This window comes from Salmo trutta, chromosome 5, assembly GCF_901001165.1.
Source record: "Salmo trutta chromosome 5, fSalTru1.1, whole genome shotgun sequence".
In the NCBI taxonomy this organism is placed as follows: domain Eukaryota; kingdom Metazoa; phylum Chordata; class Actinopteri; order Salmoniformes; family Salmonidae; genus Salmo; species Salmo trutta.
The window spans coordinates 46,077,087-46,221,265 of NC_042961.1; the positions used below are offsets into that span (position 1 = coordinate 46,077,087).

A 144,179-nucleotide genomic window follows, 5' to 3' on the forward strand; every position below is an offset into this window, starting at 1 on the left:
CATTTAACACCATAGTACCCACCAAACTCGTCATTAAGCTCGAGACCCTGGGTCTCAACTCCGCCCTGTGCAACTGGGTCCTGGACTTCCTGACGGGCCGCCCCCAGGTGGTGAGGGTAGGAAACAACATCTCCACCCCGCTGATCCTCAACACTGGGGCCCCACAAGGGTGTGTTCTCAGCCCTCTCCTGTACTCCCTGTTCACCCATGACTGCGTGACCATGCACGCCTCCAACTCAATCATCAAGTTTGCAGACGACACTACAGTGGTAGGCTTGATTACCAACAACGACGAGACGGCCTACAGGGAGGAGGGGAGGGCCCTCGGAGTGTGGTGTCAGGAAAATAACCTAACACTCAATGTCAACAAAACAAAGATGATCGTGGACTTCAGGAAACAGCAGAGGGAGCACCCCCCTATCCACATCGACGGGACAGTAGTGGAGAAGGTGGAAAGTTTTAAGTTCCTCGGCGTACACATCACGGACAAACTGAAATGGTCCACTCACACAGACAGCGTGGTGAAGAAGGCGCAACAGCGGCTCTTGAACCTCAGGAGGCTGAAAAAATTTGGCTTGTCACCAAAAACACTCACAAACTTTTACAGATGCACAATCGAGAGCATCCTGTCTGGCTGTACCACTGCCTGGCACGGCAACTGCTCCGACCCACAACCGTAAGGCTCTCCAGAGGGTAGTGAGGTCTGCACAACGCATCACCGGGGGCAAACTACCTGCCCTCCAGGACACCTACACCACCCAATGTCACAGGAAGGCCAAAAAGATCATCAAGGACAACAACCACCCGAGCCACTGCCTGTTCACCCCGCTATCATCCAGAAGGTGAGGTCAGTACAGGTGCATCAAAGCTGGGACCGAGAGACTGAAAAACAGCTTCAATCTCAAGGCCATCAGACTGTTAAACGGCCATCACTAACATTGAGTGGCTGCTGCCAACATACTGACTCAATCTCTAGCCACTTTAATAATAAAACATTGGATGTAATAAATGTATCACTAGTCACTTTAAACTATGCCACTTTATATAATGTTTACATACCCTACATTACTCATCTCATATGTATATACTGTACTCTATACCATCTACTGCATCTTGCCTATGCCGTTCGGCCATCGCTCATCCATATATATTTATATGTACATATTCTTATTCATTCCTTTACACTTGTGTGTATAAGGTAGTTGTTGTGAAATTGTTAGATTACTTGTTAGATATTACTGCACGGTCGGAACTAGAAGCACAAGCATTTCGCTACACTCGCATTAACGTCTGCTAACCATGTGTGTGTGACAAATAAAATTTGATTTGATTTATCCTAACCCTTATCCTAATCCTAGCCCTAACCTTAACCCTTACCCTAACTCTTATTTTAAACCTAACCGTAACCTTAGCAAGCAATTGCTTATCAACAGATAGTTTGGGATGAAGTTCACACTTTATTTCAATAGTCCATCTGTAGATGCTCGACAGATGGTCATACTATCAACAATGTCTCATGAACCAGTGTCATTACTAACAACGAGCGCACTTGTTAATCGTATTACCTGTTTGTGTTGTGTTAAAAGGTTTATTGTTTTTACCCAATAAGCACCTGCATAGGCCTGTGCATGTTTCCCATTTTCAAATACACCCACTTTGATGTGTAATATATATGTTGTACACATGGCATGTTTGAAGATTATTTTATAGTTAGAAACCCAGATTGAAATACTATTCATGTTGAAGACAGAGATTTCATGCAAACATTGGTCCTGTTGCAACATAATGCTTTGTCAACACCTTAATGAAACACTAACCATCTCAAACAGAACCTGCCCAGACAACACACACACACACACACACACACACACACACACACACACACACACACACACACACCCCTTAGCATTGTATTATATAACAAAAAATATATTAGTACACATGGGAGGACTTGAGAGGGCTTTGTCTTTCTAAACACATTTCCTCCAACCTGCTATGTTTAGTAAACATAGGTTAGGGGACAAGGCCACTCAATGATGTTGTGGTTGATTTGGTTACCTCCCATCTCTATTTAACAGGCAAGAGACATAAAACTAGCTGAGCTGAAAGGGGGAACCTGGGATTCAAACAAGCTTATCAAATGATAAGTACATTTTTCAAGAATCAATGGCTATTCTGTATATAAAAGTCCCAAAATGAATGTACCAATCCTAGATCACCCCTTTAAACCATATCCCAAGGAGGAATAAGCTTTTGTAAAATCATAAATCATAGCCTTTAATGTCCTTGTCAAGTATGGCTTTCACAAATTTGTTTGTTTATTATGATGCCTCACTGAGCCTGAAACATATTATATCATCTATGGTGTTAGAATCTAAATTAGGACACAAAGAAAGTGCATTTTACTCCTCTTCTTTCTTCGCTCTGTCTGGGTCGAAATGTGACACCGGAGTGGGAAAATGAGGACATGAACCCATAAAGAACTGTTTTGCAGGTGTACTGTCATGTAATGTTATTTAGCCAGTGTAATGGGGCTCAGTGTACTGCTAAGGATTTTGTACTGAAGAAGTTGTTAGAAACCGCCAACTTGTTTACCAATGACAGTCAACGTAAGCAACAGAAATGATAAGTACTCAGAAATCCTCATTGTCTGACTTTATTAGTCATTGAATACATTCATTAAACAATGTTGATACCGACCTTGTCAAAAGCTTATCAAAGCATGGTGTAATAGGTATGTATGTCATCCAAAATGACTAGGTTCGTGCATCATATGTCAACAGTCGTCACCTGAACTGTACACAGTAAGTCCTTTGTGTTGAGTGAGCAAGACATTTTAGGTTAACTTCAACTGCCTTCAACAATACGAAGGATTGTGCAAGCGCGTGCCTCCACTAATCTCTGAGACAGTACTTCATTAAGAGCACTGAGTAATAAACACACAGGCAATATACAGGCACAGCGTAGGAAGGACAAACGATTGCTTCACCAGACAGGATGGTTGTTCAATGAACAAGAACTGGGACCTTTTCAGCTTCCAGGAATCGTGTACAGATCCTTGCGACATGGGGCAGGGCATTATCATGCTGAAACATGAGGTGATGGCAGTGGATGAATACCACGACAGTGGGCCTTATTATTGTATCTCCGTGCATTCAAATTGCCATCGATAAAATGCAGTTGTGTTCGTTGTCTGTAGCTTATGCCTGCCCATGCCATAACCCCACCGCAACCATGTTCAAAAGGTTGACATCAGCAAACCACTCTACCATCCGACGTCATACATGTGACATAAATACTCCTCAATTTCATCATCTGTCCGGGTAGTTGGTCTCAGATGAAGGCGAAGAAGCCAGATGTGGAGGTCCTGGGCTGGCTTGGTTACATTTGGTCTGCTGTTCTGAGGCCGATTGGATGTAGTGCCAAATTCTCTAAAATGACAGAGACAGCTTATAGTAAAGAAGGGAACATTAAATTATCTGGCAGCAACACTGGTGGACATTCCTGCAGTCAGCATGCCAATTGCACGCTCCCTCAAAACTAGAGACATCTGTGACAAAACTGCACATTTTAGAGTGGCCTTTTATTGTCCCCAGCACAAGGTGCACCTGTGTAATGGTCATAATGTTTAATCAGGTTCTTGATATGCCACACTTGTCAGGTGGATGGATTATCTTGGCAAATGAGCAATGCTCACTAACAGGAATATAAACAAATTTGTGCATAACCTTTTAGAGAAATAATCAAATCAAAATCAAATCAAATTTATTCATAAAGCCCTTTTTACATCAGCCGATGTAACAAAGTGCTATACAGAAACCAGCCTAAAACCCCAAACAGCAAGCTATGCAGATGTAAAAAACTCCCTAGAAAGGCTGGAACCTAGGAAGAAACCTAGAGAGGAACCAGGCTCTGAGGGGTGGCCAGTCCTCTTCTGGCTGTTCCGGGTGGAGATTATAACAGTATATGGCCAAGATGTTCAAATGTTCATAGATGACCAGCAGGGTCAAATAATAATAATCATAGTGGTTGTAGAGGGTGCAACAGGTCAGCACCTCAGGAGTAAATGTCAGTTGGCTTTTCATAGCCAATCATTCAGAGTTAGAGACAGCAGGTCCGGTAGAGAGAGTCGAAAAACACCAGGTCCGGGACAAGGTAGTACGTCCGGTGAACAGGTCAGGGTTCCATAGCAGCAGGCAGAACAGTTGAAACTGGAGCAGCAGCACGACCAGGTGGACTGGGGACAGCAAGGAGTCATCAGGCCAGGTAGTCCTGAGGCATGATCCTAGGGCTCAGGTCATCCGAGAGAAGAGAGAAAGAGAGACAGAGACAGAGAGAGAGAGAGAGTTAGAGGGAGAATACTTAAATTCACACAGGATACTGGATAAGACAGGAGAAATACTCCAGATATAACAGACTGACCCTAGCCCCCCGACACATAAACTACTGCAGCATAAATACTGGAGGCTGAGACAGGAGGGGTCGGGAGACACTGTGGCCTCGTCCGACAAAACCCCCGGACAGGGCCAACCAGGGAGGATATAACCCCACCCACTTTGCCAAAGCACATCCCCCACACCACTAGAGGGATATCTTCAAACCACAAACTTACTACCCAGAGACAAGGCTGAGTATAGCCCACGAAGATCTCCGACACGGCATGAACCCAAGGGGGCGCCAACCCAGACAGGAAGATCACGTCAGTGACTCAACCCACTCAAGTGACACACCCCTCCTAGGGATGGCATGGAAGAGCACCAGTAAGCCAGTGACTCAGCCCCCATAATAGGGTTAGAGACAGAGAATCCCAGTGGAGAGAGGGGAAACCGGCCAGGCAGAGACAGCAAGGGTGGTTCGTCGCTCCAGTGCCTTTCCGTTCACCTTCACATCCCTGGGCCAGACTACACTCAATCATAGGACCTACTGAAGAGATGAGTCTTCAATAAAGACTTAAAGGTCGAGACCGAAACTGCGTCTCTCACATGGATAGGCAGACCATTCCATAAAAATGGATCTCTATAGGAGAAAGCCCTGACTCCAGCTGTTTGCTTAAAATGTATAGGGACAATAAGGAGGCCTACGTCTTGTGACCATAGCGTATGTGTAGGTATGTACGGCAGGACCAAATCGGAAAGATAGGTAGGAGCAAGCCCATGTAATGCTTTGTAGGTTAGCAGTAAAACCTTGACATCAGCCCTTGCCTTAACAGGAAGCCAGTGAAGAGAGGCTAGCACTGGAGTAATATGATCAAATTTGTTGGTTCTAGTCAAGATTCTAGCAGCTGTGTTTAGCACTAACTGAAGTTTATTTAGTGCTTTATCCGGGTAGCCAGAAAGTAGAGCATTGCAGTAGTCTAACCTAGAAGTGACAAAAGCATAGATACATTTTTCTGCATCGTTTTTGGACAGAAAGGTTCAGATTTTTGCAATGTTACGTAGATGGAAAAAAGCTGTCCTTGAAACAGTCTTGATATCTTCATCAAAAGAGAGATCAGGGTCCAGAGTAACGCCGAGGTCCTTCACAGTTTTATTTGAGACGACTGTACAACCATCAAGACTAATTGTCAGATCCAACAGAAGATCTCTTTGTTTCTTGGGAGCTAGAACTAGTATCTCTGTTTTGTCCGAGTTTAAAAGTAACACATGTGCCACCATCCACTTCCTTATGTCTGAAACACAAGCCTCCAGGAAGGGCAATTTTGGGGCCTCACCATGTTTCATTGAAATGCTGTGTATTGTCCGCATAGCAGTGAAAGTTAACATTATGTTTCCGAATTAAATCACCAAGAGGTAAAATATATAGTGAAAACAATATTGGTCCTAAAACGGAACCTTGAGGAACACCAAAATTTACAGGAGGACAAACCATCCACAGAGACAAACTGATATCTTTCCGACAGAAAATATCTAAACCAGGCCAGAACTTGTCTGTGTAGACCAATTTGTGTTTCCAATCTCTCCAAAAGAATGTGGTGATCGATGGTATCAAAAGCAGTACTAAGGTCCTGGAGCATGAGGACAGATGCAGAGCCTTGGTCTGACGCTATTAAAAGGTAATTTACCACCTTCACGAGTGCAGTCTCAGTGCTATGATGGGGTCTAAAACCAGACTGAAGCATTTCATATACATTGTTTGTCTTCAGGAAGTCAGTGAGTTGCTGGGCAACAGCTTTTTCAAAACATTTTGAGAGGAATGGGAGATTCAATATAGGCCGATAGTTTATGTTTTCTGGGTCAAGGTTTGGCTTTTTCAAGAGAGGCTTTATTATTGCCACTTTAGTGAGTTTGGTACACATTCGGTGGATAGGGAGCCGTTTATATGTTCAAAACAGGAGGGCCAAGCACAGGAAGCAGCTCTTTCAGTAGTTTAGTTGGAATAGGGTCAAGTATGCAGCTTGAAGCTTAGAGGCCATGACTATTTTCATCAATGTGTCAAGAGATATAGTGTTAAAAACTTGAATATCTCCCTTGATACTAGGTCCTGGCAGTGTTGTGCAGACTCAGGACAATTGAGCTTGGAGAAATACGCAGATTTAAAGAGTCCGTAATTAGCTTTCTAATGATCATGATCTTTTCCTCAAAGAAGTTCATGAATTTATCACTGCTGAAGTGAAAGCCATCCTCTCTTGGGGAATGCTGCTTTTTAGTTAACTTTCCGACACTATCAAAATACATTTTGGATTGTTCGTATTCTCCTCAATAAAGTTGGAAAAATAGGATGATCGAGCAGCAGTGAAGGCTCTTCTATACTGCACGGTAGTGTCTTTACAAGTTAGTCGGAAAACGTTCAGTTTGGTGTAGCACTATTTCCAGTTTTCTGGAAGCTTGCTTCAGGGCTCTGGTATTTTCTGTATACCAGAGAGCTAGTTTCTTATGACAAATCTTTTTTTTAGGGGTGCGACTGCATCTAGGGTATTACACATGGTTAAATTTAGTTCCTCAGTTAGGTGGTTAACCGATTTTTGTACTCTTACATCCTTGGGTAGGTGGAAGGAGTCTGGAAGTGCATCTAGGAATCTTTGGGTTGTCCCGAGAATTTATAGCACGGCTTTTGATGGTCCTTGGTTGGGGTCTGAGCAGATTATTTGTTGCGATTGCAAACGTAATAAAATGGTGGTCTGATAGTCCAAGATTATGAGGAAAAACATTAAGATCCACAACATTTATTCCACGGGACAAAGCTAGGTCCAGAGTATGACTGTGGCAGTGAGTAGGTCCGGAGACATGTTGAACAAAACCCACTGAGTCGATGATGGCTCCGAAAGCCTTTTGGAGTGGGTCTGTGGACTTTTCCATGTGAATATTAAACTCACCAAAAATGTGAATATTATCTGCCATGACTACAAGGTCCGATAGGAATTCAGGGAACTCAGCGAGGAATGCTGTATACGGCCCAGGAGGCCTGTAAACAGTAGCTATAAAAAGTGATTGAGCAGGCTTCATAGATTTCATGACTAGAAGCTCAAAACACAAAAACACTTTTTGTGTATATGGAACATTTCCGGAATCGTTTATTTCAGCTCATGAAACATGAGACCAAAACTTTACATGTTGCATTTTTATATTTTTTCTGTATATGTTCGTTAGTTTGTCTGTGCATATATTAGAATGAACTATGGCTCAGTACGCGATGACCTTTGACCCTTTGAAAGTGTCAACCCAGGAAGGTGTAACCCGATCGACCGGTCGGTAGACTGTCTCCCTCGGTGTAGCCTACATAATAAGGCCTTTTATGTAATGTAGAAGTCAGATCCATGCACAAGATAGAAACCGCTTCCTTGTGCATGAGTGCGCCCATCGTTTTATCTTTTCACACCATGTTTAGGCATTTGTTCAATCATCCATTTCCCTGTGTGCAACATGTATCAGTGTTCTGAGTGGCATTTTTTTTTATATGTTACGACATTTTTTAGATCAAGCAGACATGAAAATGTGCCTTGTATCAGAGTAGTGACTAGCAGTAATATAGAAGCTACACTAGGTGAAAAGCAGGGTTTAAAAATAGAACCAGAACATCATTTAATGCTAAGCAGCACCAGCCTCTCGTGGAGCCAGCACACTTACGCCCAGGTTTCAATGAAATTAGTGTCTCACGCTTTTTGTCTATTGTAGCAGGCCAGTAGCACTTTACTTGAAGCAGGTATACACAAGGAACCAGCGTGTGTTGCAGTATAATTCCTAACAACCTTCAAGTATAGTGTTTCCAGAATACCATTATGACGACAACATTTTAAAGTGAGGAAATGCCTACACTAAGGGAAACGGTAGAGAAACTATTTGTTATGGAGCTAAAGTTAATTGCCCTCTTGATTCATTGTCTGTACTGGCTTTTTCAACAACTAAATACCATCAATTAAAAACTTTGGCTGCTTGTCAGCATAGACTGTGCTGATCCACTGTCTACCCCATCCACTTATTGGTTAACCAGACCAAATGTTATGCTGTTTTATATTTCTGAATGATACATTTTGCACTCAAACAGGACAAAACAAACATCAATCTTGCTATGTTTGTTGACATGCTGACTGCACACTACTGATCTTGATTTAATGTAGTCTTTCCAAAGATTGAATTTAGCCAATAACATCTATAAGGATAGTTATTCATAAGACTAAACACAGTGTGTGAAAACAGATTTGAAAACTGAACAGTATGTCTTTGCAGTCATATATATATATATATATGACGACGTGGATGTCATAGGTCAATACTTGCTACACGAATGACTACTGTGTCATGACAAAAATATTCTATCATTATGTTAATGCTCCTGACAACCTTATATGAAGGCACCCTTTAGCTACAGGATTCCCATTAAATTATTGAATTCCATAACCAAACTGCTGTAACAATGGAAAGAATAGTTCTTTGTTCTCTATCCATTCCACCATCCCACTGCATGCCCTCGGTATTCCAGCTATGCAAGGAAATCCTCATTAAGTGGCAATAAACTGAAATGTCATGAGAAGGGGTGATGTAGCGTGAGATACCCTACCTTGGCATGTTAGTTGAGTCATCATGAACCACTTGTTGGCTGTGGCTGCTGGTTTCTGTTTGCTTAACCCTCTCAATGGCCAACGCATAGTCCCACCACAACATGATACTGTAGTAGGTGTTTGAACAACTGGCAAAATCCTGGCTTCACAACCAAAGACTAAAGCTCAGGGGTGGAAGCATTAGTCAGGGGTTGACGATTCTCTGTTGGGGAATATGTGGAAGTGACTATTGTTGTCAATACACATCTTATTTATAGTTTTGACCCTATCGTTCCCTTCTAACTTCATTCCAAATTCAAACTTTGTCTGACTTTTCTGGATCATAAGTGGTCTCATGTCGAGTTAAGTCTAGCTTAATTTTCACATTGTCTAATCCTTTCTATTCAATTCTTGGTGACACTGGATCTACACAAAAGATAGCAGAGGGCTTGTACTCCTCTCAAGATTTGAGGTCTGAAAACGCCTGACAGAACTAACTAATGAAATCTGACCTTGCTCAGCTAAGCGTGACCTGGTCGCCCGCATCTGATCTCACTTCTCAGGAACTAGCCCAGACAAGCCGATCCTCTCGTCAGCCAGCTCATGTTTCTTGAGTCTGGAGCGGTTAGGTAACTAACCCACAACCCCACAGGCAATTAAAACAGCAGGTGCTTGGGATAGCTCAGCTGTCTATAGCATGTGTCGGGTTCTTGAGTTGTGGCACTGGGCTAACAGCTGTAGGCTACAATACTAGCGAGCGATACAGTGAGGAAAGGTCCTAATCATGCTGCAAATTCACACATTTACACTATTGTCGCTTTGACAACTATTGTAAAGCCAATGTGATTTATTGCACGTTTGTGTGGTGGTAAAGGCGATTGTTGAGGCCTTCAAATGCTCCTCGGAATCTCGTATTTCCCAGTTGTGAAGACTTGAATATGACATGATTCCGTTCAAGTGGTTTTGAAGTCAGAACAATTCTTCAAATCAATGACATTCGCTAAATAGATGAGCTATATTAAAGTTAGCTAGTCTGCTAATGTTGACAATTGGTCAAACTAGCTACATACTATATATCCACAAGGTTAAAGTTTGACATGGTCAAAAATAGCATAACCTGGCAGGCATTCTGGGGGTCCTCCCTCAGAACTTTTGAATTCTAACAATCTAATATGACCTGTTTGGATCCATTTTTGGGTCAGTTATTATAAATAAGAATATAATAAGTTTCTAAACACTTCTACATGCATGTGGATGCTACCATGATTATGGATTGTGAATAATGATGAGTGAAAAAGTTAGACGCACACATATACCCCCCCCCCAACAAAAAAAAAACACTAGCCTCTCCTGTTATTGTAATGGTGCAATGTTAGCATGTCTTGGGGGTATGATATTTGTCCATCTAACTTTCTCACTCATCATTATTCACGATTCATTCAGGATTATCTGTAAGTGTTTAGAAACATATTCTATTCTTATTTACAATAAAAGTGATTCCAAAATGAAACAATACATTATTTACCATACATTTTTATTGGGCAAAATAATCTGAAACACAACCAAAACAGACAGCAAATGCATCCAAAAAATGTGTTGAGTCACAAGCTTGATGTAGTCATTGCGTGCTATGAATGTGGGACCAAATACTTAACTTTATACTACTTTAATACACATACAAGTGAATTTGTCTCAATACTTTTGCTCCCCTAAAATGGGGGGGACTATGTACAAAAAGTGCTCTAAAATTCTAAACCGTTCACCCAATATGGATGAAAATACCCTCAAATTAAAGCTGACTGTCTGCACTTTAACTTCATAGTCATTGTTTGATTTCAAATCCAAACTTTGAGTATAGGGCCAAAAGAAGAAAAAAATGCTTCACTGACCGAATAATTAAAGAGGACACTGTAATTCCTATCATAGGCCGGATAGTAATGTAGAGATATTTTTAGTTGCACACAATATAGCTGGATCGCCCCGTCCTGCCCCTAAGGGTCTACCGCCCTGCAGCGCCCCGACCCAACACACCTCACTCATCTTTAGGATCTTACTGAAACATTCATTATTGGTTTCAGGTGTGTTAGGCCATGGCCAGAGTGACAACCAACAGTACAGCAGACTCACAGGGCCAGGACTAAGCAGCCCAGCAGCTAGAGATTGCCTAAATAGGTATATCCCCTGATGTGGGCATGTTTTCAATACAGACTGCTTATGTCGTACAGCATTCCATATAAGGCACCCAGACCTTATGAAAGTTGCACAGTATACCTTTAATCTTGTAATAAATACAATTTTGTGATACATAACTTGACATTTCTCACATCCATTTTGATGTGGGATGATAACCAACCTTCCAATTAATGGCAATGGATTTCTTTGCCTCTATAAATGCTAGGTTACAGTTTCTTCTGATACGTCTCCAGTATCAACATTTCCAAGCAAACAAAAACAGGGAAAAGGGAGAATCTGTAGACATGCTGAGATAAAATAACATACTCTTTGCCAGAATTCAGCCAGCCTTTACAAGAGCATAACAAATGAAAATATGTCCCCTTTTGTGTTTTACACCTCCAGCAGAGGAATTACATTTCTGAGTGCATGATATTCAGTTTCACTGGCATATAGTACATTCTATGGATGGTCTTAAACTGCAGTAGTTTATGTCTGAGATGATATGAACATGACTGGGCATTCAAACATATCTGTATCCATACATCATCATCAATAGCTTCTTTCAGGTCTTCCTCACATTTTTGTTTTACATGTTTTGTGTCATCAGGAAAAACCTCTATCAACCGCTGATACAGTTTGGAAATCAACTTCAGAGGTTTGTCAGACTGCCTTAATAAAGTACAGTAGTTTCAATCTTTGAAGCTTCTGGCTTGTCCAGTGTTTTTTGCACAGAAATAATAAAGTGTTGCATCTGCAAAAGTTCACCTTAGCGCCGTCACAGACTGGTCTTCCCTGGTTGCCTGACCCTGCTGAGATGCCTGTTACCATCTGATCCTGCTCAGATGAGGCATGACAAAGAATTACATTGGTGTACATTTAAACATTCAATTATCCAAGAATAGAATCAATGGTTCAATAATTGAAATTTCCATTGTTCCCAGATCCCAGACTGTATCCTAGCAATCAACTCAAGATGGAACTTTGTATCCATTCACTGGTTGTTATAATATACTGCAACATTCACCAGAGCTCCATAGACTGGTCTTCCCTGGCTGTCTGACCCCGCTGGGACACTGGTCACAATCTGATCCTGCGAACACATGATGAGCATAGTGTTGTGTACTGACTGTGCACCATGACAGTGAAGCCTGTAGAGCTGTTTAGACCTTGTCAGTGTGAAATGTAGGGAATTCGCTAGTGAAACTGAAAGCTCAATAACTTTATATTGCTATACTGACTCTAATAAAAACCTCACATTGGGCTGTCAAAAAACATCAGAATATCGGTCTAGTGTGATTGAGGCAAAACTAATAGCTAATGGTCACTAATGTTAGCCAACTTTTGGCTAGATCTAATGGTACACCAACTGGTGAAAACGAGTTGCTTTTACAACTTACACGGTCTGTGCAGGTGTACGCGTGGTCCTAAGTCCAGCCAGCTCATTACACCAAACAGCCAACCTGACCGCTCTGAGGCGTCTGCATGGTCCAAAAGCACACAGATGCCTCTTTTTGTATCACAGTGCAATTATGAAACTGGGGCGGACAAAAATGCAATTTCAGAACATGGAGGGGAGTCACATCCCTCCCGTCCCCAGTGAAAAATGCTGCCCTGGGTTTCACCCTTTCAACCGGTCTGCTTGACTTCCCATGGTAATTGAACACTTCTGTTTTTTTCTTTAAACTACTGTAGCTTAAGAAAAGGATTTCATGTGTAGGAGGACTTCACACAGACCACGTGCTATACTGTGAAACAGCTGTCTGTATGGACATCCTACAGTAAATCTAAACAAACAGAGACCCTTTCTCTACTCTCACTCTGACAAAGCTCCATAGAACAACCTGGGTTTGTTCATTTGGGCACTCATCCTAAAATCTTTACATTTTGCAACAGAAAAGGAACATTTGTTTCACATTGGAAAGGTCTAGGCAGTCAATTTTCTTCCATTTGGTGCCTAACGAACATGACTAAGGATGAAGTAACTGTATTATGTATGACATTACTATCCTTTAGATATCTAAGAAAGTATCAGATTTGATATACTATACATTTTCTGCTTAGATGTGTGGGTTTGGAGCCATTCCCTTTAATCTTACAGTAGGTATAGCCTCTAGGTAATAATATATCAGCTGCATAAGCCACAGTCGCACCTCACATCCTCGTGAATCCTGTATCCACATGATATATATTAGTCAGATGTGCAGGTCTTGTGTGACGCCGTAAGCCTCCAATAATAACCATTGCTTGGTGGATATTGTCAATAGAATTGCCATCAACTGTTACAAAACCAGTTAGAGTCCATAGGCTTTTCATTACTGTGTCTATGACATTACTCAAATAAAACCAATCAATAACTGGGGCTTGAAGGTAACCTTTATTAATTCAGCCTCTGAACAACTCAATACTGTGCTGGATGTACTTAACTAAGTACACATGTATTGTAATATAGGATCTTAATTTGATCACCCTGTTGTTGGAGAACTTTCCTGCAATGCAGGACATTTTAAATGTGTAGTGTATTTGAGGTTTAAAAAGGCTTCTGAAAGTTTGTAATTTCCACTTGGAAACCCCGACAAAAATGTCCATTAATTATAATCCACATAATAATTCACATTTCCTGTTGCTGCAGGATTATTTTCTCTGGCTCAAATTAAGACCCTACATCTGTAGGAGTGTGACTGACGCTATGTTAAAAAAGGGATCCATTGTTGTGTAACTAGAACATGGGGTATCTAGCTAATGGTTTGAAATGAATTAGGGAGCTCAAACTAAATACACAATAACACACTTGATTCGGCTAATTGTTGTCCATATTGAAAACTGTCAACGGTTGATTATGTGAAACAGCTGTGCTAGTGCTAGGTTTGAGCAAAAGGCTGCAGTAACTCTCCAGGTTGGAGACAGCTGAGATGGACCATATAAACTGGTTTCCTTCACCTACTATCATATTATGATAAAGTGACCAATAAATGACAAAAAAAAAAAAAAGGTAATACTTGAACGGTAAAATACTGTGAAACAATACTTCACATCTGCATTAGCAGAAGTACATTACGTCTCATACACACCCTCTCCTTTCCCTGAGTGTGTGACCACGTCCACACACTTAGATACTTTGTCTGTAGAACTTCTGACCAAGAAACCAAAGCTTTAAGATCATTTCACTTCTGAAAAGGTGGTTTGCGTCACAAACAAAACGTTATTCAAATGTTATTCAGTCTAGAGTCTAGACTTAAATACGACAGTGACTTCACTATAGAAGAGGATGGACAGCAGTTTACAGTAGCATAAGCTTTAAATAATGGTCTTATTCTACCAATATTTTTCACATATTGTTTAAAAGGGCTCTTAACCCTAAATATCATAATAACACAGTCCATGTCTGAGCATAGAAAACTAGAGTATAAAAGATCTGAGCCACATTGTCCAGTGAATATTTCAGTCTACCTGCAGTAGCTTTTTGTAAATACAAATAATATGGATCACAGTGTTTCTCAATACAAGATCAAAACAAGCTTACATGCTGACCACACTGCTCACGTCGCGTGTGTGAGCGTTGCAAAATAAATGTACACATACCTGTTATTCAATCAATGCACCCACCCTGCTTGCGCGCAACAGCTAGCGTCTGCGTAGCCAGGCGCTAAAATAGAAGTTGGTTCTATTTGTCAAGCTCAATGTGCTACAAGTCCTGCCTCTTTATCCTCATTGGCGTTTAGGAGCATATACCCACGTGGGTGATTGAAAGATAAACTGACGTCCACACTCCAGTCGGTTGTAGTAATGCACCGTAAAGTTGGTTGCCAACCGCCATATAAAGTCCATAGAAGAAAAAGAAGCCTGAAGAAAGGAGGAGAGATGACGAGAAACTAATTTGGTTTACCGTTTTATCTGTCGGAGTAGAGGACCTTGTGCACTTCAGGTAAAATAACAACCCGATGTTTATATCCCGGGACAAATTAACTAGCAACAGCAAGCTAGCTAGCTAAATTGCCATAAATGTTTAATGCTTTTCGACCTGTCCACAAATTAATATAATTGGTTCAGAGTTTGTTTTGATATTTTAACATGTGTGTCCTGATCGCTTCTGGTGTGGGTGAACAAAATCAACGTGCTCGCAACGGCGCACACGCGCATCCGGTTTGGTCAGCATGTTAGAGTTTAGGAATGGGTGTGTTCACATTTCAATACATGTACAGTATATTAGGATGTGTGTCTACACCAAGGTATGAGTCTTTGTCTATGCATGTAGGGTGAGGTGTGTGTGTGTCTAGGAGAGCACAGTGAGGGCAATTGTACCCTTGGTCCTCTTCAGGATGCCCACGGCCTCCTCGTGGGTGACCCCCTCCAGACTCTGTCCGTTAACAGCCATAATCTGATCCCCCCGCTTCAGACGCCCGTCCTCTGACGCTGCCCCCTGGAGAACAGACACGCCAGGTTACCACACAGGTTACCACACAGGTTACCACACAGGTTACCACAATTACAACTGTCGTAAATGTACATTCAAAAGGAATAGATTGAATCGATTTAACATATTAATACTGACTTGCTCTATTAAACATCATTCAGTGAAAAAAAGGAGATTTCCCCTAACCTTTCCAAACACGGTTTTCACATAAATGGGCAGGTCTCCATGTGGGCTTCCAAAGCCACCAACAATGCTGAAGCCCAGGCCATCTGGGCCCCTGGCCAGGGTAATGGTCTTATATTGAGGAGGTCTGTAGGACGGAGAGAAATGTTTCTCAGGCCCTGTACGGGTTTGACATAAACAACAGGTGTGTGTGTGTGTGTGTGTGTGTGTGTGTGTGTGTGTGTGTGAGCGCGTACATACCCCAGGTCGTCGTGGAAGATGCTAGTAGGAGTAAGGCTGGAGACTGAGAGTCCGGCAGCAGTTTGCTCCTGAGACGGGCCGGTCACTGTGGTATCACCCCCTGCTACCACCTGTTGGGTTTTGTTGTTGCAAAACAAATGATACATGAAAAGGTCATTTAGTTTAGTTTGTTCAGTTCAGTTCATTTTCGAGCACTGCAATAAAGAACAATTTCATCAGCAAGCACATAAAACAAAACAGGGCTTTATACTGTACACGCACAAGCTACCAATAATGCATAATATATCAATTAAGGTTAGCTCAATCTCCACAGTACGCACCCTTGGATTCAAGACTATACTCATCTTTTAGCAACAATGCATATACAACGTATATATGAAAACCTCTACTTCATCAGTATACCTGTATTCACACAATATGTGATGTACTGTAAATGCATTACTGCTAAAATACTAGTATAACCTTACTGTAGTTGGGAGAATGACGTTGATTCACTTTCACTGACCTGCAGCTCGATGGTGCCGGTGGCATTCTTCAGCAGGGTGACGGCCTGGCTGTGGCTCATACCCTCAGTAGCGGTCCCACAGATACTGACGATCATGTCACCGATCTGGAGGGGTCACAGAGAGGTCACAAGGTTAGAGGTTACAGCATGTGTTAACCCCTTGGTCACAATGTTTGTAATACCGGTACATTTGGGTTAGAGACAGCAACTAACACTAAATCAATCCCTTAATCGTTCCCTAACCGCATACTTCCTAGGCCCTTGTAGGCATATTCTAACAAAGATGTATTTAAGGCATTGTATTGTAAACTAACAAAGACGTATTTAAGGCATTGTATTGTAAACTAACAAATATGTATTTAAGGCATTGTATTGTAAACTAACAAATATGTATTTAAGGCATTGTATTGTAAACTAACAAATATGTATTTAAGGCATTGTATTGTAAACTAACAAAGACGTATTTAAGGCATTGTACAGTAAAGTAACAAATATGTATTTAAGGCATTGTATTGTAAACTAACAAAGACGTATTTAAGGCATTGTACTGTAAACTAACAAATATGTATTTAAGGCATTGTATTGTAAACTAACAAATATGTATTTAAGGCATTGTATTGTAAACTAACAAATATGTATTTAAGGCATTGTATTGTAAACTAACAAAGACGTATTTAAGGCATTGTACAGTAAAGTAACAAATATGTATTTAAGGCATTGTATTGTAAACTAACAAAGACGTATTTAAGGCATTGTATTGTAAACTAACAAATATGTATTTAAGGCATTGTACTGTAAACTAACAAAGACGTATTTAAGGCATTGTACTGTAAACTAACAAATATGTATTTAAGGCATTGTCTTTTATGCCACTAGCTATTATTATTACTACTATGTGTTTTACTTTTCTATTATTTCTCTATGTTCTTTCTCTCTGCATTGTTGGGAAGGGCCCTTGAGTAAGCATTTCACTGTTAGTCCACACCTAAAATGTGATTTGAAGGGGTTAGCGGAAGGAAGATAGTGGCTTGTGCTGAATATTGATCATGCATTACCGCTCATCAGCTGGCCTTCAGCCATTACCGCTCATCAGCTGGCCTTCAGCCATTACCGCTCATCAGCTGGCCTTCAGCCATTACCGCTCATCAGCTGGCCTTCAGCCATTACCGCTCATCAGCTGGCCTTCAGCCATTACCGCTCATCAGCTGGCCTTCAGCCATTACCGCTCATCAGCTGGCCTTCAGCCATTACCGCTCATCAGCTGGCCTTCAGCCATTACCGCTCATCAGCTGGCCTTCAGCCATTACCGCTCATCAGCTGGCCTTCAGCCAGGAATCATAAAGCAATATATTACAATAATACTGACTTAGTAATGATAAAATAAGAAAACTACTGATAAAGTTAATGTAGGCTATATCTAATGCAAGCAAACCATATCCAGTATTTCTAAACCACTGCTTTGTGTTTCGCCTGTTTTAGTTCACCCATTTCTTCTTGTTCTTTTGAAGGGATACCAACATAGATAATCTATTCAAGACATCCACACAGTCCCTCTATTCTGTTACATTTTATGGGCTCAGTGCAGTATAACTAGATTTATGGTCTCCTATGGCTTACTGCGCTACTATTGTCTGCTGCCAGTCTGTCTGTGGGGGCTACAATGGTCAGTTTGTCTGTCCTTCTGCAGGAGGCCATAGGTCATCGCTTTCAGCTGTAAAGGCCCTCGACACTAATAGAACCAACCTACGTGATGACTTGAGACTGACTACAGGCAGTATTTAGACTTGAGATGAAATTTTTAAGCAAAGATTGACCAGAGTTACGTGCACAAATCTGAATAGCCCACTGTCCAAAATGAACCAGCCACAAATAAAGGAGGAATACACTTACTGTAAGTGTAAATATTCTAAAGTTGACTTAAACCTGACGTTTGTGCTCGCATTTGGTGAATTTGTATGAACTTTCATCGATACGTTAAAACTCCTTGCTGTTTAATTATTTGTAGCTCAAAACGAATCTCTTTCTCTCGTTTGGGTGAACATTTAGTGAATAGATTCCATGTGATTAGCGGAGTCTGACTTTCCTTGAGGGTCCTTGAAGTCAACAAACATCGCCCACATAACCCATATTCTCTTGATCAGGTCCCTACAGCTGCTGCTGTATCAACCCACCATGAGTTTGTGTGTCTGGGCAGCGAGACCGGTAGGGTTCATCATGGCGATGAAGATAGGCACATCGCCCAGGGGACTGCCCACTCCACCCGCAATACTGATGCCCAATGAATCAGTGACACCCTATGAGGAAAGACAACCAATTACAAAAGTACTTCAAAATCACTATAATCACTAACCAGTAAGTTACCTCACAAAGACAAATAAAATACATATTTAAATAGTGTAAAGTAGTTGGAGCCATGGGGGGGGATTCTAAGCTGACATGTGGAATTATTATAAGATGGTCATACTATGGGTAATTTAGCTATTTGATTTGGAATTTTGGGACCCCTTTAGGTATCAAAACAATAGAAAAAGTTACTTGATAAAATATTTAATTTGGCCTTTACTACTATAGCCCTGAGAAACACACTGAATAAAACATTCAGAAATGCCCAAAAAAAGAGTCCAAAAATAAATCATAACAAACAAAGTTTTGAAGTGTTTGTCCTATACCTATGAGATATAAGAAAGCTTAGGAAATATTTGTGGTTTTTTACACATTATTTAAACCTTTTTTGGGTAGGCACAAAACTACCTTCAAACTGTACTTTCATTCATTTCTGTAAACCGGTGCTGGTTACTGTCAGACGAGTCCACTGACACTTGTGGCGGTCATAGTGCAAAATGGAGACCACCTGTTCTGAGTCTCCCCTTTCCATAGTGGTCATAATTGTTTCTAGGTCAAACCGTTCGGACGCTACAGACGTTTTCGTGAGAAGACCAATTTTCGGGATGTCTCAATGTCTGACAAACAGCGCTCTAGCTCTGCAGATACGGAAGTGCGGCATTGGCGGATGGAGACGCATCCAATGTAAAAACAGATTCCTCTAGCTTAAACTGACAGATTTTGATGGGGATTTTTTTATTATGTGATTTAGATTGACACAATCGGCATGTTGCAGCAATCTTAATACAAGGACAAGCTAAAAACAGATTTGTTTATCGATATAATTATAAATATTATAAAAGAAAGCTGACCTTTGTGAATTCAACACTTCTGATCTCCTCTTGGTCCAGTGCTTTGTAAAAGAGTAAACAACAAGAGAAAACAAAAGTAAACAGCCAAAATGAATCAACACAAATGAGACCACGACATGACGGCTAGCTTTAGTTTTCCATACAGCTAGATGTTTATCAACTAAAAAGGTCTTAGACTCCTGACTTGTATGTTGTACGCTGTCACAGTCCATCTGGAGGCTACCAGAGGAGGCTGAAAGCGAGTGAGGGGTCACCTTGCAGCTGCCCGTTTCGCTCATCTACCCAAACACAAGGAAAGAGAAACGTGAATTGAATGACAAATTGCTTTCCTTTATCTGAACTCTATTTTGGGACTAAGGACTACCAATAGGATATAGAGGAAGGAAGAGAACTAGGGAGTATTCAGTGAGCTGAAATCTATTCAGATAGAACTGTAATGAATAGAGCTTACAGGGTGTCCCTATTCTACATGGGTCCTATCTGTTAGATGCATTTCTATCTGAACATTCTGTAACATTGCTCTCCTGAACAGGCCCCAGGATATAATTAAGGTTCAGAAAACGAAATGGCAGCTTACCTGACTGCTCTGTGAAAACCTTCTCTCAGAGTGGAAGGGTCCGGCTTTAAATCTGCCCACCTCCATCACTATGGGTCCCACACCACACTGCAAACACAAACATGTAAACATACAAACACATAAATAGGTTTTCAACTAAACAAACCATCCAAAGAAGAGATGCTAGTGATGTATTTCACACCAACCGGTCGGTAAAGAGCCAATACAACACTCATTATACATTTCCTTTTTAAATACATAAATTATCGATCCACATCAACAATTTTAATTTGAGACAACAAAAACCCAGCCTAGTCCCAAATCTGTTACTGCTGTATAGCCAAAGCCTGTGGTCATATATCAAGACGGCACCAACAGATCTGGGACCAGGCTTTATTTGACCCAGCTTCCTATGGTTCCGTCATAGGTTCACCTTCAGCAGTGCAGCCACTGACTCCTGGGTGGCGTTTCTGACATCCTCCTTGTTGACGGAGAGGATCTGGTCTCCCTGCATCAGCCTCCCGTCAATCTCCACCACGCCCCCTTTCACTATGTCCGACACAAACACCCCTGTGTCGTTCCTGTTGGGGATAGAAACAACATACGAGTTAACCAGGGTTTATGTTGCGTTAGTGTGAGTGCTTGGTCTCTGCGCATGTGTCTGTCATTTGCGTGTGAGCATTTTGCAGTTAGAATTTGATAGCAAATCAAATGATGTATTTTAAGTGTAGCTTTTTTTGTGTTGTTCTAAAATGTTGTATTTAACTAATAGGCTCTCTCTAAGGACAATAAGGTATCTATCAATCTATCTAACAATCTATTAGGTAAGAAAGCTAATCAAATGCCCGCCTCCTGCTGTGGTTCAGGATCTATAGATGTCTTAAGGAAAAGCAGGTTCCAAAGCAGGTAGGATGACCGAAATCCAGGGTATATCTACCTTGGTGTATGTGGGACTTATCTATACATCTATCTACTAGGGCAAGGGCTGGGTATCTTTGGGATTTTTTTTCTTTTCCGATACCGGTTCCCGTTCAGACTCTTCAATTCGGTACCGGTTCTAGAAGGTTTCCTTTTTCGTTTCCTATGTTGAATGAAGAACACATTTACATCTTTAAATTCCTAATCTTCCTCATTATATTCTCTTCATTTTCTTACTAGAACAAGTGTATATTAAAACAAGTGTTGGCTCCCCCCCTGTCACCATTGATTTAACTCGTTTCTTAGCAAGTATAGCAACTAGTCAATGCAATGGCCAATGTTAATCACTGAGATGGGAAAGGTCAAACATCTTGACCCCCAATGCTAAATAACCTGTGGCCTGCACACACACCACACAATCCCCGTCATCGCTGCAGGCCTGACTCCTCAGATGTCTAATTGGCTCAGGCAAACAGGAGATGCATGTTACACACACACACACACACACACACGCACTGGTGGTTGCCTGAGGTTTCTCTGCTGGGGCCATTCCTGTGCTGTCTGTCTCCAGTGAGTTAGGGCTAGAGGTCACACATCTCTGACACCATGTGTTGAGAGACCCTCAAGGCGTGTGTTGTTATCTACTGGGATAACACACTGAGGATGGCTCAGCATGACCTTATATGAGTCTGAATGAGTCAACACATTATTTAAACTATGTCCAATAATCTAATTGTGGTCTAAATTAAAAAAAAAACAAGATAAGTTGATTACTTGAATCAAGTGTATTAGTGCTGGGCTGGAACAAAAATGTCCCCCCCCCGTGAATGGGACTAAGAACCATTGCTCTAGAGGCGCTAGTAGGGTCTTAGTTCATCTCTGATGGGTTGCTGCTCCCCCTATGGACATCCCCTCTGGGACATCCTCACCCCGCATGGACATTTACCCTGCTCCCACCCCCAATGGAATTTATCATTGTTACAGTTGTAAATATGTATATATTAACATCATTTTTTTTTATTGTTTCATTCACTTCTCTTTTTGACCTGCGCTGTTGGAGCGCCAAGCTTAAGAATGTCACTGTACCCTGCAATTACATCTGCGACCCTGTGCATGTGACAAATAAACTCATCTAATCATCCTAGCGAAAGAAAGCTTCTCTCCAACATCTTTACACTGTGTAGATTTTATGACATCCCTGTTTATGGTGTACATTTGAGGACATACAAATGTACGTTGTACATTTTAGGACATCCCCGTTCACGATGTATATTTTAAGCCACCCCTTAAATGTTGTCAGTCAAACGTCCCTATAAGACTTATAGGTTCGAGTACCTCCTCCCCACAATGCTGAGGCCCAGGCCCTGGCCGGGCTTCTTGTTCAGCTCCACGGTAAAGGCATCCCAGAGGTCCTCCTCCTTGTACTGGGCCTCATCCCTGAACACGCTCAGACGCACCCGCTGAGGGGTCTGCCGTAGCACGTTGATAGCTTCGTCGTGAGTGGCCACGCGCAGGTCAATGCCATTCACCTACGGAGATGGGGAGGGAGGGAGATTAGTGGGGGAGAGAGAGATGAGAGGAAGGGATAGTGAGAGAGAGCAAGAGAGTGCGAGAGAAACAAACAGATTTGTCAATATAAAATGTGGCAGCAAGGGTACAATGGATAGCATGTTATATTGTTCCTATGTATAGAAACACTGTAGGCCAGAACACACTGACAAACATGAATATTGGTGAAGAACGTGAATAATGTAACATACACAGTCAACAGCTAGCATACATGTCTGAGGGTGGGCCTATACTTTAGTATAATTATACTTATATTTTGAAAATCTTTTCTGGTAATAACACCACAATGTACTTAGTTTAGAGCTGAGAACGGCAACCTATTTTAAAGTGATGCTAGAGGTTTTGTACAATTTCAGCCAGTAGTGTTGAAAGTAGCACACACGAGCCAAAACGGGTCCCCGAAAATTGTGCACAACATCATCCATTCGTATTATATGTTACGTCCTGCAAATGATTATTTTTTTTAAATCCTGCAATTCGTATGATATGTTACGAATTCCTATGTGAACAATATGTTCAGAATTTGTAAGTGCTTAAGATCCCGTTCAACCTCTTTAAGGGTCCATATCAAGGGGATATAGCCCATTAGCGCTAGCATAGCCATGTATGGCTTTTCTCACAGCAAACTGAAATGGGTCGCTAATGACGTTGGTTCTGCTTGAGCCACAGAATGGGTGGCCACTCTCTCACCCTCCCCCTGACCCTATCATGAGCAGTATGAATACTACTGCTTAGCTGGGGCAATTAAGTCATAAGAGTATGTGTATATGTGTTGGTGTGTGCGTGCGTGCATGTATTGAAAGGGGGTTAAGTGAGGTACTTCCAGCCCCATTGACTGAGTTGCCATGACAAACAGCCTCAGTCCCACCCCTAGTCTATAACAAAGCAAAGGGCAAAAGGGTGGCTGTCAGAGAGTTAAGCTGACTATTAAGATGTCATTCTATATATGACGTCATCTATACATATAATGACCATATATACCATTCATTGTCTATGTTTCTATAATTTTAGATGTAACATATGATTCAAGTGCAATTAAAAGTGCATAGAATTCAGATTCTATGAACCAAATCCTATCTTAAGAGGCACTTAGTGATATGAATGCAGTGTTATACTAGAGTGTGAAATATGTGCCTATATGATCTAGGATCAGTTTAGCCTTTTATATCATGAGGAATATGATTACAGGGATAGGAAAGAGGGTGGAACTGATCCTAAATTATGAATATAGGCCCTGTTACATTCCATTACCTCCAGGATCTGGTCCCCAGCCCAAAGTCTCCCATCCTTGGAGGCAGCTCCCTCCTCATAGACCTCGTGAATGATGATGGTCCCCTAGAGAAAGAGAAGAGAAAGAAGTGTGAGAAAGGGGGGAAAACAACTGATGAAATACTAGAGGTGTGTGGCACGGTAGGAGGGAACAGGGAAAAGAGAGAAGGAAAAATAGAAGACGGAGGGAGGAACCAAGGTGAAACAGAGAAATTGTCATTTTATTCTCTTCATTTCTCTATTTGACTATGTGAAGGAGTTCAGGAATACATGAGAGATTAGAGACAGAGTGGAACAGGTTGACACTAGCTAGAGTCTGTGTGTGTAGGTGTCTAGGGGGGGGGGGGGCTCATTCTCAGGTCAAGGGTCACATTCCAGGATATTGTCTCCTGTGGTTGAGGACTGACTGAGCATATGGGGGGAGAGGAGGAGCGGGGTGTGTGCGTGTGTGACAGACTGCATTATTTCCTATATTCCTTTGCCATTCCACTGCCTCCACAGCTATTTCAGACCTGGGATAATACTACCAGCTCTAAAAGCACACAGAACCAAAGACTTCTAAGTGGGTGGCATATCTTTTAAGTTTGTATCATTGTGTAAGTAGTAGTAGGAATTGGTCTTCTCATAATGTTAGTGGTTGAACTTTTACTTGTTTCTTATGTATTGTTATAAAATATAGAATTGGACAAAAACCCAGTGTAAATTCTGATTTAAAGCTGCAGATAAATCTATGGAAAACTATGTAAAACTAACCCAGATTCTTTGTCAGTATCTGTCAGTTCGGAATCTGTTAATTGGGATCCGACAACCGTTCTGTCATAGATTATTCAAAAATACAAGTTTTGTTATTATTCTACAATACAAGGGGACACTTCAAAAACCCACAGTCATCACAGAGCCACCCCCGGCATCACAGAGCCACCCCCGGCATCACAGAGCCACCCCCGGCATCACAGAGCCACCCCCGACACTCTGACCTACCAATAGAGTGTCACAGCCCCCCACGATGCTGAGGCCCAGGCCCGTGTGGCCTTTGGAGATGTCTATGGTGGTCTCACAGCCGGGGATGATGGGACAGGTCACAGGGTCAGAGGAGGCCAGAGTGCCAGGGGTGGACGAGCGACTTGAGCCTGATGAGAGAGTGGGAAATTGAGATGAAAGTATTGAAGAAATGTTTTCATTCTAGCCTGGTCCCAGATCTTTTTGCTTTTAGCCAATTCCTCAGATTATTATTGGCATGCTATTCAACATAAGGCAATGACAAAAAATATTCAGAGGAGTTGGCTAAAGCACCAGGCTAAAATCAGACTAGAATATATTCAGTCACTGTAAAACTAGAGGCTATATTAATACTATATTTGGATACTGTATCTGTTTCATTCTACATTGTGTAAATCTGCAGAAACTTATTGACTAACAATCACAGACATGATTGGTTTGCCAAGTGATTGGTATTGATGTTTGGGGCACTTGCCCTATAAGCATATCACTCTGCTCTACCTAACTGAGTGAATCATACTTGGTTCAGATTTTGAGTTATAACTAGCACCAATATCTAAGTTATGTAAAAAAAAATCTTCAGCTAAGTTGTTTACGTTCAATAAACCCAAATGCTAATGATGTACGGCATGTCCTCCTGTCAACACATGACAAGCTGTTTACTCACTCCTGATTGGCTCTGACTCAGGCTGGCCCAGGTTAGCCATGTAGATGCTAGGGATGATGGTGGCCTGATCAGTGTAGTAGGGAGGGAGGGGCAATGACTCATTCGTGCAGATTGTCAACTTCACTGAGCCTTTGGCGTTCCCCAGTAGAGAGTGGACCTGAAACGTAGGGAAGAAAATACACAATTGCATAGTCCCCAACAGATGGTCTATCAGAGATGGGCAGTACTTCTGTTACATGTATTTGAAATATGTATTTGAATTATTCCTGAATATTTTGTAATTTGAATTACACTGGGCTGAATATACTCCAATGCATTTTGTATTTTCAAAACACAAAATACCTTTCTATACCATTTTTTTTAAATAGCGGTTTACAGTTTGCAGTTACCCTTTAACCCTGCATTGGTATCAGAAGTCTGATCGCACTATGGTGTGATAAAAGAGTCTGCGAAATGAAGTAAACATTAATATATATGTAAACAATTGCAAAGCATGCTGAGTATTATTCTAATGAGCTCAGCCACAAAACAATACCCAGTGTGCTTTGCAGCTAATTTTGGCATGTTCATTTTCACATATACATTTAGGTCATTTAGCACACACAGAATGACTTGCTTAACTAAGTTAGTTAAACACAACATACAGTGCCTTGCGAAAGTATTCGGCCCCCTTGAACTTTGACCTTTTGCCACATTTCAGGCTTCAAACATAAAGATATAAAACTGTATTTTTTTGTGAAGAATCAACAACAAGTGGGACACAATCATGAAGTGGAACAAAATTTATTGGATATTTCAAACTTTTTTAACAAATAAAAAACTGAAAAATTGGGCGTGCAAAATTATTCAGCCCCCTTAAGTTAATACTTTGTAGTGCCACCTTTTGCTGCGATTACAGCTGTAAGTCGCTTGGGGTATGTCTCTATCAGTTTTGCACATCGAGAGACTGACATTTTTGCCCATTCCTCCTTGCAAAACAGCTCGAGCTCAGTGAGGTTGGATGGAGAGCGTTTGTGAACAGCAGTTTTCAGTTCTTTCCACAGATTCTCGATTGGATTCAGGTCTGGACTTTGACTTGGCCATTCTAACACCTGGATATGTTTATTTGTGAACCATTCCATTGTAGATTTTGCTTTATGTTTTGGATCATTGTCTTGTTGGAAGACAAATCTCCGTCCCAGTCTCAGGTCTTTTGCAGACTCCATCAGGTTTTCTTCCAGAATGGTCCTGTATTTGGCTCCATCCATCTTCCCATCAATTTTAACCATCTTCCCTGCCCCTGCTGAAGAAAAGCAGGCCCAAACCATGATGCTGCCACCGCCATGTTTGACAGTGGGGATGGTGTGTTCAGGGTGATGAGCTGTGTTGCTTTTACGCCAAACATAACGTTTTGCATTGTTGCCAAAAAGTTCGATTTTGGTTTCATCTGACCAGACCACCTTCTTCCACATGTTTGGTGTGTCTCCCAGGTGGCTAGTGGCAAACTTTAAACGACACTTTTTATGGATATCTTTAAGAAATGGCTTTCTTCTTGCCACTCTTCCATAAAGGCCAGATTTGTGCAGTATACGACTGATTGTTGTCCTATGGACAGAGTCTCCCAACTCAGCTGTAGATCTCTGCAGTTCATCCAGAGTGATCATGGGCCTCTTGGCTGCATCTCTGATCAGTCTTCTCCTTGTATGAGCTGAAAGTTTAGAGGGACGGCCGGGTCTTCGTAGATTTGCAGTGGTCTGATACTCCTTCCATTTCAATATTATCGCTTGCACAGTGCTCTTGGGATGTTTAAAGCTTGGGAAATCTTTTTGTATCCAAATCCGGCTTTAAACTTCTCCACAACAGTATCTCGGACCTGCCTGGTGTGTTCCTTGTTCTTCATGATGCTCTCTGCGCTTTAAACGGACCTCTGAGACTATCACAGAGCAGGTGCATTTATACGGAGACTTGATTACACACAGGTGGATTCTATTTATCATCATTAGTCATTTAGGTCAACATTGGATCATTCAAAGATCCTCACTGAACTTCTGGAGAGAGTTTGCTGCACTGAAAGTAAAGGAGCTGAATAATTTTGCACGGCCAATTTTTCAGTTTTTTATTTGTTAAAAAAGTTTGAAATATCCAATACATTTCGTTCCACTTCATAATTGTTTCCCACTTGTTGTTGATTCTTCACAAAAAATTACAGTTTTATATCTTTATGTTTGAAGCCTGAAATGTGGCAAAAGGTCGAAAAGTTCAAGGGGGCCGAATACTTTCGCAAGGCACTGTATCACAGTCAGAGCAAGTAACACGTTTTTGTAACGGTTACTGAGAATGTTGTTGCTGTTCGGGCCAGCTGCAAATGTATTATTGTATTTTAATACAAGTTTATTTTGATATATTGATCTTTATGGTATTTTGCATATGTATTCAGTATATTTTGCCCATCCCTGTGGTCTATAAATGTTAAACTATGTAAAATGCATGTATATGTAACAATAAAAATTTGAAAATAAAGTAATAAAATAAACACTCAACAAACTAATCAAATTACTATCCATTAACCCTGGCCGTAGGGTGTGTCTAAAATGGCTGCAGAGGCAGATCTTACCCTCTCCACAGTGTAGCCCACCACTGGTTCATCCTCCACAGCCAGGAGTTTATCTCCAGATTTGATGCTGCCGTCCTGCATAGAGTAATACAGGACTGGTGTTAGAGAAAGTTTTTAATCTTAAAATATATCCATCCAATTAGCATAACATGTAGGATGTCCAATATTATTTTCTGTCCAGCATTGTTCTTTAAAACGGCTCCTGGACAGCTACAGGGTGTGCATGCTTTTGTTCCAACCCAGCACTTTATTGATTGAACTAATCAAGGTCCTCTTAGTTTTATCAGGTGTGTTAGCGCTAGGCTGGAACAAAAGTCTGCTGACCTTGTGGGTCCCCAGGACCAGGATTGAAGAACAGTGCTACAGAGGACACCTGTTTGAATCAGGAGAGTAAGACAGAGTGACATACCTTTCCTGCTGGTCCTTTTTCAGTTATACTCTGAATCACCACCCCGTTCTTGGGGTCTTCCTCACCGAAAGTGATGCCGAATCCACCCTCCTCCTTGAGTTCAAAAGAGATAATGTACTTGAATTTTCTTCAATACCTCCCTGTCAACCATAATTATAGACACAGTGAATCGTGCACAATGACACATTAAACATGAACAAAGCGAGCCATTGATAACCAGAAACGTCACAATGCAAGAACGATTTGTTTTGTAAATTGTGAGGCAGTTTGGAACATTATGGTTCTAAAGTCAGCAAAAAAAGAAACGTCCCTTTTTCAGGACCCTCTCTTTCAAAGATAATTCATAAAAATCCAAATATCTTCACAGATCTTCATTGTAAAGGGTTTAAACACTGTTTTCCATGCTTCTTCAATGAACCATAAACAATTCATGAACATGCACCTGTGGAACGGTCGTTAAGACACTAACAGCTTAAAGACGGTAGGCAATTAAAGTCACTCTTTAGTGTCCTAGTTATGAAAACCTAGGACACTAAAGAGGCCTTTCTACTGACTCTGAAAAACACCAAATGAAAGATGCCCAGGGTCCCTGCTCATCTGCGTGAACGTGCCTTAGGCATACTGCAAGGAGGCATGACTGCAGATGTGGCCAGGGAAATAAATTGCAATGTCCGTACTGTGAGAAGCCTAAGACAGCACAACAGGGAGACAGGATGGACAGCTGATCGTCCTCACAGTGACAGACCACGTGTATCAACACCTGCACAGGATCGGTACATACGAACATCACACCTGCGGGACAGGTACAGGATGGCAACAACAACTGCCCGAGTTACACCAGGAACGCACAATCCCTCCATCAGTGCTCAGACTGTCCGCAATAGGCTGAGAGAGGCTGGACTGAGGGCTTGTAGGCCTGTTGTAAGGCAGGTCCTCACCAGACATCACCGGCAACAATGTTGCCTATGGGCACAAACCCACCGTCGCTGGACCAGACAGGACTGGCAAAAAGTGCTCTTCACTGACGACTCACGGTTTTGTCTCACCAGGGGTGATGGTCGGATTTGCGTTTATCGTCGAAGGAATGAGCGTTACACCGAGGTCTGTACTCTGGAGCGGGATCGATTTGGAGGTGGAGGGTCCGTCATGGTTTGGGGCGGTGTGTCACAGCATCATCAGCACTTTTGCCAGTCCTGTCTGCGTTCCTGGTGTAACTCGGACAGTTGTTGTTGCCATCCTGTACCTGTCCCGCAGGTGTGATGTTCGGATGTACCGATCCTGTGCAGATGTTGTTTTTCAGAGTCAGTAGAAAGGCCTCTTTAGTGTCCTAAGCTTTCATAACTGTAACCTTAATTGCCTACCGTCTGTAAGCTGTTAGCGTCTTAACGACCGTTTCCCAGGTGCATGTTCATTCATTCTTTATGGTTCATTGAACAAGCATGGGAAACAGTGTTTAAACCCTTTACAATGATCTGTGAAAATATTAACATTTTTACGAATTATCTTTGAAAGAGAGGGTCCTGAAAAAGGTACGTTTCTTTTTTTGCTGAGTTCACACACACACACACACACACACACACACACACACACACACACACACACACACACACACACACACACACACACACACACACACACACACACACACACACACACACACAATATACTAGATATACTTAAAATGACTAAAACCAAATCGAAATTGTGTAGAGATGATAATGGACCTACATTCATACAGTTTCTTGACTGTGTCCAGCTTGCTAATAATCACTTAAATTAAAGCTAGACAGTCAGGGAGCATCAAAAAAAAAAGATTGCTAGGGGACTATCTTCAGGCTAATTTTGACAGCAAGGAAATAATCAATTTTCATTACGTCCCGCTGGACCTCATTGAAGACCGAATGCGGCCCCCGGGGCAATATAGAAACAGGGTGGTACTATCTGAACTTGGCCAATAAGATACACTCATTTTAGTTTTCCATTGCAAAACGGTTTGCTAGGGTGTGCCCTAATGAACACGACCCAGTTCTACTCAGCATCTTGAAACGGCATGATCTGTTGTTCCTGGGGACTGAGAGGATGTAACAGAAAAGTATGTGTCTGGTATGTGCCCATACCAGATGTTGACTTCATACCGTGATCCTCTAATAGACTATTATATAATAAACCATGTGGACAGACAACTAGGCTGAGACTCCCATCCAGGTGTTTGGCTTGTCAGAAGACCCATTAAACTAGAATAGGTTCACATCCTCTTTAGCCTCTCTGTCCATCCTGCTCTCTCTCAGTCCCTAGGGTAGATTACTGTCCTCCCTCTCTCATTTTCTTCCCTCCCTCTTGTAGCAGCCTAGTCAATTAGAATAGAGAATAGTCTCCTTTTTTCCCTATTTCCCTCCCTCTCCCCATGAAGCGGTCTGAGCCTATGTTAACTAATAGCAGAGCAGCATGGGAGAGTCTCAAGGTAACTCACCTTCGGTAGAATGACGTGCCGCACATACTTGAACATGTCGACATCGATCGCCGAGGGTGCAATGGAAGTACATGTTTCTAGCTGTGAGAAAATGATTAATAAGAGATTGAAAGAGTAGAACATAGAGCCTTTTCAGTCATTGAGCTGCTTCATACCCCTAAGGCCTTTTTCAATCAGAGAACCAAGCTACCGAGACAGGATTACAGGGAGACAGTGTGTGAATATGTGTCTGTGTTCCTGTGTGAGAAGGGAAATATCATGTGTGTGTGCATGTGGCATGTTTACCTCTGTCTGGGGCTCCAGGGTGTCTCCATGTTCCCTCACTGGTCCTACAGCCATCTGGTTCAGAGCATCTGTGTTCCTGTCCACCAGTCATAACTCAAGAGTAAATCACTAGTCACTGCTTCAGGACACATCTTTCTGTCTGTCTGAGAGCCATAGCTCATGAGTTGGTCGCAAATGGAACCCTATTCCCTACGCAGTGCACTACTTTGGTCAGAAATAGTGAACAATGTAGGGAATAGGGTGCCATTTGGGATGTATCCCGAGTCTGTGAACCACACAGTCTAATTGAGGCTGTCAGTTGAGTTAAGTAGTGTGTGTTCCTGCCTGCCTTATTTTGGTCAGATTTCTTTTGGCCTGTCATAAGTAGCTGGGCCGTTGGTTTTCCATGATCATGTGACCTTACCAGGAATAACGCAGGATACAATGGAAGGAGACATCTTGGAGTATGTGTTGCCTGTCTGCACTGATATCAGTTTAGATCAGTCTTTTGTAACACCACAGCTCCCTCTACTGGGCTTTGTATGGTGATGTTATTAGGCTTAAACTAGTCCTCTAATACTGAAGGGGCTCAGCTACAGAATCTGTATTTTTTTTTTTGTCATTGCAAAGAATTGGGATGAGTGATTATATTGTTTTATGCAAGGCAGAAACGAGTTGAACTTGGTGGTTCAGTTGAAAATATACTTGGTGGGGGATGGGAATAAAGACGGGTGATATATTTCCTTGGTTCTTCAAGTACACTACCTGATGAAAATGATCTTGATCTTCGACGGAGCGCTTTTGATGATGGAGGAGGCATTCTGGTGACTCCTCCCATACAAAATCTGCCCGTTGATCTGATAGGGTGCAGAAATTAACAATATGGAATTTGTTACTACTGTCTAACATACCGCATTATTCAATTCAGCAACTGGCATTTGTTTCGCTTCCTTCCTGCAAACCTTAGATAATATTGTGGAGATTGGATATGAAATCAGAGAGGAAAACCTAATCGAGACATAATGTGATTTAGTACATAATACCCAGTAGGCACCAACTCCTGGTTAAAAACCACCTATCTATAGCGTCGGTGACCACTAAGTTACTAATCCAAGTTCCTTACCTCCAACAGTTCATCCCCAACCACAATGCGACCATCTTTGCTGGCGGCGCCACAGGGGTCGATCCCGACCACAAACACGCTCAGGCGAGAGCGGTCGCGGTTGCCAGCCAGACTAAGGCCCAGGCCGGTCTTCCCCTTCTCCAGCTCAATCATGTGCAGCAGCCCCGGAAGGCTGCCGTAGCGCTGAATGATGCTCTCTGTAGAGAACAGTGGCTAGATTGAAAGGAGTCGAACCACTGAAACATCATACTGATGAATGTCAAATGATTGACTATATAACTGAATAGCTTCCTATGTAGTGTATGGCATAGATTTGAGCTGGATAGCTTTTCTTGACTTGCTATACTCATACAACCAAGCCATGAATGGAAATGAAACAACAGAAATCATAGTCAGTGGTTCTAAACTAAAGGATCACATCAAAATGCAAAGTCATACTCAACACATCTCACAATAGAGTCAAATATGTCATCGTTTCAACTTACAAAGAGACTGCCAAACCTAGGTTTGTATTGATCATGACAGAGAGACAGGCCTCTCTCTCTATCTCTGTGGAATGGCTTGTATTCAGAGGAGACCATGTTGTTCTGGGCTGTGTGCCACAGACTGTACTGTACCATCACTCCTGTACTAATCTCCCTGACTCACCTCATCAATCTGATCCCCACAGGGCACACACACACACCAGGGGCCCAGCAGGGACTATACTGTCCATAATCAGAAGAGCCTGAGGCCCCATCCAGAAACCACCCCTTGCCCTATCCCCTAGACACTGCATTTTGAATAATTGGATAGGTATACTATGATTGTGCTAGCCAAGTTCACTTGCCTTGGGAGCCTAGCAGCAAAACTTAGTGCTTGAAGTAGACTGAAATAGGTGCCTGTACCTATTTTGGGTGTTCCAGCCCAATTCATGCACTGGCAAGACAGATCAGGTCATGTTCAAAATGCAATGTGGAGGCCCTCTAGTGGCCACTAGGTGGTAGCACATGGGAGTAGGCAAGCTAAGAGGGAGCTGGCTGAATCCATGGAAACAAACCCTAGTGCCTACCCACTAGGCAGTGGTACTTCATGTTAATCTGAAAGGATTTGATAGGTTTAAACAATATGGTAGTAGCTGCACATTGCTCATGATGAATTTGTAAGACGTTCACCTATCATATATACTGCTCAAAAAATAAAGGGAACACTTAAACAACACATCCTAGATCTGAATGAAAGAAATAATCTTAAATACTTTTTTCTTTACATAGTTGAATGTGCTCACAACAAAATTACACAAAAACAATCAATGGAAATCCAATTTATCAACCCATGGAGGTCTGAATTTGGAGTCACACTCAAAATTAAAGTGGAAAACCACACTACAGCCTGATCCAACTTTGATGTAATGTCCTTAAAACAAGTCAAAATGAGGCTCAGTAGTGTGTGTGGCCTCCACGTGCCTGTATGACCTCCCTACAACGCCTGGGCATGCTCCTGATGAGGTGGCGGATGGTCTCCTGAGGGATCTCCTCCCAGACCTGGACTAAAGCATCCGCCAACTCCTGGACAGTCTGTGGTGCAACGTGGCGTTGATGGATGGAGCGAGACATGATGTCCCAGATGTGCTCAATTGGATTCAGGTCTGGGGAACGGGCGGGCCAGTCCATAGCATCAATGCCTTCCTCTTGCAGGAACTGCTGACACACTCCAGCCACATGAGGTCTAGCATTGTCTTGCATTAGGAGGAACCCAGGGTCAACCGCACCAGCATATGGTCTCACAAGGGGTCTGAGGATCTCATCTCGGTACCTAATGGCAGTCAGGCTACCTCTGGCGAGCACATGGAGGGCTGTGCGGCCCCCCAAAGAAATGCCACCCCACACCATGACTGACCCACCGCCAAACCGGTCATGCTGGAGGATGTTGCAGGCAGCAGAACGTTCTCCACGGCGTCTCCAGACTCTGTCACATCTGTCACATGTGCTCAGTGTGAACCTGCTTCATCTGTGAAGAGCACAGGGCGCCAGCGGCGAATTTGCCAATCTTGGTGTTCTCTGGCAAATGCCAAACGTCCTGCACGGTGTTGGGCTATAAGCACAACCCCCACCTGTGGACGTCGGGCCCTCATACCACCCTCATAGAGTCTGTTTCTGACCGTTTGAGCAGACACATGCACATTTGTGGCCTGCTGGAGGTCAATTTGCAGGGCTCTGGCAGTGCTCCTCCTGCTCCTCCTTGCACAAAGGCGGAGGTAGCGGTCCTGCTGCTGGGTTGTTACCCTCCTACGGCCTCCTCCACGTCTCCTGATGTACTGGCCTGTCTCCTGGTAGCGCCTCCATGCTCTGGACACTACGCTGACAGACACAGCAAACCTTCTTGCCACAGCTCGCATTGATGTGCCATCCTGGATGAGCTGCACTACCTGAGCCACTTGTGTGGGTTGTAGACTCCGTCTCATGCTACCACTAGAGTGAACGCACCGCCAGCATTCAAAAGTGACCAAAACATCAGCCAGGAAGCATAAGAACTGAGAAGTGGTCTGTGGTCACCACCTGCCGAACCACTCCTTTATTGGGGGTGTCTTGCTAATTGCCTATAATTTCCACCTGTTGTCTATTCCATTTGCACAACAGCATGTGAAATTTATTGTCAATCAGTGTTGCTTCCTAAGTGGACAGTTTGATTTCACAGAAGTGTGATTGACTTGGAGTTACATTGTGTTGTTTAAGTGTTCCCTATATTTTTTTGAGCAGTGTATATTCAGTTATATTCAAGTGCCTAGGGAGTAGGGGCTAGGAGTTGTTTCTGCACTGGCTCCATCCATGGTCTTGTTCATTGTATAATGATCCACAATAACAATATGAGAACCCAGATAACATAATTAGTTAGCCAACTTCGATCCAATGAGTGACCTTTCATGAAGAAGGAGGAAGTTGCCCTTATTGGTCGGTTAGGATTAAGGGGAGGGTAACTGTCCCTAGATCTGTTCATAGAGTCAAACTCACTCCAGCTGTAGCCAAACTCATCCTCGTCTTCCGCCTGGGCCTGTCTGTCGGGAATCTCTGTCAGGGTATCGGTGTCTGTCTCCCCGACGTGGGGAACCACGGGAAGGGAGAGGTGAGGAGTGATGGACGATGTCTTTCCCGCTTCCCTCTTTAGTGGCTGCCACATCACAGAAGTATCAGTACAATAGATTTGCAGTGTGGCAAAAAGGCAGATAATCATTTTGTTTCAGCGTAGCAGGTTTAGCTGACTACAACCTAAAGCCGTACTGTTGAGTCGGCAAAGTACGTTTTAGTCACTCATCTGCAGGTGGACATTTTCAAAATGGCGCCACCCTACTTTTTAGACATGTATTTTTAGTTTATATCACTAAACTGTTATTTGACTAAACTGCTGTAAGCAAAGCATTCCATTGATTCAAGTCAGCAGTAGTGTATTTTTAGATTAATATTCAAGACTGAGTTTAATAACAAAATGTTCCTTACTGATAGAATTCAATTCAACGATTGTCCATTTGATAACACATTCAAATGGACACTTACCTTATGAAACAAGTGCAACACAATCCAAGACAAAACTTGAATTATTTTGATCAATTTAGGCAAATTAAAATGCATTTTGATTCAGAATCAAAACATTGCATATTTTTGCATGAGATTAAAATGGGCAAGTTTCAATTTCGATATTTCAATGTTCTATTTGTAACCAACAAAACACAAAAAAAGAAAAAGATACTCAGATAGGTTTAGTGGAAATGTGTTAGGACATCATGTATGCACGTAAGGCCTGTCCAATATATGAGTCTCCACATATATTCCATAACACAACCATACGAGCATACACGGAAATAGAAGGGGAAAAGCACGACAACACAAAGACCCACAAACCTTAAACGGAGTAGGAGTGAAAGGGTTAGTTGGGGAGATGCGTAGGAATAGTCTACTGTGACTCTCAACCTCCTACAGAGAACAGAGAAGAGTCAGAGACTTTCAATGAGACAGACAACAAAGGACTAGGACATTGTGAAACTAAGGGCAGAAACTTCACTCCACCGCTATGATGGAGAGTGTGAGTGAAGTGCTAGGTCTACTAAAAATCTTAATTTGATAAACTAAATAAGATTTATCCCAGGTGTCTCAAACTCGATTCCTGAAGGGTCATGTGTATTCAGTCACACATTTGCTGGTCATGATGAGACATGAACTTGACAGGTGAATAGTATAATGTACATGGATGTAAATCATTTTGGCATGAAAAAGGTGTACACAAAGCCCTGCGGAAATTTAGGTTGAGACTTCTACGACAATACAACATCAAGTTACAGGCGTTGTCCCCTACGGTTACAAAACCAGGGCCCAAACACTTTCCTTTGGTTTCAGTACAGTGGAACCAATGGAATAGTCCCCAAAGTGCAAACGCTGTGCTAAATCCAGTGCAGCTCAAGTATTTGACATAGGTCTAAAGGTTGCATAGAGACACTGACCTTGTCACTATTGCGCCGTGCCATGGCCGCCGCTCTCTCCTCGTTGGTGTCCGTGGTTGAGGACTGTCGTGCACAAGAGGGACAGAAACATGAAAAATACACCGCTAGGCATTGCCATCAAATGTCATAATCAGCAACGGCTGAATTTACAACGGTGAGGCATCACACTCTATTTAATTGGTGAGGCTTGCATGGGACAAGTAAAAGCATCCAAATATATTAATAAAACGTTTGTTTGAACGTAACAGAAAAAATTGCCTGAGCGAAACTTCAAATGTTATTGTTTTTCTTCACGGGTTGTGGTTGGATTGGCTTGGCTACAACAGATTATGGATTGCCCTTGGTCAATGTGGGTACTGTATACACACTGGGAAAACTCCAATGATGATGTGTTCAGTGAGGTAGGCAGCCCGTTATCAATATTCCACCCAGGCCTGACCACCTCTCACCCAGGAGCTGATTTAATATATTTTGCCTGCCAACTAGAAACCACCACAGCAACATGCAGTGAACCTTGTGGTTTGGGGTACGTGACATACGAGCTATTGTGCTATTTTAGTTTTTCCTGTTCCTTTACTCTTCCTCAGTTCACAAAACGTTATGAGCCGGTATACCAGGCAGACACAATCTATTCCTGGACTCAAATGCACGTTCAATGGAGATTCTCCACTGAGCATGCTTTTGAGTTCATTAGTAGAATTAATCTGGGTCTGGGAAACTGGGCCAAAGAGAAAATATTCTATACAAAGAGTATATTATACACTGTAGGATTGAACCCACCACAAAAAAGCAAACATTGAGCAGCAAAAGAAAGCAGTCTACATGAAGGAAGATTGGACACTGGGTCGCAGGCACACGCGCACACACACACACACACACACACACACACACACACACACACACACACACACACACACACACACACACACACACACACACACACACACACACACACAGTCTAACCTGAAGCGGAGAGGCAGGAGATAATAAGCTGGCAGAGGTTTGATTAGTGGGTCGTGGGTTGGATCCGGGGTGGGTGTTTAGCCGCAGAAGAAAGGGTAGGGGCGCCTTCTAAAAGCAACACAGGGGATCGACAGCAAGTCAAGGATACAGAAGTGGAAGGAAATGAAATGTGGCGGCAGAGCCCTGACAAAAATGTTATCAGGTGTCCGGGAAAGAAGGGAATAGACAAGAAAATGTTCAAAAGGAAAAACTCCTCTGGAGTCAAATTATTCCAAAATGAGTGACTGGTAATGATGTCCTCAAGAAAATCTAATTGGAGCTCTTTCTTAGAACCAAACAATAAATGTTTTAGAGAATCCTCAACGCTGCTTTTGGATTATTCACCAGTGACACAGAAGAGTAGAAGACCTTCAAGGGGAACTGCTAAGAAGCATCATTACAATCTGTAGGTAGGTCCCAGTGGCACCATTTAAAAGAGCAAGAGCAATACATACCTGCCCGTAGCAGTTAACCTTTGTAGGATATAACGTTTGATCTCTTTTTTCCCTCTGGATGCACTCAGATTGCAATTTTTATTTGGGTCTCTTTTTGCACGTTTCTGTTGCATGCACATACAGTAGCCTATCAGAGAGTCTGAAAACTTCTGGATAGAGAGATAAAGCAACAGACTCTACTGATGTGCATAGAGAGAGATAGAGAGAGGAAGAAAGCAATACAAATAAACAGAGAGAGCGAGACAAAGCAAGAGACTACCTGGCACATGTGATAAGGCAAGCATTTTAAAGCGGTGCTGTATTTCTCTATGACTGGTGACGAAGCAGGGCTACAGTGGGACTCGGGCTGAGAAAGAGGTGCATGCTGGACTGGTTAGTTGAAGGTTACGGAAAATGTCTGGAAAGCTTCAACCATGCATGAAAATGAATGATTGTAAGTCGGACACCAAGATATGTTGGCTATTGCAAAGCTGGTAGCAATTTCAGTAGGATATTAGTTCCTCATGCTTTTGGAGCCTAATGGCGCTTTCAAACCCATGAAGAGGCAGAAAAAATACAGTCAGTCAAATGTTTTGAAGTTTCCGTTGAACTTTTAGTGAAATGAATCCTGACAAGGAGTCTATCAACGAATTCAATAATGAGTTATAGATAGCTACTGTAGTCTTTGTTGGATACAGGATGGTTAAGTAGCTTTTTGAAGTTAATTTTGTGTTAAATGGGATAATTAATGGTTTGAGATTAGGAAATAAAGTATTGTTGTTGAAAGACATTAGCCACTTAGCTAGCGTGCCAACACAGGTTGCTGGCGTGCCAACACAGGTTGCTGGCGTGCCAACACAGGGCGCTGGCGTGCCAACACAGGGCGCTGGCGTGCCAACACAGGGCGCTGGCGTGCCAACACAGGGCGCTGGCGTGCCAACACAGGGCGCTGGCGTGCCAACACAGGGCGCTGGCGTGCCAACACAGGGCGCTGGCGTGCCAACACAGGGCGCTAGCGTGCCAACACAGGGCGCTAGCGTGCCAACACAGGGAGCTAGAAGGCTCACCCTGGGCCTGTGGACAATACTCTGGACGAGGAACACTACAGGATTTCCTGCCCTGCGGATGGCCTCCACAGCCTGCTCGTGACTGGCATCTCTCAGGTCCACGCCATCCACCTGATACATTCCAAAGAAACAAACAAGTAATTAATAGGTTTTTAATGTGCAATAACTATTTAGCCATGTCAAAGCAAATACATTCTACTGTGAAATACAATTTTTTTAAAAACATTTTTACGGCCAGATGTGATACAGCCTGGATTTGAACCAGGGACTGTAGTGATGCCTAATGCACTGAGATGCAGTGCCTTTGACTGCTGCGCCACTCGGGAGCCCTAATATTGATGGGTGTACCTCAACAACCCTGTCTCCAGTCTTCAGGGTTCCGTTGCGGGCGGCGGGGCTGTCCTCCAGGATGTGTTTGATGAAGATGCCCCGCATCACCTCGCCGTTGCTGAGGCGACTGCCCATTCCTCTGCCCCCCACGATGCTGATGCCAAGGGACTTGCCAGCTTCTTTTTTGAGCTCCACCCTGAGAGAGACGACATGCATTATAAAATATATTTTAAAAAAGGGGGTTCTTTATTGTACCACTTCTTGGCCAACTCCTGTTCTGGGGTTCTAATTTAATTTATTTGCACACAATGTAAAAATAAGATGTGACATTGAAGGAAGGAAATGGCTTGTGTAAGAACCTATTGAATACAAATTCAGGAGAGAGCAACGTTACAGAAGGTTCAACAATTTAGATTGTAAATGATTATCTGTTGCATAAAATAAATGGGGCATTGTGTTGTGTCGGTAAATTAGGTAGATCTGATACGATTCTCTGTCTTTTAGATTAGGGAACTGTGTCAGGTGGCTCCATTTCTATTTGTGACATTCTAAACGTTGCAGCCCATTGAATTAGCCTCAGCTACTAATAATCCTGGAGGGCCACAGTGTTTGCTGATTTCCTCTTGATTGTCATTGATTGGACGGAGAGTGTCACACACTTGCGTTCCCTCGCCTAAATCAGTCACTGATTAGAATCAGCACAGTGCAGAGCACCTCTCGAGGACAGGAGGTAAGGATACCGGTTTTGAACAATATTACTACCACAAAGCAGAACACAGACAGTGGGTAGTATGTGTGCAGTTCCAAAGTGGTATAACTAATGCCATGAACCTTGGCTTGACGTCCAAATCAGTGCTTATTGCTTATTTACCCAATCAGATTTTTTCCCCCTTAACATTAGAGTTGGAAAGAGGGTATGTCCCCTATCTTTGCCATGATAAATGCTTAAAATGAGCTCTTAGGAAGTCCCATCCAGTTGACTACTTTAAAACAGTGAAAGCCTTCAATGGCGCTGCCCATGCTAAAACAGGCTTTGTGGAAAGGTCACCCTCTATCCACCTCTATGTTCTGGACCAAGCCAAAGTCAAACGTCCTACTCACTTCCTGGGCTGGTTCCAGTTACTGAAGGTGGCACTCTGTAGCTCACTCTCCTCTCCCTCTCCATCCTCCCGCTCTGGGAGTTCTGGGATTTCTCTTCTGCAAAGAGACAAACAGAAAACAGACGCCTTTGTAAACCATAGCCTGTCTGATAGTAATCGACTTGTTTTAGTACTGTCTGGAGTACAACAAAATAATATTGCGAAAGTTAGTCAATGCTTGAAATCAAAAGCATATGAGTTTAGTGAGGGCATCGTCATGAAAATACCTTTCTATAATGTATTACTTCTATGAATTTGGATAAAGTTTGAGCTTACTTTGGGGCCTGAGGAACATCAGAGAAGATGTCATCTTTAGGCTGCTCCAGGCTGGCCTTGTACTCCTCCAGATACTCCACAGGAACATAGGTGATGCTGATAACACACACACACACACACACACACACACACACACACACACACACACACACACACACACACACACACACACACACACACACACACACACACGCGCGCACACACGCGCACACACACACACCAATGAGTCTCAGCACACTCCTGATAACAACCTGACCAAGATTTGTCATCATCACTGCAAATACCCCCAAATATATAACCTATCCATAAACATATGACACGAGAGTTCAAACTTGTGTGCAAGCATGTCAATATTCATCATTAGGAATGACATGAACATTTAACAAAGCATTAGTGTGGAAGTGCCTGCATTCATATGCCACCTGGTATGACAGAAAGGGCACTTTTACAAAAGGACTTTTATTTATTCATAGACGTCTAATCTACATTCAGGAGCGCACCTGTTTTTCTCCCCGTCCAAATTAACTGTGCGGCACAAGATTGCAGGAGGGGAAGGAATGAACTCTAAATTTCTCTGGCAATGCATTCTGCCTATCATGAGCCCAAGGTGAGCCGTCAATGAATAATGTAGCAGACGTCCCCGCATAACTATACAAAACAGATGTTTCCGTCGTTCATAAATGTCTGGGCCAATAAAGTTGGCTCGAATCGAATTGAGTGGCAGAATTCTTTCCAAAATATGTCATGGAGGTTTGAAGGGAAGATCAATTGGAACATCAAATTTACTGGAATAGAAGAACAACTTTCCAAAATAGTAAGAATTTAACGAAAGGGAAGTAGCAAAGAGCATAGATCTGCTTTGGTAGGCCCAGTTTCAAGTAATTAATCGTAATTAGTTGATTCTAAAGCACACACACTTTTGAGTGAAGATGACAGATCTAACAACGATGGATTAATTTGTACTTCAACGTTAGGACATGCAGACACTGAGGTACTTGAATCCCTGTTCATTCAAACAGCAATTAAAATGCTTCCAAAAACAGATGACGGAAGGAACAAGTGGATTAGTGTGTGATAGAGCAAAGTTCAAAAAGTGCAAAATGAATCGTTATCGCCACACAAATGGACCAGCAAGCCTCATAGTCCCAGAAAAGAATGTCAATGGAGTGTTAAGGATGACGTTTTAATGGTTAGTGGTGCAGTCCAGTCCAGTGAGAGATTTATCCAGATACATTGACTACATTTTGATACATTTTGTATTATTAATGAGTAAGAGGTAACAGTGAATTTAAGTAGTTTGCTCTTTTTTTATTTAACTGGTCAGACTAAGGTTTGTGTGTGGTAGATATAAGGTTTGTGTGTGGTAGATATACAGTTTGTGTGTGGTAGATATAAGGTTTGTGTGTGGTAGATATAAGGTTTGTCTGTGGTAGATATAAGGTTTGTGTGTGGTAGATATACAGTTTGTGTGTGGTAGATATACGGTTTGTGTGTGGTAGATATACAGTTTGTGTGTGGTAGATATAAGGTTTGTGTGTGGTAGATATAAGGTTTGTGTGTGGTAGATATAAGGTTTGTGTATGGTAGATATAAGGTTTGTGTGTGGTAGATATAAGGTTTGTGTATGGTACATATACATGTATGTGTATGGTAGATATACTGTATGGTTGATTTAAGGTTTGTGTATAGTAGATATACTGCATAGTTGATTTAAGGTTTGTGTATGGCTGAGATAAGGTTTGTGTAAGGTAGATATACAGTATGGTTGATATACTATATGTGTTTTAACTTCTAGATCTGGATAAAACTCCCAACCATGGACAGGCGATGAGGCCCATATGAGAATGGTGAGGAAAAGTGGACAGTGAGGAAACAAATCAAAATGGTAGATTTTGGTTGCACACCCATCAGCGTGGGAGTTAGCAATACTCACACATAAAAGGGGCATAGATCGTCCTCTGGTGCACAAGCAGATCTAGAAGGTGAAGAGGATTTTATGGGCTAACATACTTTACTGAGAAGTTTAGAGTAGAGCAAGCAGGACTTGATACTGAAAATAATGGTGCCCCACACTTTAATGTAGCTTCCCTCGAATATATGGAGAAAATACAATTTAGGAAAGTGAAGGGCATTAGTGAGTTGTTCAAATTTCACCATTGAGCATCTATGCTAGGACAGTCCAAATTGTGCAGTCCAAAAGCCTTTCTATAGTACTGAAAGTCCTACCTTAATGTAGCCTACACTATTCAATTGGTGTTCGTCAGAAATATTAAATGTACAGTACAAGACCAAAGTTTGGACACACCTACTTATTCAATGTTTTTTCTTTATTTTTACTATTTTCTACATTGTATAATAATAGTAAAGACATCAAAACTATGCAATAAGATATATAAAATCATGTAGTAACCAAAAGTGTTCAAAAAAATCTAAATATATTTTATATTTGAGATTCTTCAAAGTAGCCACTCTTTGCCTTGATGACAGCTTTGCACACTCTCGGCATTCTCTCAACCAGCTTCACCTGGAATGCTTTTCCAGTCTTGAAGGAGTTCTCACATATGCTGAGCACTTGTTGAATGCTTTTCCATCACTCCACATTCCAACTCATCACAAACCATCTCAATTGGGTTGAGGTCGGGTGATTGTGGAGGCCAGGTCATCTGATGCAGCACTCTCCTTCTTGGTCCAATAGCCCTTACACAGCCTGGACGTTTGTTGGGTCATTGTCCTTATGAAAAACAAATGGTCCCACTAAACGCAAACCAGAAAGGATGGCGTGTTGTTGCAGAATGCTGTGGTGGCCATGCTGGTTAAGTGTGCCTTGAATTCTAAATAAGTCACTGTCACCAGCAAAGCACCCCCACACCATCACACCTCCTCCTCCATGCTTCACGATGGGAACCACACATGCGGAGAACATCCGTCACCTACTCCGCGTCTCACAAAGACACAGCGGTTGGAACCAAAAATCTCACATTTGCTCTCATCAGACCAAAGGACAGATTTCCACCGGTCTAATGTCCATTGCTCGTGTTTCTTGGCCCATGCAAGTCTCTTCTTCTTATTGGTGTCCTTTAGTAGTTGTTTCTTTGCAGCAATTTGACCATGAAGGCCTGATTCACACAGTCTCTTCTGAACAGTTCATGTTGAAATGTGTCTGTTACTTGAACTCTGTGAAACTTTTATTGGAGCTGTGATTTCTGAGGCTGGTAACTCTAATGAACTTATCCTCTGCAGCAAAGTTAACTCTGTGCCTTCCTTTCCTGTGGCGGTCCTCATGAGAGCCAGTTTCATCATAGCGCTTGATGGTTTTGCGACTGCACTTGAAGAAAAATTCAAAGTTCTTGAAATGTTCCGTATTGACTGACTTTCATGTCATAAAGTAATGATGGACTGTCATTTCTCTTTGCTTATTTGAGCTGTTCTTGCCATAATATGGACTTGGTCTTTTACCAAATAGGGCTATCTTCTGTATGCCCCCCCCCCCCCCCCTTGTCATAACACAACTGATTGGCTCAAACGCAAAACACCAGTGTCAATGTCAACAGTGAAGAGGCGACTCCGGGATCCTGGCCTTCTAGGCAGAGTTCCTCTGTCCAGTGTCTGTGTTCTTTTGCCCATCTTGATCTTTTATTTTATTGGCCAGTCTGAGATATGGTTTTCACTTTGCATCTCTGCCTAGAAGGCCAGCATCCCGGAGTCGCCTCTTCACTGTTGACGTTGAGACTGGTGTTTTGCGGGAACTATTTAATGAAGCTGCCAGTTGAGGACTTGTGAGGCTTCTGTTTCTCAAACTAGACACTCTAATGTACTTGTCCTCTTGCTCAGTTGTGCACCGGGGCCTCCCACTCCTCTTTCTATTCTGGTTAGAGACAGTTTGCACTGTTCTGTGAAGGGAGTAGTACACAGAATTGTACGAGATCTTCAGTTTCTTGGAGATTTCCCACATGGAATAGCCTTAATTTCTCAGAACAAGAATAGACTGACGAGTTTCAGAAGAAAGATCTTTGTTTCTGGCCAATTTCAGCCTGTAATCGAACCCACAAATGCTGATGCTCCAGATACTCCACTGGTCTAAAGAAGGCCCGTTTTATTGCTTCTTTAAATCAGCACAACAGTTTTCAGCTGTGCTAACTTAATTGCAAAAGGGTTTTCTAATGACCAATTAGCCTTTTAAAATGATAAACTTGGATTAGCTAACACAATGTGCCATTGGAACACAGGAGTGATGGTTGCTGATAATGGGCCTCTGTACGCCTATGTAGATATTCCATTAATAATCAGCCGTTTCGAGCTACAATAGTTATTTACAACATTAACAATGTCTACACTCTATTTCTGATCAATTTGATGTTAAATTAATGGACAAAAAATTAGCTTTTCTTTCAAAAACAAGGACATTTCTAAGTGACCCCTAACTTTTGAACGGTAGTGTATATTGATTTGTTTAACACTGGTTACTACATGATTCCATATGTGTTATTTCATAGTTTTGATGTCTTCACTATTATTCTACAATGTAGAAAATATTAAAAATAAAGAAAAACCCTTGAATGAGTAGGTGTGTCCAAACTTTTGACTGGTACTGTATACAGATTTAGGATCTTAATTTGATCACCCTGTTGCAGGAGAACTTTTCTGCAAAGCAGAACATGAAAAACTTGTAGTTTACTTGAGGTTTAAAAGGGTTTCTGAAGTTTGCAATTTCAACTTTGAAATTTCAGAGTCAATTGTCCCTCACGAAAATGTATCAACCCCTGCAAAAATGTCCATTAATTATAATCCACATAATAATTCACATTTCCTGTAGCTGCAGGATTATTTTCCTGGTGTAGCAAACTGGCTCAAATTAAGATCCTACCTATGTACATTCTATCATGTTTTGCATGGCACAACTTTTAAGTGATATTAAGGTGGTCTATGACTCACAACACTGCATTACAATGACCTTTCCTACTATCAACAATAAGTGCATTGTTAAAATTAAACTGAGGTCCTCAACACACTCTACTGCATTATAATGTTTACTACACATTCATTGTCAGGTGTTGTTTCTGAGGTATGCATTTTAGTAATCTCAATTCAGTTCAATTAAATGTGTATTTGAATGGCTTTGGTTGAAACAGTTAGCTGTTGTGTGGGAGATGTACTAGGAGAAGATAATATTTCTACGAGATGTGCAGAACAAATTACATTAATGGGATCATTTGGCACAATTTACTCAAATGCAAAACACTACGAAGCTTAACTCAATGCTTGACTTGCTCATAATTGTACACATAGGCTATAGAAAAAGCCACCAAATCATTTACATAACAAAAAAATCAAAATACCACATTTGATCAAGAGGCATTTTGTGTGATGTCAGGCACCATTTATCTGATTGTATAATAGTGTGTCTATGCAAAAGTCCTCTCTGACTTTTACATTGTAACATAAAACAAGTGTGTGTACATGTGTAGGGAATCTAGGGATAATATATTTGAGGTGAAATCTGCACTGTATGTACAGTTGAAGTCGGACGTTTACATACACCTTAGCCAAATACATTTCAATTCAGTTTTTCACAATTCCTGACATTTAATCCTAGTAAAAAATCCCTGTCTTCGGTCAGTTAGGACCACCACTTTATTTTAAGAATGTGAAATGACAGAACAATAGTAGAGAAAGATTTATTTCAGCTTTTATTTCTTTCATCACATTCCCAGTGGGTAAGAAGTTTACATACACTGTAACGGTCGTCGTATGGAGTAGACCAAGGCGCAGCGGGTTGAGTGCTCATATTTACTTTTATTGAGACACTAAATAACAAAACAAGAAAACAAACGAACGACAAACAGTCTTGCAGGCTAAACACAGCAGTGCAAAAACAACTTCCCACAAAAGACAGATGGAAAAAAGGGCTACCTAAGTATGACTCCCAATCAGCAACAACGATGTACAGCTGTTCCTGATTGAGAGCCATACCAGGCCAACAAAGAAATACACAACATAGAAAAACCATAGAAATACAAAACATAGAACAATACCCAAAAATCCCGGAACACATAAAACAAACACCCCTCTTACATAAGAACATATCCCAACAAACCCCGAACCACATAAAACAAACACCCCCTGCCACATCCTGACCAAACTACAATAACAAATAACCCCTTTACTGGTCAGGACGTGACATACACTCAATTAGTATTTGGTAGCATTGCCTTAAAATTGTTTAACTTGGTCAAACATTTCAAGTAGCCTTCCACAAGCTTCCCACAATAAGTTGGGTGAATTTATGGCCCATTCCTCCTGACAGAGCTGGTGTAACTGAGTCAGGTTTGTAGGCCTCCTTGCTCGCACACGCTTTTTCAGTTCTGCCCACAAATATTCTATGGGATTGAGGTCAGGGCTTTGTGATGGCCACTCCAATTCCTTGACTTTGTTGTCCTTAAGCCATTTTGCCACAACTTTGGAAGTATGCTTGGGGTCATTGTCCATTTGGAAGACCCATTTGCGACCAAGCTTTAACTTCCTGACTGATGTCTTGAGATGGTGCTTCAATATATACACATCATTTTCCTGCCTCACGATACCATCTATTTTGTGAAGTGCACCAATCCCTCCTGCAGCAAAGCACCCCCACAACATGATGCTGCCACCCCCGTGCTTCACGGTTGGGATGGTGTTCTTCGGCTTGCAAGCTTCCCCCTTTTTCCTCCAAACATAACGATGGTCATTATGGCCAAACAGTTATATTTTTGTTTCATCAGACCAGAGGACATTTCTCCAAAAAGTACAATCTTTGTTCCCATGTGCAGTTGCAAACCGTAGTCTGACTTTTTTATGGCAAGTTTGGAGCAGTGGCTTCTTCCTTGCTGAGCAGCCTTTCAAGTTATGTCAATATAGGACTCGTTTTACTGAGGATATGGATACTTTTGTACCGGTTTCCTCCAGCATCTTCACAAGGTCCTTTGCAGTTGTTCTGGGATTGATTTGCACTTTTCACACCAGAACACATCTCCTTCCTGAGCGGTATGATGCCTGTGTGGTCCCATGGTGTTTATACTTGTGTACTATTGTTTGTACAGATGAACGTGGTACCTTCAGGCATTTGGAAATTGCTCCCAAGGAGGAACCAGACTTGTGGAGGTCTACAATAATTTTTTCTGAGGTCTTGGCTGATTTCTTTTGTTTTCCCCATAATGTCAAGCAAAGATGCACTGAGTTTGAAGGTAGGCCTTGAAATACATCCACAGGTATACCTCCAATTGACTCAAATTATGTCAATTAGCCTATCAGAAGCTTCTAAAGCCATGACATCATTTTCTGACATTTTTCAAGCTGTTTAAAGGCACAGTCAACTTAGTGTATGTAAACTTCTGACCCACTGGAATTGTAATACAGTGAATTATAAGTGAAATAATCTGTCTGTAAACAATTGTTGGAAAAATTACTTGCGTCATGCACAAAGTAGATGTCCTAACCGACTTGCCAAAACTATAGTCTTAACAAGAAATTTGTGGAGGTTGAAAAACAAGTTTTAATGACTCCAACCTAAGTGTATGTAAATTTCCAACTTCAACTGTATATGCAGTAGTTGGGATATTTTAATGAAGGCCTATAGTGAAACCATATTAAACAGGTTTCCAAGGACAAGGTTTCAAAACATTGAACATATTACATAGCCCGGGTCCTTACCCCATGTCTGGCCCAATGAGGGAGTGTCTCCGGAGCATGGCACGGGCCTGTGTATTGGTCAGGTTGGCCGTGGGCTCGCCGTTGATGGCCAGGATGAGGTCCCCCACCCCCAGACGGCCGTCTCGGCTGATGGAGCCTCCGTGGATGATGCTGCGGATGTGCATCCCCAAGCCATCCTTGACGGCGCTCACCGTCATCCCTGTAAGGTAGATACAAAGACAACATTCTCAAAGACCTGGAACCTATACATAATACATTCACCCACATTTATGTGTAATGCGTTCAATCTTTAATCATGTGTTAATAATGTTGATGTGCTGGAGATCCACATTGATAATATCATAGTTAATATCCAACAACCTTAACAGACAGAAAGACCATAATGCAACAGATATTGCATTATTTACATACAATTTTCAGTTGGAAAGAGGAATGATTTATTAAAAAGTGAACGCTGTTCTCTTCACAGCAATTTCTCATCAGGGCTGACATTTAGAAAAAGAAATATAGGAATATACAGCATATTGCCAAAGTATTAATACAAACCGAGACTGGAGTTGCCCTTGACAACAGTGATTGTCCTTTCAAAATTACTCCCAGTGGTTCTAATCGTGTCCCCTTCCTCTTTGGACTGCTTTACAGTTGGCTCATCCCCCTTGAGAATGACGATTCAATAAAAAGTATTCAATCACATTTCTTTATATTTTCTACAGTACAAAATCCCAAAACTAATAATTGTGACAGAATGAGATTGAGGTTAAATTATAAAATATTTTCTATGGAGGAAGTTCTGGTACAAAATGTAAATAAAATAATTGTCACAGAATAAAATAGAGTTAATCTAAACTACCAGGGAGGATACGTGGGAACGATTAGTAAGGGCCAGGGAATCAAACACACAAGTTAAGGTTCATCTTAAATTATTTTCTGTTATGCCGTTACCTTCGGCATGTAATACCTAGAAATTCGATTCTAGTAAAAAGTAGAATGTTTAAAACTGGTTGGGTTATTAGCCATTATTCTCGTAAATCCAATTAATTTCACATTGGCCTGTGATGAGTCGTATTGCATTTTAACATTTGTTAAACGTAACTTGTTGCATTTCAATTTCCTGATGACCAATTTACACATGATTGTTTGATTATGAGGCACACTTAATGACATTTGATGGCAAACCGACAGATGGCACAGCTCTTTTGTTGAAGGCTGGTTTACCTTCATTAAGCCTTCCATCTCCCCTATGTCCGCAACGGCCATGGTGGGCTCCACCGGAAAATGGAGAGACTGCATTGGCTCCCCCAAATCATTCAAACCGGGCTCAGGGTCAGTGTACGGACTGTACGAGTTCGACAGATCCGACGGCTCCAATTGGGTTAATTGATGCGCCAGGTACTGATCGGAGTTAGCTAGTGTGTTGTTGTCAATCATTAGGGTGTGACTTCCAATACTCCTGGGCAGGGGGAAAGCGATGGCCTTCTCCTCCGGGGAAAAGGGTTCAGTGTCATCTGCGAGGCAGGACAACGTCACGAAGGGATGTTCGGTCAACAAGTCCAGACGAGCACTCCGCTATGTAGGTAAAACAAACCAGACGAGCCAAAAATGGAGGTTACACCTCGTTAGTTTCATAATCACCCAACTGGGGGGGTTTTCGTCTACCTCGGTTGCCGTTATGCACTCCTCGTAATGAGCCATTGAAAAGCCATCAGTGACAGATGGGGAATAGCGATAATTACAGATGATCCTGTTTTAGAGTGTGTGATGCACCAAATATCTCTTTATTATCATCCTAGATATATTTCATGAGGCCCGGTCTGTGCTGCAATGAATCTCTTCAGCGATTCCTTACGCATCTGAGATGGCAATATACAACTTGGAAAAAGAAATCCCTGGGAGAGCAAACTATTTGGAAGAACAGCAACAAGCAGAAATGCTGAGAGCAGGACTGAAGCACGCAACAGACCATTTAATTCTAATAGGGTAGTCATATCTTGTTACGGTGCAGTGCAGTATATAGGTATACTAATCTAAAAAAACACTCAACCATTCATCCATAAGGAGTCTGGGGGCAGTACTCCAAGACAAAGCTCTACAACAAAAACAGGCAACATACAGTACATGCAAAGGGGTTAACAACAAAATACACATTGTATCACTTCAATATTGCTGCCAGTTTGAAGAAGGTAAACAACTATAGATAGCACAGTACTTCTAATGTCAACCTTGTATGGTAAAATAAGCAACTTATTTTGATGACGTGAGGAGTTTTCTTAGTGACAAAGGCAGCAGCTTGCAATTGCTCCAATGAAATTCAAATAAATGACATGACCATACTGATACTGCTTTTGCTTTGAAACAAGCTTTCTAAAATTGCTGACTGTAATGGCTTTATAATTGACTTAGCTAGCCACAGTGCAAGTTTGTTGGCCTACCTTGGGTGTGGAGGACTGCAAGATCATCTGGTAGGACAGGTCAGCGCTGCAGGTGCTGCCGTGGAGGGCAATCATGGACGCCTGGAAGGTGTCATCCTCCTCGCCAGAGAAGCGATGCGCCAACACCCTCTCGTCGGTCAGGTCTACCTCATTGGAGTCAATCTGCATTAAAGAATGTCAATGTAGTGAATTGGATGGGGAATATGTCTCTCTATGCCATGGATGAGCTATCCAATCACGGATAGCTGTGTGGGTGCCATCAGAGCCATTTCAAAAGGATATATTGTTTCCTGTTGCTGAAATTTGATTAGAGTTACAAATTAAATTCAATTCCCTTGATAGAATATTTTAAAGGACGCATTTTAAAAGTCACAATGGTTACTTTGTGTCTAATATTGATTGGTTGGTTTTCCCCTTGTCCCTCAATTTCATTGATTGGTTTGACTTGTCCCCTACGGCAACTAACCAATGCAGGCTCTGCCCAGAAACGGCGGCCCTCTGCTGGCTCCTCCTCTCTCTCTTTAAGCAGCAGAGTGTTGAATATAAAAGAACAGATTCCCGAGAATGACGACAGACTGCCCTCTTCATTGTATGGCTGTGGAGACAGGGCTGTAAATTGAAAATATCCGGAAATTCTCAGAAAAAAATACTGGAGGAAATTCCAATCATTGTCTACAAATTTCAAGTCAAATTTGATTGGAGTTGTTAAAAAATTTAGTTGGAGGTTGTTAGTAGCGAAAGGAGTGTGAGTTTTATTGGTTTGATTTGGTCTCCATGGTTTGGTCTCTACTTTTGTAATAGTTTGGTGACAAGTTGTACTTGGTTATTTGATTTCTAAAGGACTTCAAAAGAGATAATTTCTTGGAGTTTGCCACAGATTGCTTTAAATGGACCGTTTGATCTTGATTGTATCTAGCGCAATGCCCGGCGAGCGAGAGTTATAGAGAAAAGAGGGAAAGATTGGAGAAGCTATTAGAGGCTTATACCAGTCAAACTCAATTTTGAGAAGCAATACAACAAAAATGCCACCCCCCCTCCCTCAAAGAAACAAACATTCCAGGAGTTGAAGGAAAGCTCGATAACTCCACAGAGGCTTCACAAAAACAATGTAATCCACCGGACATGCAACAACCTTGACATCAGAGCCAGAACTTACTGTATGTTCTCATCATAATCTAATGGCAAGCCCAATACAAGCTGAAAGAATGCAACCAATTTTCACAGAAAGACTAGACTAGCAATCCCTCAGGTGGTGAATATGTTTGTGGGAAAACCCTTATTTTGACAGCTGCCTCAATGCATTTATGTACACGGACTCCAAGGTGCCTCAAAATGCAATAATAAAGCAATATGACACAAAAGGCAGAGATATTTGTGCTGCCTTATGCTGTTGTCAGGGAGCTTGGAGGTGAGTATGTCAGCATTAGCATGTAGCGTGACTCTACGGTCTCAGCATGAAAAATTCAAGACATCTGTAAGATGAGCCCTCATTATTGGGTGGCCACACACACACCGGAGAGAAAACGCACACAAATGCTGAGCGCCCACACACACACAAACTCTCACATACAGTGAGCTCCAAAAGTATTGGGACAGTGACATGTTTTGTTGTTGTGGCTCTGCACTCCAGCACTTTGGATTTGAAATGATACAATGACTATGAGGTTAAAGTGACTGTCAGCTTTAATTTGAGGGTATTTTCATCCATATCGGGTGAACCGTTTAGAAATTACTGCACTTTGTGTACATGTTCCCCCCATTTTAGGGGAGCAAAAGTATTGGGACTAATTCAGTTATGTGTATTAAAGTAGTCAAAAGTTTAGCATTTGGTCCCATATTCCTAGCACGCAATGATGACTTTTGGTCCCCTAAAATGAAGGGACTATGTACAAAAAGTGATGTAATTTGATCACATGATATGGATGAAAATACACTCAAATGAAAGCTGAAAGTCTGCACTTTAACCTCATAGTCATTGTATAATTTCAAATCCAAAGTGCTGGAGTACAGAGCCAAAACAAAAACGTTCAGTCGCAATACTTCTGGAGCTCACTGTACATATAAAACACGCACGCACACACACACACACACACACACACCTCACTAGTCTCTCCATAGGACAGACCTCACAATAGGGTTTCCTTACAGGTAGTGGCTTGGCCACCCCAATGTGGACCTTGCCGATGTTAGCCCCCTTCAATGCCTGGACGGCGTCCTCCAGACTGGCGTTGTCCAGGTTGGTGCTGTTGACGAACATGAGCCGGTCACCTGGCAATAGCCTGCCATCCTGTTCTGCCACTCCTTCAGACACCAGAGAGCGAATCACAATCACAGTCTTGGCAGGATCCATTGGGTCCTACGACAAGATCTGTGTCAGTGATGTCAAATGGATTCCCTCAACAGATAATGCAATACACCAACAAGGACGGAAATGTATCCTTCACTTTTATTTGGAGGATTTGTTTATTCTGAATGTTCTGTAAATCACAAGTTATTACTTTTAACAAAAATAAGAGTAAGCAACTTAGTTTCAATCTACATGGGGAAAAAACTGCGCATTGCAGTGTATTGAGTCACTTATGCTATTTGTTGAACTTCATTTCCAGGAGGGCAACGGCCCTAAAGCTCACGTGACCACTTCCTCCCAAAGTAAGAAGACAGGAACGACCCACAACAAAAGCGTATCATTCCTATGATAATCATTCCCATAATTCCAAATCAGAAATCCCACCTGGTAGTCCAAGATGCTGAATCCCAGTCCGCTCTCACCCTTCTCCAGCTCAATGTCCTGTATCTCCGTCTCCCACATGGCCAAAGGAGCTCCGAGTGTCTCATCCGTTACATTTTCCCCCGTCGCCACCCCCTCAGAACCTTCGAAAACCAGGAAACTGCCGAGGTCTCCCTGTATCTGCAGAGATAAACCCTCGATATCATCCCAGCGCACGCATTCCTGACTCACTCCGAGCCCATAGGCTGCTGGTATTCCACTAGTACCGTTTCATAAGATCTTTGGCAGCACATTAAAGGGAATCTTTGGATGCTAAGCAGAAGTGCTGTATGTTTAATATTTTTTCCTGAACTGAGGCATCTGATGAGCTGAGGAGAATTACAAAATCCAAATGCAGGTTTCCTTTGTGTAGCTCCCTGGCTACTATTGCCTGTATCTCATGTATTGTCACAGTACCGGAGGTTTTACTTTAGATGGATTGGTGTTAATAAAGAGTCAGCGTCCTTCCTAATCCTAAATCTTAATCCGCCATCATTGCCAATCTGGAGGCCCGGCAGAGCATTGGACAGACTGTGTTAAACTAATGGATGAGAGTGGATGAGTGAAGTAGGAGGACTTACTGATGTTGATTCCCAATCAGCCATTCAATATCAAGGGTCGGGGGAAAACACTGTTTACTGTATGCTACTGTATGTCCAACATCCACCATTTTGTGAAGGACTTTCTGGCTTTACCTTCAGTTTTCAAATCACTTCCTGAACAATTCACTTGCTGAAATGAACAAAGTATATGACTGAATTGACCCCAAACATACATGTTATATTGCATTATGTTTAGGCTAGTAAGCATTGACTATGCTATGACAGTTACTGGAACACTGACAGTTTAAAATATTCAGTATGTAATAATGGTAATGTCAACAGCATCTACAGGTAACTGCCAAAATAAAAGGAAACACTTGGAGTAAATGAGGGATAGAAAGTATATTTAAAGCAGGTGTTTCCACACAGGTGTGGTTCCTGATTTAATTAAGCAATTAAAACACCCCATCAGGCTTAGGGTCATATATACAAATGCCCCGTTGCCCATTATTTTGGCTACCATGGCTAGAAGAAGAGATCTCAATGACTTTGAAAGAATGGTCTCAAAGCTGCATAGGGGGTTTAAAGTGTCAAATCAAATTGTATTTGTCACATGCGCCAAATTTCACCTTACAGTGAAATGCTTACTTACAAGTCCTTAACCAACAATGCAGTTTTAAGAAATATAAGTGCTAAGAAAGTAGTTACTCAAATAAACTGAAGTAAAAAAGAAATATACAACAAAACAATAAAATTAAAGAGCAACAATAACATAACAGTAGCGAGGCTATATACAGGGGGTACCGGTATAGAGTCAATGTGCGGGGGCACAGGTTAGTCGAGGTAATATGTACATGGAGGTAGAGGTAAAGTGACTGTGCATAGATAATAAACAAAGAGTAGCAGCAGCGTGAAAATGGGGCTGGGGGGGTGAATGCAAATAGTCCGGGTAGCCATTTGATTTGCTTTTCAGGAGTCGTATGGCTTGTGGATAGAAGCTGTTAAGAAGCCTTTTGGACCTAGACTTGGCACTCCGGTACTGCTTGTCGTGCGGTAGCAGAGAGAACGGTCTATGACAAGGGTGGCTGGGGTAGACATTTTTAGGGCCTTCCTCTGACACCGCCTGATATAGAGGTCCTGGATGGCAGGAAGCTTGGCCCCAGTGATGTACTGGGCCGTAAACACTACCCTCTGTAGTGTCTTGCAGTCCAAGGCCGAGCAGTTGCCATACCAGGCGGTGATGCAACCAGTCAGGATGCTCTCGATGGTGCAGCTGTAGAACTTTTTGAGGATCTGACCACCCATGCAAATCTTTTCAGTCTCCTGAGGAGGAATAGGCATAGTCGTGCCCTGTTCACGACTGTCTTGAAAAGCAAGAAACTTGGACACCGTATAATAAAATGCGTTGCCATGAATTTGTTTTGGATTCGCTTTGTCTTGTGGGGTATGTACAGTTGATGACAGAAATGTACATACACCTTAGCCAAATACATTTAAACTCCGTTTTTCACAATTCCTGACATTTAATACAAGTAAAAAATCCCTGTCTTAGGTCAGTTAGGATCAGCACTTTATTTTAAGAATGTGAAATGACAGAATAATAGTAGAGAAAGATTTATTTCAGATTTTATTTCTTTCATCACATTCCCAGTGGGTCAGTAGTTTACATACAATCAATTAGGATTTGGTAGGATTGCCTTAAAATTGTTTAACTTGGGTCAAACATTTCGGGTAGCCTTCCATAAGCTTCCCACAATAAGTTGGCTGAATTTATGGCCCATTCCTCCTGACAGAGCTGGTGTAACTGAGTCAGGTTTGTAGGCCTCCTTGCTAGCACACATTTTTCAGTTCCGCCCACAAATATTCTATGGGATTGAGGTCAGGGCTTTGTGATGGCCACTCCAATTCCTTGTCTTTGTTGTCCTTAAGCCATTTTGCAACAACTTTGGAAGTATGCTTGGGGACATTGTCCATTTGGAAGACCCATTTGCGACCAAGCTTTAACTTCCTGATGATGTCTTGATATGTTGCTTCAATATATACACATCATTTTCTATCGTCATGATGTCATCTATTTTGTGAAGTGCAGCAGTCCCTCCTGCAGCAAAGCCCCCCCACAACATGATGCTGCCACCCCCATGCTTCACGGTTGGGATGGTGTTCTTCGGCTTGCAAGCGTCCCCCGTTTTCCTCCAAACATAACGATGGTCATTATGGCCAAACAGTTCTATTCTAGTTTCATCAGACCAGAGAACATTTCTCCAAAAAGTACAATCTTTGTCCCCATGTGCAGTTGCAAACCGTAGTCTGGTTTTTTTTAATGGCGGTTTTGGAGCAGTGGCTTCTTCCTTGCTGAGCTGCCTTTCAGGTTATGTCGATATAGGACTCTTTTTACTGTGGATATAGATACTTTTGTACCCGTTTCCTCCAGCATCTTCACAAGGTCCTTTGCTGTTGTTCTGGGATTGATTTGCACTTTTTGCACCAAAGTACGTTCATCTCTAGGAACAGGTCTCCTTCCTGAGCGGTATGACGGCTGCGTGGTCACATGGTGTTTATACTTGCGTACTATTGTTTGTACAGATGAACGTGGTACCTTCAGGCGTTTGGAAATTGCTCCCAAGGATGAACCAGACTTCTGGAGGTCTACAATTCTTTTTCTGAGGTCTTGGTTTCCCCATGATGTCATGCAAAGATGCACTGAGTTTGAAGGTAGGCCTTTAAATACATCCACAGGTACACCTCTAATTGACTCAAATGATGTCAATAAGCCTATCAGAAGCTTCTAAAGCCATTACATCATTTTCTGGAATATTCCAAGCTGTTTAAAGGCACAGTCAACTTAGTGTATGCAAACTTCTGACCCACTGGAATTGTGATACAGTGAATTATAAGTGAAATAATCGGTCAGAAAAAGAATTGTTGGAAAAATTACTTTTGTCATGCACAAAGTATATGTCCTAACCGACTTGCCAAAACTATAGTTTTGTGGAGAGGTTGAAAAACAAGTTTTAAATGACTCCAACCTAAGTGTATGTAATTTTCTGACTTCAACTGTATGTGTGTCTGAGCTGAATGTTATTTGATTATGCAGACAATCTGTAATTTTTCATCATAGTAATATTTATCATAAAAACTAGAAGAGAAGCAGTTAATCTCTCATCAACACTCAACCAGGAAAGACTGCAATGTATGGTGTTATTGTTAGTTCTGTATGTGCAGTTAAGGGGAAAGTGTGCTGCTCTGCTTGTAGCCAGGTACAGCTTTGCTAGGTCTTTCTTTGCTGCACTTTACTATATTACTGGACAGTAATCAAGATGGGACAAGACCAGAGCCTGAATAACTAGTACAGTTGATTTGTTTAAAAAATGCAGATCATCTTTTTAACAGACATACCCCTCCTGATCTTCACAGCAACTTGACCATGATAATTGACCATCCAATGTTATACCTAGGAGTGTAGCTTCCTCAACTTGCTCAATGGTCACACCCTTTATGCACAACTTCAGTTGAGGTTTAGGTCTTAGAGAATGTTTTGAACCATATACAATGCTTTTAGTTGTAGATGTAATTAAGACCAGTTTGCTATTAATGACCCATTCTGATACTGACCATAACTTCTTATTTAGAATTTCTGTGAGCGCACTGCCTTTGGGTGCTGACATGTAGTGTGGAATCATCAGCATACATATTAATTCCAGCTTCATGTAAGACCAGTGGCAAATTATTTGTAAAAATATAAAAGAGTGAAAGGCCCAAGGCAACTGCCCTGAGGGACATCGCACTGTACATATCTGATGTTAGAAAAGCTTCCATTAAAGAACACTCTCTGGGTTCTACTGGATAAATAACTTTCCAACCATGCGATGGCAAGTAATGTAAATCAATAGCAGGTGAGTTTTTTTCACTAACAACTTATGGTCAATAACATCAAAGCAGAGTGGGGAAGTACCTTCATTTTAGATTCAGTAGCAAATTCATCCAACCCTGGTTGGCCAGAATCCCTGTCACTCTTCAGGAGAGGGGCGGGCCTACAGCAGGCTATGTAGACACAGACAGGCAGCTCCTTCAGAATGCTCACCACTTCCTTGTGGGTGTCACCAATCAGGGATATTCCATTGACCTGAGAGCGGTGGGCACACATATCCAATGGTCAACACTTATGTTGAGTCACTCATGCCAGGATTTAATCCGATTAAAGGTTATAGGGCATTGCTGTTTTTAAAAGGCAATGTTCCCACGCTCGCAGAGATCCTATTCACGGTAAACTCTACATATATCCAAGGACCTTATCCAAGGACCTTACCAAATTTGATATCAGTGGTAGAAGAATTTGTGCACTAAGTAAGTTCCAGGCAAACGGTTGTTCACCATATTCTTGCTATTGGCGGTGTCCCTTACTTCGAGCAGTTCGTCCCCACTGAAGAGTTTCCCACAGCGTCCCACTGGCCCCTCCGGCAGGACGGAGCGGATGTAGTGGTGCCCACTGTTGGCATCCAGACTGATTCCCAGACCACTGCTCTCACTGAACTTCTCCACCTGGGCAACCTGTCATGGGCATGGGCACAACAGGTGGGCACAACTCATTTGGCACGAAAATACTATGAAGCTTTTTTTTTTTATTATGCTTTCGCAAATCTTATGAAATTGTCCTATAATGGTCAGCATTCAATTTACCTAGTGTGGCAATATAGTTCAATTTTTTTTTTAACAAACAATGTTTTTATATTTACAACACATACAATAATGTTTTTATTCTGCAACCAGTGCTTTTCCATCTATACAATTGCAATATCATGTGTAAAACAGGAAAAAGTACAACCATGTATCATTTAGTGGAGACAGGCTTTGTTTGGGTGGATGTTACTTCTGTTAACTCACCACTACTTCGTTGCTGGGGCCAAGAGTCTCCTGCCACTTCTTCTTCAGCTCCAACTCTTCATCCTCTGTTAGCTTTGCTTCTTAAAAACATCAACATACCATACACTGAGTGTACAAAACATTAGGAACACTTGCTCTTTCCATTACATAGACTGACCAGGTGAATCCAGGTGAGACCTTTGATCCCTTATTGATGTCACCTGTTAAATCCACTTCAATCAGTTTAGATGAAGGGGAGGAGACAGGTTAAATGAGTATTTTTAAGCCTTGATACAATTCAGATGTACCCTACCGTTCAAAAGTTTGGGGTCACTTAGAAATGTCCTTGTTTTTGAAAGTGGGAGGCCCCGGTGCACAACTGAGTAAGAGGACAAGTACATTAGAGTGTCTAGTTTGAGAAACAGATGACTCCAAAGTCCTCAACTGGCAGCTTCAATAAATAGTACCTGCAAAACACCAGTCTCAATGTCAACTGTGAAGAGGTGACTCCAGGATGCTGGCCTTCTAGGCAGAGTTGCAAAGAATAAGCCATATCTCAGACTGGCCAATAAAAAGAAAAGATTAAGACGGGCAAAAGAACACAGACACTGGACAGAGGAACTCTGCCTAGAAGGCCAGCATCCCGGAGTCGCCTCTTCAATGTTGACGTTGAGACTGGTGTTTTGCGGGAACTATTTAATGAAGCTGCCAGCTGAGAACTTGCGAGGCGTCTGTTTCTCAAACTAGACACTCTAATGTACTTGTCCTCTTGCTCAGTTGTGCACCGGGGCCTCCCACTCCTCTTTCTATTCTGGTTAGAGACAGTTTGCACTGTTCTGTGAAGGGAGTAGTACATAGCGTTGTACGAGATCTTCAGTTTCTTGGAAATTTCTCGCATGGAATAGCCTTCATTTCTCAGAACAAGAATAGACTGACGAGTTTCAGAAGAAAGGTCTTTGTTTCTGGCCATTTTGAGCCTGTAATCGAACCCACAAATGCTGATGCTCCAAATACACAACTAGTCTAAAGAAGGCCAGTTTTATTGCTTCTTTAATTACACAACAGTTTTCAGCTGTGCTAACATAATTGCAAAAAGGGTTTTCTAATGATCAATTAGCCTTTTAAAATTATAAACTTGGATTAGCTAACACAACGTGCCATTGGAACACAGGAGTGATAGTTTCTGATAATGGGCCTCTGTACGCCTATGAAGATATTCCATTAAAAATAAAGCAGCCGTTTCCAGCTGCAATAGTCATTTACAACATTAACAATGTCTACACTGTATTTCTGATGAATTTCATGTTATTTTAATGGAGAAAAAAGTGCTTTTCTTTCAAAAACAAGGACATTCCTAAGTGACCCCAAACTTTTGAACAGTAGCGTATGTTCCTTTCAGAGGGTGAATGGGCAAGACAAATGATTTAAGTGCCTTTGAACGGGGTAGGTGCCAGGCGCATAGGTTTGTGTCAAGAACTGCAATGCTGCTGGGTTTTTCACACTCAACAGTTTCCTGTGTGTATCAAGAATGGTCCACCACCCAAAGGACATCCAGCCAACTTGACAACTGTGGGAAGCACTGGAGTCAAGGTGTCAAAAGCTTTCCCTGTGGAAAGTTTGACACCTTGTTGTCCATGCCCCGACGAATTGATGCTATTCTGAGGGCAAAGGGGAGTGCCAGTCAATATTAGGAAGGTGTTCCTAACGTTTTGTACACTCAGTCAGACTTAAATAGAATGATGTTTAAAGTACATTCAACCAACTACTATGTCCCATCTGATTGATTCAATGAGTCACAGCAAGTGGTAGGCTACAGTTAGACATCTCCAAACCCACTACTTGAAAGGGTTTAGGCGTTACTTTAAGAACCACTTCAAAGGATCTTTCATTTACCCTTTAATGTGAAGAAAATCTGTATATATATATATATATATATAAAAATGGAGAAAACATACAGATCCTTATGTTCTACATGCACATTATATTTGAAATGTGTGGTAACACTTCATTTGGATAGTCCATCTGTAGATGCTCAACAAACTATCAACAGACGATCAAAACCACGCCAACAACATTTTTGCTGAATTACAACAGGGAAAACATCTATAGACATGCATTAATAGTTTGTTGAGCATCTACAGATGGATTGGTTCAATTCTTTTGAAATGCACAGTAGCCTAAAACCAGTCCTCGCAACAATACATACTTTAAACAGATTCCAATCCATTAGCTATACTTAGTAAAGGACCCCAGATAACAGGGAAGTGGATTCACTTACCGTCTCTGGTGTTCTCAGTTAACTGATCCTTCACGTTGGTGACATCAGATTCCCCACTCAATGCCTGGTACTGTTTCTTATCTGCACCGGGGTACGCAATATATACATGTCAATACACACATAGACACTTGTAGAGCTCTTGGTTAAGTCATCTTGCTCCCAGCCCGAACACGGTGGTTATGATGGCATGGGTTGTGCATCGTGTCTTGTGCGGTAAAGACACAAACACATCAGAGGTCTGCTTCAGTTAGTCCTGGTTCCAGCTCCGAACATGCTGGCTATGTCGTCACGGGTTGTGTTATTATGGGTAGTGTGTGTGTGTGTGTGTGCATGCACATGTGTGTTTGTACTTTTAGATTTATGTGTATTGTTGTGTTATTTCACTACACCCGCAATAACATCTGCTAAATATGTGTATGCGATCAATAAAATGTGACTTGATTTTGTCATGCATTTTCCTATGGGTATGTTTACTGGGGTTCGTATGAGGCTGGCCCAATTACAGGTTAAAAGAGTTCAGGGTTTCCTAAAGCAGGGCGGAGCGCGAAGCCTTCTAAATCTAGAGCTGTGGTTGTGGTGAGAAGATACAAGTAGAGAGAAGCTTCACCATCCTTACGTAGATGGAGGCCATTAAAGTTAGGGCAATGTTGTGGTTATGTGTACTGTCCTCAAGTAGGCACAGCCCTGCAGCGTCACCAGGGATGTGATCAGGGGCTGTATGTATCAAGCTTCTCAGAATAGCAGTACTGATCTAAAAATCAGTTCCTGAGTCCAGAGTCTGTGTTCTTTTGCCCATCTAATCTTTTCTTTTTATTGGCCAGTCTGAGATATGGCTTTTACTTTGCAACTCTGCCTAGAAGGCCAGAATTCCGGAGTCTCCTCTTCACAGTTGACATTGAGACTGGTGTTTTGTGGGTACTATTTAATGAACCTGCCAGTTGAGGACTTGTGAGGTGTCTGTTTCTCAAACTAGACACTCTGATGTACTTGTCCTCTAGCTCAGTTGTGCCCCGGGGCTCCCACTCCTCTTTCTATTCTGGTTAAAGCCAGTTTGCACTGTTCTGTGAAGGGAGTAGTACACAGTGTTGTACGAGATCTTCAGTTTCTTGGCAATTTCTCGCATGAAATAGCCTTCTTTCCTCAGAACAAGAATAGACTGATGAGTTTCAGAAGAAATACTTTGTTTCTGGCCATTTTGAGTCTGTAATAGAACCCAAAAATGCTGATGCTCCAGATACTCAACCAGTCGATAGGACAGTTCTATTGCTTCTTTTATCAGAACAACAGTTTTCAGCTGTGCTAACATAATTTCAAAAGGGTTTTCTAATGATCAGTTAGCCTTTTAAATTGATAAACGTGGATTAGCTAACACAACGTGCCATTGGAACATAGGAGTGATGGTTGCTGATAATGGGCCTCTGTACGCCTATGTAGATGTTCCATAAAAAAATCTGCTGTTTCAAGCTACAATAGTCATTTACAACATTAACAATGTCTACATTGTATTTCTGATCAATTTGATGTTATTTAAAAAAAACAAGGACATTTCTAAGTGACCCCAAACATTTGAACGGTAGTGTATATATGCACTGTGTTTCGCTTGAATATAGACTACTGTGATTGGAGGTATATGTGACTGTCAATCAAAGATTCAGTTGTCATGGTCATGTTCATTAGGGCACGCCATTGAAAACATTTTAAAATGCTTTGCAGCGGAAAACCCAATTGAGTGTGTTTTTTAATTGGACAAATCCAGGTAGTCCCTCCCTGTTTAAGTCAGTTTTCTTCCATTTCCTGCTAATGAACATGGCCCAAACCCTTTGTCCACAGGTACCTTGAGTGGTGGCGTCCACAACATCCGTCCTCTCCAGTGTCGTGTCTCTGCCCCCTGGGGTTGGTGAGACTACGATCACACTGGGCACCACAGCGGGTGGGATATCCTCTGGACGGAAGCCTCGCCTGATCAGCTTCAGGTGAACGGTCTGGCTCGTGTGTCTCAGCACCTCCACGGCCTGCTGGTTGGTGTAGCCCTGGATGTTATTACCGTCCACCTGCAGGGGGCGATCATCCATGTCATGATTATGGATACATCATGGAGTTGAATAGAGTGCTTAGAGTGCTCTTCTTTTCATCTTTGTCATATTGGCTTCTGTGACAGCATGGAAAGCGTCAATGAGATCTTTCTCCATACTTAAACAGCCTTTGTGGCACGTGAGTCGTTTATCCAAGTCTATGGGATACATTCTCAGGACAACACATGAATAGGAAAGCAAGCTCACAGGCACACCCATACCAGGCACACGCATACACACAGAAATAGTCCCACCCAATAGTCAAACCTACATCACAACAAGAAAACAAATCATGATGGAAGATCTGCTCATGCTTCAAATCCATTAATTTATTCAGGATGTAACACAGAAAGGGTTTTACATTAATAGTAAATGCTCAATTTAGGGTCATGACTAGGGTTGTGACGGTCATGACATTTTGTCAGCCGGTGATTGTCAAGAAAACTGACGGTCTCACGATAATTGACCGTTAATTAACATGAAAAAAATTATGCATTTCCTGGCTTCCACACATAGTCTACAAGCCACTCATTCAGACCTTTGGAACATGTACATTTTAAAAAGTCTAATAAATCAATGTAATACAGCCTATACCATCCCAATAAATCAATAATGTATTTTTGACAGGTCTAAAGAAACATGATATAAAGAAAATGAAGTCTATTTCAGAAGAACAGAATAGTATACTCGGAGTTGTCCTTATGTTAGGACCTGATCTGGCTATGCCATATGGCTGTGGGCTACACTAGTTCATTTAGCAGGCAAGATTTGCTTAGAATTCCGTGGCATTAATTTATAGTGTGAAGAATACAATTGAACATAGCTGAATAAAATAGAAAGGATGTTTTCTCCAAAAGATTTGAGGGAGTGCGCACATGTGGCTATTCTGTGTTGAGCAGTTAACAAAGAAACAGGTCCTCCTATATGCTTAATTTATAGTTCTTTATGCAACTTTAGTTGTGATCAAAACATATAGCCCAACGTTTGTATTTTTAACACATTCTAAGGCTGCATTATGCGACTCTAATGATGATTTGAAAACAGTAGCATGTAAGGCATGAACTCTGCTTTGTTATTTGCGCAGGCTGCACACATTTCATCAGTCTCTCATTCACAATTTGACAAGCAATTTCCGGGCTGCATCCCCTTTGTAATGCCCCCTAAAAAAATCTATGCCTTTTGCGGCCAGTGGCCGTTGTGCCCTTGGGTCGAATATAATAATTCCCTTTTCCCGCCTGCGTGCTCCGAAGCACCTCTAACTCACATGGCTGTCTAAGATAGCTACATTCTTATTAGCCAATGCAGTCATGTGATCGGGTCTTTCACACAGGATACAACTGAAGACAACTACCTCACGAAGCTGGTTGAGAGAATGCCAAGAGTGTACGAAGTTGTCATCAAGGCAAAGGGTGGCTACTTTGAAGAATTTGAAATATAAAAAATACATTGATTTCTTTAACACTTTTTGGTTACTACATTATTTCATATGTGTTATTTTATTGTGCTGATGTCTTCACTATTATTCTACAATGTAGACATTTTTTTTTAAATAAAGAAAAACCCTGGAATGAGTGGGTGTGCCCAATCTTTTGACTGGTACTGTATGTGTGAAATTTGTTTTGATTTAGAATGAACCATTTTCATGCACCTGTCTCGAAAATAGCGAATGGAGGACGCTTTTCCTGTGGTTCATTTTCAATGTCAGCAATGTAGGCTATACTCCTGTTGTAAAGCGAAGCAATGTGCTTAAAATGAGAAAAGTTGAGAAATAAATATAGTAGGCCTAGCCTATAGAAAGCTGATGGGATCCTGCTCTTTTTAATAGAGGCCATCACTCTGTTTTCTCACTCAATTGCATAGCCTATAGAAATGTTGCGCAACATGAGCTAATGGGCTCTCATTAAGAATTTGATTAGATTTTTGATTACATTTGCATTGACGTCAGAGTGATTAGAGGTACAATAGAGTGCTGAGTACCAGACAGTTATCAAGTTTGGTAGACGACTAATGACCATCAGCAGAATCAGAGCTTGGAGAAGCCTAATTACCGTGACTAAATGGTCACGTGGAATTTGACTGCCGTCATGACTCGTGACCGCCAGGGTGGCGGTAATACGGTCACCGTACCGGCCCTGGAACAGTGTGTGTAAATCTCAGTTGAAGCTAAATTATTCAAATATGGGAGATTTTTTATCTCCACACATTATCTATAGATAAAGCATCCATATTATTCAAAATGAGAGACAAATATCCTTGCACACTTTATTTTATACTTTGGCATGGAATTGAAATTTACATAACGGCTGATAAAACATCTGAAGGGTGTGGCTTGGGGTGGTCTAGCGCTTAGGGCCACTGGTGTTGGCATAGGTTTCATTCTGGCCTACTGCACAATTCCTATCCATCTTTCCCCACTGTCATCTTCAATCACTCTCTATCTGATCTGTTCAAGTCAGAAAGTGAATATATATATATATATATATATATATATATTAGTATTTTTTAAATTTTATTTTACAATAACCAAAAAATGTAAATAAATAAAAGAGTTGAGGATAGTCTAAGACACTTACGGCTATGATCTGGTCCCCAACATGGATCCGACCGTCTTGCGCTACCGCACTGTCTTTAGTTATACTTTTCACGAAAATACCAGAGGGCTCTGAAAATGGCAAAATAGACACAATGACCATGTGTGGATAACATTCCTAAAACAAGCAGTATCCTTTATACAGTACAATAGACGCCCTTTAACTGTCAAACTGTATCTGCAGTATGAGTGTTCTAGAGAAGTCAGAAACACTCACAATTTCCCAAGAAGAGGCAGTGTCACTACATAGCTCTTTGCTACAGACATTTTATGGGACTCTTTAAAGTAAATTCCTTCCCAAGTGGTTTCATTCCACCCCAAGCAGAGTGAATAAATTAGAAAATAAATAAAACCAAACTATTTCCAGCAGTAAACAAGGCTGCCAAGTCTTACCAGAATTTTTGTCCCCCACATAGCCGGCGATGGTGATTCCCAGACCCTGGGCGTTCTTGGTCAGCCCAACGTCGAACGCTTCGTCCTCCTCTTCCTCGTATCCCTGTGAAGAGACAGAGGAAGAGTGAGTCAGCTTCTAAATTCTACAAAATGGCCGACAGAGAGCACAGTAGAGGGGGCGGGTGCCGAATTCCCCCAATTCCACGTGCTGTTACCAATTTACCAAGAAGCATTCCTCACCTATGCATCAACTCTGTCAGCCAGATGAGTTATGTTATTTATTTGATGAATGTCAACTAAAAATTGCAATCAAGCAATGGGGTTGCTGAGACTGTGTACAGAGAAGAATATACAGTCTAGTTTGGGAGTGTGAGTCATGGAATGTTGATAAGGTTCATGGTTAATACTGCTTGATAATGGACAGCGAATTCCAGTTGTTAGCCTTTTGGAACATTGTGACTTCTGAGGCTGAGTCACAGATGATGTCACGTGTCACGAATTATTCTCACTGGATACCTATCTCTGAGGGGAAGAGAGCTGGAACAAAAGAGAGACAGAACCATGTGCCCTTTATCCTAGTCATTAGTAAATATAACCTTTTAAGGAAACAAACCTAATAAAACCACCTCATCTTCACCCTTTCCCCCCCCTACCCATCCACCCACACGATTGTCTTGTCGTACCTGTTGCTCTGTGACCGTGGGCAACACCATTGGGACGATGGCGGTCTCCTCTGGAGGGCCTCTGGTGATGACCAACTTCACTCTGTTACCACACTGCCTCAGGACCTGGACCAATCACAATACAACTGAGACCAGCATTACACACTAAATACTGTACTTGTCACTTAGGGCTATACTGTATAGAACCATAGAAAAAGCAGGACAATGGGGATAAAATTGAGAAGTTTTTGTCAAGACTCAGTCAAGTCTCAACGTCGTATGTCTAAAAGTCTCAGACAAGTCTCATTATCAGTAGTCAATTCAATACAAAACTCAGTACCTGAGCCACCTGCTCACTTCCCATGCCATATAGGTCAGTGTCCCCAATCTTGAGGATGTGGTCCCCACTGCGCAGATGCCCATCCTAAGTACAAGGTAGGAAAGTTGGTTACTACTAGTAGGTATGGCTTACAAAAACCAAGATTCCCCACTGGGCACAGATGTCAGTTCAACATTTATGTTTTATAACATTTTGGTTGAGATGTCAACTAACGTGAATTCAACCAAAAATGTCACCCTGACATTGGATTTAGGGAAATCCTTACGTTGAGGACTTTTTGCAAATCCAATCAGTTTTCCACGTTAATTCAACGTCATCACATGGATTTTTTGTTGTTGTTGAAATAACGTGTAACAAAACGTTGATTCAAACCATTTTTGCCCAGTTGGTTCCTTCTTGCAAATCCTCTAAATACCAATGTGTGGTGCATCCATGACAATGAAGTCACCTGATCAGCGATGCCTCCAGGCAGGATGGTTTTGACAATGACACCAGTGGTCTTTCCTCCCACAATGCCAAAGCCCAGGCCTGTCCCGTCGTTGACCAGCTCCATGGTCTCCACATGATTCCAGTGGGCCTAAGGAGGGACACAGAGAGTGGAGCGTCAGATACGGATCTCAAAACATTCACTACAGGAAGGTTACTACGTATAGGATGTAACCCTCAGGGTAAAAGAGAGGTATGCCGTCCAAGGAGAACAACTAGGACTAATGAAGAGGAAATGAAGAAACATCATTCCAGGAACCACCTGGGAGGATGTAAAGAAAACAACACAGAACAGGGTGATAGAGATACACCGTTGAGGCTCTTTGTGCCACAAGGAGCGAGAAGGAATATGTTAAGTGCTCACAGAAGGAATTTCAATATTGCTGTGTGTGTGCCCCAGTGAACTAATGTTATACAACCGTCTGTGTTCCTCATCACGCTAGAGAGGTCAGGCATTACGCTAGCTCCCCCGGGAATGTGAGACACTATAGTTTGTGTCTGTGTTCCTCATCACGCTAGAGAGGTCAGGCATTACGCTAGCTCCCCCGGGAATGTGAGACACTATAGTTTGTGTCTGTGTTCCTCATCACGCTAGAGAGGTCAGGCATTACGCTAGCTCCCCCGGGAATGTGAGACACTATAGTTTGTGTCTGTGTTCCTCATCACGCTAGAGAGGTCAGGCATTACGCTAGCTCCCCCGGGAATGTGAGACACTACAGTTTGTGTCTGTGTTCCTCATCACGCTAGAGAGGTCAGGCATTACGCTAGCTCCCCCGGGAATGTGAGACACTATAGTTTGTGTGTGTATACAGAATGTGAGTGTGCTCATGTTTGTGTGTGTGTGTGTGTGTGCTAATGTGTTTATATACGTGTATGCTTCCACAAGCTTCTGTGTGTGCACTCCCCTCACCGCGCTGGAGTGGGCAGAAAGGGTGCTGGCAGCGGAGGGGGTACGGGACACCACGGGGCTGGCCAGCTGAGGGATGGGTCCTCTGGCTATGGTGAGCTGCACGCACTCAGACGCTCTCTGCAGGATGCCTATGGCCTGCTGGTGGGTCACTGTCTGGTCCAGGGGTTGACCGTTGATGGCCAAGATCTGGTCTGACTCCTTCAGCTTCCCATCGCTGTGGGAACAGGAGGATTCTCATGATAAAAAATATTCCCACAAGACATCAATTAACCTCTCTAGGGTAGGGGGCAGTATTTTCACGGCCGGATGAAAAACGTACCCAAATTAAATGGCCTACTACTCGGCCCAGGAACTAGAATATGCATATTATTAGTAGATTTGGATAGAAAACACTCTGAAGTTTCTAAAACTGTTTGAATGATGTCTGTGAGCATAACAAAACCCTGAGAAAAATCTAACCGGGAAGTGAGAATTCTGGTGCTTGTAGTCCTTTCAAGTCCTTGCCTTTCTAACAGACAGTGAGTTAGGGTTCATTTTGCACTTCCTAAGGCTTCCACAAGATGTCAACAGTCTTTAGAGAGTTGTTTGAGTCGTCTATGATGAACAGAGACCAAATGAGAAGGCTGAGAAGTTGGTGACCCCGGGAATGAGACGCGCGTTCACGCGAGAGGTAGCTACACGTTCAAAAACGTTTTTCAAGACACTGGTTTCGTCCGGTTGGAATATTACTGAATCTTCACGTTCTAAAGGCCCTAAAGATGGATGCTTTACAACGTTTGACATGTTTGAACGAACGGAAATAGATTTTTTTTTTTACTTTTCTTCGTGACATTTTCCTCGAGTAGCTGAACTGAACGCGCGAACAACAAAGAGCTATTTGGACATAAATTATGGAGTTTATCGAACAAAACAACATTTATTGTGGACCTGGGAATTCCTGGAAGTGCCTTCTGATGAAGATTACTAAAGGTAAGCGAATATTTCTAGTTTTATTTATGCTTTTAGATGACTCAAAAATGCCGGCTATCTGTATTGCTTGATGTCTTTTTCTGAGCGCAGTACTCAGATTATTGCAAAGTGTGCTTTCCACGTAAGGTTATTTTGAAATCGGACAACATGGTTGAATTCAGGAGATGTTTATCTATAATTCTTTGAATAACAATTTAATATTTTATCAAGGTTTATGAATAGTATTTTTGTAAATCGGTGTGATATTGAGATTATGAAGAGAAAAAAAACATTCCTCTGCAATAAACGAGAGAAATCTCACTGTAGTATGAAAACAGTCAAACAGTTCAGATTCCTCAGCAGAGAGGTGGTGCAACAAGGACCTACCGGCAGTTTTGGAGGCAAAATATTTTCTGAACGTCACGAGCCATTGAAAAATGCTGTTTTTGGATATAAATATGAACTTGATCGAACAAAAAAATGCATGTATTGTGTAACATAATGTCCTAGGAGTGTCATCTGATGAAGATCATCAAAGGTTAGTGCTGCATTTAGCTGTGTTTTGGGTATTTGTGATGCATGCTAGTTGCTTGAAAATGGCTGTGTTGTTTTTTGTGTCTATGTACTCTCCTAACATAATCTAATGTTTTGCTTTCGCTGTAAAGCCTTTTGGAAATCGGACAACGTGGTTAGATTCAGGAGAAGTGTATCTATAAAATGGTGTAAAATAGTCCTATGTTTGAGAACTTTGAATTATGACATTTTGTGGTTTTAAATTTGGCGCTCTGATTTGTCACTGGCTGTTGAATAGTGTGGGGCGAAGTCCCACATCCCCTAGAGAGGTTAAAGGGATAGTTCACCAACATTACAGTATGGCATCCTGGTTGCTAAAATTCTAATAGTTCATTTAATTTCAGTTTATGTGAAAAAACAAGCAAGTATAGTGTAGAGAATTATTGTAGCATCTAAACCGCTGGGAAATATATTTTCCATAACCAAAAATATTGAAGCATAGATATAGCGCAGATAGAACAGATCTACTGCTACTTAAACTTTCTTTCTATGAGAATGACAGATCTATAACACACAATTATAAGTGAATTTGGTCAGGTCGCCCAAAAAGTTACATATTAAAGCTGTAAGTGGTAACGTTTTAGTAGTTTTGTCCAATATGTAATTTTGGGTGAACTATCCCTTTAAAGTCTTATATTGTTAAGTTTTCATTGATGACTCGAGGTCAAACATAGTTCATTAGGATGCGGCCTCAGTGCAACTAAATTCATTATTGAATAGTTGATTATCAACAGCTGATTATCTAATGGGCAGTAAGGCTTAGAACTGCAGATAATCTCACAGTTGAAAAGATGCAGGTCGAAAAAGACAGTAGTCACCAACTATGGTCTTAGGGAGATGCAGGGTGGGCAGGCTTTTGTTCCACACCAGTACTAACACATCCGATAATCAACTGTTGATTCAGCTGGAATGTGTAAAAACTGGGTTTCTGGTTTTAATGACTTCATTTCAACCAGATTTGTCCGCCACAGGGTGGGCATGCATTTTGTTCCAGCCCATCACTAACACAATAGATAATCAACGGTTGACCCAGTAGGCAAAACTGGGTTTCTGGTTATAATGATGTCATTTCAACCAGATTTATCTACTGGGGATGACCCTTGTTAACTTTCCCATACCAGTGGGCCACGCTCCCGGGCTGGATCTCCTGGACGAAAATGCCCAGCTCCCCACGGTTCTCGCTCCTCAGGCCAACCACGCTGAAGCCCAGACCTCGAGACAGCGGCTTCAACAGCTCCATGTGCGTCACGTAGCGCCCCTAGAGACACACGCACGCACATGCGCACACACACACAAATGTACCCATATACATCACACACACTACACGTTAGCCCTCACAGCATAGTGTAGTGCGCACTTGTCTTTGAATGTCTTTGAATATTTATCTAGCTTGACCGGGAGTGTAACCAGCCTTGCTTGTGATTATCAAGATACATTTCTGGAGATAATACATTTTTCACTGTCTAGGGATGTAGAGAAATAGTACCACCAACAGCATTTGTGCAAAAGTCATGTCACATATGAAACAAAAACAATCAACCATATAATGAAATATGTACCTGTGTATCTAAAAGAAAGTTACTTGTTGTGATGAAATAACTCAAAATGTATGAAATGCTTGCGTTTTATCCAAACATGTCTTTACCTGAGCCATGGAGCGAATGATGTGCTCAAACTCCTCAGGCGATTGCTTCCCATTGACCTGTGTACTAGTGGAGGCTTCTGGGTAGGCAAGATGGCCACCATTGGCCTGGGCTGATGTGTAGCATTCACTCAGGTCACCGCTAAGTGTTGATGTGACACCACCCTGAAACCATCAATGGAAATACAGTCAAGTGTTGCATTCAAGAATTCTAGGTTTTGCAACATTTTGATATATGGCAAACTGTATAAACTCCGTATTGTTTATAAGAAAGAGCAGCTGCTAAAAGCTGTTGGCTGTTATAGTTTGAAGAGCTGTTTATTGAATTTGTGGCAGTTGTTTGATTGAAGTAAGAGAGACATGATCACAAACACTATAACCAATTATTTGAAATCGAATATATTCAATGTTGTGATGGTAGGAATTATACATCTCGCAAGAAACAGACTTAATCCACAAAATTACAGCTTTATTTTTGAATATATCAACCCAAACCTTGGTTACTTGTCACATTGTTATGCACATGCATTGCAGTGACTATCACTAATATCCCAAATAAGGCCACACAAGCCGATCCAATCAAGCTCTAACCAAAAACCTGCCTTCACTGCTGTTAAAATAAACAAAGGCTAATTTCGTGAATTCCCTAAATCAAACTAAGTCTAGGAGCGGGGGAGGCAGGCCAGCTCGTTACCCAGCCGTGATTAGCTGGATCTATAGCAGTCTAATCCTTCAGCGATAATAGCCTTTCAGCTGATCCAACAATGACTCTGCCACCAATGTAATATTTCCATCATAGCCATCTGGATGCCTTGATATGCTACTCAATAAATGGGCTGCAACCACTGTGGTTTTGTGACTAATGGATTACATGAATTAGACAATGTGTAAAACTATGTTTTTGAATCTCATTTGCTTATTGGCTCTAATGTTTGTTTATGATTCGTTTGAATGTGATCCAAAAGGACTAGCGCATTGCTTCATGAGCACTTTGTTTGAAATATAGCATCCTAGGCTTCGGTTGCCCTTTTGAACTTGTGCTTAGCATATTGAAGAAGCATTTTGGACACACTAGCTGACATATCATCCAGCCAGTATGGTGAGGTTTTAGCCTTTGTAAAGAGAAAAACCCTGCAGGCTCGGCTAAGTTAGCGTAGCGCTCAAGTTGCTGTCCCATACACAAGCTTTGTTAGCCAGCCGGGCTAAGAGGATTAAAGTTCCAGTTTGGTTCTTGCACATTTAAGAAATTGTTTCTGCCCCACTTCACACGGCGGCAGCCTCTCTCTTCCGCGAGCAGGCCCTGTCGCCATAGCGACACTGACAGTGCTAGGCACTACTGGCAGGGGTAGACAGACAGACTGTGTGTGGGTCTAGGCATTGACTGACAACAAAAACACTAACTACAGCTTTCCTACAAATTGGTTTCGCCTAAGGAAGCCAGAAAGTCTATTTGTACTGCAAAATCCCAGCTTAATCTCTGTTCCTCTAAATTGAATTTACATGATTTTAATGTTTTCTTTGATTCACTTTATTTATAAACATAGACTCCATTACTCATTTATTTTAGCTTGAAAACAGTAGGGTGGAAGAGCAATAGTTTAGCATGCCACACACACAGTTACCCATGCTACACTGTGTGGAATGGATTGCTACATTGTGCTAAGGAATGTGACACTGCTGAAATAAGCTATAAAGCACTGGCGCACAAAAAAAAAATGCCTGCAAGGATTTTATAATCTGAATTCCTTCAGGGTTGAAAAAATAGAAAAGATATAGCAACCCCCCTAACTCCCACTGCATAGCTCACATATTTTCTGTCTCAAACGCTCACCCTGGCCCCTTCCCACAGTGACCTAACCAGAGCTCTTTCTTGGGCAAAAACAAAATCTACATTTCTCATGGGCCCTGGATAAGCCGAGGAGACCTTTTGGCTTTTCCTGGTATTGTCTGCTTATGTAACCTTATTAAAAGTGCCCAGATGAACTCGGACTGCAATATGACCACAGTAATACATGATTTGAGATGGGGAAAAAAAGCTAAATCTGTCTGGAGCCCTAATAATTCAATTGGATTCAACGCAGACCAAATCAAGATTGAAATAGGTAGCAGTAATTTATTTCATTCTAACTACCAGACATAATAATACTGTCGTAGCAAAGACCACACATGGTCAATGCTGAGTCTGAAGCTATGCCATTAACACATTTATCTACTATTGATACACCATCCAAAGTGTAATTAATAACTTCACCAAGCTCAAAAGGGATATTCAAATGTCTGCTTTTATTTTACCCATCTACCAATAGGTGCCCTTTTTTTCCCTGGTCTTTGTGGTTGAATCTGTGTTTGAAATTCACTGCTTGACTGAGGGACCTTACAGATACTTGTATGTGTGGGGTACAGAGATGAGGTAGTCATTCAAAAATCATGTTAAACTCTATTATTGCACACAGAGTGAGTCCAGGCAACTTATTACCGTAATTTCCGGACTATTAAGCGCACCTGAATATAAGCCGCACCCACTGAATAAAAAAATATATATTATTGTGAACATAAATAAGCCGCACATGTCTATAAGCCGCAGGTGCCTACCGGTATATTGAAACAAATGAACTTTACACAGGCTTTAACGAAACACGGCTTGTAACAAAAATAAATAGGCTTTAACGAAACACGGCTTGTAACAAAAATAAATAGGCTTTAACGAAACACGGCTTGTAACAAAAAAATAGCAGTAAACTTTAGGTGTCTTTTTGCACTGAGTCAATTCCTCACGCTGCTGTTTCCAACGTCTTATCATCGACTCATTAAGACCAAGCTCCCGTGCAGCAGCTCTATATCCTTTTCCAACAGCCAGATCAATCACCTTCAACTTGAAAGCTGCATCATATGCATTTCTCCGTGTCTTTGCCATGATGAGGGTGACAAAATGACTACCATAACCAGAATGATGGGAAGTTTGAGAGCACTCGATTTAATCTAAACAGTAAACAAAAAAGTTGTTTGACCGTAACCCGTTCGGCAATTTCATTGGTCTAATGAAAGCTTCATGCCGCCAAAAAACTGAGCACGTCACAGAATGTGTGTTTTTTTATTTTATTTTATTGAAAGCGGGAAAAATCCATATATTAGCCGCGTCATTGTTTAAGCCGCGAGGTTCATAGCCTGGGAAAAAAGTTGTGGCTTATAGTCCGGAATTTACGGTATGTGACTTGTTAAGCACATTTTTACACCTGAACTTATTTAGGCTTCAACTTTGACATTATGGCGTATTGTGTGTAGGCCAGCGACAAAAAATCTCAAATTAAACTATACTGAAGAATATAAAATAATATATATATAAAATGCAACACACAATAATTTTAACGATATTACCGAGTTACAGTTCATTTAAGGAAATCAGTCAATTGAAATATATTTATTAGCACCTAATCTATGGATTTCACATGGCTGGGCCTGGGATGGCATAGGCCCACCCTCTGGGGAGCCAGGCCAAACAACATTTGTTTTACCCCACAAAAGGGCTATATTAGACAGAAATACTCCTCAGTTTCATCAGCTGTCCAGGTGACTGCTGTCAGACGATCCCGCAGGTGAAAAAGTTGGATGTGGAGATCCTGGACTGCGTGGTTACATGTGGTCTGCGGTTGGACATACTGCCAAATTCTCTAAGGTGGTTTATGGTAGAGAAATGAACATTAAATTCTCTGGCAACAGGTCTGGTGGACATTCCTGCAGTCAGTATGCCAATTGCACGCTCCCTCAAAACTTGAGACACCTGTGGCATTGCATTGTGTGACAAAACTGCACATTATAGAGCAGCCTTTTATTGTCCCCAGCACAAGGTGTAATGATGTGTAATGATCATGCTGTTTAATCAGCTTCTTGACATGCCACACCTGTCAGGTGGCTGGATTATCTTGGCAAAGGAGAAATGCTAACAGGGATGAAAACAAATGTTATTTCAGTTCATGAAATATGGGACCAACATGTTGCGTTCATATTTTTGTTCAGTATATTTTACATATATTTATATTTTACAGGCTGTAACGCAACAAAATGTGGAAAAAGTCAAGGGGTGTGAATACTTTCTGAAGGCCCTGTATATTTGATATTGTTCATCAAAGTTAGCTGACTAACTTAGTGATCCTAAATCCCAACACCCAAGAGAAACCTGATCTTACCCACCTGGTCTTTGAGGAGCTGGACAGACTTCTGCAGGGCCAGAATCTGGTGGAACAGGGGGCTCTGGAGAACTGACTTGAGCAGGCTGAGCTTCTCCTCGGTGGGGACCTCCCCCCGGTCCTTCAGCTTGGCCTGGAGACGCTCCACTGCCTGCAAGGCACGCTGGGTATCTGCAAAAGTGTTGCATAGTCCAGTGACCGCATGGGGAGGCAGCCGCGTGGAGAACAGTGGAAGAGAGGGTTAGCTATCAGTATGAACATGCAGGGTGATCAATGCAAGTGTTTTGAAATTCTTTAGAAGTTGAGTACAGCTAGATAGGAGGCCGACATGCCCCCTTTGACAACTCTAAAACATCCTGTAATTAAACATCCAAGAGTTCCTATTTTGTTGGCAGTGTCCATTTAGGATGGATTGCTGAGATATCAAAACGTATTTATTTCACATGCACCGAATACAACAGGTGTAGTAGACTTTACTGTGAAATGCTTGTTTACGAGCCCTTCCCAACACAGGAGGTTGGTGGCTCCTTAATTGGGGAGGACGGACCTGTGGTAATGGCTAGAGCAGAATGGTATCCATGTGTTTGATGCCATTCCATTTGCTCCATTCCAGCCATTATTATGAGCTGTCCTCCCCTCAGCAGCCTCCACTGCTTACCAAATATGCAATGAACAATAATAATAAAAAATTGTAACACAAGGGGAATAAAATACACAAAAGAATTGAGCTATATACAGGGAGTATCAGTACCAGATCAATGTGCAGGGGTACAAGGTATTTGAGGTAGAAAAGTACATGAAGGCAGGGTGAAGTGACTAAGCATCAGGATAGACAATAATACGAATAAATAGAGAACAGAGTAGCAGCAGGCAGCATAGGATGAGTTTGAAAGTGTACAGTACCACTCAAACGTTTGGACACACCTACTCATTCAAGGGTTTTTCTTCATTTGTACTATTTTCTACATTGTAGAATAATAGTGAAGACAACAAAACTATGAAATAACACATATGGTGTGTATATAGTCTAGTGAGTGTGCGTAGGGTCAGTGCAAGATAGTTTGGGTACCATTCATTGACTATTTAGCAGTTTGGCTATTTAGCAGTTTTATGGCTTGGGGGTAGAAGCTATCTCAGAGCCTGCTGTTCCGAGAGCCGATGCTTCAGTACCATTTGCCAGACGGTAGCAGAGTGAACAGTCTATGGCTACGGTTGCTGGATTTTTTGGCAATTTTTCAGGCCTTCCCCTGACACCACCTGATATAGAGGTCCTGGATGAGCTCAGCCCGTACTAGACTTTCTGCACCACTCTCTGTAGCGCTTTGCGGTCCAGGGCGGTACATTTGTCATACCAAGCGGTGATACAGTCAGTCAAGATGCTCTCGATTGCGCAGCTGTATAACTTTTTGGAGGTACCAAGGACCCATGCCAAATTGTTTCAGTCGCCTGAGGGGGAAGAGTGGCTGCCGTGCCCTCTTCACTAATGTGAGGGTGCGTGTAAACCATGTTACGTCCTTAGTGATGTGGAGGCCAACGAATGTGAAGCTCTCGACCAGCTCCACTACAGCGATGTGGATGGGAGCGTGCTCTCCCCTCTTTCTCCTGTAGTCCACAATCAGCTCCTTGGTCTTACTGATGTTGAGGGAGAGGTTGTTGTCAAGGCACCACACTGCTAAGTCTCTGACCTCCTCCCTGTAGGCTGTCTCATTACCATTGTGTCGTCAGCAAACTTGATGGTGTTGGAATCGTGTGCGGGCCACGCATTCGTGGGTGAAAGGGAGTACAGGAGGTGACTAAGAATACACCTCTGAGGGGTCCAGTGTTGAAGGAATGTGAAGTCTATTCTACAATTGACTTCTAAAGTCTTATCTACTGTAAGTAACACATGCTCCTGTTGCCACACGGAACCAAACGTGCTTGCTAATGTGTGAAGCACTATGTGAATGATTCTTGGGGGGGGGTGAGAGAGAGAGAGACCACCCTGAGGCTTAGCTTAACTTCCATTCAACATGATGTTCTCTTTCAGAATAACAATGATTTGCTGTTAGCTTTGGCTCGGCCGAGAGACGCACAGGTCCGGACTGGGCAACCGGAGAAAAAAGGTCCTCCAGTTTGCTTGCTCGACCCTGCATAAGCTCTTCTCGCCTCCTCAAAGCGGCTTGTTAGCCAAGGATGGGTTTGGACGGGGCAATTTCCAAAGCCCGCGGACTGTGACTCTCACCTAATAGGGCGTGCACGAGTTCCAAAGCACTGTTCGTTCTGAGAGCTAGCCCACCTCTTTGTGCAGAGACAGTAAACAAAACAATAACACGAGAGTCTCGACAGACACATTTCTGTTAACGGCTTGTACCTTCCGGGGTACTTTGTTGTTGTTTTCGTAGCGGAGTGTTCGGGCGTGCATAACAAGGATTCTCCTCAGGGTCTGTGTTTCTTAGAGAAATAGGGTGATTTTACAATAACTGAGGCCTAGTCCAGATTTTTTATGTTTGGATGGGAGATGGGGAGTAACGTTATCTAAATAAATAATAACATCAATCTAATTCACTCGCTTCATCAAAACATTATCACCTCTCCCTGTTTTCATGTTGTGAGACCTTGGACATAACTGACAACACTAGCAATCAACACTTTTCTAACACACATTGACTGATCACTTACCCATTGTCTCAATCATGTCTTTTATTCCTGGTAGATGTGATAGCTGCCTATCAACCAATGAGTGTTACTCTTCACGTAGTCAAGGCCTGCAAAATATACATGTGTTACACACCCTTCATATAAGCACCCCCTATTTGACCTTTGACCAAATGAATATGAAATCAACATGAAACCATTACGAGTGTTGTTGCAATGCTACTTTTGTCAATCATTATCACATAGGCTACTTAGTCATTCAATGTTGATATCCATGTACACTCTGACCAGTGTGTTCTTAAAAGACTGACCGACAATTAAAACACCTCAGCAGTCTACTCTCCGAATTGTCATACTTCACAGGACATAATATAAAATACAAATTTTTATGCTGAATAATTTTTTGTTATGCTAAAGATGAGAGCAGCTACATTACAGAACAAAGGTTTCGTGCAGGTGCTACAATACTACTAGAAGAAGTAGGTATTTACTAGGCACATGCAGGTTGATGGGGCCTTTGTATTTGACTAATGCTCTTATTCAGGGATTAACATCTGCCAATTGCCATTCCTGGGGCCTTAACTGACATTGGCAATGGCTTTGTGACATGTATGTCACCGTCAGTCATCTGTGTGGCCTTGGCAAAGTCATTAACTATGCATGTTAGGCCAAACAGGCAGGTGTTCTGCTTCTATGCTCAGTAGCCTAATCAATAGCCATATCACATCTCAGTTACTGTAAATCAAGTATCCACTAATACATTCAGAAATAAGTTGTGTGTTACTATACCAAGGCACAGTGATGCTTTTAAAACTGAAAGGTTAAGTGATGCAGATGAAGTCAATGTTCTAATGTGAATGAAATGTCTTCCTTTTATATTGAGACATGTTTTATACATCAAAAGGTACAATAATGTACAAATACCTGGAAGTTAAATATTGCATATTTAGTTGTTATACAGTAAATCGTCTTACTAACTGCTCTGTAACCTTGTCATACCCACTCCAGTCATACCATGCAAGCACATTGATAGAAAACAGTTTCTTTAATTGCATTGATCCATTATCAATGAGACGTGGTATGGGGAGGAACTTAATTATTTAATTTGCTTAAATCTTATATTAGCTCAATCATTAGGTGCAGGTGCATATGCTGAATAGCCAATTCTCATGGCATTATCAGCCATAGAATAGCCTATAGGCCTATCAGTAGGCAATATTTACAGCCAATGTCTATAAACTTACAGACAACAGCCATTTTTGTCACCCAATATAAAAACGAGTTTGAAACCAAAATAGAAACAACTTCAAGCTTTATTTAGGGCCTATCACTTGGTTTGGACAAACAGATTGACAGTTAATAGGTTAATGGTTTCTTGAAGTTTTTTTTTTCTAGGGACCCCAGCTAGCACATTTGGTTTCTTTGTAGTTGTGGGACATACGTTTTTGGTTTCCAATTGGTTCTGGGAACGAAGCCATATATTTCCTGACCGGTAAAACGGAAACGTTCTGAGAATGTAAGCGAAAATTTCAAAGGAAACAAGCACTCATTAAACCTGTTAGGGATAGGGGGCAGTATTTTCACGTTCGGATGAAAACCGTGCCCAGAGTAAACTGCCTGCTACTCGGGCCCAGAGTCAAATATTTGCATATTATTAGTAGATTTGGATAGAAGACACTCTGAAGTTTCTAAAACTGTTTGAATGATGTCTGTGAGTATAACATAACTCATATGGCAGGCAAAAACCTGAGAAAAATCCAACCAGGAAGTGGGAAATCTGAGGGTTGTAGTTTTTCAATTGAGTGCCTTTCCAAACTACAGTGTCTGTGGGGTCATTTTGCACTTCCTAAGGTTTCCACTAGATGTCACCAGTCTTTAGAACTTTGTTTCATGCTTCTACTGTTACTGGGCAGAAAATAAGAGCTGTCTCAAGCCTGGGACCAGCGAGTTGTTTACGGCGCGCTCACGCAGGCGCGCTCAGGCAGGCGCGCTCAGGCAGGCGCGCTCAGGCAGGCGCGCTCAGGCAGGCGCGCTCAGGCAGGCGCGCTCAGGCAGGCGCGCTCAGGCAGGCGCGCTCAGGCAGGCGCGCTCAGGCAGGCGCGCTCACGCAGGCGCGCTCAGGCAGGCGCGCCGCTCCTTCTTTTTCCTCTGTAATGAATACGCTATTGTCCGGTTGGAATATTATCAAAGATTTATGTTAAAAAGAACCTAAGGATTGATTGTATACATCGTTTGACATGTTTCTACGAACGATAATGGAATATTTAGACTTTTCGTCTCAGGTTTTGCGCTCGCACATTTTGCCTTTGGATAGTGATCTGAACGCGAACGAAAGGAGGTATTTGGACATAAATATGGAGTTTATCAAACAAAACTAACATTTCTTGTGGAAGTGGGAGTCCTGGGAGTGCATTCCGATGAAGATAAGCAAAGGTAAGTGAAGATTTATAATACTATTTCTGAGTTTAGTTGACTCCAGAACTTGGCGGGTAACTGTATAGCTTGCTTTGATGGCTGAGCTCTGTACTCAGAATATTGAACGACATGCTTTCGCCGTAAAGCTATTTTGAAATCTGACACAGCGGTTGCATTAAGGAGAAGTGTATCTATAATTCTTTCAATAACTGTTGTAAATTTTATCAACGTTTATGATGAGTATTTTTGTAAATTGATGTGCTCATTCACCGGAGGATTTGGAGGCAATACATTTTCTGAACATCACGCGCAAATGTAAAATGGGGTTTATGGATATAAATATGAACTTTATCGAACAAAACATACATACATTTACATTTAAGTCATTTAGCAGACGCTCTTATCCAGAGCAACTTACAAATTGGTGCATTCACCTTATGATGTATTGTGAAACATTGAGTCCTGGGAGTGTCATCTGATGAAGATCATCAAAGGTTAGTGATTCATTTTAGCTGCATTTCTGGTTTTTGTGACGCCTCTCCTTGCTTGGAAAATGGCTGTGTGGTTTTTCTTGTTTAGGCACTGTCCTAACATAATCCAATGTTATGCTTTCGCCGTAAAGCCTTTTTGAAATCGGACAATGTGGTTGGATTAACGGAAGATTATCTTTAAAATGGTGTATAATAGTTGTATGTTTGAGAAATTTGAACTATGAGATTTTTGTTGTTTTGAATTTGCCGCCCTGCTATTTCACTGGCTGTTGGCCAGGGGTTCCACTAGCGGAACGTCTGTCCATAAGATAAAGTGTGGCAAATTAGTGGGCGTGGCCAAGACACCTGAACACACTTAACAAGATCGAGAATAGAGTTTTGTTGACGCTGAGAACGGAATGTATCGCTTTTTAAATAACATTCTTACAACGTCACTAATGTTTTCTTATGGTTTTTATGGAACGTTTTCTTAATGTTCTGAGAACATGACTAAATATAACCATGAGGAAACCTGCAGAAAATGTTATGCTGAAGAATTGAAATTCCCACAGATGAACATTGTTTATTAAACTTCTCTGAACTAATTGAGAACATTCCCAATGTCAAACCAGATGGAGAACGTTCCTAGAACATCACCAACATTTTTATTAAATGTAAGCATGTTTGAACTTTTAAAAACGTTCTGTAAAGTAATGAAATGCGCCCCCCCCCCCATTGAGCAAGTGAATGCTTCTGACATTTTCGGACTACTAAACAACTATTTAGAACCATGGAGAGTAACCACAAGTCACAAAGAAAACAGAAGCTGCATCCACTATTCCAGCACCATTTCAGCATCATCAAATCACCTATGCTTAGTCTAATACAGTGACAACTAAAAGACACCAAAAACGATTTAGTCCAATCAACGTAAGCTAAATATTATTTGACTGTCCATGGTTCTGATTTCTGTGTGTGTGTGTGTTGCGTACATTTGTACGGAATGGGGTGAGTTTACGTTATCTCCCCAGAGAAAGCATCTGAGCGAGCGAAACAGCGCCTCTCTGTCTCTGTAGCCCATGAGATGATTTCCGCCGTAGCATTGCATGCAAGGGAAGCCAGAGAGCATTTGTCCACCCTTGATTAAAAAAAACGTTAAAAAAAATATAATATAATAGCCAATCAGCTTTGAGCTAAACTGAGTGAGCTCAACTGTGAATGGTCCTGGCACACCAAAAAAAGTGTCAAGGGAAGCCTGTTTTGGATTTAGCTTCACACTAATCACATCACATCTTGAGCAAAACATCAAATGATATGCAACAAATGTAGTTTTTTTCTCTTGTTGTGTTGTTTAACTTGGTGGATAGATAGCTAAAATCGTCCCTTTCCTAAATTAGCTGGACGGAGTTAGGGATTTTGACTTGTGGATTTTACTTAATTCTTCATACTGGGCAATGATTATAACAGCAATTCTGATCCATTCAAATGAGGCTACAAAGAAAACGAATGCGACTGTAGCGACTGTGTTGACTTCCATATCTGGGGTGTGAACTACGTTTCTATTCAAGCGTTGATCGACATGGTAATGGCTCTATAGTATTGGAGAAAAGTTGAAAAAACTGACCCTCCGTTACATCGTGACGAGTCATGCCGTAACGTACAGCACGCATAAAGCAACTATTTCTGTCTTACAATCTCTCTCCACCAGGTGTAGCACTTCTCTCATCGTTTAAAAACAAGAAATGGACAGTGACGGGGTAAGGGGGGATACCTAGTCATTTTTTGCATCATCACTGTAAGCGATCATGACTTTCAAAGCCGCTGTTTACTTCTGAAGATCACTTTAGCACCGCCCTAAAAACCCGATTGAAATTCGACACAAACCTTCAAATAGGTATGTAATGACACATTATATAAACTCTTTATAGTGTTTTATTTACATTTTAGACGCGATAAGGTGATAAGGACAGATCGAGTGAAAAAAAGCAGTTCTCTCACTATCACGCATTAGTTTCGCTTCCCCACCCGCCATTTCTAACCTGTTAGGGATAGGGGGCAGTATTTACACGGCCGGATAAAAAACGTACCCGATTTAATCTGGTTATTACTACTGCCCAGAAACTAGAATATGCATATAATTATTGGCTTTGGATAGAAAACACCCTAAAGTTTCTAAAACTGTTTGAATGGTGTCTGTGAGTATAACAGAACTCATATGGCAGGCAAAAACCTGAGAAGATTCCTTACAGGAAGTGGCCTGTCTGACAATTTCTTGGGCTTCTTCACTCTCTTTATTGAAAACTGAGGATCTCTGCTGTAACGTGACACTTCCCACGGCTCTCATAGGCTCTCAGAAGGCGGCAAAAAGCTGAATGATGTCTTTGGAGCCCCTGGCTGAAAAACATTAGCGCATTTGGCAAGTGGTCGATCAGAGTACAATGAGACTGAGGCGCGTGCACGAGGCGACACCATGTTTTTATTTTCTCTGTCTTTGAACGTAAACAGGGTTTCCCGGTCGGAATATTATCGCTTTTTTACGAGAAAAATGGCATGAAAATTTATTTTAAACAGTGGTTGACATGCTTCGAAGTACGGTAATGGAATATTTAGAAGTGTTTTGTCACGAAACGCGTCGGGCGCGTCACCCTTCTTTACCCTTCGGATAGTGTCTTGAACGCACGAACAAAACAGAGGATACTTGAACATAACTATGGATTATTTTGAACCAAACCAACATTTGTTATTGAAGTAGAAGGCCTGGGAGTGCATTCTGACGAAGAACAGCAAAGGTAATCCAATTTTTCTTATAGTAAATCTGACTTTGGTGAGGGCTAAACTTGGTGGGTGTCTAAATAGCTAGCCCGTGATGGCTGGGCTATCTACTCAGAATATTGCAAAATGTGATTTCGTCCCACCTACCCTAGAGAGGCTAAAAGACCCGAAGGAGCTCATTGCCTTCTTGAATTATGCAGAAACGGGCAGCGTGGAGGTCATGTCATTAATTTTGTTGGAAAGGGGAGAAATTGTGCTTTACAATGATATTGACATTACAATTGATTTGAAAGTATTGTTTTTGGGGTGCTAAAATAATGTCAATTGTACGGACCAAGGCGATGTACAAGAGTGAGTGAGTTTACGTTACATTCAGCCTCGTGTGAATTTAAGAACAATTATGAAAACACAGAGATGAAAGATAAATTGTATGGTTTTTTTTTTTCTTGGTAATTTTTTGTGGGAAGCCTGGCTTCTCATGGCCTCCATCAATACACGCCACTGGCTCTTACCAAGCTCTAAGAAACGTTATGTGCTAGCTGGGATAGTTCTAACTATGGATCCATAAAACCCCTATAGTATAGTTTTCGTTCACCGCTCACTCAAGGCATATTTAACAAACTGAAATGTGTTTGTACAAGTGTCGGCACTGTCTGTTTATACGTTTACATAGTATTATTTTAAATCTAGCCTCGCCTCGGCAACAGAAGGCAATGAATACAATCCGCTTTTCTCAACTCCCCCTCCTTCTCCATCTCTTCTTCAGGATGTTGAATCAACAGGTATTCGACATTATCAGAGACGCCAAAGAAGTTGTATAACGTTGTGACAACGTAATGAAACCGCCCAAGTGCTTGAAACATTCCCACAAAACTATAAACATATCATATAGGCTATGGGAGAGAAAATACAGATGTCGTTGGAAACATTGACCGCGCGAGCGTCAGAGAACGTAGCCTTTACAATAGCAACACTGTTGCTCAAAATCCAAACTCGGAATTCAGCGTTACATATGTATCCGAAACGCTTATTAACTTTTATCTTGTCAAATGCATTGAAAGGGGTATTATAGGAACGAAGGAAACTTACACAGGCGTTGACCCTTGGCTGGCGGCTTACACAGGACGTGTCCTGTTGTACTCCGGCTAACGGCGCATAGACTGGGCTTAAAGATGGGGCGTATTGTAACTGGATATTCTATAGACATTTGCAGCAACAGCGTCACCGAGAGTTGAGATCGAGACCAGCTATGGGAGAGACGGTGGAAGTTTATTGGGAGGTCACAAGCGCCGCTTGGTGGATACCATGACAACTAGGCCTAAAGTGCAGCCTGCTGTTCTGCATCTCAATCATCTCAAGTATTGCACTCAGACAGACTTGATTGGGGATTTATTTCATATGCATTGGGCAATTTTATAAGGGGGTCTATTTTTATAATCATGGGTATTGCAAAAGCCATGTTTAAAAAATATATATATTTCACCTTTATTTTATTTAACCAGGTAGGCTAGTTGAGAACAAGTTCTCATTTGCAACTGCGACCTGGCCAAGATAAAGCATAGCAATTCGACACATACACCAACACAGAGTTACACATGGAATAAACAAAACATACAGTCAATAATACAGTAGAACAAAAGAAAACAAAAAGTCTATGGTGGCGAAGTAATTACAATATAGCAATTAAACACTGGAATGGTAGATGTGCAGAAGATGAATGTGCAAGTAGAGATACTGGGGTGCAAAGGAGCAAGATAAATAAATAAATACAGTATGGGGATGAGGTAGGTAGATATATGGGCTGTTTACAGATGGGCTATGTACAGGTGCAGTGATCTGTGAGCTGCTCTGACAGCTGGTGCTTAAAGCTAGTGAGGGAGATATGAGTCTCCAGCTTCAGAGATTTTTGCAGTTCGTTCCAGTCATTGGCAGCAGAGAACTGGAAGGAAAGATGACCAAAGGAGGAATTGGCTGTGTGGGTGACCAGTGAGATATACCTGCTGGAGCGCGTGCTACGAGTGGGTGCTGCTATGGTGACCAGTGAGCTGAGATAAGGCGGGGCTTTACCTAGGAGAGACTTGTAGATAACCTGTAGCCATTGGGTTTGGCGACGAGTATGAAGCGAGGGCCAACCAACGAGAGCGTACAGGTCGCAATGGTGGGTAGTGTATGGGGCTTTGGTGACAAAACGGATGGTGCTGTGATAGACTGCATCCAGTTTGTTGAGTACAGTGTTGGAGGCTATTTTATAGATGACATCCCCGAAGTCGAGGATCGGTAGGATGGTCAGTTTTACGAGGGTATGTTTGGCAGCATGAGTGAAGGATGCTTTGTTGCGATATAGGAAGCCGATTCTAGATTTAATTTTGGATTGGAGATGCTTAATGTGAGTCTGGAAGGAGAGTTTACAGTCTAACCAGACACCCAGTTATTTGTAGTTGTTCACATATTCTAAGTCAGAGCCATCCAGAGTAGTGATGCTGGATGGGCGAGCAGGTGTGGGCAGTGATTGATTGAATAGCATGCATTTAGTTTTACTTGCGTTTAAGAGCAGTTGGAGGCCACGGAAGGAGTGTTGTATGGCATTGAGGCTCGTCTGGAGGTTAGTTAACACAGTGTCCAAAGAGGGGCCAGAAGTATACAGAATGGTGTCGTCTGCGTAGAGGTGGATCAGAGAATCACCAGCAGCAAGAGAAACATCATTGATGTATACAGAGAAGGGAGTCGGCCCAAGAATTGAAACCTGTGGCACCCCCATAGAGACTGCCAGAGGTCCGGACAACAGGCCCTCCGATTTGACACACTGAACTCTATCAGAGAAGTAGTTGGTAAACCAGGCGAGGCAGTCATTTGAGAAACCAAGGCTGTCGAGTCTGCCAATAAGAATGTGGTGATTGACAGAGTCGAAAGCCTTGGCCAGGTCGATGAATACGGCTGCACAGTAATGTCTCTTATCGTTGGCAGTTATGATGTCGTTTAGGACCTTGAGCGTGGCTGAGGTGCACCCATGACCAGCTCTGAAACCAGATTGCATAGCGGAGAAGGTACGGTGGGATTCGAAATGGTCGGTAATCTGTTTGTTAACTTGGCTTTCGATGACCTTAGAAAGACAGGGTAGGATAGATATAGGTCTGTAGCAGTTTGGGTCTAGAGTGTCACCCCCTTTGAAGAGGGGGATGACCGCAGCAGCTTTCCAATCTTTGGGAATCTCAGACGATACGAAAGAGAGGTTGAACAGGCTAGTAATAGGGGTTGCAACAATTTCGGCAGATAATTTTAGAAAGAGAGGGTCCAGATTGTCTAGCCCGGCTGATTTGTATGGGTCCAGATTTTGCAGCTCTTTTCAGAACATCAGCTATCTGGATTTGGGTGAAGGAGAAATGGTGGGGGCTTTGGCGGGTTGCTGTGGAGGGTGCCGGGCAGTTGACAGGGGCAGGGGTAGCGAGGTGGAAAGCATGGCCAGCCGTAGAGAAATGCTTATTGAAATTCTCAATTATAGTGGATTTATCGGTGGTAACAGTGTTTCCTAGCCTCAGAGCAGTGGGCAGCTGGGAGGAGGTGCTCTTATTATCCATGGACTTTACAGTGTCCCATAACTTTTTTGAGTTAGTACTGCAGGATGCAAATTTCTGTTTGAAAAAGCTAGCCTTAGCTTTTCTAACTGCCTGTGTATATTTGCGCCTAACTTCCCTGAAAAGCTGCATATCACGGGGGCTATTCGATGCTAATGCAAAACGCCACAGGATGTTTTTGTGCTGGTCAAGGGCAGACAGGTCTGGAGTGAACCAAGGACTATATCTATTCCTAGTTCCATTTTTTTGGAGTGGGGCATGCTTATTTAAGATGGTGAGGAAGGCACTTTTAAAGAATAGCCAGGCATCATTTACTGACGGGATGAGGTCAATGTCATTCCAGGATACCCCTGCCAGGTCGATTAGAAAGGCCTGCTCGCAGAAGTGTTTTAGGGAGCGTTTGACAGTGAATGTCTGCTATTGCATACACTCAAATACCATGCATAAAACATATAATGGGTATTGGGGCCGTAGGCAGTACATGCAATGCAATGTAACTTAACACAGGCTTTCACAATGTTGCAGGTAACATCAATACTTGAAGAAATGGTCCCTGGCAAGAATGATAAACAAGGGTACCCAGTCTTATCTATTTGTCAAAACATAGATAACACATCTTTATCTTTCCATCTGTCCTTCAGTTCTGATCTCCTGTGTTATTCTGATTACTCACAGCGTAGGGGTCCTGAAACCTATTCAAGTTGATGCAGAATAGTTTCTCAATATACTTTAGTGCGTATGCCTATCAATAAAGTCAGTGATCTCAATCATTAAGAAATAACTCCTTAAAGGGGAAATCTGCTGTTCCTACTGTCATTTTTGGACGAATAAATTAATGATATAGAGTACCAGTCAAAGTTCGAACACACCTACTCATTCAAAGGTTTTTCTTTATTTTTACTATTTTCTACGTTGTAGAATAATAGTGAAGACATCAAAGCTATGAAATAACACATGTAATCATGTAGTAACCAAAAGACTGTTAAACAAATCAAAATATATTTTATATTTGAGATTCTTCAAAGTAGCCACACTTTGCCTTGATGACAGCTTTGCACACTCTTGGCATTCTCTCAAACAGCTTCATGAGGTCGTCACCTGGAATGCATTTCAATTAACAGGTGTGCCTTGTTAAAAGTTAATTTTAATGCGTTTGAGCCAATAAGTTGTGCTGCTACATGGTAGGGTTGGTATAAAGAAGAGAACAGCTCAAATAAGCAAAGAAAAACGAGAGTACATCATTACTTTAATATATGAAGGTCAGTCAATGTGGAACTTTTCAGTTGCAAAAATCATCAAGCGCTATGATGAAACTGGCTCTCATGAGGACAGCCACAGGAAAGGAAGACCCAGAGTTACCTCTGCTGCAGAGGATAAGTTCATTAGAGTTACAAGCCTCAGAAATTGCAGCCCAAATAAACGCCTCACAGAGTTCAAGTAACAGACACAGCTCAACATCAACTGTTCAGAGGAAACTGCGATAATTAGGCCTTCATGGTCGAATTGCTGCAAAGAAACCACTACTAAAGGACACCAATAAGAAGAAGAGACTTGCTTGGGCCAAGAAACACGAGCAATGGACATTAGACCGGTGTAAATCTGTCCTTTGGTCTGATGAGTCCAAATGTCATATTTTTGGTTCCAACCACCGTGTCTTTGTGAGATGCAGAGTAGGTGAACGGATGATCTCTGCATGTGTGGTTCCCACCGTGAAGCATGGAGGAGGATGTGTGATGTTGGTGGGGTGCTTTGCTGGTGACCCTGTCTGTGAAAACATCTGGTGTGCACTTAGTGGGACCCTCATTTGTTTTTCAACAGGACAATGACCCAACACACCTCTAGGCTGTGTAAGGGCAATTTGACCAAGAAGGCGTGTGAGGAATCAAATAAAATACAATTTTATTGGTCACAAACACATGGTTGGTTAGCAGATGATATTTCGAGTGTAGTGAAATGCTTTTCTTCTAGATCTGACAGTGCAGCAGTATCTAACAGGTAACATCTAACAATTCCACAACAAAACCTAATACACACAATCTAGTAAAGGAATGGGATAAGAATATATAAGTATAAAATACATTGGCAAGAAAAAGTATGTGAACCCTTTCGAATTACCTGGATTTCTGCATAAATTGGTCATCAAATTTTATCTGATCGTCATCTAAGTCACAACAATAGACAAACATAGTGTTCTTAAACTAATAACACACAAATTATTGTATTTTTCTTGTCTGTATTGAATACATCATTTAAACATTCACAGTGTAGGTTGGAAAAAGATTGTGAACCCCTAGGTTAATGACTTCTCCAAAAGCTAATTGGAGTCAGGAGTCAGCTAACCTGGAGTCCAATCAATGAGATGAGATTGGAGATGTTGTTTAGAGCCGACTTGCCCTTTAAAAAACACTCACAAAATTTGAGTTTGCTATTCACAAGAAGCATTGCCTGATGTGAACCATGCCTCGAACAAAAGAGATCTCAGAAGACCTAAGATTAAGAATTGTTGACTTGAATAAAGCTGGAAAGGGTTACAAAAGTATCTCTAAAAGCCTTGATGTTCATCAGTCCACGGTAAGACAAATGGTCTCTAAATGCAAAAAGTTCAGCACTGTTGCTAGTCTCCCTAGGAGCCATCCTGCAAAGATGACTACAAGAGCACAGCACAGAATGGTCAATGAGGTTAAGAAGAATTCTAGAGTGTCAGCTAAAGACATCCAGAAATCTCTGGAACATGCTAGCATCTCTGTTGACGAGTCTATGATACGTAAAACACTAAACAAGAATGGTGTTCATGGGAGGACACCACGGAAGAAGCCACTGCTGTCCACAAAAAACATTGCTGTACGTCTGAAGTTTGCAAAAGTGCACCTGGATGTTCCACAGCGCTACTGGCAAAATATTCTGTGGACAGATGAAACTACAGTTGAGTTCTTTGGAAGGAACATAAAACACTATGTGTGGAGAAAAAAAGGCATAGCACACCAACATCAAAACCTCATCCCAACTGTAAATTATGGTGGAGGGAGTATCATGGTTTGTGGCTGCTTTGCTGCCTCAGGGCCTGGACAGCTTGCTATCCTCGATGGAAAAATGAGTTCCCCAGTTTATCAAGACGTTTTGCAGGAGAATGTAAGGCTCTCTGTCTGCCAATTGAAGCTCAACAATAGTTGAGTGATCCAACTGGACAACGACCCAAAACACAGAAGTAAATCAACAACAGAATGGCTTCAACAGAAGAAAATATGCCTTCTGGAGTGGCCCAGTCAGAGTCCTGACCTCAACCCGATTGAGATGTTGTGGCATGACCTCAAGAGAGCAGTTCACACCAGACATCCCAAGAATATTACTGACCTGAAACAGTTTTTTAAAGAGGAATGGTCCAAAATTCCTCCTGACCGTTGTGCAGGTCTGATCCGCAACTACAGAAAACTTTTGGTTGAGATTATTGCTGCCAAAGTAGGGTCAACCAGTTATTAAATCCAAGGGTTCACATACTTTTTCCACCCGGCACTGTGAATGTTTACACGGTGTGTTCAATAAAGACATGAAAACGCATAATTGTTTGTGTGTTATTACTTCAAGCAGACTGTGTTTGTCTATTGTTGTGACCTAGATGAAGATCAGATCAAACTGTATGACCAATTTATGCAGAAATCCAGGTATTTCCAAAGGGTTCACATACTTTTTCTTGCCACTGTATATGGATGAGCAGTGACAGAGCGGCTAAGATGCTGTAATGTTCTACTTTTATTTTCTTAGTCAACCTTGTGTTCTTTTCTTTGTGTTCTTGAATGTAGCCCTGTTTCTTTGTGTTCTGGAACATAGCCCTGTCTTTCCTTTTTGTTCATTGATTTCACATGTGTTCGTTTCTCATCAGCTCCCTATTTAGTTAAATTCTTTCTGTTTGTTTGGTTGTGAGGTATTGTTTGTTTTTGAATGCCTACCTGTGTTTGACCATTGCCTGCCTGTGACCACAATTCCTGCCTTCTGCAAAGGCTTAATAAACATCTGCCATTCTCTTCGCGTGAATCTACACCTTTTTCGCCCTGCATATTTATTACAGATGCAATAGATAATAAAGAATAGATATTGAAGGATACATTATATACATATGAGATGAGTAATGCGAGATATGTAAACATTATTAAAGTGTATAGTGTTCCATTTATTAAAGTGGCCAATGATATCAGGTCTGTAAGTAGGCAGTCGCATCTCTGTGCTAGTGGTGGCTGTTTAACAATCTGATGGCCTTGAGATAGAAGCTGTTTCTCAGTCTCTCAGTCCCAGCTTTGATGCACCTGTACTGACCTCACCTTCTGAATGGAAGCGGGGTGAACAGGTAGTGGCTCGGGTGGTTATTGTCCTTGATGATCTTTTTTGCCTTCCTGTGACATCGGGTGTTGTAGGTGTCCTGGAGGGCAGGTAGTTTGCCCCAGTGATGCGTTGTGCAGACCGCACCACCCTCTGGAGAGCCTTGCAGTTGTGGGCGATGCAGTTGCCGTACCAGGCGGTGATACAGCCCGACAGGATGCTCTCAATTGTGCACCTGTAAAAGTTAGTGAGGGTTTTAGGTGACAAGCCACATTGTTTTCAGCCACCTGAGGTTGAAGAGGCGCTGTTGCCCTTCTTCACCACACTGTCTGTGTGCGTGGACCATTTCAGTTTGTCGGTGATATGGACACCGAGTAACTTAACTTTCCACCTTCTCCACTGCTGTCCCGTCGATGTGGATAGGGGGGTGTTCCCTTTTCTGTTTTCTGTTGTCCATGATCATCTAGTTTGTTTTTCTGACATTGAGTGAGAGGTTATTTTTCTGACACCACACCCCAAGGTGCCTCCCCTCCTCCCTGTAGGCTGTCTTGTTGTTGTTGGTAATCAAGCCTACCACTGTTGTGTCGTCTGCAAACTTGATGATGGAGTTGGAGGCGTGCATGACCACGCAGTTGTGGGTGAACAGGGAGTACAGGAGGGGGCTGAGAACGTACCCTTGTGGGGCCCCAGTGTTGAGCATCAGCGAAGTGGAGATGTTTCCCACCTTCACCACATGAAGACGGCCCGTCAGGAATTCCAGGACCCAGTTGCACGGGGGGGTGGGGGTACTATGATGAGTTTGGAGGGTACTATGGTGTTGAGTGCTGAGCTGTAGTCAATGAACAGCATTATTACATAGGTATTCCTCTTGTCCAGATGGGATAGGGCAGTGTGCAGTGTGTAGTATGATGGCAATTACAGCGTCTGTGGACCTATTGGGGCGGAAAGTAAATTTAAGTGGGTCTAAGGTGACAGGTAGGGTGAAGGTTATATGATCCTTGACTAGTCTCTCAAAGCACTTCATGATGACAGAAGTGAGTGCTACGGGGCAATAGTCACTTAGTTCAGTTATCTTAGCTTTCTTGGGAACAGGAACAATGGTGGCCATCTTGAAGCATTTGGGGACAGCAGACTGAGATAGGGATTGATTAAATATGTCCGTAAACACACCAGCCAGCTGGTCTGCGCATGCTCTGAGGATGAGGCTAGGGATGCCGTCTGGGCTGGCAGCCTTGCGAGGGTTAACACGTTTAAATGTTTTACTCACGTTGGCCACAGAGGAGGAGAGCCCACAGTCTTTGGTTGTGGGCAGCATCGGTGGTCCTCAAAGCATGCAAAGAAGTTGCTTAATTTGTCTGGAAGCAAGACAACGATGTCTGCGACAGTGCTTGTTTTCTTTTTGTAATCCGTGATTGCCTTTAGACCCTGCCACATACATCTCATGTTTGGGCCATTGAATTGTGACTCCACTTTGTCTCTATACTGACACTTTGCTTGTTTGATTGCCTTACGGAGGAAATAACTACACTGTTTGTATTTGGCCATATTTCCATTCGCCTTGCCATGATTAAATGCGGTGGTACGTGCTATCAGTTTTGCGCGAATGCTGCCATCAATCCACGGTTTTTGGTTAGGGAAGGTTTGAATAGTCTCAGTAGGTACAACATCTCCCATACACTTCCTTATAAACTCACTCACCAAGTCAGCATATATGTCAATGTTATTATCTGAGGCTACCCGGAACATATCCCAGTCCACGTGATCAAAGCAATCTTGAAGTGTGGAATCCGATTGGTCAGACCAGCGTTGGATAGACCTAAGCACGGGGTCTTCCTGTTTTAGTTTCTGCCTATAGGAAGGGAGCAACAAGATGGAGTCATGGTCAGATTTTAAAAAAGGAGGACGTGGAGGTCCTTGTATGCATTGCGGAAGTTAGAGTAGCAATGGTCGAGCATGCTACACGCTCGTGTCTAGCAATCGATATGCTGATAGAATTTAGGGAGCCTTTATCTCAAATTAGCTTCGTTAAAATCCCCAGCTACAATAAATGCAGCCTCAGGATATTTGGTTTCCAGTTTGCATAAAGTCCAGTGAAGTTCCTTGATGGCCGTCTTTGTATCCTCTTGTGGGGGGATATACACGGCTGCAGTAGCGGATTTAGGTATAGGCGACATGGGGGCGGCACGGGGCGACGGCACCAAAAAATTGGAATGGTGACATTTGCGCAATCAGTTTTCTATCGCTCAATTGCACGTCACATCAATGATATCATGTCACCGTGTGGGACTGTGGGTCAATTAACCTTGTCGTAGTGGGCGCCCTGATTCTAGTTTGTGAGCTAGGCAGGCTACTGCCTGGGAAGGTTTCCCACTCAGAAGTACAAGATGGGGAGGGGGGCAGGTTGACCTCAGTTCTCCCCACTGGATGCCCGAGGTAGGGGGAACGGGGGAATCAATCAAATAGCGCACCTCTAAATTTGTACAGTATTAATGGGATTAGTAAAATCAGTCACACTATGAAATGCTACCAAATGAACCACAATACATTCATAATACTGTGAAAATATAGTTTGACAGACATATTTTTGCATTTTTTCTGGTTTGTGCGAAATCGTTAAGAATAATATAAAACCAGTCTGCACACCACCAAGGTGAATTGGTTTAGTCTTGACTCTTGGTTGACAGTGTTGGGGGATGGGTAATGTATTGATGCTCGAGTGCCAAATCAACACAAATTTGTTTATATTTGTCTTTGTTACTTCTTTTTGATATTTGAGTCTTGTTTTTGTATATATTTTTATATTTAGATAGTTTAAATGTTATGATTATTTATTTGTGTTGTTCTAAAAGTCTGAATAAAAATTACAGTTATCGCAGAATGGTGCTTTTTTTGTTGGCGGGGGGGACCGCCACTGCACGGCTGGGACGATAACCGAGGAGATAATACAGTCGGCATTTTATTGTGAGGAATTCTTGGTAAGGTGAACAAAAGGACTTGAGTTCCTGTATGTTGTTACAATTACACCATGAGTCGTTAATCATAAAACATACACTCCCGCACTTTTTCTTACCAGAGAGACTTTTATTCCTGTCGGCGCGATGCACTGAAAATCCTGTTGGCTGTATGGACTCTGACAGCATGTCCCCAGCTAGCCATGTTTCCGTGAAACAGAGTATGTTACAATCCCGGAGCTCTCTTTGGAAAGCAACTCTTGTCTCGATTTCGTCAACTTTGTTAACTAGGGACTGGACATTAGCGAGTAATATACTCGGAAGCGGTGGGTGGTGTGCACGCATCCGAATCCCCACTAGAAGACCGCTCCGGCACCCTCTCCTCTGGAGGCTTTGTTTTGGGTCGGCCTCTGGAATCAGTTGAAATGCCCTGGGAGGTGCAGACAAAGGATCCGCTTTTGGAAAGTCGTATTCCTGGACGTAGTGCTAGTTGTGCTGGTAAGTTGACGTCTCTCTAATATCCAATAGTTCTTCCCGGTTGTATGTAAAACACTTAAGGTTTTCTGGGCTAACAATGTAAGAAATAATACATAAAAAAAACAAAATACTGCACAGTTTCCTAAGGACTAGAAGCGAAGTTGCCATCTCGCTACATCAGATGACCTGGCCTCCACAATCACCCAACCTCAATCCAATTGAGATGGTTTGGAATGAGTTGGACCGCAGGGAGAAGGAAAAGCAACCATCAAGTGCTCAGCATTGTGGGAACTCCTTCAAGACTGTTCGAAAAGCATTCCAGGAGAAGCTGGTTGAGAGAATGCCATGAGTATGCAAAGCTGTCATCAAGGCAAAGGGTGGCTACTTTGAAGAATCTGAAATATAAAATATATTTTGATTTGTTTATATATATATATATATATATATATATATATGTGTGTAACAGATGTAAATCGTACTCTCCTTGCGTTGTGTTTTGTCCAAATAAATCACATCAGCCAGTGGTCCCAGTTGAGCATCATTTATTTCTGTTGCTGATGTTAAATAGGAAACAGCACGTTAGTTATGCAGGGCTTAACGGTATTGATGGCTGTCGATGGCAAAGTCCCTTGCATCACATTTTCATACTGGGCGAACAAAATACAATACAAAATATAACATGTGTAAATAACTGTTGTTAAATGAGAAACAGTACGTTAGTTGTGCAGGGCTTAACGATATTGATGGCTGTCGATGGCAAAATCTGTAGCATGAAGACAACTGTGTTAGCAGTGGGCTTATGTGACCATTACAACGGTGTATGCTAGCTAACACACTTATCTACAGCAATCATATGCCAAAGCACATCCCAGAAAGCACCTCAATCCCTAACATGTACCATATACCCACACATGTATAAATCAGTAATGTACAGCAAACTTGTACACATTGTAAAATAGAAAATATAAAACAGTATTCACAACGTGACCTACCCCTTGCAACACATTTTCATACTGGGAAGACCTGACGTTTGCGATCTCCCCCTATCTGCAAGCGGGGCCAATCCCAACACGCCTTATTTTCATCAGAGTTGAACCAACCAATAAGAATGCTTGAACATTAAATACACCTTTCTTTAGAGGCAAGTGGAAACATAACCAACCCTGTTACATATATATATACACAATTTATCGGCGTGGGGGCTTTATCGGCATGGGAAACACATGTTTACATTACCAAAGCAAGTGGAAAAAAACTGCGCAATTTCGGCTAACAGATATCAAATCAAATTGTAATGGTCGTACACATATTTTGTAGATGTTATCGCAGGTGCAGCGAAATGCTTGTAAATATGGGAGTTTATCAAAGTTTCATTTGTTTTCAAATTCTTTGTGGTTCTGTAATCTGTAGAAAATATGTGTCTCACACACACTAATTTTTTTACAATCCTTGTGGGGACCAAACAATTTATTCCCATTCAAAATCCTACTTTCAGAGCAGCAAAGCTCAACTAGATAGCATGGTTGAATTTGAGATAGTTACTTGCCTGAGACCTGAAAACGTGTGTCAGGTCTCAGAGGTAATGCCTAGGCTTTAGCTCAGTGGTCTAAACACTGTCTTGCCGCGGTGCAGAAGGCCAGGACTTGTCTGTCACACCTTGACATATTATTGGTTTCTACATGACTTGCATTGGCTCATGGAGCTTGGTCAACTTGTGCCATGTATGATGGTACATAATAGGATTTCTGAAATAATGTCTATCTAATTGCAGAGGAAATAACTGCAATGTCAACCATTGGGGATAGAATAGAACTTTAATTTGTCAAATCTGCCAGCTCATCCAATAATTTCCTCACTTTCATTTTGGCCTCCCACTGGTTGATACAATAAACTGTCTAGGAATCTGAAATGCACGACTGAACAAGAACGTCCTGTTTTAAAAGCAGCATTGTCACGGGCGTCGTAAGGATTAGACCAAAGAAGGAAAAAACAAACAAATCATGTATACAAAACAACGAACGCCACTAACAGTCCTGTCATGTGCACAGACACAAAACAGGAAACAACTACCCACCCACCCCCATAGCACAAACACCCCTATACATAGGACCTCCAATCAGAGGCAACGAGGAACAGCTGCCTCCAATTGAAGGTCAATCAACAAACCCTAAACATAGAAATAGAAAGACTAGACTGAACATAGAAATACACTAACATAGAACATAGACCAAAAACCCCGGAACACTCTAAACAAACACCCCTTTACATAAGCACATCGACCAACAAAACCCAGAGACACTCTAAACAAACACCCCCTTTTACATAAGCACATAGACCAACAAACCCCGAGACACAATATTCAAACACTCCCTGCCACGTCCTGACCAAACTACAATAACAAATAACCCCTTTACTGGTCAGGACGTGACAAGCATGGATTGGAAAAGGGATTTAACAAAAAGTGTCCCAAAACAAAATGATCTGAATTCACACTTAAAAAAATGAGCAACTGTATCATATAAAGGGTTGCAAATCGGTTGGGTAAACCATATGTTATGACCTTTTATATCACCCTTCATGTAGTGACTTTGCGTATAAATTATTTGTGTAGCATCTGTACCATCCTTACAATATATACACTGAACAAAAATATAAACTTAACATGTAAAGTGTTAGTCCTCATTTTTCATGAGCTGAAATAAAAGATCCCAGAAATGTTCCATGTTCGCACAAAAAGCTTATTTCTCTAAAATGTTTTTAAATCCGTTAGTGAGCATTTCTCCTTTGCCAAGATGATCCATCCACCTGACAGGTGTGGCATGTCAAGAAGATGATTAAACAGCATGATCATTACACAGGTGCACCTTGTGCTGCAGACAATAAAATGCCAATCTAAAATGTGCAGTTTTGTCACACAACACAATGCCACAGATGTCTCAAGTTTTGAGGGAGCGTGCAATTGGCATGCTAACTGCAGGAATGTCCACCAGAGCTGTTGCCAGAGAATGTTATATTCATTTCTCTACCATAGCCGCCTCCAACGTCGTTTTAGAGAATTTGGCAGTATGTCCAACTGGCCTCACAACCGCAAACCATGTGTATGGGGTTGTGTGGGCGAGCGGTTTGCTGACATCAATGTTGTGAACAGAGTGCCCCATGGTGTCGGTGATGTTAATGTATGGGCGGGCATAAGCTACGGACAACAAACACAATTGCATTTTATCGATGGCAATTTGAATGAACAGAGATACCGTGACAAGATCCTAAGGCCCATTGTCCTGCCGTACATCTCTCGCCATGATAACGCAAGGCCCCATGTCACAAGGATCTGTACACAATTCCTGAAAACTGAAAATGCCCCAGTTCTTCTTTAGCCTGCATACTCACCAGACATGTCACCCATTGAGCATGTTTGGGATGTTCTGGATCGACGCGTAAGACAGCATGTTCCAGTTCCTGCTAATCTCCAGCAACTTCGCACAGCCATTGAAGAGGAGTGGGGCAATATTCCACAGGCCACAACCAGGAGCCTGATCAACTACAGTATATGCGAAGGAGATGTGTCGCGCTGCATGAGGCAAATGCAGTGCGATGACTGGTTTTCTGATCCACACCCTTACATTTATTGTAATGTATCTGTGACACAGATACATATCTGTATTCCCTGTCATATGAAATCCATAGATTAGGGCCTAATAAATGTATTTCAATTGACTGATTTTCTTATATGTACTGTAACTCAGTAAAATCTTTGAAATTGTTGCATGTTGCGTTTATATTTTTGTTCCGTATAGATACCCACCTTGCGAGTTATTTGCCCACCAGTGCCGCTGCTTGTTCCGCAACAAATTCGCACATACAATTTCCAATGTATAATAAATAACTAGACAAAAGTCATCCCTGTTTTGTCCCTCTTGATAACTTAAATGATTCAGAGATCTGTCCATTAGTTCATAAAGATGCTTTGGTGCATGTTTGTACAATAGCTTAATACAGGAAATAAATACCAGACCAAAATCAACATTTTTAAAACAGTGTCATTCCACCTTATCAAATGCTTTTTCAGCATCTGTTGATACTGTCACTATGGGAGCATTCAAGTTCTTGGTGTGATGAATTATATTGAGAAAAAAAACAAAAAAACAAAAACAAAAACGGTAGAGATTATCTGAAGACATCCTGTTCTGTATAAACCCTGTTTGATCTGAGTGAATCAACTTTTGTATTACTGTTTCTATGAGAAATGCCAATAGTTTAGCAATGATTTTGTAATCTACATTCAAGAGTGATACTGGGCGGAAGGATCCACATGACAATGGATCCTTATCTTTCTTTTTAAGTAGGGTGATTGTAGCCAAACATAATGACCAGCGAAGTACATTTTTCTCTAGAGCTGCTGTGAGCATAATTAACATATACTTTGGTAATTTGGGACAATGTCCCGTTTTGTAGATTATTGATGGCCTCCAACAATTCACCTAAGGTGATGTTTATATTCATATTTATTTTCTTTGGTTGACTGATAAATTTGTAAAATGGTCTGAAAGGAAATTGTCTGTATCTTCCTTTGAACTTTTGTTTTCGGATTGATACAGTTTGTGATAAACATTTTTAAGACAGTTGATTTCAGAAGGATCCATTGTTATGCTACCAATTGGGGTTTGAATGCTGTGCATGGTACGTTCCTCTTCCTCTTTCTTAATTTGCCAATCTTTCTTAATTTGCAAATTTTCCCTGCTCTTTCACCTTTCTCAACACATTGTTGCTTGGATTTCATGGCAGAAATCTCTGCCGATCGGGTGTTTATTGTGTTATATTCAAGCTTCAACTGTTGAAGGGTGTTAGCATTTCTATTTAAACTTTGTTTTTCTGGATTTTCTGTTGTAGTATTTCTCCTTCTTTATGGCTTTTATTTTTCTATTGCGAAGAGTATTTGACGCTTTTCAATGAGGACATTTTGGAATTGGAATTTGGTTTACTTTCTGAATTGACTGGAATGAAAAAGGTGATTGACCCCAACCCTGCTGTCAATATTACTGGCCTGTTTGATAATCAACAATGTCATATCTCCCTCTGACATTCATTGAGTTGACATTCAGCCTTAAACAAGGATTTGCCATTTCAAGTGATACACCACATTGCAAATTGATTATGAAATTCTGACTCACTGAGAACACAGGCGTAAATTGATCTGTCCACATGGTGTTATGTTAGCCTTCCAGTGTTAGGGTGGATGTTGCAGTGAGGAGGCAGACATCATGACATTCATGAAGTGTAATGCCTTGAGTGAGGGCTTTTATTAGTGGAGAAGCTAATGGCGCCAAACTTACGTACACACTATGTAACACATATTTCCAACAAAAATAACAAACAGGAAAACATTCTCAGATAAATGGATAAACAGTCAAGCCTCAATCACACCTGCTAGCACATCAAGTATAACAACCTTCCCCCCTGTCTCTCTGGCAGAGGAATGACAGGCTTTAAATAGGATACCTGGGATACCCTCAACATGGACTATTCCATTTTAGACCAATCATCAATTAATAGTCTTCCGTAGGCATGAAATCACGATTCACACATTCAGGTAATACAATCTCAATGACCAAATACTGTATATAGCCTGCATTTCAATAGTAGTGTTTAACTATGCATAGAACATGTAATAGACCGGCGTACCCTACTCTCCCCCTTGGGATTTAGTAACATTACATTAGGCCTACCCAAAAACACAGGATAATTGGCGTTCCCAAACACCGCTCTGGTTGACACAGCAGAAACAACAAACATTTCACCTAGTCAATCATGAGGATTCAAAGGTAATGTCTAACCATTTCTAAGTATAGAAATAGCAAACTCAATACCCAAACCTTTGACAGTAGACATGATATGATAAAGCTAAACCGTTTCGCATGTGAAACCAATGACTGTCTAGTCTGGCTGACTGCAAACTCGAAGTCTTCCTGACTTCAGAGTCTGAAAAGGCAACTTGATGTTATAGGTTTGAAGCGTTGATAATAAAGGGGGCAGTGCTTTTTTACTGATTGGTTCCTCTCTGTCTCACTCAGACAGCCACACACAGCCCCCTTCCAACACAACTGTTGGATTTTTAACTCCAAACAAGGAGAGTTCTCAACCCCTCAGGAAAACAATACCGTTTAAAAGAACCAATCAAAGCTTGAGTAAATCTTCCAGCGAATATTGCACCAACAAACGGGCTCCGGTCCAGACCGGTGTGTCACAGCTCTCGGCAACACTGAAAATCTAACACTAACCATGTTTCCATTCAACCGTTGTTATGCAAGTAAAGTAGACTGGCTGCCTGTTGGATAACAGTATAGTTGTCGGTAGGCCTAAACCTTCCAAATGTCTACAGAACTTTTTATGTGCTCTACGTGAGACCATCAGAAAGTAGGGCTAAGCAAGCTTGAAAATTATACAAGGTTCGATTGCTCTTGCTCAAAAGCCTACTATCAAGTAGTGAGAAGGTTACCCAAGGGAGTGGCACAAAGGCCTAACAATTACAGCTAGGTTCACTGTCTTGATACTGATGTTGGAAATCGAGAAATCAAACAACCCTTTGTAAATAATGCAAAACAATTGCACATTCACACATTTTAACACAATAAGCAGAGGACAACTAAGCTTTTAGTTGCTTCAGCACTTTAAGCATTCAGCACTATTAAAGTGTCAACATTCCACGATGAAATAAAATCCTCTGCTTGCTTGCTTGCAAGCATGAATGAATGGGAATGTCTGCTACTTTATTTGATTTGCTTCATGTCCCCATAAGCTTTAATTTTCCTAAACAGCTTTATATTTGGCATAGTTTCTCAGCGGCATGTTGAGTTTGTGCATTGAGCTTTTATGGTCCCATGTATCACTCTATGATGTTCAATTATTATGACTACAGTATGTCTCAGGTGCTTAACTGTCTGTGTTGGGTAAACACCACTGTTGGCAGCTGTGTTTGTCAGTAACACACACACACACACACACATTGTCCAGTAACTCAATGGCTGTGTTTACAAGTAATAAGAAATTGAAATGTGCCTCTGTCTATTCAATAATGACTCAATAATGGTATCCTCCACCAATGTATCTCACTATTGGGAATCTAGTCACTGAAGCTCCATAGAATCACCATAGCACATAAGGCTGCAAGTGTGGCGGAGGCGGACTGAGTTAGTTACATGGTGCAGGACGCATGCCTCTGTCCCTCTCAATCTCTCCTGCAATTGGCAACCTATTCCCTATTTACTGCACCACTTTTGACCAGTGCCCATAGGTCTCTGTTCAAAAGTAGTGCACTACAGAATATAGGGTGCTATTTGGGACGCAGACGTATGTGCTATGGTGTAACATGCAACCTATACTATTAAACTGTCTTGGTCTAATTTGTGTCTCTGAAATGTGTGATAATGCAAGACCTCAGAATGTGGTTATTTCCATAAATGGTATGATATTCACATAATTGTGTTTGGAATATGTTGTCGTGGAGGCAGTTTTCATGTACTGTTTAATGCAGTCAAAATGGCAGCAGTATATTATATAGAGTATATAGCCATACAGAAACTAGCTAGCTACCAAGGTTCTCAAGCACTGGTACAGTAATGACATGCAGCTTTGGTCAGCGCACTTCCTGCAGAAACCCATTTGCATCGGGGGGTGCAATGCAAGCAGTGCTGGCTAGAGATAACACTTCATCTTTTCAAATGCAAGCCCCGTTGAAAAATGAACCACTGCCTGCCTGCAGTGCACTAGATCAAGGTGTCCCAGTATACTTTAAAGGAATGTGCTTCACTATCAAGGTCTACACAACACGATATTCAAACATTTGTATTTGATATAGAGTGCTTTTGGTGATTGATTTTGAAACAATACTTTAAAAAAGATCTATTTACATGTATTTAGTCCTAAACATTCAGTATAACATTTAAGATATGCAGACCTGTCATTTAACATACATTCATTCATTTAATAATTAATACATTATTTAATTAATTCATAATCTGTATCAGTACATTTTCCAGTTTGAAAACATTCTCAATCAAACATCAACTATTTATTAGCCCACAGCTTTACAAGGTGAAAACGAATCATTTTAACTAGGCTTATACCTTATATATGTTTATTATTTTCTGGGAGGGAAGTGTAGATCAGCTTTAATTTTGCAGATCGATTACAGAGTTACCTCTGCTGCAGAGGATAAGTTCATTAGAGTTACCAGCCTCGTAATTTTCAGCCCATCTGGTTGGCGTTTAGTGGGACTATCATTTGTTTTTCAACGGGACAATGACCCAACACACCTCCAGGCTGTGTAAAGGCTAGATGACCAAGAAGGAGAGTGATGGACTGCTGCATCAGAGGACCTGGCCTCCACAATCACCTGACCTCAACCAAATTGAGATGGTTTGGGATGAGTTGGACCGCAGAGTGAAGGAAAAGCAGCCAACAAGTGCTCAGCATATGTGGGAACTCCTTCAAGACTGTTGGAAAAGCATTCCAGGTGAAGCTGGTTGAGAGAATACCAAGAGTGTGCAACGCTGTCATCAAGGCAACGGGTGACTGCTTTGAAGAATCTCAAATATAAAATATATTTTGATTTGTTAAATACTTTTTTGGTAACTACATGATTGCATATGTGTTACTTTATTGTTTTGATGTCTTCACTATTATTCTACAATGCAGAAAATATAAAAAATAAAGAAAAACCCTTTAATGAGTAGGTGTGTCCAAACTTTTGACTGGTACTTATATATATATACCATACATACATACATATTTCTTTTAAAAATAAATTTTCCTTTATTATTTTCCACTAACCCACTAACCCTAATTGGAGTAAACTAATGAAAAACAACACTTAGGCTTCTACTTCCAGCTAATACATACTATATACATTTGACGGACACAATCTATTTTACAATAGTTCTATTTTGTTTGTTTTTAGACCTGTCCTTCCTCTACCCTCAACCTCTCTCATCTATTTCTGATGTCCATCCAGTTTGATTTCTATTTGCCATATATTTTTTTTTAACTGTGCTGTTTCACAAAAGTTCTGAACCTACAGTATACACATTTTACAGACCCAGTATATTTTACATGAGTTATCTTGTTGCTATTAGTCCCACCTTTTAGCTCCATTCAACCCCTCCCATCTAGCTCTTCTCTTTGCCATATGATTTTAAACTGTGTTGTGATGTGTCACAAAAGTTCTGAACCTTTCTATTCTCATAGTTTCTACAGATGGTAAATGAAATATTTTTTTTCTGTTGCTAAAAGTATTATTATATTATTCATCTATTGACTATGACTTTTCAAACCACCCAGTAGTGCTATGTGCAGCATTAGCCATTCCTGGACCTGTGACCAAAAACGAGCTACATATGGACAGTACCAAAATAAATGGTCTACTGACTGTCTCTTTGCAGCAAAATCTGCAGAGCTGGGAAGATTGTATCCCCTATATATATATATTGCTTGCAAAAATGTTGTATAATAATTTAAATAGAAAAATTATACGGTTTGAATCCGGAGTCGTTTTGCGTATTAGTTCACAAACCATGGAATCAGTACATCGAAAATCTCTTCCCAACTATTTTTCAATCTATATGGCACAGCTGTCAATTAGTTGGTACTTAAATGAAAGCGGTACACTTATATACAGTGTTGCTAGCAGCTGACAGTTCATTCCTTTTCACATGTTCACAGCCTTACCAAGCAATTATTGAGAGGTGTGTTAGTCATAAATATTTCGAGTCAGGCCTACAAGCACAGACCTATTTTACTGAAACAAATGTAATATGACTTTCACTTGACAGTCAAACACGCATGATACAGGTAGAGGCGTAGGTAGTTGGTTGCATTTTTATCCCATGTTTACTGCTAGGTGGAGCCCGAGTATATTGTGTGAGCGACAATCCAGATCCGAGTTTTGCCTCTCGCCGTTCTCGCATTCTACCTTTAGTCAAAGACCGCATTTCTCTCAGGCAGTGCCCCGAAATTGGTTTGTCATATGCGCCGAGAGCAAAGCTTTGGAAGCAAAAAAATATATCGAGTTCTTTGCCGTGGAGATTTTCAAACAAGACACATTTATTTGGCATAGCCTACTCTTTTTTTTTGTTGTTGCGCTAATGTGTTTTGCCTTTGCGCTTTTACTTTCGGACGTGATGTAGTAGTTACTGCACAAGAGGACGTGTTGTGCGCCACTTCTTTTGAGGGACTGTCATCTGGATACACAAGGAGACCGTTCTTTCTCCAGCAATATCGACAGTACACGGATCATACAGACATGTCCAGCTCTTCTAGCCCACTATCGGACTTTGAGAAAATATAAGCGGAGTTATTCGAAATAATTATTTGGAATCGCCCTTCTTTTCCCCTCGACCCTCTGAGGAGACTGATCTGTGCGCAAGGACGATATCAATTGTGTAAAGAAAATAACTGTGAACAATTTTATCACTTACACTTTCAATGGGAGGACTATTTGAAGGGTATAATCGTATCACCAGTGTCTTCTAAAACACGGTAAGATTATTATGCTAATTCGTAGGCTATACGATTTTTGCCTGCATCTTCATCTATATTTTGGTTCGCATATGCACTTCATTTAGCCTACCTGCAGTTTCTCGTATATACAATATTTGCCTGTGTTGGATGTAATGTGTAGGCTAATGAGTTATACGCTGTTATATTTAAGACTTCATTGTTAAATAAACTTGGCGACGGTGTGTCACGGTTGGTATTCATTGGTTACGCAGTTTGCAATTAATTGCCTTGTCAAGATATCAATACTTTCTGGTGTCAGTTGCGGTGATTTAAAGAGCGTCACTTAATGAGCGCGTCCTTGCTGCTCTATCCAAATTAGGGAAACAATGTGCACATTTGAAATAGTTTGTGGTATGGTTTATTATAAAGGGAATGGTTGGCACTATGCACCGGAAACGTGCGTTTGTCCGTTTCTCTATTCACAACCCAGCTTTCAGAAGATGCTAAAATAATGCGTTACTTAGTCCAATATGACATTGGTGATGAATGAAGTTTGTGTAGGGTATCCTTAAACAGTTCACAGTCCGTTTTACAATGGGTGCTTGAAACAGTGGTTGTATACAGTAGGATGTTCAAGGGAAAACTGTGTATAGGGTCACTGATGAACGGCAATATCTGGAATAGAATGAAAATTGATGTTTTTCCACATGTATAATGTTGTCAATTTTGAGTGCCAGCATGCAAGTTATGGGAAAACTGACGCACTAACAGACCTGAGTGGACCATCTGCATCGCACGAGAAATTAAATATAGGCTGGCATGAGCCACCAGAATTGGTTAGTTGTATGCTTCAATCTCATTCCTTTGCACACAAGACTGCCATATCTGCGACACCCCCAGTAGTCCACTGACGTAAGCCATACGCGTTCACACTTATTTACTCATTTAATGTTTAGCTATCTATATACAGTTTTTTTTCATAAAGTATTCACACCCCTTGACTTATTCCACATTTTGTTGTTTTACAAAGTTGGATTAAAATTGATTTAATTGTCATTTATTTTTGTTAACGATTCTACACAAAATACTCTAATATCAAGGTCGAAGAAAAAAATGTAACGTTTGTAAAAAAAAAATCATGAAAAATACAACACTATCTTGATGAGATAAGTATTCAACCCCCTGAATCAATACATGTTAGAATCACCTTTGGCCGCAATTACAGCTGCATGTCTTTGTGGGTGAGTCTTGAAGAGCTTTCCACATCTGACTTGTGTAACATTTGCCCATTATTCTTTTACAAATTCTTCAAGCTCTGTCAAGTTGATTGTCAAGCAATGATAAACAATCATTTTCAGGTCTTGCCATAGATTCTCAAGCAGATTTCAGTTAAAACTGTAACTCGGCTACACAGGAACATTCACTATGTTATTGGTAAGCAACTCTAGTGTAGATTTTGCGTTGTGTTTTAGGTTGTCTTGCTGAAAGGTGAATTCATCTCCCAGTGTCTGGTGGAAGGCAGACAGAACCATGTTTTCCTTTAGGATTTTGCTTTTGCTTAGCTCCATTTACTTTTTATCCTGAAAAACTCCCCAGTCCTTAACGAATACAAGCATACACATAACATGATACCACCACCACTATGCTAGAAAATATGGAGAGTGGTACTAAGTAATATGTATTGGATTTGCCCCAAACAACACTTTGTATTCAGGACAAAAAGTGAATTGCTTTGCCACATTTTTTTGCAGTATTACTTTAGTGCCTTGTTACAAACAGGATGAGTGTTTTGCAATATTCTGATTTGCTACAGGCTTCATTCTTTTCACTCTGTCATTTAGGTTAGTATTCTGACGTATTTACAATGTTCCATCCACCCATCCGTTTTCTCCTATCACAGCCATTAAACTCTACCTGTTTTTAAAGTCACGATTGACCTCATGGTGGAATCCCTGAGTGACCTGTATCTTTTGTAGTGACTGGGTGTATTGATAAAGAATTTGTACGATATATTTACATTTATCAGAACTTTTCAACTTCTCTTCTGTCACATTTCAATATAAATGTGCTATTTTGTCCTCAATGCCATTTTAGATATGAAAGGAAATGGACTAACATGAATGACTGGCTATTCTGTGTGTGTGTGTGTGTGTGTGTGTGTGTGTGTGTGTGTGTGTTACATACAACATTCCAATTAGGATCAGAGTCTGCAACATTCATTTATTTGTCAGTTTTGCATCCTTCTTGTCAGTTCCTCACCAAGGTGTATTAGGCCTACTAGCTAACACTTGTTTGTCTCTGACTTTCCATCTCATCGTCTGTGACGTGCTCTCAAGGTGGTGACACGTGATTACAGCAATATCTTCAATGTGGTGGGTGTATGGTAAACATGCCCATAACAAAACTAAACCAGCCATCTACCTCAGATGGTGAAGACCTTGACATCCTCCCCCTAGAGGAAAAAACGAGAGGGCAGTTCATGCTTTGCTTTTTGTCTAATTGGATGTCAACCTGTAGTTTACTTTCAGTGTATCTTGTCTTTGCTGATCCAATGCCACGTCGTTCCTGATAATATTTGCTCCACAGCTGTGGGCAGTGTCCCAACGGTGTATGTCTGACAGATATCACTTTTGACTATATTGCTAGATGCTGACCTCGCTTTTCCTCTTGTTGTGGTGCAGTACCATTGCAGTGCATTCTGGATGGCTGGCCTAATTCGTTTTAGCCAACCGCTTATGCAGTAAAGTGAATATGTCTGGGAAAATTGATAATCCTGGGAGCAAGAGTTGCTCTGTCTGTAAACTACCTTTGACTGCCAGAATATCAAGAAAAAGAATAGGGTAGTTGATGAAGAGGGAGGCATATAGCACCTCATAGCTGGTGCAGGGGTCTACCTGTGTGTGCCATCTGGCTTGTGAAAACAATCAGTGGTAACCTTACCTTACGGTCATTACTGCTTTAGGTGTTCTAAGGCCTAGTAGGTGTTTTTTCTTCTCATGAAATCACACTTTATTCATTGTGGGCTGGAATTCAATCAAACTGGGCTATACTGTACATATAGATGAATGTTCTGATCAAACTGCTTATTTTTTTTGGACATCTAGGCCTAAATGATCAAATGTGGAACAAATTATTTAATTGGGTTTAATAAGCAGTTATTTGAATCAATGACGCGGTGGATGGTTCTCAATGTTTAATTCTTGCAAGGTGGTCCCACCAGTGTTTACAAGCCAGGCAGATATCTTTTAATCTGGTGCATTGCCAACGTTAAATACCTTTTTTACTGTTTAGCATGGCATTTGCTTATGAATGGTTTGTGAAGCATTATAAAGGTCCTTATAAAGGGTTTGTGAAGGCAAACAACACTCCCTTATACCTCCAGTCTGTTTCCTAGCTGGGAGATGTATATTGTGTACATTGTTTTCACCTAGTTACATTCGTTGTCAATCTGTAAAATGAATGTGTATTGTGTTCTTGTCACAGATTTTTTTTTCATTTTTTTTTTTCAAGGCTTCTTTCCCTTTATTGTTTTGTTGTCTTGACAAATATGTTTTTCCTGAGATGTTTCTCTGACAAAGGCATAACAACTGGTAATATTTCTTAACCTGGCTGACATACAGTGAGCTCCAAAGGAATTAGGACGGTGACAAGTGTTTTGGCTCTGTACTCCTTCACTTTGTATTTGAAATGATACAGATCGATTATTTACCATTCATTTCTACTGGGAACAAAATACTTGGAAACAACCAAAACAAACAGCAAATGAATCCAACAAATTTGTCACAAGCTTGATGTAGTCATTGCGTGCTATGAATATTTGACCAAATACTTAACTTTTTACTACTTTAATACACATACACTGTAAGTGAATTTGTCTCAACACTTTTCGTCCCCTAAAATAGGGAAGATTTCTTTAGAAGTGCATTATAGTGGCTTGGAAATAAATGCCATTTTGAAAGGAGGCAAATGGTTAGTAGGAAAACCTTTTGTCGTTTTGATGTCGCCAGATTGACTTTAGATGCAGTGTAATCTAGCTAGCTTAGATTGAGGGGAGACCACCAGATTGTAGCTAGCTCACTTTAGCATTGCTTGCTATTTTTGACGAATTTTGCTAGCTAATGACGACATTGCCACCTGTCTAAACTTGGAATTTGACGACATGATAATGATGGCAAAGATGTTTCCAACTAAATAATTGCCTACTTTAGCAATGTCCTTGTTTCCAGGACACTTATGTAATTTAGACTAAACAGTCGTTAGCTTCCGTCCAGAATGATTGGGCTGATCATGACTTTTGGGCACCACTATGACGCCGCTGACAGAGAGCGGTTTGAGAACGTTCATAACAATGGCATGACATGACAGAGGTACAAACTATGAATGGCTCTTGCCAGCTCCACTTGCGCTGTGGGGCAGTGAAAGTTGGAGGTCTTTATTCAGCATTGTGTGTGTTACTCTCATGATTTAAGCCATCCCTTCTATAAGCTGCCCCACATTCCAGCTAATGGCGTAAATGTTTTATGATACGGGATAATTTGGTGCCCTCAGTCAAAACACTGGTTTCAACAAAACCAATCCTAACTACTTCCATAAAGGCCACCATTTCATTCTCAGAGGCTGTGCTCTTTTAGTTTTTCCGTTTTATTATAATTTTTTTGTTTCCCTAAAGTCGATTCGATATGTGATTTGATTTAGCTTTTTGGACATTACGCAGCAGGTGGTATCAAATTTGCTAGTACAGTATGACTCGAGACATGATCTCTTCAATTCTCTTAATCAGGTTAACTGTATAGGATAGAGGTCGACTGATTTTCATCGGCATGGCCAGTCAATTAGGGCCGATTTTCAAGTTTTCATAACAATCGGTAATCGGCATTTTTGGATGCCGATTATGGCTGATTACATTGCATTCCACAAGGAGACTGCGTGGCAGGCTGACCACCTGTTACGCGAGTGCAGCAAGGAGCTAAGGTAAGTTGCTAGCTAGCATTAAACTTATCTTATAAAAAAACTATCAATCTTAACATAATCACTAGTTAACTACACATGGTTGATGATATTACTAGTTTAACTAGCTTGTCCTGTGTTGCGTATAATAAATGCGGTGCCTGTTAATTTATCATCGAATCACAACCTACTTTGCCAAACGGGTGGTGATTTAACAAAAGCGCATTTGCGAAAAAAGCACAATCGTAGCACCAATGTACCTAACCATAAACATCAATGCCTTTCTTAAAATCAATACACAAGTATATATTTTTAAGACTGCGTATTTAATTAAAAGAAATTCATGTTAGCAGGCAATATTAACTAGGGAAATTGTCACTTCTCTTGCGTTCAGTGTAAGCAGAGTCAGGGTATATGCAGCAGTTTGGGCCGCCTGGCTCGTTGTGAACTGTGTGAAGACCCTTTCTTCCTAACAAAGACCGTAATTAATTTGCCAGAATTTTACATAATTATGACAGAACATTGAAGGTTGTGCAATGTAACAGCAATATTTAGACTTAGGGTTGCCACCTGTTCGATAAAATACGTAACGGTTCAGTATTTCACTGAAAGAATAAACGTTTTGTTTTCGAAATTCTAGTTTTTGGATTTGACCATATTAATGACCTAAGGTTCGTATTTCTGTGTGTTATGATATTATAATTTATGATTTGATAGAGCAGTCTGAGTGAGCGGTGGTAGGCAGCAGCAGGCTCGTAAGCATTCATTCAAACAGCACTTTCCTGTGTTTGCCAGCAGCTCTTCGCAATGATTGAAGCACAGCGCTGGTTTATGACTTCAAGCCTATCAACTCCCGAGATTAGGCTGGCAATACTATAGTGCCTATAAGAACATCTAATAGTCAAAGGTATATGAAATACAAATGGTATAGAGAGAAATAGTCCTATAAATTCCTATAATAACTACAACCTAATACTACTTAACTGGGAATATTGAAGACTCATGTTAAAAGGAACCACCAGCTTTCATACGTTCTCATGTTCTGAGCAAAGAACTTAAACGTTAGCTTTTTGACATGGCACATATTGCACTTTTACTTTCTTCTCCAACACTGTGTTTTTGCATTATTTAAACCAAATTGAACATGTTTCATTTATTTGAGACTAAATAGATTTTATTTATGTATTATATTAAGTGAAAATAAGTGTTAATTCAGTATTGTTGTAATTGTCACATATATAAAAAAAATCGGCTGATTTAATCGGTATCGTCGTTTTTTGGTACTCCAATAATCGGTATCAGTATCTGCGTGGAAAAATCCTAATCAGTCGACCTCTAGTATAAGATATGACTTCATCGCTCCTCTACTGTAGGTGAAGGCTTTTACAGGAGTTAGAAGTACAGGCCTTGCATCGATTTGAATACCGTAAAACTTCAATTAAACTCAGTCTCAAATAGCTGTCTGTCCCTTTTTAACAGCCGGGCAATGGCACATATTTCAGCAAATAAACATCTGTTTCAAACAAACGCTGGTTCTAAAGGAATTGTTTACCATGAATTGCCATTAATTGTTTACAAGGTTTAATGTTTGATTGGTTACATTTTGATATTACTGAATTATTTAAATTATGGCAATCATCAGTTTTGGCTGCTAGCTAGCAGTTCTCAGCTGTTAACTTGCAAGCACAAAAACAATCAAGAACTTCGGGAGTACAGACCTTTAGAAATCAGCTTATCGCCCTCTAGTGGTGAAAGTAAGAACTACCGAAATTGTAAAATGGGAATAATTATTCTGTCACTGAAGTTATTTATAGAGAAATACTAAGACAAAAGAAATGTGATGGGGTGCAAATGTTAACACAGTGAAGAAATTGATTAAAATGCTGGAATTAAACAATTAACTATGCAAATGAGCAAAAAATGTGTGCATTAAGGAAATAGATGCCGGGCTCAAATAGAAGCATGTCTCTAAGCGTCTGTTTTGTTCAGTGATTTAAGCAAACAAAGCCTCGGCTATTAATTTATGTTTTACTGTAGTTTACCCAAGGCTAGTGGCTATGGAGGGGTATTTTAGATACCTGTAAATTACAGTGTACACACACACACCAGACAGCACAGCAGAAGTTCAAACAGGAAGTGCCTGTGACCAACTCCGTTGAGAAATGGAAACCACCTCTGTCAACGGCTTCATAAGGAAATGCATCAGTGACGTTGTTCCCACAGTGAAGGTTTCCTGCTTCCCCAATCAAAAGCCCTGAATTAAGAGGTTGGCGTTAAACTGTGTAAGATGGAGGCATAAATAAAACATTTTTTAGTTTATTTGCTTTTTCGTAACTTATTTTTGTACTTGTTTTGTGCGTAATGTTGCCGCTACCATCTCTTATGACCAAAAATAACTTTTGAACATCACGGCTGAAATTACTCACCACGGACTGACAGAATCCTTTTTTTCCTTTAACGTGTCTGATGAGGCCGACGCGAACGATATACTGCTTTCTCGGGAACAGGCCCACATCCTGTCTGTAGGGTGGGCTGCCTTCTGAGAATTCCTAGGCGATCGAATAAACCCCCCACTTCCTTCCATTCTGCTAGCAAATGTGCAGTCTTTGGACAATACAATTGATGACTTACGTGGAAGATTAAACTACCAATAGGACATTCAAAACTGTAATATCTTATGCTTCATGGCGACGTGGCTGAACGACGACAATATCAACATACAGCTGGCTGGTTATACACTGCACCGGCAGGATAGAACAGCGGTGTCTGGTAAGACAAGGGGCTGTGGAATATGTATTTTTGTAAATAACAGGTGGTGCACGATATCTAAGGAAGTCTCGAGCTAATGCTTGCCTGAGGTAGAGTATCTCATGATAAGCTGTAGACCACACTATCTACCTAGAGTTTTCATCTGTATTTTTCATAGCTGTTTACATACCACCACAAACCGAGGCTGGTACAAATACAGCATTGAATGAGTTGTATTCCGCCATAAGCAAACAAGAAAACGCTTGCCCAGAGGCGGAGCTCCTAGTAGCCAGGGACTTAAATCAGCATGTTAAATTTGCAACCAGAGGAAAAAAACTCAGGACCCCCTTTACTCCACAGACAGAGACTCATACAAAGCTCTCCTTCGCCCTCCATTTGGCAAATCTGACTATAATTCTATCCTCCTGATTCCTGCTTAAAATTAAAGTAGGAAGCATCAGTGACTAGATCAATAAAAAAGTGGTCAGATGAAGCAGATGCTAAGCTACAGGACTGTTTTGCTAGCACAGACTTGAATATGTTACAATATGATTCCTCCGATAGCATTGAGGAGTACACCACGTCTGTCATTGCCTTCAATAAGTGCATCGAAGACGTAGTCCCTTCAGTGACCGTACGTACATGCCATGGATTACAGGTAACATCTGCGCTGAGCTAAAGGCTAGAGCTGCTGCTTTCAAGGAGCAGGACTCTAACCTGGAAGCTTCTAAGAATTCTTGCTATGGCCTCCTAAGAACCATCAAAGGCGAAGTGTCAATACTGCACTAAGATCAAATCGTACTACACCGGCTCTGACGCTCGTCAGATGTGGCAGGGCTTGCAAACCATTAGACTACAAAGGGAAGCATGGCAGAGAGCTGCCCAGTGACACAAGCCTACCAGACGAGCTAAACTACTTATACTCGCTTCGAGGCAAATAACACTGAAACATGCATGAGCGCACCAGCTGTTCTGGATGACTGTGATCATGCTCTCCGCAGCCAATGTAAAACCTTTTAAACAGGTCAACATTCACAAGGCCGCAGGGCCAGATGGATTACCAGGACATGTACTGCGAGCATGCGCTGACCAACTGGCAAGAGCCTTCACTGACATTTTCAACCTCTCCCTGTCTGAGAGTGTAAGACCACCAAGAACATTAAGGTAACCTGCCTAAACAACTACCGACCCGTAGCACTCACGTTTGTAGCCATAAAGTGCTTCAAAAGGCTGGTCATGGCTCACATCAACACCATTATCCCAGAAACCTGAGACACACTCCAATTTGCATACCGCCCCAACAGATCCACAGATGATGAAATCTCTATTGTACTCCACACTGCCCTAACCCACCTGGACAAAAGGAACACCTATGTGAGAATGCCATTCATTGACTACAGCTCAGTGTTCAACACCATAGTGCCCTCAAAACTCATCAATAAGCTGACCCTGGGACTAAACACCTCCCTCTGCATCTGGATCCTGGACTTCCTGACGGGCTGCCCCACAGCGGGTAAGGGTAGATAACAACACACCCGCCACGCTGATCCTCAACACATGCGTGCTCAGTCCCCTCATGTAATCTCTGTTCACTCATGACTGCACGGCCAGGCATGACACCAACACCGTCATTAAGTTTGCTGATGACACAACAGTGGTAGGCCTGATCAACGACGAGACAGCATATAGGGAGGTGGTCAGAGACCTGGCCGTGTGATGCCAGGTCAACAACCTCTCCATTAATGTGATCAAGACAAAGGAGATGATTGTGGACTACAGGAAACAGGACCGAGCATGCCACAATTCTCATCGACGGAGCTGCAGTGAAGCAGGTTAAGAGCTTCAAGTTCCTTGGTGTCCACATCACCAACAAACTAACGCAGCCCAAGCACACCAAGACAATCGAAAAGGGCACAACAAAACCTATTCGCCCTCAGGAGAAAAGATTTGGCATGGGTCCTCAGATCCTCAATAGGTTCTACAGCTGCACCGTCGAGAGCATCCTGATTGGTTGCATCACTGCCTGGTATGGCAACTTCTCGGCCTCCGACCGCAAGGCACTACAGAGGGTAGTGCGAACGGCCCAGTCCATCACTGGGTCAAAGACTCCACCCACCCTAGTCATAGACTGTTAGACCACACGGCAAGCGGTACCGTAGCGCCAAGTTTAGGTACAAAAGGCTTCTAAACAGCTTCTAACCCCAAGCCATAAGACTCCTGAACACCTAATCAAATGGCTACTTGCAGACTATTTGCATCCCCCCCCTTTTCATCTATGCCTAGTCACTTTAATAACTCTACCTATCTGTATATATTATCTCAATTAACCGGTGCCCCCGCACATTAACTCTGTACCGGTACCCCCCTGTATATAGTCTTGATTTGTTATTTTACTGCTGCTCTTTAATTACTTGTTAATTTTATTTCTTATCTGTGTTTTTTTTAACTGCATTGTTGGTTTGGGGCTCGTAAGTAAGCATTTCAATGCAAGGTCAACCTGTTGTATTCGGTGCATGTGACTAATAACATTTGATTTGAAACTAAAAGACAGCGCTACCGCAGACAAAGCTGAGGCTACGCCTGAGGACAGGAACAAGTACAAGAAGTTCCGCTACAACCTCCGCAGTGATGATACGAGCAAAAGGACAATATAAGAATAAGGTGGAATCATACTACACAGGCTCCGCCGAATGTGGCAGGAGCTACAGTCCAGAGGACCCAGCCATTATCTGCCCAACGATGCCTCTCTTCCAGATGAACTCGATGCATTTATTGAACGCTTCGACAATAACGTGTGTGTGTGTGTGTGGGACCCCACCGAACCAGAGGACTGGGTGATTTTTGCTCTCTGAGGCTGTTCTAGGGTCTGTTCTCAGAGCATGCGCAGATCAGCTGGCTGGCATATTCACAGTAATTTTCAACCTCTCCTTGTCCAAGTCTGCAATCCCCATGTTTTAAAATGACTAATAATTCTTGTTCCCAAGAACTCTTCATACCAATGACCTACCGCCCAGTAGTGCTCACATCTGTAATCATGAAGTGCTTTGAAAGGCTGGTTATGGCCCACATCGCCATCATTCCAGACACTGTAGACCCACTCCAATTTGCATACAGCCCCAACCGATCCATAGACAATGCAATCTCAATTGCAGTCTACTCTGCCCTCACCAACCTAGATAAGAATAATATCTATGTGAGTAGGCTACAGCTCAGCATTCAACATCCAATGTCCCCACCAAGCTCGTCACCAAGCTTAGGACCCTGGGACTGAACACCTCCCTCTGCAACTGGATCCTGGACTTCCTGAGGGGCTGACCCCAGGTGATGAGGGTAGGCAATATTACTTCTGCGACGCTGACCCTCAACAGTCCTCTGTACTCCCTGTTCACCCGAGATTGTGTGGCTATACACGACTCCAACGCCATCATCACGTTTGCTGACAACATGACAGTGGTAGGCCTGATCACTGGCGACGATGAGATAACCACAGGGAGGAGGTCAGTGACCTGGCCGTGTGGTGACGGGACAACAACCTCTCCCTCCAACATCAGTAAGACCAAGGAGCTGATCTTGGACTACATGAAATGGGCGGCCGATGTCCAAATCATTACGGACTTAAAAATGGTCCAGTCGCGCACACAGTTGTGAAGAAAGCACGACGGCACCTCTTCCCCCTCAGGAGGTTTAGAAGGTTTGGCATGGACCCACAAATCCTCAAAGTTCTACAGCTGCACCATTGAGAGCATCTTGACTGGCTCCATCACTGCTTGGTATTTAAACACCTCCCTTGATCGCATGGCGCTACAGAGGGTGGTGCGGACAGCCCAGTACATCACTGGGGCCGAGCTCCCTGCCATCCAGGACATCTATATCAGGCGGTGTGAAAGGAAGGACCGGATAATCGTTAAAGACTCCAGCCATCCAAGCCATAGACTATTCTCTCTGCAAACGGTATCGGTGCATCAAGTCTGACACCAACAGGCTCCTGAACAACTTCTATCCCCAAGCCATAAGACTGCTAAATAGCTAACAGAATGGCTACACAGACTGAGTTGACCTTTTTGTATTTTATTTTTATTTTTGCACCGTCTCTATGCACACTCACAGGAGTCTACACACTCACGCACACTGACACTCCAACACACACACATCTACACACACACAGACACACACACTCGCATACAATCTTTGTTTATGCTGCTAATGACTAGTCACCTTACTCCTATATATATCTACCTTTATCACTCCAGTGTCCCTGCACATTGTAAATATGATATTGGAACTGACCCTGAACTTTCTTGTGTTCCTATTTTTTTGTTGTTCTACCTTATGTTATTTTAATGCTACATTTATATTGATTACTGCATTTTGGGGTTTGGAGCTTGCAAGAATGGCATTTCAGTGTACTTGTGCACGTGACAATGTTAAACATGCACTCATCTTCCCCTTGCTACAGGCTAGGCCTTCATTCTTTTCAGATCTCTAATGAGTTGATAGCTTTAGGGTGAGGTGATCTATCTAAATAGGAGTAGTAATCGAACTAAGCCAATGGAAGCTTTCTATACATCACATTCAACGCTAAAACAATATTGCTGCTTGAAGTACAGAGGGCTTGGGTTAAATGTGGAAGATACATTTCGGTTGAACGCATTCAGTTCTACAACTTTCCTTTTACAGTAAGGTAAGCTATTAAGTAGGTTTAACCTTGAACTGGGTTTATCAGTAACTGGTGGAATATCTACCCAATTTATTTTCCCTTGCCTGTGTGTGTGCTGAACATAGCTCATGTAACACTATATGCAGCTTATTACTCAGGTACATGTACAAATTGGATTCGGGGGGTGAAATGAATATTAATTTCGACGCCTGCATGTACAATCATCTGTTCTGGAATCAAAAGCCATTTGTTCATTGTGGCTTCTGTACCGACTGCCTTCTGTCTCCATGTACATTGTGTTTAATGAGGGGAAATTAGTTTCTTTATCGAATCCAGAAAAACAATTACAGGAAGGGAGGAGAAGCCAGCAGCACCTGGTAATTGTGTTTTTTTGCCCCCTCCCTTACAACGCGTTCCAGACAAAACCAAAATAACACTTACGTCACACCAAATTTGGTTGGAATTTTCAGCCAATTTTGTCATTGCCAAAGTTGGTGTTGGAATAGATTTTTGGGTTGCTGGATGGCTTGAGAGGCTAAATGAATGATTGACGACTTGGGCATGTAATAATTGGCCTTCATTCCCTACAGATTGTATGCGGCTGCCGTTTGTTGGAGATATGCCGTTTGTTGGAGATATGCCGTTTGTTGGAGATATGCATTGTTGGAGATATGTGATTCTACCTAGAATAAAGGCTTTAGAAATGGTAGTGTAGCATCAATCATATATTATATGGATACAAATAGCCAGGTTTGGCTAAATCCTTGCATACCATCAAATAGAATATGACAGAATTACAGATGCCAAGGAAACAACAGTTAGACTACTTGCCCTGGCACTCACTATTATAGTAAACTAAAATAAAAGTAATTAGTTAAATGAAGGAAAACAAGTTTCAGCTTAGTTTCTTTGACTGCAAAACTAACTAAAATAAGTTATTTTTTTGTTTTTGTTTTAGGGCAAAAATCAAATGGGTTCTTTTTAAAGCTTTTTTTTCTTATAGGGTTTTCGAGCTTCTGAATCTGGTGGATAAATGCTGCCAGTAGATGGCAACGTTTTAAATAAGCCTAGCTTGTGCATCACTATCAGTAGCTAATAGGGAAGAAATCCAAGGGCAAGTGTGAACCATATACTGGTTGGTTGTTTAGCAATAAAACCGACAGGTGCGCAACTATGGGGCAAAACAGACGGGGTTGGCTTGGATTCGGCTTAGACGGGGTTGGCTTAGACAACGTGAACTATATATTTCATCTCCAATGTTTCTTGAAAACAAATACGTTTGCACTATGAGCACTTCTCTCAAATTCTGTACATTGTTACAGTTGTTAGCTAGCTAGCAAATTTTTCCCTTATTAGCATAGAAATTACATGAGTCAACACCTCCAGAAACAAAACATTAACAAGATAAAACTAGCTGAAATGATCCATTTACGATTTCCGAGATGGCAGCATCTTGTAATTGTTGCTAGCTATCTGGCCATCCAGAATCACAACAATAGACTTCTGCCCCATTGAATCGTGTGCATCGTTTTCGTGATGTTGTCAGCTAACCTGTCTGTCTATAGGCGTGAACAATGGCGGCAGCAAAAGATAAAGCCCTGTATGGGATTGTTTTGAGTACATTGCTGGAAAGGAGAAAAGCAAATCTGGTGTCAGCAGATGGAAGCGTGTGTGGAACAGTGAGAACCCAACTAACCTCAAAGTTCATCTGAACAGCGCACACAGATAATCATGCAAACAATTTCAGATAAATACAAAGTGAGACATCCACCAACGATTAGTAGGTGCATGTCAGGACAACCAATTGCAGCATGAAAAGAGTAGAAACATGGCAACCTAATTCAAATGAGTGTGTGTGTATGTATAGAGCTATATTCTTGCAAGTGGATATAGACACCTATAAAGTTGAGATTCTGAAAGAGGTATAAATAAATTACACTGTGTGGCAAAAAAGGACTGACTGCTTTGTTTTTGTGGGCATATCAGTCTGCTTCTATCAACCGTCCTCCAACAAGGCACAGCATGTGTTGCTCAACCTACATCAGATTTAGCATCCACACAGCAGAGAGGTAATTGACTGCACATTTGATGCATGGTACATACCAAAGGGAGAAGATCTTACTTGTTGTAACTGACAATGTGGCAAAAACAGTCAAGGCTATCAAGCTATTACCCGAACAGGCAAGAGAATACCCGTAATCAACAACCAGAGCTGGCCTTAGCTTTAAACGGTGCGACAGAAATGTCAATCTGAGTCGGGCGCCGATTATCCTTTTAAATCCAAGTCGCATTAAAATTGATTCATAATTTAAACCTAACCAAACCTATGACCTGACCATCACCATGTTTTACTGCCCCCTTGTGGCGGGAAGTGACGTCACAGAAACAAACGCATAAGGCTGCTTTCTGACCCTAACACTAAAAACTGAAACGAAATAATATAAAAATAAATATACATTTTTTTAAAACTCAAACTAAATATGAAGTAAATCAAGTCTGAACTAACTGAAACGAAAAAAAAATATAAATAAAAAAATGAATAGAAAAGCACAAAACTATAACTGACACACACATACATGCAGTACCAGTCAAAAGTTTGAACACATCTACTCATTCCAGGGTTTTTATTTATTTTTACTCTTTTCTACATTGTAGAATAATAGTGAAGACATCAAAACTATGAAATGACACACATGGAATGATGTAGTAACCAAAAAAGTTTTATATTTGAGATTCTTCAAAGTAGCCACTCTTTGCCTTGACAGCTTTGCACACTCTTCGCGTTCTCTCAACCTGTTTCATGAGGTAGTCACCTGGAATGAATTTAAATTAATAGGTGTGCCTTGTTAATTTGTGGAATTTCCTTCTTAATGCGTTTGAGCAGTTGTGTTATGACAAGGTGGGGGGTACACAAAAGATGGTCATTTTTCCAAATAGGGCTAAGTCCATATTATGGCAAGAACAGCTCAAATAAGCAAAGAGAAATGACAGTCAATTTGGAAATTATCAAAAACGTAAGTTTATTCAGGTACAGTTGCAAAAACCATCAAGCACTATGATGAAACTGGTTCTCATGAGGACCGCCACAGGAAAGGAAGACCCAGAGTTACCTCTGCTGCAGAGGATAAGAGTTACCAGCCTCAGAAATTGCAGACCAAATAAATGCTTCAGAGTTCAAGTAATAGACATCTCAACATCAACTGTTCAGAGGAGACTGTGTGAATCAGGCCTTCACCGTCAAATTCCTGTAAAGAAACCACTACTAAAGGACACCAATAAGAAGAGACTTTCTTGGGCCAAGAAACATGAGCTACGAACTGACACATCTGTCCTTTTGGTCTGAGTCCAAATTTGAGATTTTTGGTTCCAACCGGCATGTCTTTGTGAGATGCAGAGTAGATGAATGGATGATCTCTGCATGTGTGGTTCCCACCGTGAAGCATGGAGGAGGTGTGATGGTGTGGGGGTGCTTTGCTGGTGACAATGTATGTGATTGATTTAGAATTCAAGGCACACTTAACCAGCATGGGATGAGTTGTACCACAGAGTGAAGGAAACAAGTGCTCAGCATATGTGGGAACTCCTTCAAGACTGTTGGGAAAGCATTCCAGGTGAATCTGGTTGAGAGAATGCTGAGTGTGCAAAGCTGTCAAGGCAAAGGGTGGCTACTTTGAAGAATGTCAAATATAAAATATTTTTATTTGTTTCATACTTTTTTGGGTACTACATGATTCCATATGTGTTATTTCATAGTTTTGATGTCTTCACTATTATTCTACAAAAAAAACATTCTGTAAAAAAACCCTTGAATGAGTAGGTGTGTCCAAACTTTTGACTGGTACTGTACATACGCACGTAGTCCAAAAATGGCCCTGCTGTCAGTGTGAGAGCCTTGGCTTTCTAGCTCTCCAGGAGAGGAGTGATCATGCTGTTGTCACGAACAGGCTCGTAGTCCGTAACAGAGGTAGACAATGTGGCGATAAGCAATAATAAATATTTTTGTTATTCCTTAACTTAGGTAACCTATATACAATTAACAATGGTGTATGTGTGTGTATAATCAGTAGTGTAAGTGAGTGGTTGCGTGTATAGAGGTGATAGGTGAATGCACCAATTTGTAAGTCGCTCTGGATAAGAGCGTCTGCTAAATGACGTAAATGTAAATAATGAGAAGTATTGAAAGTTGCCCAAGCAAACAAACAAGCAAACAAAACGGCCACCAAAAATGCCACAACCAAAATTAAACAGTGTGCCTGCATGGAGAGAGTCTCCTCGATGAATGGGGAGGAGGTGTATTTATCCCGGGACACACCCGGGACCAGGTGTGTCCCATTTTCACTGACGACCCTCACAGCTCCGCCCACCGTCTTCCCCATTATTAAGGAAAACGAGGGCAAAAAGAGAGAATTTGGCAGACTGAGTGGGAGGGTCGTCACACTGTTAAGATTAGACAGGCTGGTCTGCCAGGGCCGTCGGTGGTAGGAATGTGTCAAAAGAAGAAAAGAAAGGCAGAAAATGAAAATGAAAGAATAACGGCTGTGGAAAGTAAAGGTCCTTGTGGCACGCCTCACTCAACACTTTCAGGTCTCCCAGGGCTACAAAGAGCTCGAGCAGAGAGGTTGTGGCGAAAAGCTTTTCAACAACAGAGCAAATGAGTCCGTATTGATGGACGCTACGTGATACAAAACATAAGAGCCATTTAAGGCCCAAGGTTTGCTTTCAGAAAGTGACACAAGGCATATTTGACTCTTGTAGCCGCGGCTGTATATAGAAGGCTGGCAATTGCAAGGTCACAGTAGTGAGATGGCAGGGGTTATTGTGGTACAAGTTAACAAGTTAAGTGCTTCTGCATCAATGGTTGGCTCCGTACAAAATATTGAACTGAAAAGATTGAGCTTTTAAAGGTTTTGAGCTTTAAATTTTTTTTTTTTTAAAAGCACACAGACAGACAGAATAACACACACTCGCTCATGCGATGCCCTGTGAGGCATGTAGTGTTTTTTTCTTTATCTTCTATGTAGCGCTCCTTGTCAGACAGGGAGGAGAATCTGTGCCACCCACCCACACACACACACACAATGACAGGAATGTGTGTGAGCCGGGTGGGAGGGTGTGAGTGTGAGCGAAGATGTACATTCATCCCGCCGTCCCACTCATTCGCTAACCCATCCATTGTTTCCTCTAATAGCCCCATTATTCCTCCTCATAATGACAGGGATTATCAAATTAATTCCAGCTACTTTCTCTTTGCGGAGTTTGCCCCTAAATGCGGTCGGGAAGAGGGGAGCGAGGCTAGGGGGTAATGGAAGGCTTTTCAGCGGGATGGAATTGTGGGGGATTTCGTGCCCATCCGATGAGTCTGCGGTGTTTTGAAAAGAGCAGCTTGTGAGAAGCTGAAGTCATGGAATAGTCATAGCCGCTTCCAATAGGCTTGTCGACCAGACAATGTGTTGGAGACTTATGGGTTCGAGTCAGAGAGAGAGAGAAACCGCCCCCTTCCACTCTGGGAAAGTAGGGAATGTGACCATCATGGACCATTAAAATCACTCTAAATCAACTTGACCCCCATTGATTAGATGACTCCTCCTACAATGAAACCTGCTATGCTCTTGTGGTCCATCCGGTAAATACGGGAAACAATACACATTAAAAAAAGCCTGTCCGCCCTCTTACCCGAGTTCCAGTGCCACGTCACATTAATTCAAGTAATATATGCATTCAATTTGAATAAAAGCCTGTGAGGGTGGCGAGGGTAGAGCTCAATCGTGTGGCGTGCGCTCAGCACCAGCCAGCATGACCAATGCCGTTTCTTCCCCCTCCCAGTCTAACTTCTTTGCTCGTCGACTTTCCCTGAGCCTGCAGTTTTTCGATAATCTGCTACTTCCCTTCCATCCTAAATTTGCCACTTAGTTAACTTGTCCCTGGGGGGGGGGGGGATTTGTGTGTGTTAAAATTTCAAACCACACACCAAATACCTGACTCTCTAAATATGTCTTTGCTTTGTAGGTGTGAGTGCTGCAGCATTCACAAATGGACTTGCCTCCTTAATCACTTCATATGTATAAGAAATTGTATTCAGAACTGTCATCCTCTATTTAATTGTTGCTCAAAGGTCTACTGTAACAATGACAACAGCAGAAATGGGTTGAAAGAGATCTATAAGGATAGAAGCTTTGTCCTTTTCATCAAATGTGATGAGTGTTGTAGATTGATTGAGCGTTGCCTTTTACCTATTGTCTTAGAATAGCCCTCCTACTGATGAAATAGGGTTACCTTTGGTGGGATTTCTATTGCACTCCAGGGCTGGGGTCTATTCCATTTCAATTCAAATGGTCCTTGGTAGCTCAGTTGGTAGAGTATGGAGCTTCTAATGCCAGGGTAGTGGGCTCGATTCCCAGGACCATCCATATAACCTCCAGGCTGTGTAAGGACTAGTTGACCAAGAAGAAGTGTGTTGGAGTGTTGCATCAGATGACCAGCCTTCCACAATCACCTGGCCTCAACCCAACTGAGATGGTTGGTTTGGGGTGAGTTGGACCGCAGGGTGAAGGAAAAGCAGCCAACAAGTGTTCAGCATTGTGGGAACTCCTTCAAGACTGAAGGAAAAGCATTCCAGGTGAAGCTGGTTGAGAGAATGCAAAGAGTGTGCAAAGCTGTCATCAAGGCAAAGGGTGGCTACTTTGAAGAATCTCAAATATAACATTTATTTTGATTTGTTGAACAGTTTTGGTTACTGCATGATTCCATATGTGTTATTTCACAATTTTGATGTCTTCACTATTATTCTACAATGTAGAAAATAGTAAAAATAAAGAAAAACCCTTGTAGGAGTACTGTATATAATTCCAGTGAACTCAAATTGAACCAAACTCTAATTCAAATTTCCAATTTTCCTCATTGAAAAGTATTGAAGAGAATTGGAATGAGTGTACTTCCTGAATTGAAATGGAATTGACCCCAACCCTGTAGCACTCTTGAAGTATCTGGATGAAGTCAACTCACCTGAAGTAATGGTGTCATTCAGAGTAATCACATGCTTATTACCAAAGAGTAAAAACTACTTACAAGGACACGTACACGGGTAACTTTTTTTCTCACCGGTTAAAACTTATTTGTATGATACTGTTAAACTATGTGTGGAAATATTATATAAGGCATGGTAGTTGTGTGATCAAATTATATTAAACTTGCCAGTTGCATTGGCTTATTAAAATCAGTACTCTGAATCGCCTATTCCTTCCACACCAGGAATGAATCAAAACAGAAGTCTTTGTATGTGAAACCTGACCGAAGGTGTGAGTGTGAAAAAGATTGATGTGAATTCATTTATATGCTGCCGTAGTGCTGGCTGCATGTTTAATACCTGAAATGTCGATTTAGCATTTGAAGGAATCCTATCTTTTCTTATGACCCTCCTGGTGTTCCTAAAAGGTACCCAGAAGCTATCAAACTGACATAGTCCAACGAAGCCCCAGTATATCAACCTATTTACTACTCTGTAAATTGTGATGCATTTGTCTACATGCATTTTACAATGTGACACGTTTTCTGAGGTGAAGATTAATATTGAAGCTTTGCTGCATTTTTTGGGGGGCCTGAATCCATAATGAGCCAGTGCACCTGCATCCGCATACAAATTAATGGATGACGGTTAGCATTTATGCCTCCCAAACCATGGAGACCTCCTGATCTGACCAATCATTTCAGATCAAAGAGGGGGAAGATGGGTTTTAGTTTCATCCACCATATCATAAATATCAATGGTCAGTTATTCCTATACTTACTGTACAATGCTGGACAATGCTAAATGTGCCACATGCCTAAGGAATACAGATGGCAGCCTTCAAGTTATCACTAAGGTGGTTTTAGAGTATTAAGGTCATAATTGCGTCCAAAATGGCTCCCTTTTTCTTTCATCATGCACTGCTTTTGACCAGGGCCCATCGGGTTCTGGTAGTGCACTATATAGGGAATAGGGTGCCATTTGGGACACTGACGAAGACTGCGAAATACCAAATGGTCAAGTAAATGTCATGTGTAAAGTTCATGTAATGTTATACCAACCTAAGTATGTAGTGCAGGGATGGCGGCACGCAAATTGTTGTTTTCTTTTCTTTTTTGGGGGGTGGACTCAGTCAGTCTCAACTTACTGAACAGTTGAATACACAAGGTTCAATTTCAAAATGTTGTTGTGCATCAGCATATTTTCTCTCATGTCAGCTAACATTTTTTAGATAAGTTAGTCTAATTTTACTTCGGGCTCCCAAAAGGCTAGGGCCGGCTCTGAATGCATATGTGGGTATGCAGACCTGTGAGCCACTGTGGCCCCTCATGAGTTTTTTGGGTGGCCACACTCCCATCAAAGTTGCCCATCCCTGATGTAGTGCATGTGTATAGCATAGAGAGAGAATTTAATTAAGTTGTCAGTTGGATTGGGAACTTGTGTATCAGTTTCCTAGTTAGTGATGAATAAATGATCAATCCTCTAACATCAATCAATTTATAAAACCCTTTTTTAATTGGTTAAGAGCAGTCCTAACACAACTTCCACTTGGATTGTTTTCTCTCTTCTCTCCTCAGGGAATTTTATTTCTTTAGTACTACATAATTATCAGAGGCATTAAGTGCTATATTCATGTGGAAATGTTACAAAATGCACATTTTGTGACATGCTCTATCAAAATCAGTCGCTTGTCGTGCTAGCTAATTAGCATAGAAACATGAACATTTCATCAAAAGTATTGATATGCTCTGAACAATGCTATTTGTTTTCTAGCCAACCCAATTAGAATGTCAATCAAAGTGTAGGTAAACTTTTAAAATGAGTCCTTGGCTAGCTAATGTTCAGTCAGCTGACAAGCTAACAAGCTAAAGACACACCCACATTTTTTGGGTACATTAATCAGCTAGCTAGTGCATTATCCTGTTAAATGAGCAACTACACGTTTTGGCAAATAACAGACATGTCTTCTGCAAACAGCGTCGCGGTCAAAACTGACAAACTTCAGAGGTGATTTTCTTTTCTTCTGAACAGCTGATCAGGGATACCACCCTTATAATTAGCTCTACTGAGCTCAAATTAGAGAGCTGATACATAAGTTATACATCGTTTTGAAGCATATCTCTTTTCAAATATCTATAGAGCTCAAAATGTATGTTGGGGTCAACTGATAAGGATGGAGCAAGTTACACTGAAGTGTGCCATAGGGGACTGTGTGATTTGCCAGTGTCAGTCCATTTAGAGGGGATAATCCACAATGTAGTGTCATAATGCCCGAAAGGTAATATTACATATAATAATTTCTATCAAGCCCAATAGGCCCTAGTACCATTCATGTTTGAAATGTTTTGAATTATGCCTCCATCATTGAGTGGAAGGCTTATTTTTAATTAGAATAATGCACATTTTTGACCTGTTTCAGGAAGCTTTTCTCAACAACATTAATGCCCTGAATTTAGCAGGCGCTCTCGATAGATCAGTTGGAAAAAGTTGTGATGGCCTACTTTCTGAGCACGCCATTGTTTAGCTAGCTAGCTACATGTGTAAACAAAAGACTCCACTTCGCCTGATGATTACATGACCCATCAAGTTAGCCAGGTGTGTCTAGGGGTGATTACGGCCATCTATTGTATTTCATGAACATTTTACATGTCTAGATAATAGTGATCCATCCACTTAGCTAGATGTGGCTGGGGGGTGGTTATAGCATTTCTTTCACGTGACCCATCCATTTAGTGTCTGCAGAAGCATCATCTTATAATTATCTGGACACTTTCTGTTTTTGACATTGCTACTATGCAAATATGCAATTAACCATTTCACTGTTCCATTTACACAGTCTGTATCCTGTACATGTGACAAATAAACATTATATTTGATTTGATATAGTGTGTGTTTACCAGAGACGGTAATGTGAAGAACAACATGACCTTCACCAAAGTCAGATTAGGATATAGGCCAAGAACTAGTTTGTGTGTTTGTTTACTACACTACTCACTCTGTTTAGCACATGGCCTCACATGTGAATCCTTAAAGAGATGGGCGGGGCTAAGGCTTAAGAGGGTGTGAACGATGCTGAATGGGTGTAGACAAAGAAGAGCTCTCCAGTAGGTGTAAAAAAAAAAACTTTTCTCAAAAGTGGGGTTACAAGCTTATCAACTTCCAAAGCATAATTACTTTCCCATTGTTCCTCAACTGCAGTGTATGATATACCACTTTCTAGCTGAGTCTCTACTTTTATCCAAAGTAAAAATATACCATTTCAAATGTTACTACATAGGACTGAATCCAGGTGGTGGGTCACATTTGTAATATAATCAAGGGGGCTCAATCCATTCCCTTGATCAGAATCTGATTTCGATTGTGTCTTTTAAAATGTATTTCAGCATCTCACTGCGCCTGTGTTTGAGCCCGAATTGATTTCTCTAATCAATAGCTATAGGATTTAAACTGAGGGGGACTGCCTTATCCAGGAGGCTCCTTGCAGCAGTCACTCGCTCACATTGAGGCATGTGATTGCTCCATTTGAAGTGACGCAGGCTATTCGAGACACAAGCACTGTGTACCTGCAATCGTGCCTCGTACCAGGGTCGTAGTCATTAGGGCAAACCATAGAAAAACATCTTGCAACAGAAAAGAAAAATTAGCTTTCTTGTTGGACAGGTTCTGGTTGACCCTCCCTGTTACAGTCCATTTTCTTCCATTTGTTGCCTTTTGAAAATGACCCTTGATGGTATATAAGGACACTCAGTTTCAATCTGTGGTGCTGTGGAGACAACTGGCAAAATATTCTTGCCTGCCAGACCTTTGTCAAATTTGAGGCGGAAACGCCCGGATTGATGCAGGGGCCCACCGGAGCAAAACCGTTCAAGCAAATGACATGTTTTTTTTTTGTCTCACCTTGAACTTTAATTGACTGCCTGAAAGCTGACGTCCTCTGAAAAGTGCTGAAGGAGGGTACTACTTCTTCCTCTGACATTTTGAAAAGGGGGTAACTGTTGACATCGCAGACCCTCCTGCCGTGCTCTTTTCATATGGATTGTGACAATCGCGTGCACATACTATACCTTCAGAAAGTGTTCATACCCCTTGACTTTTTCCACATTGTGTTACATTGTGACACAATACCCCATAATGACGAAGTGACAACATGTTTTTAGAAATGATTGAAAGTGAACTACAGAAATCTCATTTACATAAGTATTCACACCCCTTTTGCTATGACACTTGAAATTGAGCTCAGGTGCGTCCAATTTCCTTTTAGTCATCCTTGAGATGTCACTACAACTTGATTGGAGTCCACCTGTGGCCAATTCAATTGTTTGAACATGATTTAGAAAGAAATACCTGTATATAATGTCCCACAGTTGACAGTGCATGTCAGAGCAGAACCTACTCCATGTAGTCCAAAGAACTGTCCGAGATTGTGATGAATTGTGCTCAGGCTTATATCAGGGGAAAGGTATAAAACAATTTCTAGTGTTGAACATTTCCAAGAGCACAGTGTTCTCCATCATTGGGAAATGGAAAAAATTTGGAACTACCCAGACTGCCTAGAGCTGGCCATCCGGCCAAACTAAGCAACCAGGCAAGAAGCACCTTGGTCAGGGAGGTGACCAAGAACCCAATGACCACTCCGTCAGAACAACAGAGTTCCTTGGCTGAGATGGTAGAACCTGTCAGAAGGACAAGTCTTTACAGCACTTCATCAATCTGAGCTTATGAGAGAGTGGCCAGACGGAATCTAAAAAGGCACATGACAGCACACTTGGAGTTTGCAAAATGGCACGTGAAAGACCGAGCATAAGGCAAAAGATTATGTGGTCTGATGAGACAATTTTACTATTTGGCCTGAATGTAAAGCACTATGTCTAGAGAAAACGAGGCACAGCTCTTCACCCGTCTAACACCATCCCTACCGTGAAACATGGTGGTGGCAGCTATGCTATGGGGATGCTTTTCAGTGGTAGGGACGGGGAGACTGGTAAGGTTAGAGGGAACAATGAATGGAGCCAAATACAGGCAAATCCTTAATGAGAACCTGCTTCAGAGTGAAAACGACTTTAGACTGAGGCAAAGATTTACATTCCGACAGGACAATGACCCTAAGAATACAGCCAAAGCAATGTTGGAATGGCTTCAGAACAAGAATGTGAAAGTCCTTGAGTGGCACAGCAAAAATCCCAGACTTGAATCCCATTGAAAATCTGTGGAAAGACTTCAAGATTGGTGTTCACTGCCGCTCCCCATCTAACTTAACAGAGGTTGAGAAAATCTGCAAAGAATGGGAGAAAATCCCATGTGCAAAGCTGATACAGACATACCCAAGATGACTCAACTGTAATTGCTGTCAAAGGTGCTTCTACAAAGTATTGACTCGGATATAAATACTTATGTAAATGAGATTTCTCTATTTCATTTTCAAAACATTTGCTAACTTTTCTAAAAACATATTTTCACTTTGTCATTATGGGGTATTGTGTGTACATGGGTGAGATGTTTAAAAATGTTTTTTTTTTTAAATGTCCATTTTGAATTCAGGCTGTAACAACATTTGGATTAAGTCAATGGGTATGAGTACTTTCTGAAGGCACTGTATATGTCAAACTCCTAATTGAGTGGAGGAACTTGAAAGGCGGGTAGAGAGGGATCATGCATATCATGTCAATCAAACCATGTCTGTATTAGATTGTGTATCACAACTCTCTTCCGGAGGTTAGTGGCTAAAATCTAAATTAAACATTCACAGACACGAGGAAGCAATGTCATACACCACAGCCTCTCCAATGACCATTTCCTCCATTCTACCATAGTCTATCACACTTCTCCCATTCAACACAGCCCACATCCACGTCGTTAGAGGTAGTGGGTTTGTGACGAGGCGAGTGGTGATGGGCACAGAGTACCCAGGTGTCCAGCTGAGTCTTTGTCAGCCGTGACAGGTAGAGAGGCGGTTCAGTTAGGCTGTCACCGCTGCCCCCGACCTCTCCTGCGGTGCCAAACTGCAGCTGGTGGCAGCGGTGGGATTTCGCGGGAGCGGCAGACTGTAATCAGTCATTATGTCAGCAGCGGCCCCAGGAGCCCCGCTCCGGCTCATTCAGCCAAATAATAAGCAGCAGATAACGGTGCTGCCGCGCAGCCAGGGGCCCCGCAGGGCGAGGAGCTGGAAAATGGAGCCTTTTCCACTCGTGGGTGTACACAGAGATATCGCCAACAGTCAAGGGCTGGAGTAGACATTCATAGACCCCCAGCAGCCTCACTCACCTTTGCCAACCTCACGGTCAGAGGGACACGCACTCTGCTGGCTGTGGCTAACATGGAACGTGTGTGTGTGTGTGTGTCTCTCTCTCTGCTCGGTCTGAATTCAATATCCCTGTAATAGATCTATATGCGTGATATTGAGGTTCAGAGACCAAGTGTTATGGATCAGGAGGATGAAACCATAAAATGCATACCTAAGGTTGACACTGGTGTAGAAGCCTACATTTTACTAGTATATGCAAATTTAAATCTGCGTATCAAGTGGCAGCTTCCCGCCATCATTCTTAAACCAGACGATGCACCCAAATGGCACGCTATTCCCTATATAGTGCACTACTTTTGAAACGGGGCCTATAGGGCTCTGGTCCACAGTAGTGCACTATGTAGGGGGGAAAGGATGCCATTTTTTTGATGCAAACGATAATGCTGACTGTTGAAACGTGTATTAAATTGTCTCCCCACCACCCTCAGAATCCTCCTCCCCTAGATTTTTGTCATTCCATAACAAGGTTCATAGTCTCCCATTGTCCCTCTAGCGTTCCACAGCTCAGTAGTATTGACTGGTTCTGCTGGGTGACTGGTGCCATATTACATCCATTTATCATCGGTACGACAGAGCGCTTGGAACGTCAGATTCTCTTCACCAGACATTTGACTTCTACTTTTGTTCAACAAGGCTCACTCCATCCGCAGTGATTGCCTTGTCTATAACTCGTGGCTACCCACATTTTACACATGTCCACATCCATAATACAAAGGAAAGGTCTGTGTTCCCTTTTGGAGTATTCTTTCCAACGGTAACAATGGTTGGAGGGAAATTTGCTCTACAAAAATTGTTTGGATATTTTGTTGCTGCTTTTATCGCTTTATTTAGGTGCTATTTGTTGGCGATTTGGTTCAGTGAACCACGCTTGCGTGTTGAGTGACCTTGGCTGAGACTTGCAGACTTGAGCTGATGCCTAAGTTTGACCTCAACCGGTTAACACCCATCTGCTCACACTGTTGTAATTGGTTAACTTGGGTAACTCACAGGCAATAGTCGCATAAATTACCACACATAAAAATAATTTCTTTCAAGATGAACTGTTACCTTCCAGTGCTGTACATGACAAATGGAGGACTACATATCAGCTCATATCTAGACTGATGAAATAATTTATGAGCATGCTTATCATACTGTGGCATTGTGAGACCACATTATGTAGCTAGACTATGAGCTCAAGTTTGATCCCTCACAGTGAAACTAACACCCATAATGATTAATAGACTCTGGCAGTGATGATGTTAATCATGAACTGAATCCTGCAGTCTGAGGCAGTGTGTCCCAAATGGCACCCTGTTCCCTATGTAGTGCACTACTTTTGACCAGAGGCCATAGAATTAATGGGGAGCCATTTGGGACGCAGCCTAAATCGCTCTTAATCTGCCAGACTCCTGTGACGTCTTTATTCCTGCACCTGTGGCTTTAACTTTCATGTGTTATCAGCCGGGATATTTCTGTGCCTTTCCTGTGGCTACAACTTCCCCTTAATGAACAATTACCATCAATAATTGATTGAGATGAAAATGATAGATTCTTTTGTGCCGGGCAAAACTTGTCAGATTCGGGGAGGCACATTTGGGATTTTTTTCTTCTTTCAGCCCCTTGCCGTAAGACATTTTAAGCACCTCACTTCGGTGAATCTTTTTTTTATGGCTTTTGGTGGCGGTGCGGCCAGAGAAACCAAAGGTCCACTTAGCGGCTCCACTGTCACACAGGAGTCGATGTGAAACGTTACCGTCTCTAATCTTGTTTATGCTTTTGGTGGTTGTAAGCCCTCTCTCTGTAAGCCAGCTTTGTGTCAAACACAGCTGGGTAACCTCGTATAATTGCAGCTGGGCAGAAATAATTGGGGCAGCAGCTTGAATGCAGCCACTACACCCAGGTCATTTACAGATTTCTATCTGTTGGCTTGGCCAGGGCTGCAATGTGGGTTACACAGGTTTCAGAACAAATGTGTCACATAATACATTGTAATATTCACGCCACTTTAATTAAAATGAAAGGAATGTGACTGTGTACATATGCCAGTTGATGCGTCTGGATGAAGATAAACTGATGTGACGTTGGCTTACAGTACATTAGCTAATAATATAAGACTGTGGTGCTCAAACTGAAATGTGATATTTGAAATGCTGAAGCGGTGGAAATGTTGCGATGGCGAGCAAATTGTTGTATTAGTTACAAAAGCACTCTGACAATTTATCAACCTGACATTTCATTTATAATGGTAACAGCGAGATGGATGCATTTTATTTAACAGATTACTAAAGTATCCAATCTTTCCATGACTCCCTAGTACAATCCAAAATTAGGCTTGAACTGACAAACCTGTATTTAAAACAACTATTTGTCCTCTCACCTGATGCTCTGTCATCCCCACTCCATATACGATCCCTTGACATATAGGCCTAGTATTCTGTACAATACAACAGTCAGTCGCTCTGTTTTTACCTAATCGGTCAAAACCTCTACCAGCTAACCACCTTTAGCCACCCAGTGCTTGGCATTAGATTGGCTGCTCTTGGCCCTGTAGAATTCATCATTGGCAACAAATAGCATACAGCCCTATGTCCAATGAATCCTCCATCCTGATGTGGTCAATAACTTGGGCTTCCGTCTAATCAGTGGGAGTGTGGGATACGTGAGGCCACGGCAGCTCCCGTGAGAATACTTTTCGCCCGCGTTCGATTGATGACTTTGAACGGGGCCTGTCTTGGCTTAGGGGGAAATTTGGATTGGAAAGTCTGTCGAGAGCAGTTTTAATTCTACCGGCAGTAAAGGATGAAATTGAGCAGGAATGAAGTGCTTTTGGGGCATCGATCTTGCTCTGGTCTCTGCTGAGACAAAGGGAGATGAAGACAATTGTAACCTTCTCTATCGCCTGGCTGAATGCAAATTGAACAGCCGCATCCTTCCTTCTTTTCTAATAAAAGGGAAAAGCACACATGGTAAGAAAGCCCCTCTCAAGCTATCAACCATGTCCAATTAGACAGTCAGTCTGCACTGTGGCCATACAACCACTTAGTCTTATTTTATGACGTTTGGATCTGTTTTGACAGATGACAAAAGGTGGCCAACCACAGTTCCCATACTGTTGTCTCTAGCATGACAAGGGTGGCCAACTCTGGAGGGGCTGCAGTGCCCTGCTGGTTTTTCCTTCAAGGCTGTCTGCCCACCTGGGTGTTAAGAGACTGACTGGGTCCTTGATTGCTTTTTTTCCAAGGCCCCCCTAAATAGGATTGTGGCTCCAAGTTGGCTCTCCCCAAATAAAATAGATGGATTTTCTTTTAACACAGATAACAGCGCTCAGCTTTTGTTTTGCTTCCTAATGAAGAGTACTTCCTTGAGCTTCACCCTGGCCAGGAAATCTGCAGTAACACACCAGCAGATGCAGCGAGTCCTCATGCATAAGAAACCCCACTCCGACAGCCATCTGTCTCCCTGTGTCTGTTACCATGCGCCTGCAGTTTGTTTTGTTAGCGCCAAGCGCTGTATACGAGTTTAATGGCTTGCAAGACACGCCATCCAATCTCATGGTCCTCGCACCTCATTTGGAAGAAAAAAAAAATCGCATTCCTCGACCTATATTTGACCAGAGTAACAGAAACCAGAACAATCTCTACTGAGGGTTCCATAACTCTGAGTAGGTCTGCCATTGCTTAACTGTGCTATACTGTTACCCCACAAGGCTGCTGGGTTGAATTATGTTGCCGGGCTAAATTAAAAGTTGAACCTCCCTTGACCTTAAAGAAACCACAACAACAACAGCAGTAGCAGCAGCATCCCAGCATATAGCTCTACGACTAGCAAATAGCAAAGAGGTCAGACAGATCACTCTTACCACTCCGTGGCCTGACAATAAAATGAGGGGCTATTCTGGAAGTGAGGAGGATTTGAAAAGGAAAGTGCACATTGATGTGAGGGAAAAATGCAGTCGGACACCACATAACCAATATATAGACTTACCCATTTGTTTTGTCTGATGTTTTGCTTGCAACATGCCCAATTAGAAAGCGGCCAACAGTGAGATAGCGAGAGCTCGCAATCTGCTTCAAAGAGTCCCAGTAGCATTAGTATGCAGCCCCTTCTTCCTCAGTCAAGCATAGAGAACTGCTACCCACAACACAGTGCCTGCCATAATGATTACTTATGCCATTTTTGTGCGCTAGGACAGCAGTCATTTTTTTTCTTTCAGCTTGAAATGACTGTTCTCTATTTTTGTGACGATATCCTGCCCAAGTTTATCTGGATAGTTAATGATAACTGGAATCATGACTGTACTTGAGCGATTCCATTCATCAAAATGTCACCCTTGGCAACGCACTGAAGGCGATTTATCGGAGGACTTAGCTTTTTCGAAGACACCCGAACACTCTTCGGTTATGTTGTCATTGTTTTCATCTGAAAGGCAAATGTTTACCACCAACACCGCTATTTACTCTCTTGCCAGCTTTGACTGTATTCCTCCCAGGCTAAACATTAGCAAGGGGAAGCTAGAGTGTTTATTAGCCTAGCATGTTTCATTTTAGCCGTTGCGGCGCAGGACTTCCCTCACTGCAGATGCCCCAATGAGGACACGGCCCTTATTTCTCCCAGCCCGTAGAAGACGTGAACACATTAGCCAAGGCACAATATCACTTTACAGCAGTCGACTGTCGGTTCTTATCGCGTAAGCCACCAGCTCTAGCCCGTGTTTATTCTTTTTTTGCCTACATGTTTAATGTAAACTAGGCAATACAAATGTGATTTTACTGCGTTGATAACCTGTGGATTCAGTGGTTGACCCTTTTTTTCTGTACATACTGGTTGATGCCTTTTAATATAGCAGTATGGATGGCTACTTGAGGTATAGGCCTTGTCAGTAACGTCATATGCTTAACTCCTTTCACAATCTTAGTTGTTTCTGGCATCTTACCCTATGACTTTTCAATGCACCATTTAGAATCTCTTTGGTCAGTCATTTAAAAAAAAAAGTAAACTATTTTTGACATCAATTTGACAGTCCACTTGTATTGTTAGAATAGGCTCTAATATCATCTAACACTTTTATAACTATCGTTAGTATTAAGAAATTAATATTCCAGCATTTATACAAACAGACATTTATATAATTACTTAAAGGTGCATCTGCGATTTGACCATTTTAAAGTGCCCACTTTCATACTTTTAGTGAGAAGAACCAACAAGTCAGTCAGTCAGTCAGTCAGTCAATTCACATGGCCATGTTTCTGTAACTGTAATCCAGCTATATCTGTATTAATCCCAGATTAAATTCTGGACTACAGGAAACTGAGTGCTGAGCACGCCCCCATCCACATTGATGGGGCTGTGGTGGAGCGGCGTCCACATTACTAAGGAATTATCATTGTCCACACACACACCAACACAGTTGTGAAAATGGCACGACAACACGTGCCAGTAGATTACTTAGGCCGAGCTCCCTGCCATTAAGGACTTAAAAATGGTCAGACTCCAGCCACCCAAGTCATAGGCTGTTCTCTCTGCTACCGCATGGCAAGCGGTACCGATGCACCAAGTCTGGAGCCAAAAGGCCATAAGACTGCTAAATAGTTAGTCCGGGTAGCTATTGGTTAACTATTTAATGATCTGCATTGACACACTTTGCACTAAATCGTTTGACTAATCACATATGCTGCTGCTACTGTTTATCTATTCTCTTGCCTCGTCACTTTATCCCTACTTACAGTGTATGTACAGATCTACCTCAATTACCATGTACCCCTGCACATCGACTCGGTACTGGTACCCCGTGTATATGGCCAAGTTATCGTTGCTCATTGTGTATTTATTCCTTGTGATATTTTCCTATAATTCTGTTGCTCTCTGCATTGTTGTGAAGGGCTAGTAAGTAAGCGTTTCAGTGTAAGTCTAAGCATGTGACAAATAACATTTGATTTGATTGAAATGAGATTTAAAAAAAATAAAATGATCAGAAGCTCGTTCTATAGTGCTTCTCCCCATCTAAAGCCAGCCATAGATTTATGCCTGGGCTGAAGGATGGCTGTCCAATTTTATGCATGAATGGCCGCTCTGCCAGCGTCGGCTATGTTTTAAAAGCCTCTGTCAGGTGTACATTTTAGGATGTATATCAGTGCTGCCCGTGTGTAATTCTTGTGCAATTCCTGCACACAGTGACTATTTCTGTCAAAGCCCACCAGCAGCTTGTGCATTGCTAAGATTGTTTTACACAATTTCCAAGAGTGTTTTGTTGTCTAAGGCATGTATATGTGTATGTATGTGTGATGTGTATTAGTGCATGCGTGCGTGTGATGTCTGTGCATGCACAGTGCTCAAATACACTCTACCGGAATACCTTTCCTGTTTTCCCACGTCATTATTCATTATGGAGCTAGTCAAATTATAACAACCTCAAGGTCAAAGTTCATGTCTCGTGTTTTTGCAAATGGGAATGAATCCCAAACTGGGAAATGGGGGAGTTGTCGAGTCAATTACGACTGACACCTTTCTGTGTTTTTTTTGGAGGAAGGCTTTTCCTCTTTAGCTGCTTTCCCAGAGATGATACATAGTGAATTGATAATTGAAAATGTGAAACTATTCAAATAGGTCTGTGATAAAGCCAGGATGTTGTCCACTGAAGTTGACTGGTTGTATTATACTGTGTTGTATTAGCTGCATATTTAGTGTATCCTAACGAATGAAAGACGACATGGCAGTCCGATCATTGGTGGAGGAGAGACTTCCAATATGTAGCGGAGTGTCATTTAGACACTTCTCAATGCCATTCTTCATCTGGACAGGCCAATCAACGTTATGGCAATGGGACCTATACACATGTCCACAATGTGACATGAAAGAGGGACAAGGTCCCCTTTGTTATGATGGTAAGTCAAAACGAGGTCAGGCTACCCATTTAAGATGTTTATATAGGTACAGTCAGGTCTGTCTCTGTGTCCCAAATGACACCCTATTCCCAATATAGTGCACTACTTTTGACTTGAGCCCTGGACCCGGGTCAAAAGGAGTACACTATCTAGGGAATAGGTTGCCATTTGGGACACTGCCTGTGTGTGTAGTAGTACCGACAGCGTTTACGTTGTTCGTCACCTCATGGAGAAATGGGCACCCTTTTTAACTCCTTGTTACAGGGGTCCTGGCATATCTCTGCGGTCTCCCACAAAGCCTGAATGGGAACATTGTGTGTGACCGACCCCGCTGCTGGTCTGGGTGCCTGTTTGGGTCCAGCACACCTGTCAAACCATGTCGGCAGCGCCTCTGGCACTGACAGACTCCAGAGCCCCCCTACACAGGCACACACATACACATGTGCACGTCGGGCACGTGCACACACACACAAAGTCTTGGGTTTTTATTGAAAACACACATTGGCCCCCTCACTTATCAAGGTTGCATTCAATGCTGGGGTCGCCCTCTTCTGAGGGGGTCAAGTTGCATATTGGAAAGTGGGGGGGGGGGGTTGAAGGTGAGGGATGGTGAAGGTTAGTCAGAGCACACACACTTACACATGGAAATGGGACTCTTGACGTACCTTGCCAGTAACTCGATTCCCATTTTCAATCAGTTGCAGATTTTTTGGTATCCCATTCACAATGCCCAAACACTGTTTTTGTGTTGTGTTTTGCAGTGCTTTTGCAGACACGTTGAGTTTCGTACCAGAAAATTCTTCGTCCATGCCCCCACTCGAGCATAATAGAAAAATGAAAAACAACTGAATGTCAAGTGAAATGTTTAGAGACCTGCCAATACATATTTTTTTCAAGTATTTTCTTTAGATCATTTTCTGTGGATGGGCATTTGCATTCGACAGTATCATGCTCGTACATTCAGCATTGATCTTGATCACGTCTCATTGCCCGACAATACCACCCTGCACTGTAAACATGATGCTAAGTGACGTTATCATGAAGGGGAAAAAAAGCTATATTGCTGATTGTTAATGCACACAATGCCATAGCCCTCTGAAGCACTTACGGTGTCAAGTCCCACTAACGTCACCCATACAATTTTCTCCTCTATTGACTTTTATGTTCTGCCGCAAGGTTGGTCATCCCGGCAAGAGTATGTATTCCAAATAAAGAATAGCATCATTACCATAATGATATTTAATCTCAAAGATAAACACCCCTTTCTTCCCCACACCATGCCTCTGAAGCGTCGGAAGAGGGCAAAATTGTGGGGGTTGCCTTGACACTAGTTCGCCTTGACGTGAAGAAAGGCGGACGTCTTTGAAAGGTATCTTCGATTGTTTTGCACACTTAGTGTAAATTGTGGGGTTGACGCTAGTTCACCTTGACCACCTTTTGTGCGCATGTCATTTACAATGGTGTCTACAACAAGGTTTTACACGGTCGGATTGATGCTACAATTTGACACGCACAAAGGAGGACATTTTTTAAAGGTATCTTCCACAAGAAGGTGTTCCACACATACATTGTTGGGTTGATGCTTGAACCTTGACACATTTTCGAAAATGTGTCTTCAGCAAGAAGACATTTCACACAATCCAGATTTCCCACCCATAGCAGGGATACGAGGACGCCTCCTCCTTGCCTCAATGCTTTATCGATCAGCCATGGGACCCACAGGGGACCGGAGTCTGCACCCCTGCATGTCTAAACCCTCGATGCACACGTGCATACTCATTTTTAACCCAAGCTCGCTCTCTTACTTTCTGTCATACACACACATGCCACATAGCTCAAGGTTCCTTAGTTCGCTAATAAGGCCAATTAGAGCACAGGCATGTGGAAGCCTCCAGCAGAGTAGCTAAAAGGTTGGAGGTGTTAGATGTACACCCTTCTCCGCCTCCCCTCATTGTCATGGAGACCGCGAGACAGAAGGGAGAGTTGGGGAGAGAATAAGAGGATAAAGATGGGACTCAGAGAATTAAGTGAGGGAGAGCGAATGAGCGGTTGACGCTAGACAGATATAAAGGTGGGAGGATAGAGAGAAGGGAGGGATGGAGAGAGAGGTGTGATAAGATTATGCAGTTGAAGGGGAGAGAAAGATGGAGTGAGTGAGGAGGAGAGGAAGGGAACAAGGGTGCACAAAGGAAGTCAAGAAAGCACATTTAAATACATAACCTGCACTTCCTCTGGTCTGGGTCCTCAAACAGTCCCAGTCATTTATCAGCTTGCCTGCATTTAATTTGACCCTTGGGTCCAGATGCTCCTCATGCATAGTGTGTGTGTCCTCCTCCATTGACTCCTAATGATAGCCTCTGCTAACACCCCTAGACTGACTCAGCACAAAATCTTTGATCTGCTGAGGATGACTGGAATAACATTTTGCACTGGAATATACACTGTGTACAAAACATTAGGAACACCTTCCTAATATTGAGTTGCACCCCATTTTTGCCTTCAGAACATCCTCTTTTTTTAAATTATTTTATTTTTTATTTTTTTATTTCACCTTTTATTTAACCAGGTAGGCCAGTTGAGAACAAGTTCTCATTTACAACTGCGACCTGGCCAAGATAAAAAATTTAAAAAAGCAGTGCGACAAAAAACAACAGAGTTACACAAACAAACGTACAGTCAATAACACAAAAGAAAATAGATTGTTCTATGTACAGTGTGTGCAAATGTAGGGAGGTAAGGCAATTAATAAGCCATAGAGACGAAATAATTACAATTTGGCATTAACACTGGAGTGATAGAGGTAGTTGGGTGTGCTATTTACAGATTGGCTCTGTACAGGTACAGTGATTGGTAAGCTGGATGACCAGTGAAAAATACCTGCTGGGGCACGTGCTACGGGTGGGTGTTGCTATGGTGACCAGTGAGCTAAGGTGGGGCTTTACCTAGCAAAGACTTATAGATGACCTGGAACCAGTGGGTTTGGCGACGAATATGTGGTGAGGGCCAGCCAACGATAGCATACAGGTCACAGTGGTCGGTAGTATATGGGGCTTTGGTGACAAAACGGATGGCACTGTTATAGACTGCATCCAGTTTGCTGAGTAGAGTTTGAGGCTATTTTGTAAAGTCAAGGATCGGTAGGATAGTCAGTTTTACGAGGGTATGTTTGGCAGCATGAGTGAAGGAGGCTTTGTTGCGAAATAGGAAGCCGATTCTAGATTTAATTTAGGATTTGAGATGCTTAATGTGAGTCTGTAAGGCGAGTTTACAGTCTAACCAGACACCCAGGTATTTGTAGTTATTCTAAGTCAGATATTCTAAGTCAGAACCGTCCAGAGTAGTGATGCTAGCCGGGCGGGAGGGTGCAGGCAGCAATCGGTTGAAGAGCATGCACTTAGTTTTACTAGCATTTAGAAGCAGTTGGAGGCCACGGAAGGAGTGTTGTATGGTGTTGAAGCTCGTTTGGAGGTTTGTTAGCACAGTGTCCAAAGAAGGGCCAGAAGTATACAGAATGGTGTCATCTGCGTAGAGGTGGATCAGAGATTCACCAGTAGCAAGAGCGAAATCATTGATATATACAGAGAAAAGAGTCGGCCCGAGAATTGAACCCTGTGGCACCCCATAGAGACTGCCAGAGGTCCGGACAACAGGCTCCCCGATTTGACACACTGAACTCTATCTGAGAAGTAGTGGGTAAACCAGGCGAGGCAGTCATTTGAGAAGCCAAGGCTATTGTCTGCCGATAAGAATGCCGTGATTGACAGAGTCGAAAGCCTTGGCCAGGTCAATGAAGACTTCTGCACAGTACTGTCTTTTATTGATGGCGGTTATGATATTGTTTTGGACCTTGAGCATGGCTGAGGTGCACCCATGACCAGCTCGGAAGCCAGATTGCATAGTGGAGACGGTACAGTGGGATTCGAAATGGTCAGTGATCTGTTTGTTAACTTGGCATTTGACGATTTTAGAAAGGCAGGGCAGGATGGATATAGGTCTATAACAGTTTGGGTCTAGAGTGTCTCCCCCTTTGAAGAGGGGGGATGACCATGGCAGCTTTATGATCTTTAGGGATCTCAGATGATACGAAAGAGAGGTTGAACAGGCTAGTAATAGGGATTGCAACAATTTCGGCGGATAATTTTTAGAAAGACAGGGTCCAAATTGTCTAGCCCAGCCGATTTGTAGGGATCCAGATTTTGCAGCTCTTTCAGAACATCAGCTGTCTGGATTTGGGTGAAGGAGAAGTGGGGGGGCTTGGGCAAGTTGCTGCAGGGGGTGCTGAGATATTGGCCGGGGTAGGGGTAGGGGTAGCATGGCCAGCTGTAGAAAAATGCTTATCGGTGGTGACAGTGTTTCCTATCCTCAGTGCAGTGGGCAGCTGGGAGGAGGTGCTCTTATTCTCCATGGACATAAGTGTCCCAAAACTTCTTGGAATTAGTGCTACAGGATGCAAATTTCTGTTTGAAAAAGCTAGCCTTAGCTTTCCTAACTGACTGAGTATATTGGTTCCTGGCATCCCTGAAAATGCGCATGTCTCAGGGGCTATTCGATGCTAATGCGGAACGCCACAGGATGTTTTTGTGCTGATCAAGGGCAGTCAAGTATGGGGTGAACCAAGGGCTATATCTGTTCTTAGTTCTACATTTTTTGAATGGGGCATGCTTATTTAAGATGGTGAGGAAGCACTTTTAAAGAGCAACCAGGCATCCTCTACTGATGGGATGAGGTCAATATCCTTCCAGGATACCCGGGCCAGGTCGATTAGAAAGGCCTGTTCGCTGAAGTGTTTTAGGGAGCGTTTGACAGTGATGAGGGGTGGTCGTTTCACCGTGGACCCATTATGCACACAGGCAATGAGGCAGTGATCGCTGAGATCCTGGTTGAAGACAGCAGAGGTGTATTTAGAGGGCAAGTTAGTCAGGATGATATCTAAGAACTGGTAGCTTCCTTGATAATTTGTGTGAGAT

General features: G+C 41.8%; 2 protein-coding genes across 21 annotated transcripts in view; one reads left to right on the forward strand and one right to left on the reverse strand.

Moving 5' to 3' along the window:
- Positions 1 to 15,198: 15,198 nt before the first annotated feature.
- LOC115194262 (multiple PDZ domain protein) lies at positions 15,199 to 86,158 on the reverse strand. Of its 7 annotated transcripts, XM_029753834.1 has the most exons (51): positions 85,981 to 86,158; positions 79,259 to 79,344; positions 76,605 to 76,771; positions 72,420 to 72,581; positions 71,893 to 72,032; positions 69,254 to 69,467; positions 68,306 to 68,434; positions 67,858 to 67,941; positions 67,539 to 67,643; positions 66,856 to 66,958; positions 66,446 to 66,534; positions 63,635 to 63,851; positions 61,801 to 61,881; positions 59,544 to 59,623; positions 59,064 to 59,210; positions 58,615 to 58,785; positions 54,085 to 54,261; positions 53,500 to 53,709; positions 51,820 to 51,948; positions 51,354 to 51,515; positions 50,140 to 50,490; positions 49,471 to 49,579; positions 48,925 to 49,123; positions 43,172 to 43,213; positions 41,239 to 41,334; positions 40,925 to 41,020; positions 39,842 to 40,019; positions 39,494 to 39,604; positions 37,954 to 38,061; positions 36,991 to 37,053; positions 36,395 to 36,466; positions 35,510 to 35,666; positions 32,520 to 32,716; positions 32,162 to 32,253; positions 31,418 to 31,493; positions 31,133 to 31,213; positions 28,663 to 28,755; positions 28,254 to 28,328; positions 25,661 to 25,817; positions 24,976 to 25,124; positions 23,977 to 24,060; positions 22,492 to 22,685; positions 20,672 to 20,819; positions 20,260 to 20,346; positions 19,867 to 19,960; positions 19,683 to 19,723; positions 18,660 to 18,782; positions 16,489 to 16,593; positions 15,984 to 16,093; positions 15,747 to 15,870; positions 15,199 to 15,566 (listed from the first exon to the last, which is right to left on the reverse strand). In XM_029753834.1, exons 2-51 carry the CDS (start codon positions 79,272 to 79,274, stop codon positions 15,420 to 15,422), a joined length of 6,342 nt encoding a protein of 2,113 aa, XP_029609694.1. In that variant the 5' UTR covers positions 79,275 to 79,344; positions 85,981 to 86,158; the 3' UTR covers positions 15,199 to 15,419. The 7 variants fall into 7 exon arrangements, with proteins under 7 accessions (XP_029609694.1, XP_029609701.1, XP_029609696.1 ...); XM_029753841.1 differs by lacking the exon at positions 50,140 to 50,490; XM_029753836.1 differs by lacking the exon at positions 43,172 to 43,213.
- A 20,027-nt stretch (positions 86,159 to 106,185) lies between these two features.
- The window catches only part of LOC115194263 (adhesion G protein-coupled receptor L3-like), a 302,955-nt gene continuing 264,961 nt past the window's right edge, over positions 106,186 to 144,179 (forward strand). For all 14 annotated transcript variants that reach the window (XM_029753843.1, XM_029753842.1, XM_029753847.1 and 11 more), the window contains exon 1: positions 106,186 to 106,732. The gene's annotated coding sequence lies outside the window, so the exon portion shown is untranslated. The remainder of the gene's footprint in view (positions 106,733 to 144,179) is intronic.

Bases quoted from the DNA above. Each gene is read 5' to 3' on its own strand.
- LOC115194262 (XM_029753834.1), bottom strand. The intron at 41,335-43,171 runs GTGAGTATTGCT...GTGTGTTATCAG, and splicing joins GATCTATGCCCCTTTTATGT to CATCACCTATGTTCCTGTGG. The intron at 15,871-15,983 runs GTATGTACGCGC...TCCGTCCTACAG, and splicing joins ATCTTCCACGACGACCTGGG to ACCTCCTCAATATAAGACCA.